Raw genomic sequence first — 132,988 nt, 5'->3', positions numbered from 1 at the left:
TTTTTATTTTAAAATAAAATTTAATTATTTTAAACAAATAAATAAATCAAATAATACTTAAACATGATAAATTTAAGGTTCATGTATAAATTTCTCATATGTTTAGAAAAGCAAAAGTCACAAAACTTATAATATACATTAGTTTTCAGTTTTCATAATAAAAGAACATAAAAAACTAGATATTATCTAATTCCTTGCCTGATTCTAATTCGATCTCCTCAATTTTTCTCGATAGCAGGTAGATAGGGGGTTTATGACAGATTATGGCTTTTCTCTCAAGAGTTGAAAGACGTTGTGTCTTCGTTTTCTCTAAATTATTTTCCTTATGTTCTTTAAAAATTTACAAATCAATTAAAATTAAAAATAAAAAATCGCGCTTAAGCGCGCTTAATCATGTTTAATTTGGTCAAACATACTTTGACCACTTTTTTCCCCGTTTTCACCTAAAACGAAGCTTTTCTTCCTCGCTTCATGCTTAAGCGCGCTTAAACGACGTTTAATGATGCTTTTTAGAACATGGATTAATAGAGATGCTCTTACAGACTACTTGCTTGGCTTAATCCTTTTGCTCTTACATACTACTTGTCTCGAAAGCAATAATTCTAATTTTGAAAATCTCACTCCAATCCCATAGAAAATCAACAAAGGGAACTCTAGGTCTCTCCCTATGATTTTTTTTTTTTCTAATCCCAAACTTGTCCGTCTCAAATTGGCAAATACAGCTTCCTCTTCATTGGAAGAAGTGGACTCCCCTATTTGGCCTTTGTCTCCTTCAAGCTCCAGATATGCGCAGATGAATCATGAATGTGGGGTGGACAATCAAGCGAGGCTGCGTGATGTGCCTCAAGGATAATTTCAATCAAAATCAGTACACACGAACTTGCTAAAGAAAGAGGACATTAGACCAACTCCAATCACAAACACCATTTTGGTGCACTTTTAACACCAATTTAGTGTCATTGGAGCACCAAAAATTTTTCCAACTCCAACCAATACACACCATTTCCTACACCAAAAGGAATATTCTTTAGAATATTCTATTTTTCCATCTTATAATTTATTATTTAACATACATATTAATTTATTAAATATTTTTATTATGATAATAATTACTATTAAAATTAAAAATTTTATTATACATTATAATTATTTTTTTATGATATTATGTTTTTAGTTATAAGAAAATTAAAATTAATATTTTATAATTTTGTTAGAAATAATTTAATAAACATACTAATATTTAATATTTAAAGATAATACACAATCACAAACAATTTAGATAATTTTTTTAAATATTTTCACAAAACAAATAACACTTCATTAATAATACATCACAATGCACATTAATTATCAGAATTACCAAATTGTTCCCACAAATGTGTGCTCAATTAATGCATTTCTAAGGGCAAAGTGAGCATTTATATTTTTGATTCCTTCGTATCTAGCAAGAAACTCTTGAAATCGGGTATTGTCATCTACTGCTGTATCAACATCTGCAGCCGACGAGACTTCACCTTGATCAACAATTGAGGCATTCATATCACGTTCATCTTCAATTATCATATTATGCATAATAATACATGAAGTCATTATATCATGTAAAATATTTTTCTGCCAAAAACGTGAAGGTCCTGTAACAATTGCAAAGCGTGATTGGAGCACTCCAAATGCTCGCTCAACATCTTTTCTACATGCCTCTTGTTTCATTGCAAACAACTTATTCTTTGTACCTTGTAGATCTTGAATTGTTTGAACAAGTGTAGACCATTTTGGGTATATACCCATCAGCTAAATAGTAACCCATGTTGTACTCTTTTCCTTGAATGACATAACGAGCAGGGGGAGCAATACCTTGAGCAAGGTTAGAAAAAAGATGAGAAGACTCCAATACATTAATGTCATTGTTAGATCCAGGTAAACCAAAATATGTATGCCATATCCAAAGATCATAATCAGCTACAACTTCTAGAATAATTGTTAGCTTCCCACTATGACCAGAATATTGCCCAGCCCATGCTGTTGGGCAATTTTTCACCTCCAATGCATGCAATCTAGACTACCCAACATACCAGGAAAACCACGTTGCTCACCAATATGAAGAAGCCTGGCAACATCATTAGCATTGGGTGATCGCAAGTACTGCCCTCCAAATACTTCAACAACAACACAACAAAATCTTTTCACACTTTCTATGGCAGTTGATTCTCCTATTTTGATGTACTCATCAGTAGCGTCTGCTGGTACACCATATGCCAATATTCGAAATGCAGTTGTCATTTTTTGTAAACCTGACAAACCAAGTTTTCCAACTCCGTCTCTTTTCTGCACAAAATAATTATCATGATTACTAACCTCGTTAAAAATACGCATAAATAAGTTTCTTCCCATTCGGAATCTTCTTCGAAACATTGCAGCATTATATGTAGGATTTTCAGCAAAGTAATAATTGAATAGATTACGATCAGCAGTTTCTCTATTACGATTGATCACTATGTGACCAGGAATAGATCCTTGATGTTTGCCTTTGTTGCTTTCTTCACTCAGATGTTTCAAAATGACCTGATTGTTTCGGTAGATCGCTTGAGTGATAAGCCTTCTGTGTGCTTCAAATATATCATCATCTTCAGAGCTTGAGGATGATAAATTTGATGTACCTTCATATCTAGCACTCATTTTTGGAGATGAAGAATGTGATTGAATTGTTTTCAGTTATGGTGTGTATTTATAATGTATACACAGCACTATTATTTTTGCAGGTGACGGGACATCACCATGCACACACATTATTATTTCTGCAAATGAAGAGACATCACAATGCACACACCATTATTATTATTTTAGGAGATGAGACATCACAATGCACACACAACATTATTATTTTTGCAGATGAAGGGACATCACAATGCACATACCATTATTATTATTTTAAGAGATGGGGCATCACAATGCACACACAACATTATTATTTTTGCAGACGATAGGACATGACAATGCATACACCATGATAACTATTTCAGGAGATGGGACACTACAATGAACACACAACACTATTATTTTCGCAGGTGATGGGACATTACAATGCACACACAACATTATTATTTTTGCAGGTGATGGGACTTGACAATGCATACACCATGATAATTATTTCAGGAGATGGGACATTACAATGAACACACAACACTTTTTTTTGCAGGTGATGGGACATCACAATGCACACACAACATTATTATTTTTTGCAGATGAAGGAACATCACAATGCACACACCATTATTATTATTTCAGGAGATGGGACATCACAATGCACATACAACATTATTATTTTTGCAGGCGACGGGACATCACAATGCACACACCATGATAATTATTTTAGGAGATGAGACATTACAATGAACACACAACACTATTATTTTTACAGGTGACGAAACATCACAATGCACACACCATGATAATTATTTCAAGAGATGGGACATTACAATGAACACACAACACTATTATTTTTGCAGGTGACGGGACATCACAATGCACACACTATTATAATTATTTCAAAAGATGGGACATCACAATGCACATACAACACTATTATTTTTGCAGGTGACGGGACATCACAATGCACACACAACACTATTATTTTACAGGTGACGGGATATCACAATGCACACACAAATCTTATACATTGCACATAATTTTTTCCTATATAATGACATACTAGACATGGCCATCACAATGCACCTTTACTCTTGAAAAAAATGAGTTCGAATTCTCGTTCATCATCCTACTCAGTTGAAGAAGATAAACATTTATGTTATGTTTATCTTCATATTTCTCAAAATCCAATCATAGGAATCAACCAAAAAAAGGATCAATTTTGGGCAAGAATTAAGATAGAGTATAATCAAGATCCAAATTTCAAAAATTTAGAGCGACCGAGAAGATCATTACAAAAAAGAATGAATACTATCATTGCTGCTGTTTCCAAATTGAAGGGTTGCATACGACAAATCGAAGAATTGAATCCAAGTGGAGCATCAGAGGAAGATATTGTAAGTTGTTTTCATTATTTCTTTTGTAGATTATCCAAGTTGTTTTCAATATCTAATTTAGTTATTAATTTTATTTCATAATTGTATTATTTTTTTTACAGATGAATCGTGCTCAAATGTTATTAGTACAAGACCCTAATTACTCAAAGGGTTTCAAATTTGGACATGTGTGGAGCATTCTTCAAGTATTGAGAAATTCAACACTGACAACGTCAAAGCTGCATCTACAAGAGTGCAACGACAAATTGCTCAAGCTGATTATTCTCCATCATATAATCTCAAGAAAGATGTTTCTTCACCTTCATCTCCACATGTCTCTTCGTTTAATCTTAACATCACTGATTCAGACAGTGGTGGTACTTCAACTAAATGACCTATTGGGGTGAAGAAAGTAAAACTGAAGAGAAAGAATAAACACCAATTCAGTAAAATGGTTTCACAGAATGACGAACTTGTTGCAGCGTTAGATCGAAGTACCAATGTTGCTATGTTCAAGGAAGTTGCTATGTTCAAGGAAGAGAATAAAATTTTATTCAAAGACCTGAATACCATTACTGATCCGATAATGCGGGAATTTATTCGCGATGAACAAGTCAGAATTATGCAAAAGAGGACTGAAAATAAAAAATCTCAATCAATTCCACATCAAGGAGAAGAATCTAGGATAAATTCGTCTCAAGAAGAAGGACAAGGATCTCAAGATCCTTTGAATGGTTCTGGTAAATTTTATGATTATTTCGGTGGTTTATTAGTGTTGGGATCTTAGATGGCTAGAGGGGGGTGAATAGCTTCTTTAAAAACTTAAGCAAAGAGTTCTACACAGACACTAGTTAGCGCAGCGGAATAAACAAACTAAAACAAAACAAAAACAAACACACAAACACTGATACACAGATTTACGAGGTTCGGGGATAACTTGCCCCTACTCCTCGGCGTGTCCGTAAGGTGGACGACTCCTTGATCTTCGGTAGATCGCACCCCGGAAGAATTCCGGCTAAAGATCCTCCTTCTAGGTGGAGTAACCTTCCCACAAAGTCTCAAGAAATATCTAATTTAAAGCACGAGACTTACAGAAACTCGGTGGCAAAGGAGAATGGAAATGCTTACAACCACGCGAAAATTAGTAGCAGAAAACAGAGATCGCAGTTCACCCGAGAGCTCAAGAACTTCGCACAACAGCACACACTTTTCTTTCAAGCTTTCTTTCGTGTTTTGTTCTTGTTCCCCTCTCGCTGTTTTTACTGCTTCTCAAAACCTGATCTCTGCTGTCACAAATCTGGTCCAGACTGCGCAAATCAGCGCTGCAAATCTGGTCCAAACTGCTCAAATCAGCGCTGCAGCCAATCCCTTTTCCTCCTTCTCTGATTCTCTGAACTCACACCAATGATATCACAGTCAACACTGGCGTCTTCTGAGCTCGAACCAATCCCCAGCAGTATCCGTTGATGCCTGAAATGCACCATGCGCCGCTGAAACCAACAGAAAGACCATTTGTCGCATTCCTCTTACGAACTTAATTTGAAATTAGGCTTGGAATGATACCTGTTAACCTGCAAACTCAAAAGCTAACAGCACAGAGGATTACATCACATAAATGAATGAGATTTATCAAAAGCAGTGAAGGAATCGTTGATACAACGAACAAATCAGAGTGTGTGGATCGGTCACCAGACCGATCACAGTGCCTTGGACCGATCAGGCAAAAGCCTGATCGGTCTGAGACCATTCTGATCGGTCGTAGTGACCGATCAGATTGAGTGTGGATCGGGCCACAGACCGATCATCTTTCTGGGTCTCGACGGGCATCCGAGACGCCTCTTCTTCCTCAGCTTTGTTCTCGATCGGTCGGTAGGACCGAATCGAATCGAATCCTCTTCACGGCTTCATCTCTTCTTTCTCTGCTTTCCACTGGTCGCAGGCCATGGAGTTTGATCGTGAGGAGGTTCATTGCTAGCTACCTGATTTTTGCAACAAATACTTATTCAGAGTGTTGAGTCAGTCATCATCCGTCGCAGTTTCATTGGATCGGTCTGCCGACCGATCCACCGATTCTTGTGTCACTGGATCGGTCTACCGACCGATCCAATGTACCATTGAAAGTCCACTTAACTCTCTCTGACTTAATCCGGAGAACGAGCTACCGGGCTTCGTCCGGTCGAGAGCGTGAAGCCCCCTCGTCCTCGTCCGGAGAACGAGCTACCGAGCCCTCTCCGGCTTTGTCCGGTCCAGAGAACGAGCCCTCTCTGACCTAGTCCGGAGAACGAGCTACCGAGCCCTCTCCGGCTTAGTCCGGAGAGCGAGCTACCGAGCCCTCTCGACCATTCCGTGCCAAGTCACCATACTTGGACTTTTCCGTGCCAAGCTCCTGCTTGGACTTTTCACCGATGTCTTGACCCATCTGGATTTCCCTTGCTTTACTCACCGGACTTTCCTCCCAACCGATCAACCTCGATCAGTAGTCATTCTTAGTTTAATCACTATCTGATACAAACTTAAATCAGTGTCAACATCAAAACAACAGCCAGGTCAGACTGTATCAACAATCTCCCCCTTTTTGTTGTTTGACAACACGATTTAAGTTTAGATCAGAATTGTTCAAATTTTCATAATTTTAGGGGAATCAAGATCCTCCCCCTAAGACGGATACAACACTATGTGAGGGTCTTCACATTTGCATTCATCTAAACTTAGTTATCTTCTCCCCCTTTGTCAAACACCGAAAAGGTGCGAATAAGGTAAGATAACTTAAAGAACTCCCCCTTAACCCTTACTGTCCGGTTCTTAAATCACTGAGAATTCTCTCTAAGTGTATTATAAGACAGTAATAAGGAAATAAAAGACAAACAAGACATGCAAGTGAACAGCATATTAATAACGGATAGAAAATGAAATATAATAAAGAGCAAGTAAATATAAAACTGAGTACCATAAATACATGAGTAGCATCAGAAGTGCAAACATCCAGGTCAGTCATAAAGACTAACAAATAACATCCAAAATACAGACAGTCAACAAACAAACTGTATCAATCAACATCCTCACACTGAGGAACATCACCATCATCGGCAGAAGGGGTGAAATCCTGAGGCGGCACGCTGGAGGAAGGATAGCCTGGGTAGGACTACGGAGGCGGGTAGCGTGCCATCCATCCGAGTAGCAACTGCTGTGTCACCACCTGATGACTGCGCATATCATCGAAGCGCTGGTCAATATGCCCGCGCAGGTCAACGTAGCGCTGGTCTATCCGAATACGCAGGCCATCCAGCTCAGCAGATATCATCTCATCGTGCCGATCAAAGCAGCTCTCCAGCTCGGCGATCTGCCAGCGCAGATCAGGATCGGCCTCACCAACAACAGGAGGAGGAGGAGCAGCAGCCTGTCGAGGAAGTGCCCGTGGTAGCTCTCCCAGAACTCGCCCATCCTTCCACCGAACCGTCCCATTCTCCCCCAAGATACCGGACTTGGAAAATGCTCGTTTCCCAAGTCTGCAGTCCTGTTTAACCATCTTCACTGTCCTACCCGTAGACACATCTATCTGAAGGGTCTCGAGCCAATCTGTAATTATATGCCCATAAGGCATATAAACAGTGGACCCGCTGGGCCGAGAATATGAGATGATCGAAGTGTAGATGCTGGACATAATGTCAAAGTCGAGACGCCGACGTAACCCATAAAGCATCAAACAATGATAGGGTCGGATCTCAGCAAGAGGTTTGGATGTGATTGGAAGAATACAGTTTGTGACTATCTTAAAAAGAATATAGTCAGGAGCAGATAGTCGTAGGGCAGCAAAGGTGGGAAAATCAACATCCAACTCATCCAGGTCATCTGGTCTAGGATGACCGAAGAAGTACTCATAGATGGACTCAGGTGAGACATCAAGTGGAGGACGTAATGATTCTGGTAAATCAAGATAAATGGAAAAAAGGTCCCCCGAACACATTCGGCAGCCTAGATACCCAAAAAAATTCTCTGATGGAGAAATCGATGGTTCTTTTAGCGACTCGGGTTATATAAACACCATCATGGTTCTGATGAAGGTTGTTATAGAACTCAGAAACTAGGTCAAGATTGATGTCCCTTTCTAAGTAGACTACCGAGTCAAGTTTAAAATAGGCTAGGGTTTCGGACACAGAAGGACAAAATTCATCCATCCACTTTCGATCCACAGATCGACATGGAAGCAGCTTGAATGTCCTCTGTTGAAATGCTTGCTCAAACTGGCGGTTTGGGAATCTACTGGAACTAGCAGGTTAGGGTCGAGAGGGTGCATGAGACTTGGATTTCTCAGGTGACTTAGATTTAGAGGTCTCTTCCCCACCCGTGGGTTTCTTTCTAACAATTAGGACAATGGGAACAAGGAGAGAGCACCGGCCATGGGCAAACCATCGAGCACAAATCACAGTGACAGTAAGAACATGATAACATGAACTGCCAAAGACAACAAATAGTAGGGGTCGAGAGATTACCTCGGTGCCATTGTGACCTTCGGCTTTTAGGAGACGATGGGTCGAGACGACGAGAGGAAGAGAGGGGCGTCGGCTAGGTTATGAGGCGATCGGCTAGGGTTTTTGAGAAGGAAGAAGATCGGGAAGAGATGAGGTCGGGAGGATTTAACGAGGGGATAGAGCACAGTGGGATCTGATCAGACGGTTGTCCGATCAGTATCGATTTTAACGCCCAAAGAGGTCTGATCGGTCCGGGGGACCGATCAGGAACCCCTCTGATCGGTCGTGGAGACCGATCAGGTAGCCTTCCTGCGAACCATAGAGAGAGCTGATCGGTCCTTGGACCGATCAGTTAGTGAACAGAGAGTTATGGATTCATTCTAGAACGGTCGACAGACCGACCCAGTATCTCCTGATCGGTCCCCGGACCGATCAGAGGTGGATGCGTGCCAGAGCCTCCTGATCGGTCGTGGAGACCGATCAGGGAACCTCCTGATCGGTCCCCGGACCGATCAGAGGTCGAACAGTAGCTAGTAACGTGCAGACCGATCGATCGAACTCTATTGATCGGTCGTAGAGACCGATCAGATATCGGCCTGATCGGTCCCTGGACCGATCAGTGTCTGATAATCCTGAAGTTCTGATTTCAGTAATTTCAGTAACTGAAATTTTTTAAGCCGTTGTCGATCGAGAATACTGAAAAGTTCAAAAACCAAGAATTCAGAACCTCCCAAATTCATAACCTAGAACCTAAGGATCAACACCCACAATTGTGTTAAAAAAAATGAACTCTTATGGTCTGAGCTTGTTTAGAGCCCAAAAGTTTCAGACTTGAAATCCAAAAACTCAGACATTTGGAATCTTAGAATTCCAATCTCAGAAACCCTTATAAAGCTATATAGTGAACCAAGGTATTCCAATCAGTTTCAAGTTTGTCAAAATATATCCAGGTTACTATTATTTCCTTTAACAACCTATCGTATTGACAATCAAAGTCATGAAATGAATCAAACAACCATATCAATCAACACATCAACCATCAACCATAATTAGATAATTTCTAGGCAAAAGTCCAACCAAGATTCCTTGGTTGGAATATATGAGTACGATCTAGGAGCCAAATACACATGAATTATGTAATGGCCTTCCCCATACTCAATTTATGTCTCTTCAACCTAATTATTCAAGGGATGCATGATACATTTTGAATAATTTGATTGATCCTAGCATCTCACCCCATTTCTAGCAAACAAAAATATTTTGTTAAACCTTATAGTTTGTGTGAGATGTTCCCAAGTTGCCCAAATTATTATCCCAATTACTCTTGTCATTTTAATAGTCCTTAATGATCATGATGAGGTCCTAAGGACCTAAGGAGCCAAACACATTCCCAACTCCCTCCTTAAATGACTAAATTCATTCTCCGGAAGGGGTTTGGTGAAAATATCAGCTATATTTGACTTTGACTCAACATATGTGAGTGCAATGTCTCCCCTAGCTACGTGATCTCTTATGAAGTGATGACGCACTTCAATGTGTTTGGTCCTCGAATGATGGACTGGATTTTTAGTTAGGTTGATCGTGCTAATGTTGTCACATAACACTTGTACACCCTTATAAGAAAGTCCATAATCCTCTAGGGTGTGTATCATCCACAACAACTGTGATACACTCTCTCCCATGGCAATATACTCGGCCTCGGTCGTGGAGAGAGCAACACAATGTTGCTTCCGACTCGACCAACTAACTAAAGATGAACCTAAAAATTGGCAGCCTCCACTTCTGATCCAATTTGCACCCAGCATAATCGGAGTCGGTATAACCTATCAAGTCAAAAGACTCAGTACGTGGGTACCAAAGACCTACTCTAATTGTGCCTTTAAGGTATCTCAGAATTCTCTTAACTGCAATTAAGTGAGATTCCTTGGCACAGACTTGATACCTAGCGCACATGCCCACAAAAAAGAGTATGGTCGACTAGCTGTGAGATATAGAAGACTACCAATCATGCTTCTATATTGCGTTAGATCAATTGGTTTTCCACTCTCATCATTGTCAAGGCGAGTGTTTGTCGCCATTGGAGTGGACACTTCCTTAGATTCACTCATATTGAATTTTCTAAGCATCTCTTGAGTGTATTTTGTCTGATGGACATAAATTCCATCTCGAGTTTGTTTGATTTCAAGTCCGAGGAAAAATGTCAACTCTCCTACTAGACTCATCTCAAACTCACTTTCCATGTGAGAAATGAATTCATTCAAATAGCCCTTGTTATTTGAGCCACAAATTATGTCATCGACATATACTTGGGCTACAAAAATATTTTCACCATCTCTTCGTAGAAATAGTGTTGGGTCTATTTGGCCTCTCACAAAACCCTTTTCTAATAGGTAAGTTGACAACCTTTCGTACCAAGCTCGTGGTGCTTGTTTAAGCCCATAAAGTGCTTTCTTGAGCTTGTATACGTGGTTTGGAGCTTCGGTACTCACAAACCCCGGTGGTTGCTCAACATAGACCTCTTCTTTAATAAAACCATTTAAGAAGGCAGATTTAACATCCATTTGATAGAGTTTGAAACCTCTATGTGCAGCAAAAGCTAGCATCAAACGAATGAACTCTAATCGTGCCACGGGAGCATAAGTCTCATCATAATCGAGACCTTCGACTTGACTATAGCCCTTGGCTACAAGTCTGGCCTCGTTTCTTACAACTTCTCCCTTTTGATTTAACTTATTTTTGAAGACCCATTTAGTTCCAATAATGGTGGTCTTTTTCGGTCTAGGAACCAAGTCCCACACTTGGCTCCTTTCAAATTGACCTAACTCATCTTGCATAGCTAAGATCCAATCAGGATCGTGCAATGCCTCATCAACTATTTTTGGTTCAATCTCTGAAATCAATGCGACTTCATTAGATTCATTTCTAAAGAATGACCTAGTCCTAACCCCTTGTTGGATGTCTCCCACAATTTGATCTTGGGGATGACTAGTGGCTAACCTAGACTGCCTTGGTGTTGGCGGTGCCTCATGAGTGGTCTCACTCGACACAGACAAGGACTCAATATCAGGCAAAGGATCAGATTGAGTTCTTTGTTGCCTTTGCTCATCAACATCAGAGTCATCTTCGACTCGTTCTTCATTTTGATCATTCAAACTTAGATTTCTAAGTTCAAATTGAATTTCTCCTATATCCTTTGGTTGATCATTTAAGTTAGGGATCTCTTCAAAAGCTACATCAGAGGACTCTTCAATCAATTTAGTCCTATTGTTGTAGACTCGATACGAGTACCCGACCAATATCCCTTGATCATCCTTGATCAGCCTTAGCCGTGAACTTCCCAAGATGATCCTTGGTGTTCAAGATAAACACCTTACAACCAAACACCCTAAGATGTTTAATTGTAAGCGGTTTCCCAAACCAAAGTTCATGGGGAGTCTTTCCTAAAAACCTATGTATTAAAATTCGATTTTGCACATAGCAAGCTGTATTCACAGCTTCAGCCCATAAGTAGCTCGGTAGTGAGTACTCATTGAGCATGCTTCGTGCAGCCTCTTGTAGTACTCGGTTCTTTCTCTCCACAACCCCATTTTGCTGTGGGGTCCTTGGAGTAGAGAACTCATGCCTATATCCCTTTTCTTGACAAAACTCTAGAAACCTATGATTTTGAAATTCCCCACCATGATCACTTCTAATGGTTTTAATTGTTGTCGATTTTTCATTTTCAGTTCTTCTACAAAAGGAAATAAAAATATCTATAGTTTGGTCCTTATGTTTCAAAAAGAAGGTCCATGTGTATCTAGTAAAATCATCAACGATTACCAAGCAATATCTACTTCCATTCAATGATATTACACTACTGCAATCAAATAGGTCCATGTGCAATAAATCTAAAGCAGTAGATGTACTTACAGTGCTTTTACCTTTATGAACACCTTTTGTTTGCTTACCCTTTTGACATGCATCACATAGTTTGGTCTTGTGGTACTTGATGCTGGGTAAGTCTCGCACTAATCCTTGGTTGGCCAACTTCCGGATGTTCTTCATGTTTACATGTGCCAACCTTCTATGCCATAGCCAAGACTCTTCTTCTTTCGACATGAAACACTTAATTAAAGCATTAGTAGCACTTTTAAACGATACTTGATAAATATTATCAACCCTTGTGCCTACTAGTACCGTGTCAAGTGTGTCAATGTGTTTAACCAAACATTGACTTGAATGAAATTCAATTGTGTAACCCGTATCACACAATTGGTGACACTTAGGAGATTAAAAGTCATCCCCTTGACTAGAAGGACATTCTTGATATGGAGACATTCGGATATATGAATGTCTCCAACTCCTACAACCTTAAGGCTACCATTGTTACCAAATGACACATTACCTCTATTTTTGTTTTGAATGGTAGAAAACAGTGATCTATCCCCGGTCATGTGCTTGGAGCATCCACTATCAACAAACCAAGTTGATAGATGCTCCCTCTCGACCAATGCCTACAAGACACGGAAGATAGAGGTTTTAGGTACCCAAATCTTGGGACCTAATGCTTCTACAACGAAAGACCTAGGAACCCATGCCTTGGTCATACCTTTCCTAGTTCCATGAGCCCTAGAAACATGTGATCTACTATGTTGAATTCTAGACATTAGAGAAATGAAACTCGACTCCTTGGGTTGATACCCTAGCCCGGCCTTGTTGTAGACTGCCCTTTGGGCATTTAGGATCATGTCTAGAGTCTTAGAGCTAGTTGAGAATTTCTCAAGCACTTTCTTGAGTTTCTCAACCTCACCCTTTAACGCCTTGTTCTCATCCTCAAGGACTTCTAGATGTAGGTCATCGACCTCATCTTCCCTAAGGGTCCTTAAGGTTTTTACTTCTTCTTTTAACAATTTATTTTCTGTTTTTGACTTTTTAAGCAATGTAGATAAATGAGTGATAGTCTTATAACACTTTTCTATATGATAAGAGGTTACCTCTTCATCATCCGACGATGATGAAGCCGCGGTTGAGGCGTCGCTCGAATCTTCCTCACTTCCGGAGTCCGAAACTTCCCTTGCCATAAGTGCTAATTGTCGTGTGCTCTTTTCCATCTTCTCTTCTTCCTCCGATGAGCTTGATGAGGACTCATCCCAAGTGGCCTTGAGAGCCTTCTTCTTCTTGGCTCTTTCCTCCTTCTTTTTGGCTCGTTCCTCCTTCTTCTTTAGTTTTGGACACTCACTTCGATAGTGTCCCTTTTTGCTGCACTCATAACACGTAACATTAGTTTTGTCAATATTTTGTTCACTAGGTTTACCTTTTCCTTTGTATCTCCTGCTCCTTCTCATGATTCTTCTTACGAAATTCGCCATCTCACTTGATGATGATCCACTTTCATCATCGGATTCTGAGGAAGAGGTGGATGAGGAAATCTCCTTTTCTTTCTTCTTTTCCTTCTTCCTTCTTCCATCCTTGCTCTTTGGTCCTGCAAACAAAGCAATACCCTTCTCTTTTTGACCTTTGTTAGCAAGCTCATGAAGTTCCATCTCACAGAAAAATTCATCTAATTTAACAATGGAAAGATCCTTGGATACCTTGTAGGCATCTACCATAGATGACCACAAGGCATTCCTAGGAAAAGCTTTTAGAGCATACCTTACGAGATCGCGATTCTCCACTCGTTCGTCCACCGAGTGTAGACCGTTGATGATCTCCTTGAATCTCCCGTGAAGCTCACTTACCGTTTCATTGTCCTTCATAGTTAGATTTTGGAGTTGATTCAAGAATAGGTCCCTCTTGGCAATCCGAGAATCTCGAGTTCCCTCTTGGAGCTCGATGAGTTTGTTCCATAGGTCTCTTGCACTCGAGAACGGACCTACCTTGACGAGTTGGTCCTTGGCGATTCCACATTGCAAGGTGACCATAGCCTTGGCATCGGCTTGTGCTTTGCGTAGTTGTTCGGTAGACCACCTAGACGAATCAAGTTCCTTACCTTCTTCATCTTTTGGTGGTGTAAAACCCTCCTTGACGGAAAACCACATGACAATGTCGGTCTTGAGGTAATACTCCATGCGGCCCTTCCAATATTGAAAATCTGCTCCTTCGAAGTAGGGTGGTCGATTTGTGCTGAAGCCTTCCTTCATAGCCATCCTTGTTTGCTCTTTTGGGTGTTAATCCGAATCAAAGAGCCCCTTGCTCTGATACCACTTGTTAGGATCTCTTCGTACGGCTAGAGAGGGGGTGTGAATAGCCGACCCCAATTGCTCGCGTTTCTTTCTACAAACTAGGGTTAGCGCAGCGGAAACTAAATGTAGAAAGAAAACAGGAGAAGAAATCAAACCTCAACGCAAGGATGTAACGAGGTTCGGAGATGAAACTCCTACTCCTCGGCGTGTCCGTAAGGTGGACGAAGCCTATCAATCCGTCGGTGGATGAGTCCCCGGAGAACCGGCTAATATCAACTCCTTGTGGGTGGAGAAACCTCGCCACAATCACTTGCAACAGCAAGCTAAGAGTACAAGAGAATAGCAAGAACAAAATACAACATGAATGTAAACACAGTAGTTTGCCTTCTCGTCGACTGGGGTCCCGGATGAAGTAGCAACTTCACGGACAGATGCAACAAGCAACTCAGCAGCAGCGTGGAATGAAGCTCACGCGAAGCTTCGACAAGGAGGAGCTCAACAAAGCTCAAGCTCAACAGCACTTCGCAACAGGAAGGAAGAAGAATAATCTCCTAGTGCGGCAGCAGCCCTCGACCCCTTTATACCTGCGAAGAAGACAGCGAAGAAACTAGCGTTGCGTCGCAGCTAGAACCGATCGGTCCGCACCGATCGGCCTAAGCGCATGAAGCTTGTTTGTCACTGATCGGTCCCCGGACCGATCAGTGAACCTCGATCCAGTGAACGCTCAGTTGTCACCGATCGGTCCCCGGACCGATCGGTGGTGGATCCTCCCGATCGGTCCACGACCGATCGAGCATGCCTGATCGGTCTTGCCGACCGATCCCGGCTTTCTTCGCGGTTGCGTTGCCTCGATCGGTCTCGGGCCGATCGATTATCGATGAGCCAGCGATCGATTACGATCGGTCACCGGGCCGATCGAGCAACGATATCGGATCGGTCACGGCCGATCGAACTTCGACCCTAGACCTAAGGCTTCCACACCAACATTCGGTCAACCTTGACTGTTGGTACATCATTCTAAGCATCCGGTCACTCCCTTGACTGTTAGCACTTCTCACTAATTGTCCGGTCAATTCTTTTGACCCACTTAGACTTCTCCACACGGATGTCCGATCACCCTTGATCCATCCGGATTTTCCCTGCCGGCTTCACTCACGGGACTTTCCACGCCTAACATCCAGTTAGGACTTTCTCCTATCTTCACTCACCAGGACTTTCCAACCGCCTAACATCCAGTTAGGACTTTCCCATTGCCTAACATCCTAGTTAGGACTTTTCCATGGCTTCACTCACGGGACTTTCCACACCGCCTAACATCCGGTTAGGACTTTCCCTGTCAAGTCTCCTGTGGACTTCTCCGTGCAAGTCTCCATACTTGGACTTTTCCAGTGCCAAGTCTCCATACTTGGACTTTTCCCGTGCCAAGTCTCCACACTTGGACTTTTCCGTTGCCAAGTCTCCATACTTGGACTCTTTCCCGAATCAGGTTAACCAGGTCAACCTTAACCTACGGTTGCACCACTAATCTCCCAAACATCTATTCTTGTCCCATATCAAGAATAGAACTTCTCTTCTCGTCAAACATCGTCAAACATAACTCGTCAAACATCAAAACACAACTCGAGTCAAGTCAACTCGAGTCTGGTCAACCAGGTCAACCTTGACCTAAGATTGCACCAACAATAAGTTCTTACTCCTTAAGACTTGAGTGATATGGGATTATCACTAAGTTGATTGCTGTGTTTAGTATTAAGGGGGAAATTAAGAGTTTCAATGAAAGGTATGGGACTTTCATTAGGAAGAAACTCTTAACCTTGATTCCCTCTTTTTGATGTGTGTCAAAAAGGGGGAGAGATGTCCCAAGGGGGAGAGTGTAGGTTTTGGAAGAATGTTCAAGGAAGAACATTGAAAAACCTAAGTTAGGTTATCGGGTTAACCTAACTTGATTTTGGATTTTGTCAAACATCAAAAAGGGGGAGATTGTTGGTGCAATCTTAGGTCAAGGTTGACCTGGTTGACCAGACTCGAGTTGACTTGACTCGAGTTGTGTTTTGATGTTTAACGAGTTATGTTTGACGATGTTTGACGAGAAGAGAAGTTCTATTCTTGATATGGGACAAGAATAGATGTTTGGGAGATTATTGGTGCAACCGTAGGTCAAGGTTGACCTGGTTGACCTGATTCGGGAAAGAGTCCAAGTATGGAGACTTGGCAACGGAAAAATCCAAGCTGAAAAGTCAAGCAGGAGCAAAAGTCCAAGTGTGGAGACTGGCACGGAAAAGTCCAAGTATGGAGACTTGGAAAAGTCCAAGTATGGAGACTTGGCGGAGAAGTCAAGCAAGGAGCTTGGCACGAGGGAAAGTCCTAACTGGGAAGTGAAAGTCCGGTGAGTGAAGCTAGGTCCTAGGATGTTAGGCAATGGGAAAGTCCTAACCGAGATGTTAGGCGGTTGGAAAGTCTGGTGAGTGAAGCCAAGGTGAGAAAGTCCTAGTGGGTGAAAGGCGATGGAAAGTCCCGTGAGTGAAGCCAGGCAGTGAGAAAGTCCTAACTGGGATGTTAGGCAGTGTGGAAAGTCCTGGTGAGTGAAGCCGGGCAAGGGAAAAATCCAGATGGATCAAGGGTGATCGGACATCTGGTGTGGAGAAGTCTAAGTAGGTCAAAAGGATTGACCGGACAATTAGCGGGAAGTGCTAGCAGGTCAAGGGAGTGATCGGATGCTAGGAATGATGTACCAACAGGTCAAGGTTGACCGAATGTTGGTGTGGAAGCCTTAGGTCTAGGGCTGAGAAGTTTGGATCGGTCTGGTGACCGATCCAGTGATACTGCGTTTGCCCTGATCGGTCTGGTGACCGATCAGAATCAGATCAGTGGCTCACTGATTGTAATCTGATCGGTCTGGAGACCGATCAGGAGGCAACGCAACCTCGCGAGAAGAAAGTCGTGGACTGCTGACCGATCCACCCATGGCCTGATCGGTCGGCAAGACCGATCAGGCATAAGCCTGATCGGTCTGTGGATCGATCAGGGCTTCGATCGCGACACCTGATCGGTCTGGGGACCGATCAGGTGACAAACAGAAGCTTCATGCGCCGAGGCTGATCAGGGTTCTAGCCGTTGCGACGCAACGGCTAGTTTCTTCGCTGTCTTCTTCGCAGGTATAAAGGGGTCGAGGGCTGCTGCTGCACGATTACTTCTTCTTCCTTCCTGTTGCGAAGTGCTGTTGAGCTTGAGCTTTGTTGAGTTCCTCCTTGTCGAAGCTTCGCGTGAGCTTCATTCCACGACTGGATCAGCTGCTGCTGAGTTGCTTGTTGCATCTGTCCGTGAAGTTGCTACTTCATCCGGGACCCCAGTCGACGAGAAGGCAAACTACTGTGTTTACATTCCTGTTGTATTTTGTTCTTGCTATTCTCTTGTACTCTTAGCTTGCTGTTGCAAGTGATTGTGGCGAGGTTTCTCCACCCACAAGGAGTTGATATTAGCCGGTTCTCCGGGGACTCATCCACCGACGGATTGATAGGCTTCGTCCACCTTACGGACACGCCGAGGAGTAGGAGTTTCATCTCCGAACCTCATTACATCCTTGCGTTGAGGTTTGATTTCTTCTCCTGTTTTCTTTCTACATTTAGTTTCCGCTGCGCTAACCCTAGTTTGTAGAAAGAAACGCGAGCAATTGGGGTCGGCTATTCACACCCCCTCTCTAGCCGTACGAAGAGATCCTAACAATTAGGAGGTGATTTTTCAGAATATTAAACATTGATTTGTTTAGTATTGGAATGTTATTGTGGTTATTTAAATGTATGTTTACTTTAGTGTTTGTGGTATCTTTAAATTGTATGATGTACTATATGTTATGTATTTTGAAATTTTAAATGTTTAATTGTGTGTTTGTTATGAAATTACTAATATTATAAATTTTAATATATTTATAATCTTAGTAATATAACAAATATTTTAAATATTAATTATTTAAGTTAATAACTAATATACATTTATAATATATAAAATTTACCTAATAAATTTAATTAAATTAACTAATATTAATTTATAATATTTAAAAATATTTTAAATATAATTTTAATAATATAATATATTATATTTAAAAAAAATCTGCACTTACACCAAAATGGTGCAAGATTTGGAGTCTCCATTGGAATAAGCTTGGTGTCCCTTTTACACCATTTTAGTGTAAAAGGGTATCGGTTAGAGTTGATCTTAGCCCCTCAGTCATGGAGATCAGAAAACAGTCATTTATAGAAAAGATATTAACAAGCAGATCATCGGAAGCTTGCAGCACACTCACATGGAACAAAGGGTTGTTCTAGTTCCTTGTCTGATTTATGTCACTGTGATCATGATGAATGAACTGCGGCTTATTAATATTATGTCATCTCACTCGTAACGGGTGAGACATGGCGTTCTGCTGATGCAGACTTCTAGGTAGGTAGTGATTTCAACGTCAACAACTCCAATGAGCTTCGAGGTAGGTTTCTCTTTCTCTTCTCCTCCCACTGGCTACAGTCTGCATCAGTCTGCATTCTCCAGTTTCCTCCCCCTCTCTCTCTCTCTCTTCCATGTTTTTTTCCTCTTCTTCTCAACCAATTGAGTCCTCACGGACTGATCAGCTGATTAGATGCCTACAACTTATTATTGAAATTGTGGGGTCGAAGGTCGCAAGTTACATTCGGGGATAAAATTCTGGTCTGCTGCGCTAAAAATTTCTTCGACCCCCAGTCACCTATCCTGCCCAGCATTAACCAAATTCTTTCGACCCCCAGTCACCTATCTTGCACAACATTAACCATGATTTACTCCCTCTGAAATCTTATGAGGCCGGGCCAAGAAACCGCTAGGATAATGGTTTCATCTTTTTTGCCACTCTTCTTCTCAACCAATTGACCAATACCAACTCAATAAGCTGAGCATAACAACTGGCACATCTCATTTGACTAGAGACTGACTGAAACCTCACCACAGGATGAGACCTCGAACCTTGGAATGAATTACCATTTTGGAGAATTGTAAATATACTTCATTTTTTATTGCTAGGAACAAAGGTGGATTAAAATCCAATCAAACTAATCATACCTCAAAATATTCAACAACAACCAACTAACCATGGCGAAGAGGAAGCCGAACCAAACTAGAGCTAATTGATACAGTCTACCTTCTTAAAGACGAGAATATAAGATAAAAACGTTTTTATTTTTTACTAAATCCAATCAACATCTATGATCCTGTCCGAATTATGAGTTGATGGAAACTGAGGACGTGACGCTCTCTGCTAACTTCACATTTACGCAGGGATGACATGGACCTCCGATGAACCTGCAACGAAGCCGGGCCGCGAAGAAGTTCCCGACGATGACCCTTCGACGCTCAAGTCAGGTGAGAAGAAAGATGAGGCGAAATAAGGAGAACTGTAGCTACAGTATATATGATTGCATACCTCCATCGAAGTCTGGAGGCCCTTATATAGGCTCCCGGGAAGACGCGTGCACGCTCCACGACGTGTGAACGCTTCCCCAAACATACCTTAAAATAGATGTGTCAGAAAAGCACGTCTGACATCATACCGCAACTGTCCGAGCATATCTTTGACACGACAGTATAAACTTCCACCGTATGATCTTCTGTCTGATTCAGTAGCCGACCATGCTGTCTATCGGCAGCACATATCTCGAAAAGGATATCTCTGACCGTCCCCTTTGTACTCTTCTACACCTTCTGTCTTTTATCGGGCCGAGCGGGAGAGACGCTCGGTCATACTGATCGGGCCGAGCGAGTGGGCCACTCGGTCATATGCTCGGCTGAGTAGCGCCTATGTTAGTCTACGACCCAACTGAGTGGCCGCTCAGCCCAGTCAACTGTCGTATGTGAATCCCTGAGCGTCGGAAACTCGAACCTTAGCTTTAGCCGAGTTATCTCCTTGCCGACCTGACCTTCTACCGCAGCCGCTCAGAAAGGTGGCCTCTCGCTTCGCAGGCCTTCTACCACGGTCGTCCGGAAAGGTGACCTCCCGCTCGGCTCACCTTTTATGTCGATCGTCTCGATATTGACCTTCACAAGTCCTTAACCTCTGTCCATATAAAATCACTCCTTTATTACCGGATCAATCTCCATGAATCACAAAGGAGGACCCTTTTTCGACTTCCCTCGATCTTTTAATGAGCAAAAAGTAGCGTTGGGATTGTAGACAGAAAGGTGAGACAGAGAAATTACCGCTTTGCTGCTGCAGGCGTTAGAAGATGGAGATCTTATCTTTATCTTTAAATTTTTTTTTTTTTGTCCTCGTATCTTATCCGTCACTCCAATTTATCTCCGGCGACCTTTAGTCATCGGCTCCAATCAAAACTATATAATGGAGGGAAGATAAATTTAGAGGAATTGCCATCAGCACAATCGGTGTCATAATTCGACTGGATCTGAATAGACTTTATTATTCTATCAACCTGAATTCCGGTCGAATTTTGACGCTGACCATGCCGATAAATATTTTGCTGAGTTCAGCTTTCCTCATAGTACAGTTTTTATTGATCCGATGGCCGAAGGCTGCCAGCTATAGATTGAAGACGATAAGTGAAATAAGTGAGATACGGAGACAGGGAAAAAACATGAGTTAAGGATCTGATTTCTAGAAGATGCCGGTTTGACGGCGATGGCGTGAATGAATTGGGATTCATTTTACATGGATCCTATCCAACGCTTGCTACAAGCTACATTTAAAATGTAATGTTTCGGAATGAGAAAATCTCACTGTCACAACAGATGATTCATTCGTCCCTAATATCTTCGTCAATCCATCTTTATGTCAATACGGATGAGATAAATTATGAAGACTACTAGCTCAAATAATAACTAATGTATAAGGGAGGACAGGAATCAATGTCGGATAAAGACATAGGCCTTAAGGCCTATGCCTAGGGCCCCAATAAAATTGGGACCCATTAGTATTAAAATTTTTTAAAATATACTTAATAATTAAAATTTAATTATGTCAAATGATAAAACTTTTCAAATATAACCCTTCGATTTCCACACGTCAAAATCAGTTATCAATTCTAATGGAATTATTTATCAATTCCAATAAAACTTTAATTAATGATATCTTAATTATAATTATTATATTCATATACAATTCTATTAAAGCTATCAGCATTCCACATCCGAATTTCATTTTCTTTTCTTCACATTCTTCTCATATTCTCACTTATTACTGATTCTCTCAAATTTCATTCTTTGAATTTTTCTTCCTCGTCATCTCATCAGTGATTCTCTCGACTCTCAATCTCAGAAGATGTCCTTCGTGGCTTCGTCTTTCTCGATCATCCAATAATACTTTTTCTGATCTTTTCTTTTTTATTGAAATATTCTTTATTATTTTGTATAAATAATAAATTATAGATAGAATGAATCTAAATATTATTAGAAAAATAGATCATTAGTAATTAACCAATTGTATGAAATTTTTTTCTCCATATTTTATTTTTCGATGCATCAAATTACTAGCATTATTATTTACTAATCTGATTTATGTAATTAAAAAATCATAAAATATATTTTATAGATTTTTAATACTTTTTAACTGCAATAATATGATTTATTATATACTTGTTAGTTGTTGTTAAGTACAGTTTATTATATACTATTTAAATTGATTAATGCAAATTAAATTTAATATCTTTTTATTTTTTTATTATATTTGTGAAGTTTGAAATATCATTAAATTAAAACTACACTGCATAAATCAAGTTTTATTGTTAATTTAATTCTATATAATTTTATTTTGATAAAATAGTATAGACTTATATTTTCTTTGTTATTATTATTTTAATATAAATATGTCTGTAAAAAAATATGATTCTGGATATATGAAATGTATGAAAAAAAAATAGAAGAATTTATCCAATCTCAAAAAGATGCACTTGATAGATTTATTATTAATAATCAAAATCAAAACTCGGAAAATAATACAATTGAAAATTTAAATGAAAAAATAATTGAATTTTCACCGAAGGATAATACTTTAGGACAAACAGAAATCTATCAAGAACTTTCTAATGATCATAAATCGAATTCATCAAATATTAATATTAACGAAGAAAATCATTGTAATTCAGGAGAAGAAAAAGATGACTTAATAGACCATGAAGATAATTTTTTAAATAATATCGATAAAACTATTATTCAAAATATATATCATTCAGCACAATGGAAAAATATAAATACTAATTTAATAGATTTATTAGTTGAAAAAGGTCCAATTAGAAAAATCAGTATTTCTTTTCCAAATGATGGAAATTCTAGACATTTTTCTATAATTCATTACATTGCCAAATGGAGAAAAACATAATAGAAAATGATTAATATATTCAAAAGAATTAGATAAAATATTTTATTTTTGTTGTAAATTATTTAGTCAAAAATTAATTACAAGTCAATTAACAAATGAAGAGTGTCAAGATTGGAAAAATCTTAGTGTCAAACTTAAAAGTCACGAAAGTGAACATATTATAAATATGAATATTTGGTTTGATATTGAAATGAGATTGGTTAAAAATAAAACAATTGATCAAAATTTACAAGAAAAATAAATAAGGAAAAAGAACATTGGAATAATGTATTAATAAGAATTATTGCTATAGTTAAAAATCTCGCAAAAAATAATTTGGCATTCCGTGGTACTAATGAGAAAATTTATCAAGATAACAATGGAAATTTTTTAGGTTTAATTGAAATGATTGCAGAATTTGATCCTATAATGCAAGAACACCTTAAATGTATTCAAAATGATAAAATTCATAATCATTATATGGGGCATAATATACAAAATGAGTTAATAAATATATTAGGAAAAGAAGTAAATAATATTATAATTAAAAAAATAAAAGAAGCAAAATATTTTTCATTGATTGTACTCCTGATTAAGTCATCAAGAACAAATGTCTCTTATATTAAGATATGTAGATATTTCAATAAGTTCAATCAAAATAGAAGAATATTTTATAGAATTTTTAAAAGTAGATGATACATAAAAAGTCTTTTTGATACGCTTATTAATATAATAAAGAAAATTGAACTAGATGTAAATGACATAAGAGAACAAGGATATGATAATGGGCCTAATATGAAAGGTAAACAACAAGGCGTACAAAAAGAGATTGTTAGATATAAATTCTAGAGCTTTTTATACACCATGTGGTTGTCATAGTCTTAATTTAGTACTATGTGATATGGCTAATTCTTATTCTAGTGCTATAACATTTTTCAGTATGATACAACGTATTTACTCATTATTTTCTTCTTCTACAAAAAGATAGAAAAATTTACAAGATCATGTTTCTAATTTAACTCTTAAACCATTATCACAAACACATTGGGAAAGTCATCTTGAAAGTGTTAAAGTAATAAAATACCAAGCTCCACAGATAAAAGAAGCTTTATATAAACTTGCAGAAACTAGTGATGATCCTAAAACAAAAAGTGAAGCAAATTCTTTAGCAAGATATGAGTTTGAAAATTTTGAATTTTTATTAGGTATGGTTATTTGGTATGATATATTATTTGCAGTTAATACTATCAGTACATTTTTATAGTATAAAGATATGAATATTGTTATTGCATTAGATCAGTTAAAAGCAGAGACGGATTTATGTACGAGCTGTACTGGGCTGTAGCCCAGCCCTATTTGAGAACCGTCTCTACTTCCAAGCCACCTCTTCTGAGCTTCTGCTTCCTCTGACTTCGCACCGCTTCCTTCGTCTTCAAGGTGACAGCAACTTCTGTTTCTTCACCCTTCGCCATTGTTTCAAATACGTCATCCGTAACTATTTTCCTCGATCTTCTAGTGAGACACGACACCGAGCAAGTTAGAGGGTGCTCCGGCAGTGGAAGACTTATCGACCTTGTTAGCAATGCTGCCGAAGGCGAACTTGGTCGCGTCCTCCGCCACTTTGGTGCAGGAGAAAAGCTCAGTTCAGTCCATCTGCTGGTCCCTGTGGCCCGTGGGAGTCGTCAGATCCTGGCTTGTCGGAGCTGCCGGAAGGTAAGGGTGGAAGCTTGCGAAGGCCTTTTTCATAGAATATAATTAATTAAGACAACCAGATATGGAGACACTACTTTTTTAAGTGGCATCGCTTCATACGCACTGCAACATTATAACTTTAATGTCTACAGAGAAGACATCTTTCTAAAGTATTTTATTTATTTATTTATTTTTCTCCAATTCCTTGTGTCAACGACCTAGGTATGGTATTTAAAATTTTAAATATGTTTAATAATTAAATAAGATCTTGAAAATTCAAGAAGTCTAAAATTAATTTAATATGAATGGCAATACTTTTTTATTATTTATTATAATTTATTATATTTTTACTAATAAATTATTACATATTAATTTTTTATAATTTTTTTTATTTATCCCAACCCTTATATATATATAGCCCAGTCCATCTGCTTTTTCTGGATCCGTCCCTAGTTAAAAGATCTTGTTTATTTTTTGTAATGATTATAGAGAATATAGATTCATATCTACTGTGATTTCCGTTAAAGAAATTGCAAATGAAATGAATATATAACTAAAAATTTATGAAAAATGTGTAATTAAAAGAAATAAACGATTTAATGAGAATAAAATTAATGAGGTGAAGCTTTCACCTGAAGAATATTTTAAAACTAATTATTTTAATTATATTACTGATCATGTTATTTCTTCACTTCAAAGTAGATTTGAACAATTTAAAATATATGAAAATAATTTTAATTTTTTATACGACGTAGAAAATTTAAAATTGCTTGATGATAATTTTTTAAAAATAAAATGTTTAAATCTTGAATTTTTTTTAACACATGATATGTTATCTGATATTGATGGTTTAGATTTATTCTTAGAATTAAAAATTTTAAAAGAAATAATAAATCCAGAATTAAAAACCGCATTTGAGTATTGAACCTTATAAATAAATTAAATTCTTTTCCTAATGCATGGATAGCTTATAAAATATTATTAACTATAACGGTTAGCGTAACATCGGTAGAAAAAAGTTTTTTAAAATTAAAATTAATAAAATCTTATTACGTTCAACAATGTCTCAAGAAAAATTAAATAATTTAACACTTTTATCAATTGAAAAAAATTATTATCAAAACTTGAATATAAAAATTTAATTAATAATTTTGCATCTCAAAAAGCTAGAAAACTAAATTTTATATAAAAATTTACTTTTAAATTAATATTTATTTTTTTTTAAAAAAAAATTTAAACCCGTCATTGTCAGTCCCAAGTCTGAATGAAAAAGGGTAAGGGGAAATTTTTTTTTTTTAAAATTATTAAAGACCTTTTTTTTTTTTTTGGCCCAGGACCTCATGGAACCTTGAGACGACCCTGGTAAGAACCTGACTACTAGTCAGGATTTAACCCCCAGACGTCATTATGATAACATCCTATGTACTAGTCATTAGTCCATCCCGAAGGGATGGAATGAGAAAATCTCACGTCCCTATTTGGAGAGGATCCGATAACATTACTTTGTTTTTTTTTTAATGTTTTGGCAAATTGGCAAAATAATTTCCTTTAAATGCCAAAAATTGTTAGCATTTGGGTCGATTTAAAAAAAAAAAATTAAAAGGATACTAATTAAAATGGTATTACAGTAATTTTGATCAAGTATCAATATAATGATAAATTTAATTAAGTTAGAGAAATTTTAATCTAAATTGTAATACTACAATAGCATTGAAATAAAAATAGTCCGAAGAAATTGATGCTGACGATTAAAAAAGTCTTGGTCATCCTGATGGGCCGTGGATCTGACCCGGACCGGGATTGGCAACTCGAGTAGTATTATCGACACTGCTCTTCTATCTAGCAACGATTCAATCTCATGTCCATGGCGTTTGCCTTCTTCCCCTTGAACCCTCCCTATCTCCTCTCTCCCCCTCCCCTTCTCTTCCCCTCTTCCTCCTCCTCCTCCTCCTCCTCCTCGTTCGCGGCCATTTATGTAACCCAAAGATCGATTCTTCTCCGCTCCGATCTCTGTTGTTCGGTAGCTCGTCTCTCGGCTGAGCGTATCCGATTCTCCCATGAGGAATCCCCGGAGGAGGAAGACCCACTCGAAGTCGAAAAAGCGGGGAAAGATGTGAAAAACACGAGAAAGGAGAGGAAGAAAAGAAATCTGAGGCCAAGTTTCAACGCCCAGACTCTTGAGCGATGGTCCGTGAAGGTTTCCTCCTCGCGGTCCACTTTCCCCTGGCAGGATCAAAAGATCGAGAGTTCTCTGAACTTGGTTTCTTCGGGAACTCCCTTTGATCAGTCTCTGGATGACATTGGGGCTCCCATGATGGAATTTGGAGTTCCAGATGAGAACTTTGATGAGGATGAGAAGTGTTCAGATTCTTACCTATCAGATGACTCTTTTGAGAACTCTGTTGACGCAATTCCTCCAATGGCGAATCATATCATGGGAATTCCTTTGGGCATGCAGTCGAAGTTGGCTCCTTGGGCACACGGAGGTAAGCATGGTGAAGATGGTACGCGTTCTCGTTATAAAAGTGAAGCTTTAGTAAATAATTTTGAGTTTGGCGAAGACAAGGTGAAGCCTAAAGAAACGAATTTTGTGGATGATAAGGGTGTAAGATCCAACTATGGCGATCCTATAATTGCCTCTCTCAAGGAAGAATGCCCTATCCTTTCTTCTGACATGAAAGCTCGAAGCTGCCCAACAGTCACTGTTTCATTTGGAGAAGAGAGATTCAGTTCTCAGCAGGCTGATTTAGACTCCAAAGTTGCTGGCAAGTCCTCAGTGAAAGATGACGCGTTGAGTGGAGGAAGAGATAATTGTGTTGAGAGGTACAAAGACCCTAAGGCTTCAAGTTCCTCCAATGTTGGTATTGGTTTTTGTGTCTCTTCTGAAAACTCTGACTTGAAACTGGTGCCTAATTCTAGGAATAATGACCTTAGCTTAGCCAGTTCAGTGCCTTTCCCATGGGAAAGAGAAATTGATTCCATGGAGGGTGAGCAGTTGCAAAGGAGCAACACTGAACTAGCAGAGAGAACTATACCAGAGCCGGAACTGCAGAGACTGAGAAATGTTGCTTTAAGAATGAAAGAGAGGATGACTGTTGGACCAGCAGGTGTGACTGAGGCTGTTGTGAAACACATCCATGATAAATGGAAGGAGGTAGAAGTCACTAAGTTAAGGTTCGAAGGCCCAGCCTGTCTGAACATGAAGAGGACACATGAAATTTTAGAGGTTAGTTTTTCCTTTCTAAACCAACTATTCCATAGTGTGAGATAATTATAATTGTTTCTTGGGTGCAGTTCCATTGAAGAAATATCTTCTTAGCCATGAAAATATGTGTTTTGATACCTAAGATCTATGCTTTATTATGAAAGTGTTAGTTGATTGCAGCTAAAGGAATTATTGTGATAGGAAACAAAAAATGAATCAGAACATGCTTAGGGGATCACCATTTCACACTAACATAATATTTTCATGCAAGTATCAGAAATTTCTCCATGGATGTCATAATTACAAAGAAGAGATATGTAGCATTTGAAGCAACAAGAATTAATTAAATTATCTTCTTGGTGCTTTAGTCGTGGCTTTTAAGAATGACAGACGTCAAGTAGATATCAACCTCTCTCTCTCTCTCATATTTGCATGTGTGTGCTCTTGTATCTGTATGTGTTCATCTTTGCCTGTGAATGATGGGCCATCTCAACTTTTTGAGCGGCGTGAACCATATTATCCTATCCTTGCTGGCAATTATTTTTAAAAAACAAACTAGTCACCTTAAGCATTAGCATCATAAAAAATTATTTGTTAAATGCTTCCTCAGTTAGCATATATGTCAAGTACCACCGTACAGAATTATTGAAGCTGTTTTGTTTTTATTAATTTCCTGTTGTCTATCTTATAGTTCTATTTTTCAAATGAGTCGGTAATATTCTAGGAAGGGACTATCTTACTAGGGCTCAGCTACGAATATACAACACATGTGAATCTAAGTGTGACAACTATTTCTAAACAATTTTAGATATAATTGATAGGAGTGTCTGGTGACACAGGTATAAAGGGAGTAGATGAAGAGTCAAGTGCCAGAGTGAAGGAATATTTGAGTAGTTCAAATTTCAGATTGCAAATTTTATCAATTCTGCAGCTAGTTCATCTACAAAACTACTTTCCGCCTTCATTTGCTGTTGGAATTTTGCATTTGATTAAAGTTCAATTCATCATGGTGAAAGTTGAAATGCCAATCTGCTATTATTTGGTTTGTTTATTTGCTGAAACTTTAGGACTTTAAAAGTCTTGCTTATAGGGATTACATTGAGGTTTTATAGGTGTTAGTAGGGATCCGAAAAGTTGGTTTTTAAGATATATTTTATTTTCCAGTCACAGGGTTTTCAATTGGATTTCTTGATCTTCCATAGTCAGTCTTCTCTATATCCACTCTTTATGTTAGATGATGTTGGTCATGTTTTCTTGAAGATATCAGGCTATATGCACTTCTCTCATTTGACAGATCAGTTTCTGTGCTGTACTTTTCCATTTAAATGAAATCAGCAGTTTAAATTTTTTAAAATGTTTTTTTTTTTTTGCTTATCCAACTTGATAGAATGCCTGATACCTAGTCAAAAGCCTATACAGACAAGTAAATGTTCAGTATATTTCTAGTAATTGACCTGACATCTTGCACTCTTTTACATTATCCTTCCTGCTTATCTTAGGAGTTAGGATCTTGATGTCATCCATGATATTCTTCCAGCTCATTGTTCCTCTTATTAGTAGTCTGAAGAAAATGAATAAGATCTTGAAATTGTCGAAAAAAATCTTTATTTGAGTAATATTCCTTTTTGTTGTAAATGTCATGGATCTAGTCTTCATTGGTCAAAGAATCTTTTTATTAACACACAATTTCGTAACCTTTTAGTTCTTAAGCCCTTTTATTTGACATCTAAAAATGACATTTTTATGTACTTCAATATACTTGCAGAGGAAAACTGGAGGTGTGGTCATTTGGAGATCTGGAAGGTCAGTTGTGCTATATAGGGGAATGACTTATCAACTTCCTTGCATCCAGACCTACTTGCAGCTTTCTGATGCCAATTCTTTCCATAATCCTTCAATGGGAAACTGTTCCAATCTTATTGCTGGCAATCAAGCAGAATCTTGTGAAACTGATTCTGCCACGAATCAAAACCTGTCTAAAGGATTTTCATCAACAGCTTATATTGACAGATTATTGGATCAGTTGGGGCCACGTTTCAAAGATTGGTCAGGTCGTAATCCAATTCCAGTTGATGCTGACTTGCTGCCTGGTCTAGTTCCCGGTTACAAACCACCTTTTAGACTTCTTCCTTATAAGACCAGAACATCTCTAAGAGATGGAGAAATGACGGTTTTGAGAAGGCTCGCTAGAACAATGCCCCCTCACTTTGCTCTAGGTATGATATGATCATAAATTCTTGCAAATAAATTATATTCTTTTATAATCTCTACTGAAATATCAATATTTGTGCATTGGTGTAGGAAGAAACAGGCAACACCAAGGCTTGGCTACTGCTATTGTGAAGTTATGGGATAAAAGTTCCATTGCAAAGATAGCCATCAAACGTGGCATACCAAATACGTCTAATGAGATAATAGCTGAAGAAATTAAGGTGGAGAGTGAGTATGATATGATTTATATTGGTAGGGGTTAAAAAATTCTTTTTTTTTTACTCTCCCTTATGATTATTGATCGATTAATTTGCCAAGTCAATCTGCTATTCCTTCAAGACCTTGTGATCAATATTTTTCCTTTCACTGGTTCTTTATCAAATGCTGTTGAAGAGTTTACCTTTCTCTTTTCCTCTGTTGGTGCAGTTTACAGGCTTGATAATTATTAACTATAGTGATATTAAGGTGAAGCTTGATTGCTTTTAAAACTTAAACAATTTTGTTCAACAACATTTGCAACAATAGTATCTGCAAACTATTCTAGGAAGATCAAACTATTCAAAAATCAGTCATGTATCTTACAGAGTAATTAACTCCTGGCTCATTACTACATGCCCTGATAATATTCTGTTTTTCTCCTATTTTGTGTAAATAATCAACTTCTGTTTATCTTTGCATTATTTGTACCCACTGTAGTGCTGCTCAAAACAAATTGTTAAACAAAAACAACAAGTGAGATCTGAAAGAAGATTCAGAAATGATTCTCTTCCAAAGTGATCTATCTTTCACCTGCATTTATAATTATAGCGAAATGAATTGAATCAATTAGCGTAGAAGATGATGTGAGGCATAGAGGGAGATTAGAGGAAACTCAAGTTGCTATAATAAAAAAATTGATTTATTGGATTTGAAGATTGCTAGTGATATAGATTTACATAGAGGTCAATAGAGGGATTAGATCCATGCAATCAACCCCAAATAGTCAGGACGAACTTGGCTTGATAATGATGATGATTAATAATTCTAGTCAATTCTGTCATGCCAATAGAGCATTTTTGAAAACAGGGCACTTTCAGTGTGTAATGCTTACAAGTTGTGTTTGGATTTAACACTAGCACAAAATGCCTGAATAATTATTGTACTCATTATCTGTATGGTTGTTCTATTGTAGCAAAAGGTGATTACGTCCACCCCAGTCCATGGTTGTTCTAGCACTATGTTTGTGTTGCTTGTCAGATTATTTAATATACATAAATTAGTAGTTACTTATAATTGTGTGCATTTCATTTTTAAATATGATGAAATATATATCTATCTTTCTTCTTGATGACAAGAAATAGCAAAATAATTCTTAATTCCCAGCTTTATCTACAGAAATTGACAGGGGGAGTACTCCTTTCTAGGAACAAAGAGTATATTGTGTTCTATAGGGGTAATGATTTCGTGACACCTTCAATTAGAGAAGTTCTAGTAGAAAAAGAAAAGCTGGCAACCATTAAACAGGACGATGAAGAAGTAGCTCGGCTGAGAGCGTCAGCATCAGTAGCTGATGCCAAAAGTGATAAGGGTTCATTAGTTGCAGGTACACTTGCAGAAACTGTGGAAGCCAAACACCGATGGGGAAAACCATTAAACCCTGAGGAAAGAGAAATGGCGAAGAAGAATATTGTTTTATCTAAACATGTATCTCTAGTTCGATATCTTCAGAGAAAGCTAGTATTCGTAAGTTATTCTGGAATGCAAAAACATCCTCTTGTTTCCTTATTTTGAAGTTATATTCTCGTCATGAGAATTGAATTTAATCACTGCCAGATGTCACATTCTTTTCTGATATCAGGTCAAATTAAAGGTCAGGAAGGCAGAGAAAGCTTTGTCTAAGGTGCAGGAGTTCCTAGAGCCGGCAGATCTTCCAACTGATATAGAGACTCTTACTGATGAAGAGCGGGCTTTGTTCCGTACAACTGGTCTTAAAATGAAGGGTGCTCTACTTCTCGGTAATCAGTGCTTTCCTTATTTTATTTGAGATAATGTTTCTATTACTGATAACAACATAATCTTATGTTTAATGCTAAATATTTAGGGAGAAGGGGGATTTTTGGTGGCACTGTTGAAAACATGCACTTGAATTGGAAAAATAACCAACTTGTCAAGATTCTAGTGAAGGGAAAAAGCTTTCAACAAGTAAAGCACATTGCGATTTCTCTTGAGGCTGAGAGTGGTGGGGTGCTGATTTCACTTGATAACACTACCAAGGGCTATGCAATTGTCTTCTTTCGCGGCAAGAATTATCAGCGACCTCGAATTATAAGGCCCAAGCATCTCTTAACAAGGAGACAGGCATTAACACACTCCATAGAGCTGCAGCGGCGTGAGGTAATACCATTGCATTTATGCACTGCTCTTTCTTGAGAGAAAAATGCACTTATTAAGCCTTCTTTAACGCAATATTTGCTAACTTTCAGGCCCTGCTTCATCATATTTCCAATCTGCAGGATCAAATTTGGATGTTAAAATCTCAATTAGTATGCTATTTCGCTTATCTGGTTCCAATTTTATTTCAAAGTTTTTATCGATTCATGTTTCTGTCAGATTGTTGAGAACACATCGGCTCTTATTATGTTTTTAGGATCAAATGAAAGGCGAGGACAATGCAAATCAAGATTTGAATCTGCAAGATGATGAGGATGAGGTGAAGGTGAGTTTGCAGATCCTTGTCTTATGCCCTGAAATTTGAATTTGTGGACTCGCTAATAAGTAACTTAGGTAGTGAAATTTCTCCAAAGCAAGTGTTTATTAGCATGCTTAATTACAAGCCCATAACCTCAACTTTGCTACTGATTTATCTAAAGCTAGTGGGAAATAAAAAGTATGCAATAGATCAGTAAAAAATGGATCATGCGTTCTAATGACTAGTTTTTTAACATGGATTTTTGATGGTAATGTTTTGCTCATATCAGGATGAAGGGGAATAAAGAAACCTATCTAGAAACATACAAAAGCGAAGGCGAGGATGATGATGTTTCCCACTGACATTACGGATTGCCAGAATACTTGTCGAGCAATTAAAGGTATCATTCATCATTTGTCTCTTCCTTGGAGCAGCGATTGATCAACAACATCGTCTGCGTTCTTGTTTTCCTCCATCTTTAAATTTTCGTGGGGCACCGGTCATTCCAAGAATAATCAACGAGGTTAATTGAGATTATATTTTTTTTTATTTCCTCCATCTTCTATCGTGTTCCATTAAAAGTTATTGCTTGTGCGAAAGTAACTTGAGAAATGCTCGAGTCGACAAGGGTATAAAAGTATCTCTCGAGCACAGGTTTAGGTTCAGCCTCAATGGGAAAATGGAGCACCTAACAACGCATCTTCACAGACCAAGAACTACGAGATCGCCCCTTTCATTTTGGGGTGACGGAGGGATTGTACCATTCGAGTCTTTTTTCATGCTTTTCCCGGAGGTCTGGAGACAACAACAATCAATAGGATTTCCCTAATCCTCCCTTCCCGAAAGGAAAAAGAAGAAAATAAGTCAGTTTACTGAAGCAATTTGTGATTTCCCTCCTCCAAATATCTCCCCTATAACACGGAACAGCTTATTCTATAGTATCGGATCGATCATTCTAAAATTAATCAATAAGATTAACTAATTTATCATATAATCCTGGCATGAATCAAATGGAATCGATCACACCCTATCCGTAGGGTCAATAAAATAAATCTGATAAAGAAGGCATATCAACTTCTCTGTCAATTTCAGAACGGCTTTTCCCTTGATTTTCTTTTTATTAATGCGACAAGATATCTCACGTAATTAATTCGGGGAAACATATTTTCATTTCATTTCATTTTCGTTTGACACGCTGATTTATCAACCTAGGCATTCTCCGTGTAACACCGCCGCTGAGGCGGCCCCGCCCTCTCGCTTGCGCCGCCGCATCTCCATCACCGCCTTGCCCATCGCGGCGTCGGCGCCCTCTCCCTCCGCGTCGCACCTCATGAACACCTCCGCGACATCGGCAGGCGTCATCTCCACCTCTCTCAGCAGCTCCTCCGCCTCCGCCATCCGCGGGTGCTCCTGCCCCACCTCCAGGTAGTTCCTCGCCAGCACACGGAATGCCGCCGGTCCGCAGTAGGAGAGGTGGATCTTCCGGTCCATCCGCCCCGGCCGGAGCATCGCAGGGTCCAGCCGCTCCGGGTTGTTCGTGGTGAGGATCATCAGCCGCTCCCCCACGCTCGACGACCAGAGCCCGTCCACGAAGTTAAGCAAGCCAGAGAGGCTGATTGTCGACAACCCCAAACCGTCGCTCGCCGGCGTCGGTTCCTGCTCCGCCTCTCCTGCTTTGGCATATTTTTCGTCCTGTTGGTTCTTCTTCTTCTTTCGATCGGTCAAATCGAGCGAGCAGTCGGCGTCCTCGATCACGACGACCGACTTGGGGGTGGTGGAGGCGAGGAGGCGACGGAGGGCGGTGTTGGAATGCACGGCCGTTAGCTCGAGGTCGTACACGTCGAACTCGAGCAGGTTGGCGATGGCGGCGATGAGGCTGGTCTTCCCCGTTCCCGGCGGGCCGTGGAGCAGGTAGCCACGCTTCCAGGGGCGGCCGACGCGGGCGTAGTAGTCGCGGCGGTCTACGAAGCGGAGGAGGTCTCCCCTGATGTTGTCGCGGAGGGCGGGGTCGATGGCGAGCGTGTCGAAGGTGGAGGGGTGGGAAAAGGGGACCGGAGACCAGAGATTGCGGTGGTCGTCGCCATAAATAATGTTAGCCCGGTTGGTGAAGAGGCGGCGTTGGCGGGAGGCGATCGCAATGCGCTTCCCCTCCTTGAGGACGTGGGGGATGTAGAGTGAGCGGACGGTGTGGCGGTGGCGTTGGTGGAAAGTGAGCTCGAGCGAGTGGTTGTCGACATGACGGGAGCTCCGGCCTGAGGGGCCGGAGCCATCGGCTTGTGCGAAGACGACGGAGTTCCAATGGAGGGGGATGCCCTGGAAAGAGTCGTAGGTGGTGTGATAGTCGGGGAGGGTGGCGGCGGGGAGGGGCGAATCGCAGCGCTTGTTGAGGCGCACGACGGAGGCATCGTCGAGGCAGCGGTCGCCGAGGTAGGTCTGGGCGGCCCCGTAGAGCTCGTTGGTGGTGCAGGTGTTGTCATCGTACTCCTCGATGACGATCCTGTCGTCGTTGTCGAAGCGGGCCATGATGCCGCGCAAGAGGAAACTGACGAAGCGGTGGAACTCCGGCGGTAGGAATTCGCGGTAGGCCGTCCTGAGGAAGAGGAGGGTGGCGAAAACAGAGGCTATGGAACTCCAATCCCAATCCATGCTCTCCTAATTAAATGAACTCCGCCAACCTCTGAGATCCCGATGTATGTGAGGAAGAAGAAACGTAGGATATCTCTAAATATATAAAGAATTCGTTACCGTGTCTTTTTGTTAATTGTAAATTAAGAAGAAATTGGTAGTAAACTACGTCATATAACGTCAGTCCTGGTGACCTGTCGATTCACAAGTTCAACTGAACAAATATCAATAATAATTTTAAATCGGAGTTTAAAAATTATGACCTGTGATTTACTGACGCCTATGTAAAAGTCATTAATATAGTGAATTTATATTTTTTTTTAAAATCGGAGCTCAAAAATCACATGCATGGATGGAAATCATTAGTTGAATCAAATAATACATTAGTAATTATGAGTCTTTTTCAGCTTTAGTTGTTGGAAGGAGTTCAAAATGGATTTGCTTTCTGAGGCTGAGTCATCTTACCGCATCTTTTTTACTGCTCTTGATATGGCTCTCTTTCAAAATCACTCCGATACGCCTGGATCTTTCTGCGTCGGCATGTTATCCGACCTGATATTTGTTGCTCGCTGTCTGATGTATAAGTTTTGACTAATAAGTTTTTATTTCGACATGCTGGTCAGTTTGGTCCTCTTAATCGTGACTTCAACTTTATTTGACATTGACCTCTACTGATCATGGAACAACTAGAGGAGAATCTAATTCTAATTTTGAGAATCTCACCCCAATCCCAGTAGAAAATCAACAAAGATGACTCTAGATCTCTCCCTATGATTTTTTTACCCAACACGTGTCCTTCTCAAATTTGCAAGCACAGCTAGCTACCTCTCTACATTCGAAGATTGGGAATCCCCTATTTGCCCTTTGTCCCCTTCAAGCTGAGGTGGAGGATCATATGAGGCAGCATGAAGAATCTGGTGTCAGCGAGCATGAGACCACGGAGGTCTTCAATAGTAGGAGACACGCTCGCTGAATAAGCCATTCTCCCATCTCTACACAAATAAACTCGGACACCTTAATGACGATTCAATAAATTATCAGCCACTGTCTTAGTAAAGAAACCAGAATAAAGAAAGCAGCGAATACTTCACCACATGTCGTTGACGCCACTATTGCTAATAATAGAATGGGTCAGGCATGGGTTTTTCCAAACACAACAAACTATGGTGAGCAAGGGTCAGCACAAACTGGAACTAACACAACTTTCCATCAGAAATGAAAAGCTATGCAGCATCGGTAACCTCTTCAACTCCTTTTACAACTGTTGCAAGCCAGTTAGAAGCAGATGCTTGGATCTCAGGCTCCATTTGCAATTCGAAAGTTATGGGAGTTACTGCTATCTGAAGCATGTAGGAAAGGAAAGGGAAATGTTAGATACTAGAAGCATGAAAAATATGGTGTGATGTTGAAGCTGCCGACACTCACATATCCATTATCCAAGGCTCTAAAATCTAAATCTTCATCCTTGACTTCTTGCTCCTTATCCAGAAACTGCAAGCATAAGCAAATTGACTTCATTACGAATGATATTTGTACACCAGTAAAAAAATAGGTGTATGACAAGAAATATCAGGCAATGTCAAGCAAAATACTTTATGCACTATATAAACAAAATGAGTCGCATCTCTTGGACTCCAGAAAGTAAAAAGCTTCCGCAGAGCCTCTTTCTGAAGGTTTACTATAAGAAATAAATTTAGCACAAATTTTTTAAGATTAACTATTACATTATACTCGTTCATGACCTTATAACACATGACTACCTCTAGTCGAAAATACTTCTTCACAACTTCTTTCTGCACAGGTTTTCCAGTGTCTGCAACTGATTCTATTTCCAGAAGTTTCCTTTGAGAACCAATGCGTCGTGCTGCTCCCTGGCAAGCACAAATTCATCGTACATAGAGAAACCCATTTAAGAGTGGAAACTGCTAGAGATATACTTACAGCGGCAGATGCATCACGGCCAAGCTGTGCAAGCTGGATACCTAGGCTTTGTTGCATAGACATGAACTGCCCAGGATGCCTATTTGCTGAGACACCTTGCCAGTTTGCAGTGTATCTCCAGAGGCTCAACCTGGTTAGTTTAAAGCCCTGCCAAACATTGAAAATAGAATCTGGAGGAAATAGAATAAAACTATAAACTATAAAGAACAAGCAAAATGTGTAAACAATGAAAAGCATACAGGTACGGCTATTGGATGGTGCACTTTCAATTTGCCTTTTTTTTTTGGTCTTCTGCTGTTTCAACCAAAATCAGTACACACCAACTAGCTAAAGAAAGAGCACATAAATGAAAAGCTTTTAGCCCCTCAGTCATGGAGATCCATAGGGTGAAGCACTAGGCAGAAAACAATCATTTACGAAAAGATATTAACAAGCAGATCATCGGAAGCTTGCAGCACACTTGGAAGAAAGGGGAGTTCTAGTTCCTTGTCTGGTTTATGTCAATGTGATCATGATGAATGAACTGCGGCTTAAAAATATCATGTCATCTCACTTGTAACGGGTGAGACATCGTGTCTCCGTCAGCCTGCATTCTCCAGTTTCCTCCTCTCTATTTATTCCCCGTTTCTTTTATTCTTCTTCCTGACCAATTGACCAGCACCACCTCAATATGCTGAGCAGAACCACAGGCACATCTCATTTTGACTAGAGACTGAAACCCCACCACAGAATGAGACCTCAAACCTTGGAATGAATTACCATTTTGGAGAACTGTAAATGTTCTTCATTTTTTCTTGATAGGACAAAGGTGAGCTATGGTTCCTTGTTTGATTTGCTCCAATTGTGACTATGATGAATCATGTTCCGCCTTTTGTCACCAAAACTATACTCCATTCAAACGTGTGTAATGCATATGCTAGCACGCAAGGAAAGGCCACTTAGGATGGTCAAACCAAATTAAAGGGTATCAATAGTTAACAAATCTTAGAAGGTCCAATGGTTTTTTGAAATCTTAGCAAATCCCATTTTCATCCTATCAGTCCTACTCAAATACATGTAAAGCATAAACAATCATTTGAACATTCATTCAGATAACCGCTCCTTTAGGCATCATTCTACCTCTCAATTATCCTCCAACAAAACTAAAAGTTCCTTATAAAAATAGGAGGTTGTTGATTAAAGGGTCCTTCATTCAGATAAGTGCAGACTGTGACAAGATAACCAATCTTCTCGACAAATTGTATTTAGCTAAAAATAAATTTTGCCAGTCAATAGAACACCCAAATCAATATTTAAAAAATGTATACGTTGATTATAATGAGGCTCTACAATGAATTTTAGGATCGATATAAATTCAATGAAAAGTTCCAGCATTTTGCCAACAACTTAATCCTTGTAAAATTTAAAGATCGGCACAAATCTAATGGGATATGCACACCCATGTGAGTGTGTTTGACTGTGAGAGATTCATGTTACTCTATAATATTAAAGACTGAATCAATAGCTTGGACATTTAATTTATTTTACTGTCAAAGACAATTTTTGAAGCCACTTCTCTTTCAGAAGATGTCCAGCAAAAATTTTGAAATGTACACAGAGTAAAATGTACACAGAGTATTGGCCAACTAAAAAAACATTTGGAGTAAGTGCGCTTAACTACAATGGCAACTGTAAGGTAGATGTATGCCAAGACTACTAATGCAAGCTAAAATCAATTAACTGTATAGAAAAAAGGGATATAGCACCAAGGCGTACTGCATGCAAGTGTTTTCTTCATTCATTTAATTTTCACCTTTTCTTCAAAAAGGGGCATACTTAAACACATGATGCCCAAATATACTAATAAAGAAGATATGCCTACATGCATTTAGCATCAAGTTTGAAGTACGTACCTAAAAACCAAGACAGAACAAAACAGTAGCACTGAGAAACTTAATTTATCTATAAGAAACCTTGTTGGCAGATGGAGTGGTGGGTATTTCTATGTTAAGCAGACAATTGTTTGGAAAAGTGCCTTTATTAATGTCCCTGAGTGCTGCATTTATCAGTGGCAAACAAACATCAGCAGCATCCTTGAAATCATTTTCTTTGCTTTCATCCTTTTTCCTAATCATAATAAAAAAAAAAACTCCCACAGGTGTTTTTAAGGATTACATCAAAGAAAGGTCATTTAAAGAGAGGATTTTTTTACCAATTTAAAGAAAGTACAAGAGAAGGCACTCCACTCAACAAAGCCTCTCTAGCACCAGCAACAGCACCCGAGTAAAAGCTGTGAGAAATCTATAAGGTCATCTATAAGGTCAACAATAACTTGCAAGAAACTAAAAATATGAAATACAAGTAAATCCCAAACGATATATGCTAGAAACTAGAGAGAATAAAGAATTTATGCTTGAAACATATGAAACATCTGCAAATACTAATGAATTACTCACCAATGGTGACCACAGTTTGTTCCCTTGTTAATTCCGCTAATAACCTAATAAATGAACTATACAGTCATACAAATTCAAAAATAAAAATAAAAATAAAAGGACCTCGCCTGCACAAAGCTTGAGCCTCAAGTTTACCAGAGCAGGCTTCGACCACGAGTATAGTGCACCAGATAAAGCTAAAGAGACACAATCAGCAGGAGAACCTGGCCATGTAAGTTAACTTCTTTTACAATTGTTCAATAAATAATTTCTTGCTTGTTATCGTGAAGGTCAAATTTTGACATTGGAAAGATGCCAATAAACGATATTTTTTTCAATTACTTAACTAACGGGAAAAAAAATATAGTCTAATGAAACTAAATCATGCTTTGTAGCAATACTAAGTTAGGTACAGAGAATTAATTGAAGAAGTTTTGTTGCGCTAATAATTGAAGATACCTGTGATCTCAAAGGCTGTGGCACCGTTAATCTCAGCAGATGTTGCTGCAACTGTTTGATAAAGGGTAATTGAATGACCGGATAAAGACTTTTCCCTTCAATACAAATACAATTATTAAAATGCGAACGAGTATTGCAGCTATTACATCGTGGGCAACTTAATAGTATCGTTTTGGTTAAGCATCAAAATAAGGAACACTCGAACGTACAAATTTTCCCAACAAAAGCCAGTGCAAGTTACAACCATGAAATTTATAAGGTAAGAAATTTATATATTTTTCTGAAATGAACGGGTAGTTGAATAAACCACACTCAAAAAAACGAACAAGACAATTCAGAAAAAGAAATCTTGCTACCCAAACGGGAAAGTACTTCCTGTACAACCGAAAAGAGAAAACAAACAAAGTGTAAGAACCAAATCAATCACGAATAAATAATCTTTATGAAGGGACACAGAAAAGATTGCCCATAAAATATAAACTTTCCCATGAGACTATTCAAAATAACTGGTAATCAGGAATAGAACCAACAAGACAAAGCGAAAGTCGGAAATCGCATAGCTGAGTCACAAAAGAAACGGGCATGTCATCATAGATAAATCCCAAGACAAACTCCACGAAAAATCAAAAAGTTTGACAACAAAATCAACAACAAAGCTGCATATCGCGGATTGCCAACCCAACAATTTCGCAAGAAAGGCGACACCTACGAATCGGGAGCACAGACGTGGACATCGCATTGCCCCTCGCGCACTAGGGCTTCCACGAGAAACGTGATGCCAGGGGAACCGATCCCGTCGGCATTGGTCACAAGAACGATGGGCTTATTCAATCCATCGACAACGGCCTCCTCAGCTTGCGGCGCGTGGGCAGAGATGACAACCTGGAAATCCTCCCCAGCCGCAGGCTTGGAATCAGCATCGCCTCCTCCCGCGGCTCTTCTTCCGACCAGGACGCTCTGGAGGTTCGCGACGAGGTTACGGGGCAAATGGTTGCTCCTTGTGGAATCCCGATCAGTCATTGGAGCTCCCCCAAAGCGATCAAGCGAGCGACAACAAGGACGAAGACGACAGAGGAGTCGTGCGTGCGTCGAGGGAGAGGAGAGCGCGGATAGGGATTTATTTGGGCCGCAGAACCGAGTCAACTGGAGTTGCGAAGAAGAAACAGAGGCAAAAGAATTTATAAAAGAAAGATTAATTAGTAGGAAAACGCATCTATTGATTACGGTAATTATTATACTGATTATAATAATTAGTGTAATACTTTTATTTCGTGAGGGCTATTTTTAACACTCTAGTTATACTTAAATAACTGAACCGATATATATGATTTATAATATATCACTGATTTAAGTGTCTTACGCAGTAGATTATCCATATGAAAAAGATATAGTTAATTAAAAGCCTAGAATATTCCTTCGGCTACCAGTCGGCCGACTTCGAGACAGGATCTCTTGGACCACAAAAAGTAGTATAGGGTATGTGCCACTTATATTTACGGTCGGATCGTGATCCGATCGTAAATGATTATGATCCCTTTCTGAGTTCATCGTCCTCACCATGTTATAGTTTTTATTCAGAGCGGACGGCCGGAGGTCGTCTGAAGGACACCCTCATTCGATGGCCAACAACCTGACCACTTATCCACCATTGGAGGCTTCCGGGCAGCCTCCGGGTGGCGTCTGGCCGCCCGCTCCGAACAAAATCTATAACCTGGTGGGGACGATGAACCCAAGAAGGGATCGTAATAATTTATGGTCGGATCGCGACCACGATCCAGGCGTAAATACGAGTGACACATCCCCTGGATCACAAAAAAGTGATCTAGGAGATCTGGGTGGCCTCTGGCCCGACTTCCTAAGCAACATCGGGTAACCCTGGCAGGAGCGTTACAAACGAGGACATATCCTCTAGACCGCTTTCTGCGATCCAGGGAATGATCTCTAAACATATATTGGTGAAATACATGGTCCCCATTTATAAAATAGATGAAAATCATTCATCCCCACCAATACATATTTAAGGACAATCCATGATCCAACCTTTGCATTGAGTGGTGCAGGGGGCAATGACCCCCCACCTGTTAACAAGTGAGGGTCATTACCTCCCACCAATCCTTTTGTCCCGATAAAAAAATGGACCAATATAAAACAGATGGAGGGTCATTACCTTCCATCAATCCCTTTGTCTCGATCCAAAAACGGACCAATATAAGAAGACCAGATGATCCGGTCCCAGTTGGCGAACGCTGAAGTCGGCCATTGATGATGAATAATTAATTATTTTTTAAACTGAAAAATTTGCATTTAAACGTAATTTTAAGTCAACTATAAAAGTACAAAATGAATGCTTCAACTTCTACTGTGTCTGTGAGACCAATTCAAGTTTAAGATCTTCTAATTGTACGTCTTAATTGTTACAACTAGTAGAGGTTCGAAATAAATGATTCTTTATTTGAGTATTTATGGCAGAAAGAAATATCCTGTCAAAAAGTTGTCGAGTTTCTTCGAGATACATCAGGGCTTTGTTTTGGCTGGAGATGTTATCAGATGATGAAGAGTTGATGTATGGATAATTGCGCTCGGGCTAGTAGGATCTTTAATCCGGACTGAACCAAACCGTCTCAGACTGTGATTCCTCTCCAGGTTACTTTTGAGATGGTGCTGCCAACGCCGAGGTAGAAGCGAGATCAATCGAGACGAACTCACAAGCAGTATTACTCCGAGAATGATGAAGAACCTGCAAGAAGTGAATAAGAAAATCTCACTCACAGACCAAATTAAATAGTCCTATTCAATTTGATTTTATTCTCATGACAAATTCTAATCACTGCTGTACTAGCATGCTGCAGGAATTATTCTGTTGCCGAAGAAGAAATTGAAAATGAAAAATCGGATTCAAGGATAAACTATAGAACAACGGCGGCGGTGGTATGCGATGCAAAGAAAACTGGTATACATAGCTGCATCTAACTAAAAGCATTACCATCCTAGCAAGAGAGACATCCGAGCGACTGGAGAAGAAGGCATATGTTCGCCCAGAGCAATCATACCAGACAGAACGCCAGTAACAATCGCTGCTACAGCTGCACATGTGGATACCACGATAGCTCTTCCATGCTTTAGACCTCGGGTCTGTCAGAATTCATCGATATTAGACTGACCGGTTAAATAAAGAAATTTTAAATTAGCATCAAGCTTGTTCAATTTCAATGTGCCAGTCAGAATATATGGAACCAAACACATTGTCATTGACTACTTTAAGAAGTGTGTAAAATGAACCATCACAAGTGGGAAAAAAGAAAGCATATTATTGCATGAGATATCAGCTTCACCACTTTGAAATTACTGGACCTGAGATGAGGTAAGGGGATGCTCAACAAATGACTACTCAAGCAAGATCATTATAGCAAGGGATATCATCACATAGAAAAGGATAATAGGGTTTGGAAATTGAACCAATTGATAAATCTGAAAGCATTTTAAGTCAAATGATAATATAATAAGAAAATAACACATAATTGCAACTACCTGGTAAACAAAACCAGTGGCACTGAAGCAGAAACTAATGGAAATGCACATAGGCACCATCAACTTTGAGAAGCCCTGCTCCGTAAGTACAAAGCCCATTTTTGATATGACAGATGCCATTCTGCAAGAATATAATCAATCGTTAGCATTTGCTGATTGCTAGCTCAAAGCCAAATTCAAGAATCAGTCAGTTTACTCTCACTTAATCCTGCAAATATTACATATACAGACAAGAATGTTAAATCCAGTGGATATACTGCAGTATCACTCTCAGCTGGATAATGTCAACAAACAGCAATTGTCTTAAAGGGTCTTAAGAAAAAAAAAAAGTAATCAACTTGTACAAGAGAATAAAAGGAAAAAGGAGCATTACCCAAATAGAATGCCCGACTCCAAACCAAATATAATTTCTTCAATTACTTCAGAATGCATCTGAGTTTATAATAATGACATCAGACACATCAAGCAATATGGAAATCAACAGGAAAAGAAAAGACAGAGAAAGACAAAGACAGAGAGAGTGTTTCTTTTTTGGTAAAACTTTACCAGCTCCTGCTCTTGCCTTTGACTCTTGTAGATGCGAAGCAATGCATTCAAAAGTGCCTGGATTTCCATATAAACCAGTCAAATATATTTCTAACTATGGGTTTGATGATAAGATGTAATCGTGCAAACAAAATCACTATCTAGATTCTTCTTTGTGGCAAGATTGAGTCCCAATACCCAGTTAAAATGTTGCTTTTTAATATTTTTGTGATATGTAATTTGCTTCTAACTCACAACTCACTAGGGTCTTAAATTGTTCAAGTGTATAGTTGACAAGTAAATCCAATAGGCTGGACATCTGGTCAACCACTAGGCTCAGCAAAGTCAATGTTAGATTCAACATGTGGTCTCATCAATTGACCCACCAGTCCAACTACTGAAAAGAAACACAAAGCTTGATTGATTCAATCTTCAATTCAGACCTCATAACTTCCTTTTTAAGCTTTGAATATCAGAAAATACAATATTATTAAAATATTAAAAGTGCTAATCCAAAAACTTTCAGAAGAGAATTGAGGGAAAGAATTCCACAAGACCACCATCATAATTTAGAATACTAACCAAATCAATTTGTATAATTTTGAAAGAAAAAATGGTAGTTTTAATCATATGAAGAGAATTTAGAAACACAAACAGTTTAAATCATTATTGTTGGATTCTGTCCTACTGAACAAAATAAAAAGTTGGTAATGTACAGAGCATGATACCTACAAACAACAAAGCAACTGAGAAACCAAGCAGAGGTAAGCGGTAAAGAGAGACTGCAGCAATACTTTGCTCCTGTCCTCCAAAGCCAACTCCTGTAATAATACAAGGTAAAACCTCTACTAATACAAAAATCTTTTGCTAAACAAGTAAACAGTATAGACAGTATGTATATACTGGAAGATTCTGCAGATATAAAAATAGTACACACACACACACTAACAAAAGCTAAATGTCATCCTTAACATGTTTGTAAATACTTGAATAATAATTATCAACATATTTGGATAATCCTTATTAACATGTCAAAAATGCAATGACTTGTATTATGTATGAGATATGCATCAAAATTTTGTATCAAGATTGGGATAACCAAAGGAATGAGATGCAACTGTTCAAACTTAGGCGACTTAGGTATAGTGGTGAATCTACTGCAAAAGTAACAAGAAACAGACAATATTTGACGAGTTAGATGGTTTTTTATTCAACCGATTTTCTCTAACTCCTGACTCAATTCAACTTTTGGTCTCATAACTCAGCAGGCCCACATGACAGTACGTTATCAGCAACAAGAAGGATAACTAATTTGTAATTTGCAACAATTTTCATTGAAACAAACCAGTAGGAGGATTCATGTTGCCTGAGCATTACCTATCGTGCCAGCACCAGCTAGCGTAATTGCTACCCAATCAAGAACATTCATAACTTCCTTGAGATAAAAATGAGAGAAGACACACAGTATAGCAAGCCCACAACCAGATACAGGTTGTATTACAGAGACCTATAAAATAATAAATCAAAATTAGTGTCTGCAAAAAAAAAAATATCACATGACAATCTAATGCCTCAAAATTTAAAAATCTGATATTATAATGTTAATGAGGATTGCGTCAGCATGAAAATCTCATGACCAAAAATCAGTAGTGAATTTAATATGACATACCAACATATAGTCGAGAAGAGAAATAATTAGTAGGAGCAGTGATTAGGAAAGAAAAACTAAACTAAAAAGAGTTATTATAGTGTTATTTAATTTTCAAATGATCCAAGTTCTGATAATATGTGCACCATTATAAATTGTCTAACAAATTATAGAATAAATAAAGCCACAAACAACATAGATATTTCCATCTTTCCATTGACAAAATGAGTACTTCATCCATTTTTGAATGAACAGACCCTGTACAAGTAATTTTTAAAATTAAAAAAGTAAAAACTACCTCATGAAAAAAGACACAAAGGCTGACATCAGGAAAGATGATGGTGTTGAAGGAACATTAATTAAATACAAGAACTAACTCACCGGAGCTTGAGACAAAGCTCTCAACATCAAGATGGCCCCAAATATATCCATGAGAAATCCTATTACCCACAGTTTATTCAAAATGTATGCTCTGATCACCTAAAAATGAGGTGGAAAACATTAAGATCACATTTGGTTAAAGACTACATTTCACTCAAAAACTAATGAAGTGTCAACATTTAATGAACAATGCAGCTGAAACTTGAAATTCACATAGTAAGAAGTAGAACAGAAGAATAGTTTGACCCCTATCTTACAAAAGGAAAACAAGATGTTTACACATTGATGCTAGAAATTTTACCACAACAGAACCAATCAAAACAAGATATAACACTATTTCACAACTAATAATTGGCATCTGAAACCTAGATTAAAAAAAAATCACTAGCTCACTATTTCACATTGAACTGGCGGGCAATTTTCATGCCATAATGGCCTTTTCTTAAGCTTTATAAAACCTACTCCCTGTCTTTACAAAATTTGGAATATAGTCCATCAGAACATCCCATGGTATCAAGGAAATGAATATTACAGCATACAATTCCTCAAAATAATCAATGTACGGGTAAACCAAACGCACAGCAAGAAGACAATTTAACAATTAGATAGGATTTCAGTAATTATCTTACAGTTAAATAATAAATAATTATTGAGAATGTGCAATGTGTTATCAAGAAACAAAGCAAGCCACAGTCGAAATTCACAGCTTCATTTGCCCGTGCAGAAGACCAAGAGAGGTTGAATTGAACGGCTAAAAAAAGTACAGAGAACCAAAAAAGGACACTTAACGGTCTTCTTCAAGAATCTGTAAGACTGTCTAAACTACCATCGGAAATAACTGGTAACTATTAACTAAGACAGGCCATTTGAAACAGATGTATTGTAATTCTGGTCAATGATACTTTTCATAGGAAAACAAATGTCAAACCAAACTCCAATGGAATCATTAAACAGGGATATGTATCATAACAAAGTTTTATGTATGATCTGATGACAGTGATGAATTATTATTAGCATGGAGAAGAGTTCATACGCACAGCTCAACAATCTCGCAGCATGATCGGACATAACAACAGTCATTTCTGGCAAAGCGATCGCACCACAGAAATCGACGCTCCGAAAATGACCCATATCCACATCTCCCACAACCAAGGCATTCAGGAACAAAAAAGAAAAAATAAAATAAAACAAGCATTTTTAATGACTATTTCAAAGATCTGACGATGCATGTTTTGCGACAAGATAATATCAAACCAAACAGCAGTCAGGTCAATGTTTTCATGATTGAACTATGCAATCGCAATCAAGCCGCTGAGGTCAACGAGGAAAAAAAAAAGAAAAAAAAAAAAGCTCAATAAGGTTCGGCGAACAGTGTTGGAAGACAGAGGAGAATCCGAACCTTGAGCTTGAAGGAGAGTGGAGGGAGGATGACAGTGCCCTTCTTTTGGAGAACCTTGCCGATGTTGTTTCCCGCCGCCGCCATGAGCGTCAAGCATATGGATTCCCACATCGTCCCTCTCTCGAGCTTTCCCCTTTCTCCTCGGCAATCATCCGCTAGTAGTTCCGATTCGTCTCCCATAAAGGTAGGTGCATATGTACATTTCCAGAAGTTTAGGGGCGTTTCGAAAAAAGTGCAAGCCTCGGTACTTAATGTCAACTCCAGTGGACGATTGATTAAAGATAGTTAATTTGGGTTATAAATTGGGCCCTCAAGCCCAGTGGACGCTGGCTCGCGGGCCCTACGAACTCAGAGTCCATTAACGATGATAAGGAATCAAGCTACGAAGACAGACTGACAGATTGCTTCACCGCCGATGGAGGTGTCCGCGGTGTGCCTCTCCGCCACCACCTCCGCCTCCGCTTCTGTCTCTCCATTTCTCTCCTTCTTCGGAGCAAGAAAGATCCGGGAACGTGGCCGTACCTTGACTTCTTTATCGGTTGCCGTACAGGAAACACAAGCCCCAACTACTGATTCTGCCGCCACTACCTCCTCAACTTCGAATTCCCGGGGTTCTCTCTCTGTTAGAACCCGTTTCAACTCTCCCGTAAGACGATCATCAATTGACGAGGTTAAAGCTTGTTCCGACCCGGTTTCTGCCCTCTCCAGGTGTTTTTTCTTCCATTTTTTCACTTGTGTTTCCGTCAGAATTGTGTTTTTATATTGGTCTGCATGAAGAATTTTGAATTCTAGAGTTAGATTTAGCGTCAAAAGATACGCGTAGTGAATTTATTGAAACTAGAGCTACGAAGCGTCTAGTGAATTTTCGGGGTCGTATTTAATTATCATGTCAATCATTAACTTTGGCCTTCATTTATTTTTGTTTATTCACATCCATAATAAATGAACTCAGTAGTCATCTTCATGATAAATCTTCATGGTGTATCTTCTTTGCAATTGATATTTTGTTAATTATTGGTTGAAAGGTGTTAATTAGAACAATTTCTTAATCTGAATTGTGAAGAAAATTTTTATAAACAAATTATTAAGTAGAATTACACTAAAAATAAGTTGTATTGGTAGAAAATCTTATTTTTAATTATTTTATTCCTATTGGTTGTATTGGCTTGATATGCTTTACATTTTTGATCGGTGTTTTGGGCTTTCTTTGAGTTGTGCTAGTTCCTGGAACATATGTATTGGTGGTCATCATTTACAAAGGAAAACAACTTTCCACTTCCATGAACAACAACCAAGTTTTATCCCGCTATGCTTTACATTTTTGATCTGGTGTTTTGGTCTTTCTTTGAGTTGTGCTAGTTCCTGGAACATATGTATTGGTGGTCATCATTTACAAAGGAAAACAACTTTCCACTTCCGTGAACCACAACTAAGTTTTATCTCACTAGATGGGGTCGGCTATATGAATCCTTTTACGTCATTAGGCTCTATCTCCTACTATATCATCATTTATACTTAAATATATTTTATTTTATTTTATTGTTGCTAACCAATTTTTTTTGTCTTCCTCTTCCTTGTTTGATGTGTGTGTTTGTCATAGTTTCACATCACCTAACTAGAGCATTTATTGGTCGTCTAAATACATGTTCGTACCATCTTAAACGCGTCTCTCAGAGTTTTCCATGCAACTCCGACTTTCTCTCTAATGCTCTCATTTATTATTTTATTCATCCTCATATGTCCACACATCTACCTTAACATCCACATCTCTGCAACTTTCATCTTCTGCTTATGTACTCGAGTCATAGCCCAACATTCAGCTCTATATAGCATAGCACGTCTAACTACGGTTTTGCAGAACTTTCTTTTAAGTTTTAGAGGTACTTTACGATCGTATAAACCACCTAACGCTCTTCTCCACTTCAATCATCCCACTTGTATTCTCTCTCTCAATCCCTTCATTGTTTTGCAACAATGATCTTAAATATTTAAAGCTCTCAGTTTCAGGCAACTCGTCATTTCCTATCTTAATAATTGTCTCATTACGTATAATATTGATATACTTAAATTACATATATCCTGTCTTTATTATACTAAGCTTAAAACTCTTCCCTTCTAGTGTTTCTCACTAAGATTCTAGTTTAGCATTTACTCCTTCACATGTTTTATCTACCAAAACAAGATCATCTGCAAATAATATGCACCAGTACTTTGTCTTGAATGTGTGTTGTAAGTTCGTCCATAATTAGTATAAAAAGATAGGGATTTAGAACTGATTCTTGATGTAACTTTATCTTTATTGGAAATGCTTCGGTTACTCCACATGAAGTCTTCACTCTTGTCGTTACATCTTCATACATATCCTTAAGTAGTTCAATATTTGTTATGTTAACACGTCTTTTTTCTGGAATTCTCTATGTAATTTCTCTTAACACTATCATAAGTTTTTTCTAATGAATACTATTGTATAGATTTTATTTTTGCTCGCGATATTTTTTAATTAGTTGTCTAAGAAGATGTAGAGTGTGATCTCTTTCGTTAATCTTTTTTCTATTACTCTTTCCTTAAGTTTCATGGTATGACTCATTAGTTTAATACCTCTATAATTTGCACAATTTGTACGTTTCCTTTCTTCTTATATAATGGAACTAGAGTACTTACTTTCCATTGATCAAACATTTTTTCCGCTTTCAATGTCATGTTAAATAATTTTATAAGTAATTCAATACCTTGTTTCCCTAGGCACTTTCATACCTCTATCAGAATATCATATGGTCCAACAACTTTTTCATGTGCATCCCATTTAAAGCTTGTTCTACTTCTGAAATTTGAATTCTACGATAAAAATTTAAATTTCTATACTTATTTGACCTACTTAAATTACCTAAGTTAAGTTGGTCACCTAAACATTCATTAAAAAGTTGATGAAAATACCTCTTCCACTACTCTTGTATTTCTCCATCGTTTACTAGCTAATATATTTTATTTAGATAAAATATCTTATATTCCTTTTTTTCGCTTTAGCTATTCTATAAATGTCTCTTTCCCCCTATTTTTATATAATTATTTAAAAGTTTCATTCTTTACTTCATTTACTACCTTCTTAGCCTTTTTCTTGGCTATTTTATATGCTTTTAAGTTTTTCTCATTTTTACAAATATATAATTCCTTATAAGTTGTTCGTTTTTCCTTTACTTTTTCTTGTACTGTCTCATTCCACCACCAAGATTTCTTACTTGGTGGTGCATATCCATGTGACTCACCAAGTATACTCTTAGCTACTATTTTTAATTTTGATATCATCTTATCCCATGTCGTATTAGAGTCACCATATATTTCACCTAATGCTTATACTCCTACCTCCTCCTTAAACATGTTTTGCTTCCCATCCATTAACTTCCACCATTTAATTCTAGAAGTCATATATTTTTTTTTTCTATTGATACTATACTTGAGGTGTATAACTAACACTGCTAACCTATGTTGGGTAGTTAAGCTTTGGATGACCTTGCAATATTTACAAAACTTTCTATCCCTCTCCCTAATCATAAAAAAACAATTAATGATTTATTATTCTCCATTTTGAATATGACCAAGTGTTCTTCTCTTTTCTTAAAAAACATATTAGCTAATATAAGGTCATATGCTATTGTAAGATCCAATATAGTTTTCCCTTTTTCATTTTTCGTTCTAAACTCATTGCCCTCATGTACCCGCTCATTTTTCTCATTTTTCACTCCGACATGCCTATTCAGATCATCTTCTATTAAAATCATTTCATTTGACAGAATGTTTTATAAGACTTCATCTAGGTTGTCCCAAAACATTGATTTTGTTGCTTCATCTAAGCCTACTTGCGGTGCATTTAAACTAATTATGTTCATAGTTTTTTTCATCACTATTATCTTAAGGGATATAATTCTATCTCCTTTTCTAACTACTCATGTAACTTCATCCTTTAACGAACTATTTACAACAATACTCACTATATTTCTTGATTGACTCTTTCCTATGTACCATAACTTAAAACCTGAGTTCTCTATCATCTTTGTCTTCTCGTCTACTCATTTTGTCTCTTGTACACACAAAAATACTAATTCTTCTCTTAATCATCGTATCTGCTACCTCCATTTTACATGAGGGTTCCTATGTTCCATGTTCCAAATCTTAGACTATTAGTTTTTCTATCAGATTTGTTCTTATCCAATTTATGATGTGAGAACTCTTGCTTATTTAACACTACATCCAAGTTCTCATGGAGATGTAGCGGTCCTTGCCGATACATTACCGTCGAACCTTGCAACGCAAACTCTTGCATATTTAGTACTACACGAGATGTAGCGGTTTTTGCCTAGACGTTACAATTGGACCTTGCAACAAACATTACCACAATAATTTAATGGATCTATTCATTGAACATTTGGCACACATAACGCAATCCTCCTCCTTTATCCAGGCTTGGGACCGACCATGACTGGTTTGTCATGGGTGGAGTTTACCACTTCCATGAATTTAAAAAAAAAAAGGATTAAATATATGAAATGTAAGTTCCTTGTTGCTAAAACACTCTTAAGATATTGTTAAATGGAGGGATTTTAGGTAATTATTCAACACTAAGAAAGAGTAAAGAGATTGCATACAAAGTAAATCTGGAATTTAAATTGAGTTCTTAAAAGAGGGGTTTCTTTTTGTGCTATGTGTTCCTTTTACCTAAAAGGGTAATTTTATTAGTGATTGATTATGTTTTATGGTCTGGAGTGTTGGCAGTTAAGAAATAATCCATTAGCAACCATGAAAATATATTATGATTTAGAGTGGGCAACAATGAAAAGCGGTATTTTCATTTTTCCTAGTTATACGTTGCATAAATGAGAATGCTTTATGATGTTTTTGTTAACTACTTAATAATATTTAGTATTTGTTCTGAGGTAATCCTTACTATTTCAAATCAAAAAAGGAGTTTATGAGTCTGTTGTCTTAAAGTAGGAATTCTTCTGTACTTTCTCAAACTAATTCACTTCACTCTTTTTCTGTTTCAATTTCTAATTCTTATTCTCATTGTCAAGTTCATAAGATAATTAAGTTTTCCATATAGAAGAATACTTTTTAGAATGTTTAAACTGATATGTGTATTTGAATCTCTAATTTTTGTCAATAATGATTTCTGATTGTTGTAGACCTTATGCCATATTCATTCTATGCAGGGTTGAGGGGGTATTGCAAGTTCAAGACTTCAATATCATATTACGCCATTTTGGAGAGTCAAGAAGATGGAGTGAAATTTCTCAGGTGAGCTAAAAATATTGAAGCAGTTGTCAAATTCTGTTTGTTATGGCATGTAATTAGTCATTGCCATGCATGTACCTTTACATATTTTTTAGCATTGCCATGGGAAGAACTTATGCCTATATATATATATATATGCTGGGGATATGGTAGCTTATGAGTTCACATTCAACAACCGTACAATTTTTTTGTTCCAGTAGCCCAAGGAATAGTTATATCTTCTGTCATGTTCAAGGAGCATAGAACTTCGGAGATACACTTCATTTTGGTCCAGTCAAAATAGAGCTTGGCAATTGTCCCACTGGAAAAAAGGGCTCAAGAAGCAAATATGACAATAAACTATTTTTTTTTCAAGTGTAATAAGTCATCATTTAACTCCAATGTTATGGCTTATTTCTAGCTTTGAGGGTAGCTTGGTTATTCTATGGATTATTTTTTTCTTGTTGGTTACTATGAAGGTTTTGTTGTTTATGGTTCACGCTGTCTAGTCTTTATTTGCTAAACAGTGCATTGGATTGACTAATGCTATTCCTTTACAAACTGTTGAAATTCATGTATTTCATTTGGTGAAAAAGCTCTTGGACAATCTTTTACTCATCAATGTTCAGCTGAAATGGGGTCACTTACATACAAATTTTGCAGATTTTCGACTGGATGCAGAACTGTGGGAAGATTAACTTTGCTTCATATAGCAGCTTTTTCAAATATATGGGTTTAAGTCGTAATCCTAACAAAGCACTAGAGATATATTATGGTATCCCAGATAAATCATTGAAAGTTAATGTCTCTGTTTGTAACTCCATTCTTGGTTGTATGATGGCTAATGGAAGATTTGATAGCAGTCTGAAATTATTTGAGCTAATGAAAGATGATGGTCTATCACCAGATTTGGTTACTTATAGTACGGTACAGTTTAGCAAAATTCAATTGTTTATCTCTGCTGGAACTTGTTTAGTGCTTTATTATTGTTTATGCCTGTGAATTGATGGGTTATGGCAATATTCTTTTTAAGTGTTTTTGTCCGTTCCTTTAGCTTTTATCAGGTTGCATTAAAGCAAAGCATGGTTACTCAAAGGCAACACAATTGGTCAAGGAGCTTCAGAATAAAGGTTTAAGCATGGATAGTGTCACTTATGGCACTCTTCTAGCTATTTGTGCTTCAAACAATTTATGCAATGAAGCCGAGATGTATTTTACTCAGATGAAAAATGAAGGTCATTCTCCTAATGTCTTCCACTATAGCTCTTTGCTAAATGCATACTCAGGGGAAGGGAAATATTTGAAGGCTGAGAAGCTAGTGAATGAAATGAAAGCTTCCGGATTAGCTCCTAATAAGGTTCATTTCAATTATTTTCTATATGTTTCATGATCTTCTGTCTTGTGTTTATGATCAGTTTTCCACGTTGCTCTCATGAAATTTTGATCTCCTCATTCATCATTTGAAGTTATGTTCAATGATCGCTGATAAAAAATGATGCTTTCACAGTTTTCTTATGCTTCCTTTATCTGAATCTCAGTTATAGTTGATTATAACTTTCCAGGCTAAAGATGAATTGAGGTTGGTTCAGCTAATCCTCTTTCTGAAGTTAAAAGCTGAGAAGATTAAGGAGTTATATTTGAACATATTTGCGACTTTCTTGATTCTCATATTCTTCTTCCAAATCATGTGATATCCCGTCAAAAGCTCAATCTTGGATATCTAGTACCAAAAGAATACCTCCATTATAAAGCTATATAAAGTTTGCTTCTTTTGTTTAGACGGTCCCAACAGCCTTTTTCTTAGGCCATCTTGTGTGTTTGTGTGCATATATTGTACATATGCATTCTATCTATTTTATTTAAATGTGCTTCATTTGTTTAGACTGTCCCAAAAAGCTCTTTCTTTGACCATTTGTATGTTTATGTGCATATATTATTATAGATATTCATTCCATCTGTTTCCAATACTTTTGACACTATCGATCCTTACCGGTTCTTGTTATTTCTTATGAGCATCATATTTATGAACTTTGATATCGTAGTCTGACCATAATTCAGATTGTCTTTTATATTATAGTTATGCATGGATGCCTCTTCCTGTTGTACAAACTTGAGTAATAGTTAGTATTGTTAATTCATTAATGTTCCTTGCTAACACATGAGATTTGTCCCTATTATTGTGTCTTATGTGATCTATGATTATCTAACTAAAGTTTTGAAAGTTGTTTAGGTTTTTGTTGATTGTTGGAATTTTAATTGGACTTGCTCGGAAGAATTAACAGTCAACCATAAAAAACTCCCTTTAGCAATTTCTTTAAGCTAGACCTGATTCTTTATCTGAATTTGTGATGCTAACTTGAACTTAATTAATGCCATCCAAATTTCATGAACTATCAATTTTCTCCTAAGTTTGACCAAGGTAATTTTGCAGGTCACCTTGACTACTTTACTAAAAGTATATGCTAGGGGTCATCTTTTTGAGAAATCTCAGGAACTCTTGTCGGAGCTAGAGACTCTGGGATATGCTGCGGATGAGGTAATTATTAGTGCAGTGGTTTCCAGTATCACAGATTATCTGGAAATTTTTTATTTATTTCTCTCTCTATATTTTTTCTGCTTACCATAAGACAAATGAATCAATTAGAGTTATAGTTACTGTAAAAGGAAACAAAAGACAACTCTATTCAATGTAAATACAAGTGATATAGCTTTATTTTTAGTACTACACCTGGACTATATCCATGTAGTTCATGTAGTGAACCGCAAATAGTTTGGCTTGTTGTTATATGTTGTATTACTTTACGAATGCCAAAGTTATCCTGTTATCTATTAGGTGCATTTATCATAGTAAGTCTACGAAACTACAACAACATTTAAGTCGACTACTTACAAGTTACATGGACTGATGCAAGCAGAGATGATTTAATATCAGCAAAACCACTAAAAGTTGCCTTTTCATATGCTTAATAAGTTGCTGTCTGTATTGTTTTTAATCTATTTAATTACTTATATTTGACCTAATTGGAATGCAATTATACTTGTAGATGCCATATTGCATAATCATGGATCATCTTGCAAAGGCAGGACATCTACTGGAGGCAAAGAAAATATTTGCCCAGATGAAGGAAAAAGATGTAAAATCTGGTAAGCTAACTTGATTAGAAGAACATATTTGAAAGGGATTATTAGCTGCTAGTCATGTGGTGCATGTTTTCTTGTAAACTCACCTGTTATTTGTGGCAGTGGCACATTACTACATCTTTGAGTCAAAGTTAAAACTAATAATATGTAGCTTTACGGAATGAAGTATGAACTTGTTCAAAGATGACTAATATATTTTATAGGTAGATGAGGTGAATTGATTTGCATGGAAGGAGGTAGAGGAAGATCAAAGCAAAGTTCAGTTAATTTAATAAAAAATAATTAAATTGATTTGAATATTACTAGTGATTTAGCCTGCTATGGAGTTCAATGGCATGATAAAATCCATGATGACGATGATGTTAACGATGATTATGCATTCTTCGAAACTTTTTAAATGCCCGCAATGTTTATACTTTAATTAACTGGAGCCTTTATGTTGTTGACAAAAGCTTAAATAGCTCTCTAAGCCAATCCTTTAAAGGTTCATGGCCACTATATGCAGGTACAATTCCCTCTAAGATCAATTAGAGCTCTTAAGTCTGTGTTTTACTGCTAGTTGATGGAGTATCCTCAGTTACTTCTCTATGCTCTAAATCCTATCCAAGTTAACAACCATGCTGCTTTATGACTGCTAGAATTGTTTTAGGACACTATAATTTGTATTGCCAAGTTAGCAATCCATTTTAGGACAGTTCGATGCTCACTTCTCAGGTAATGTTTGTGCAGTATATATCCAAGTAAGCTAAGAGCTTAAAGGGTCATGCACATCAGTAAGCTAAGAGCTTAAGTCAACCGTAAAGAAGCTCTCTGCTTGAATTTCTGACTAATTTCTGTACTTTGTAATATTCCAGTGCCTCTTTTTTTTTTGTTGGTCCTGACCATGAGGTGTGTATTCCCTGTTTGGGGGTGTAGAGATAAGGTTAAACCTCTCCAGCAGTATCATTATAAGAATTCAGACCCTGACATTTGACTGAAAGTCATTTGCTTATTGCTGGACCATGCCAACCGTTGGTATATTTTAGTGCCTCTTTTTCAGAGCTCTGCTGTATGTAGAGTTTCCTGGAAGACAAAAATCTCTGGATAAAGAGACGTCCTTTATACATTCTAGGATTCTTTGTAGTTACTAATTGGTGCTAGATCTTCAATCTACTTGTCCAATCTCTGATTCGAAGTAGCAAGAGACAACTTCCAAACAGCCCATCTTTACTTTTACAATGAATCTGATGTTTGTAATGTAGCAATGCAACACTACTCTATATTAGATTCCCTAATCAAACATCCACTTTCTTTCAGAATTCTGAATTCTGTGCAATTAGCTCTTATATAAATGTTCTTATCAGCCACTATGACTTGTTGCAGTAACATCATTCTTTTGTAGCAATTGAATTTACCTGCTTTGCGCTTCCACAACAAAAACCAATCATCCATGACATTACAAATTCAGTTAATTATTTTTTGCAGACGGGTATTCATACAGCATTATGATTTCAGCATTATGTCGTGATGGCTCATTGAATGAGGCAAAAGAACTTGCTAAGGATTTTGAAAAAAAGTTTGATAAATACGACCTGGTTATTGTTAATAACCTGTTAAGAGCTTACTGCAATGCTGGTGATTTGGAAAGTGTAATGCATATGCTAAAAAAGATGGATGGGTTGTCAATAAACCCAGATTGGAATACCTTTCATATCCTGATCAAGTATTTTTGTAGAGAGAAGTTGTATCACCTTGCATTCAAAACTATTGAGGACATGAATGGCAAAGGCCATCAACTGAACGAGGTGAGTTATGGAAGGCTTGCCTTTTTCTGGTGACATTTTTTTTCATGGTCTCTTTTCTATCTTCTATTACTTGTTGAACTAACATATCATATCAGTTTACTTCAAAGATAATGAAGCTTATATGGATATGAATGTTTTGGTCATGTAAAAAGAATTAAGCGGTAATAGATATAGTAGATCACTTAGCTGTGTTTGCTGCAAAATTGTGGCATTCAAGTGGACTTGGAATTGAGATTGATAGAAAATAATGGCTTTTGAAGACATTGTTTTCTCAACTTCTATCTGGTGGAGGTTTTAGGAGGTAATAACATTCACAAGATACTAATTTTATGATGCCATCTACTAATTTTCATTGGTAATAACAAACATTGAGGCCTTTCTATTTATATGGTATTCTAGCAATTGCAATAAAAGTGAAGTTCTCAGCTGTTCACCTTTGGTAATGGGTATGTCCACATGATTTTACTTGAGCTATTCTGTGTTTGTACAAAGAGTACGATGACTATTGATACATTAGTGGCTTAACGAAGTCACAGACTTGGAGTTCCAGTATTTATTTAAATTGCTTGAACATTTTTTCCAATAATTTGGTAAGTTTTGCATAAAGAGGCAATGCAATCCCAAGTTCGTTGACTAGGGAAATACTTAATGTTGCTTTTTGACTGCATTAATATTCCCTCTTGAACGAATCTTCAAAGACAACTTTTTATATACTATATAAGAAAAAAACTTGGTTTTAATTTAGTAGAATGGACATGTAATTGTTGAGAATGTAATGTTAAGACTTCACATTGACTATGGATAAAGAACTAATATGTCTTATAATGTTACTTTATCTAAAAGCTTTCTCCCTTCACACTCAAAAGCTCTCTCAAAAGCTTCTTAAATGTGTTGTAATATTCAAACTTATCCATATCCTTATAATAGGAAGTGTGATAACTGGGACTCTGGGAGTAAAGTCCATATTTCTATTTTTACTATTTCAAGTACTAGACCCAATGCTTGAGGATTACCTTTTTAAAAATTCAAGGAACGTCTTATTAATAATCCACTCTGCAATGAAACCTGATGTTAAAATGATTGATTTTACCATTAGCATGTATAATTTATCCTGTGTGCAATGTACAACTTGATAGAAATCTGTCATCCTGCTTTTCAAAATTCATCCTATCTATGTTTTTCCATGGAAAAGGGTCTAGTATATTTTCTCTAACTACTTTTTGTAGGAACTATGTTCTTCTGTAATTTTACAACTTGGACAATCAGGCTTTCCTTCGGAGGCGTTTTCTATTTATAATATGTTGAGGTACAGCAAGAGAACATTATGCAAGTCACTGCATCAGAGGATGTTCAGCATCTTGGTAAGAGCAGGTCTCCTGAAAGATGCTTATGTAGTAATGAAGGTACGGGTGATTTTGCTCACTGGAAGCCATACTTTGGTTGATCTCATCTTAAATAAGTTCTTGTTTCTGATTGGATAGGATAATAGTCAATCTTTATCTGCAAAATCCTTGGAGAAGTTTGCTATGTCATTCATGAAATCAGGTAATATAAATTTGATAAACGATGTTCTAAAGGCACTTCATCGATCAGGCTTCCAAATTGGCTCGGTATGTTTCTTCATTAAAGTTGCATTTTTTCGCTTTCATATTTGCTCTTAGTGTTCTTTGACTTTCATCTGTTCTGATCTTAGATCCTTTTGTCAGAATATTTCGGATTGATTATTTGTATTTCTAAATTGTTTGTGCTTCTTTTTCCAAGTGATAAGGTAGGGAATTTTATATTAATAGCATAAAATAATTACAGAGTAGACTACAATGTAGTGATGTATCAAGGGTAACACACAGATAGGTGATCTGGTGCTTTCTTGTTTCCATAACCAACTTGCAAGTTTGATTCTTCGTATAACCAGATGGGTTATCACATAGCATGTCACATTGCATTTTTTCTAAATCAAGAATACTGAGTTTGCATGTTCTAATCTTTAATTGTTGGCTTTTCTTATACTACTAATGCAATAAACCTGCTTGCATCAGTCATCTCCTGGCACATGAGAAGAGGAGGGAAAGCAGAAAGTGAGGAAATTTAGTCGATAACAAGAAATAAACCAAGTCTAACTATGCCAACATAACCAGTTCCAATTCGGAAAAGTAAAATGAAATATAATAATTTCATAAATTTGAACATGGTCCAAAGATCCAGAAATGGCATGAACCTTTGATCTGATTTATTTACTTCACATCAGTCATTTGTGTATTTCCAAACAGTTTCAAACTACTGCTTGAGTTACTGGAATTGCTGATGTTGATTCTCCTTTTTGATACCAGACTGATAATATACTTTTTGATTAACTTATTAGAAAATATAGCAAACCTTTAACCTCTAGTAAAATTAATTACTCTTATTCTTTGTTCAGGATGTATTCAGCACGACAGTTTCACGTTATATAGCAACACCTGCAAAGAAGGATCTGCTTTTGCATTTGCTAAAATGGATGTCAGTCCTTGGCTACTGTGTAGACTCTTCATCAAGAAATCTACTTCTCAAAAATGCTCATCTGTTTGGTAATAAGCAGATCATAGCAGAAATTTTATCCAAGCAACACGGGATGTCCAGAAAGAACAAGACAAACAAAACATGAATGAGTGATCTGGAGGTAATATAGATTTATTGATGGTATTTTGTGTCCTATTCATCTTTCATATGAATAATTTTCAAGGGATTTATTGCTATTGGTCTTTCAAATACCCAAACTGGGTATCGCACTACACGTGTCCTATGACAGTGTAGGCTGTTGATTAAATATGTAATTTCTTTTTATCTTTTTTGTCATGCAAACTGTTCCAGGAGGATGACAAACAGCTCAGATGTGTCTCAATGACACGCACGCCGTGTGTATTTCTTTACACTGGATTTTGATCACTTGGGTTGGTTCAGTTTCGGCAGATTTTGTATCCTAGATGGTCCGCCCAATACATGGCAGTGAAGCACACTGAGACAAGAATTGTAGATTGATTCCTTTCACCAGCGTTTCCACTATCTACCGGATGCAAGCAGCTAAATATTGGATTGTTATTTGTTCTTTGCTAAATATTGGATTGTTATATGCCCCAAGAACATTACAAGGCGCATATCAAGAGGGTGCGGTGGGCATGCCTTTGGACACGGTTGATTGCTAATTTTAGCAAATTATTGTGCTGGTTGGCCAATGTGCATTGGAATAATAATTCTTCTTCTTTCAACTTTTGTAAACACACCAAACGTGATCCGCTAGCATTACCATCTGCTATACTAATATATTAGAGTCAGCTTTTGGACATTCTTAAACAGGTGCTTTTAAGAAAAGCAAACCATTTGCTAGCCTATGGTGTCGAATGTATAATCTAAATTTCTATGATTCTTATTTTGTAGAATTAAGGAATTTATTGTATGAGTTTTTGACGAACTAAAAGCAAAAGCAAATACTGTACTCGCTTCCATACTGCAAAAGATAATGAGGGACTCCACGATAAATTTTGCACATACATGTTTGGCATTTAGGAGCTCCCCAGAAAGTCAAATGAACATAAAAGTTTAGTTTGATCTTACAACGTCCAGCCGGATACAACCAGAAAGAGATGCCCTCAAAGGGGGAAAACACAAGCAACATCCTTCCGCACCCATTATGCCTTGACAAAAGATTACGTAGGAACTGCAGTGCATAAACCCGTCAGAGAAGTGTCTGCGATTATTTTTCCTCTATTTACATTGTGAGCAAAATTAAAGCCTCTGCCTAAACCATGTTGCTGCAATAAAATCTATTGAAAAGGCAATCTAACCAAAGAAGGCGATGTGGAAAAACATAACTAGTTGGAATTGGCAGAAAGATGCAACCAACAACTGTTAGAAAAAAATAAAAGTTAACCAAGCATCTTCCAACGTTGAAGAGATACTTTACCTATTAGATTTCACTCCACGTGTGATAGAGAACCTGTACTAGCTCCCGTCCTGCAAACCAAACAGGTAATTTACCGAAGATCAAACTGACTGCAGCAACATGTTAAACTGTGTTTGATACTAGCTTCCACTTTGATTTTCCAAGCAAGTTATATTTCAACTAGAATCCAATTACAATATTCAGCAACGATTCATACATATAGTGATTCTTGAAAGTGCTCAAGTGTCTATACAAAAAGAAAGGCTTCCAAGAGTAACAAATAGCTAATTTTTCTACGAGTGTGTGTAAATGCATGTCTATATATATGTGTCTATGTATGTGTGTCTATTCATGGACTATAGGGCATTTTGAAAAATAAGATAAATTTCAAGAGGAAAATTGAATTTTTCCTTATGTTTTTTTTGAAGGATGTATTTGACATGAGCTGGAGCACTAAGCAGCTCGTATGCAAGGGATTAAAAACAAAAAATAACACAATAGGGATACAAGAAAGCTTAACGGACAAAATTGTGATAGGCTTACTTATGGTCAGATGGATTGGGCATTACTTCATAGACGATTGTTGCTACAACATCTCTTTTCAGCTGGGAAAAAATGATCCAACATGAGAGGTAAGAAATTAGCTTAATTTGCATTAAAGAACTCTTAGTAACTTAATACCTGGGTAGCTTCGCCTTTAAGTCCAATGTAATATATTTGTGTAGTTTCTCCACCGAAATTATCAGGAAAATGTAGAGTCAGATTTCCAACACCCTGAAACCTTGAGTATCTGAACAATTCATTGACACCATATTTAACCAGAGAAGTCTCAATTATCATATTCTCTAAGATCTTTTTTAGTCCAATATTATTTAGGATCACATAGTCACATATACCATGAACCTCGAGAAGATGAAAAAGATCATTACCTTGTTTGATACTCCAAAATCCCTTGTAGATTCTCTGTTAGGTCCCATTCCTTGAACAGAATAAACGTGTAATGATCTTAATGGAGAAATAAATTAACTAAAGCTACCAATCTACTTACCTGAATAGGCTGCATATTTTGAGCATCAGAGAAGTCAATGCCCTCACGATTAATGAATCTGTTAGAAGATTGAGAATTTCAGCAAGGTTATGTATAGTCCTCGTCAGAGATGTGAAAGAGTATGAATATCTCACATTATTATCCATAGGTGAATAGTAGCAGAAATTTAAATGAAAACAAAGATAAACAAACATCAGGATGCTGGCCGAGAGACAGAATCTCATTGATAAAATTGAATCCTCGATTGTGTTCCACATGTGATATTGTTGTCCATCTGGGGGGAAAAATACTGCTAGACTAGTGCAGACAGAAAAATCATTTGAACGACAAAACAAGTTAATCTAAAGATCAATTTTTATCAAACTAATAGTAGGAACATGTACCTTGTTGCTTTCAAGAAAAAAAAAATCTAAGAATTTACCACCAACACAGATGCCATTGTTACTCAAATTATCTACATTTTTTAAGCAAAGTTTTCCACATGGATGGGTGTTTATTGATAATTACCTTAAGTAATTTTTTGAGGGGAAAAAACAATCATGCTGATGCTACTAAAGTGATATTCTTCTAACAGTTATTAGCAACTATTATATTTAGTGAAATCCAGCAGGCGCAGTAGAAGTTAGAACCATAACCTACTTCTGTACAAGAGAAGGCCAACTTGACAAGTATGCCTGCTGTAGCATCTTTTTGTTTTGTTATGTCTTGTTAATTTCTCAACTGCTGTAACACTTAGCTGGGCCAGCAAACATTAACTCTGAACCTAAAGTATGCTTTCTTTAATTTCTTTTTGCAGAATTTGAATATTATGATCGTTGTTTGTCATCAATGAAATGATCTTCAATTTCACTTGTGTGTAACGTGTGAAAAATTATATTTTATGGATGTGATTGGATATCATGTTATGATCATGTTTCTGATCACGTTCTGATACTGTGATGATTGTTAGATTTATATGATAGTCATTTGCCATTTTTATCGTTACGTAAAAGGAGGAGATAGATAGGGTTTATGTTATGATACTCTTTCATTTCAATATGTCGTATGATATCACGACACATGTTTGTACCATGTTTATGTTTGATGTGTCGTATCACATTCATGTTTAAGTTGAAATTTGGTTGGTTTTTTGTTCAAAAAGGTAGAAAGTTAAACCTAGTAGATATCTCAATTCAAGCAACTCGAGGATGTAGTTTATTTGAGAGATGCCCACAAGGAGCAGGAGGATATCTAGTTGAAGGGAAGCTCTAGCCTTTTCCATCAAAAATAGGAAGAGTAGATCTCATGTGTTTGTTACATGTTTAAATAATTTTTTTTTTAACTGTAACTTGAACTAGTTATCAAACGTCAAAAAGGGGTATTAGAGAATCTTGGTTTGTCCATAGTGATTAAATTGATCATGATGTTTTGACAATAGGTTGAAAAGAAAACAAGACAAAAGTTCCATTTAGCAATATACATACGCTCTCATCTTCGAAGGACTTTTCCCTCCAGAACCACCAACAATAGAGATACTCTTGATCTTCACGTCTGAGGTAAACCTGCACGACCAGCAGTCATAAGGATGGAACAAGATTTTATTTACAAATCCATTTCCTAAACTTTTGCATAGAGAAGAGACAATTCAACAAGATTCTAGTATTGTGTAAATTGCCTGTGTCTGCATAGTAAATCGATGGAATGGGAAATTTCACAACCAAGGGCTAGCTACTAAATATGACAATTGAGGCTACTATATGAAGTGGTTCATGAAGTTTGGAAAATATAGCATATTCTCTGCGTTTAACTTATCATGATAGCATGTAAATAAATCTCAAACATTGTTGATAAAAAAAATGGTATCATTTTAAGAAATGATATTCTAATTTTACCGTGGGCAGGAAGATCAAATCCAACAAGAGATTGGCATACAGCAAACTAAAAACTACATGCAATAATATATCAAGTTCCAAGAGACAGATGTCAAGAGTAGTATGGTTACTTACGGTATGAAAACAAGCAATTCAGGATCGCCATCAATGCTTTCAAGAAGGCCCTGTTGGATGCATAAATCAAAACAAGAAAAGTGTGGCTCATTATCATTAGAAATGGCAAATACCCATGTACATTCTCTTAATGAAATAATTAGCAAACATGTGATTTCCACAGCTCTGCAATTTTGATATCTTCGAGTTACATTTCATAATTTCATAATCCAGAACTCTCAACATTATTCCATTTGCCTTTTGGTCATATTTTTCTTTGATGTGATTCGTGATCCCATTTTAAACCATTCATTCCATTCAGCGGAGTGAATAATTTGTTGAGTGGTTGGACCGCCACACTGAGAAGACTCAAAATGTCCAAGAAACTAATCAAGTTAAACTCCCAAAAGGCTTTCAATTTTTTCCTTCGTGCGAAGCGATGTGGCGAGGACAAAAGAACTTTAGCAAAAGACCAATCTACTATTCGCATCAGCAGATTTAAAAAATAGGCCTAACCTCGGAAGTATCTAATCGACGATCCCAGGATTTGAAAACCGATTTGACGCTTCCAATCACCGCTTCGTTCAACGCTGACACCTGAGCAATTGTGAAAGCAATAACAAACAAAGCGTTATCAAAAGAATAGCAAACTGGAAACCAAACCAGGCGATGAGGGAGACAAGAAAACCCTAGCATGAGAAAGCGAAAAAAGATAGAAAGGAAGGTCCGGCGTACCCTGGACAGGTCGATGTGCTCGTGCAGAGACCAATGGGCGGCGCAGCTATGATCCGCACAGTCGTGGTCGTGCAAGCAAGACATCGTAGACTTGATCCCTTTCCTCTTTCTCCCGCTGTCCCCTCCGGTTCTTTCTCGAGTTCTCGAGATTACTTTGATCGCGATCCCGAAAGATAAAGACGAGAGTGAAGGCCGTACAAGAATGGAGAGAGAGATGCGTGCTGTTGTCCTGTTGCACACGTGTCAAGCAGTGACTTTTCTTGACTCGGTTGATGATCCAGAAGTAATTTTTTATTATATATAATAATAATAATAATAACTTTCTCTTATCTTCTCACCTTACTTTCCCTAGATATTTTAATTTTAATTTTAAATAACTTTAAATAGATATCTTAGTCTTTTTCATGTTTTTTTACATTTTTTATTATATTAACCTTTTGTGCGTCTTATTTCATAAAATTTCAACAATTCGAACTATGACGTTCAAACAATATCCTAAAAAAAAAAATCCATTTTAATTACGTACTGTTTGATTATCTTCATGAATGAATATTCAAGTTATCTAAAAAAATTATTCACGCACATTCCATGCCCTAAAAACCACTCACATGAAAAGTTGTCAGATGGATCAATTCATGGTAGGACGGATCAATCTGTGATGGATTAATCATTTAACGAGGTGGAGCAGATTGACCCATCAACTTAGTGGATTGGAAAATTTCTAACTCAACTCAATTCAAGACGAATTGTGGATTTAGTGAACCAATCCATGAACCCATCAAATTTTTTTTAAAAATTAAAAAACTATTTTATATTTTCAACATTTTACTTTAGAAAATTTTCATCAATCAAATATATCGATAAACTATTTTAAATATAAATAAACATAAACGAGTACTCACGTGAGATGAAAAATATTATTTTTATTTCAAAATTATAAAAAAATAAGAAATTGACATAAAACTGAACCTATATATGTTTTTCAACCCACGGATCAACCCAAATTCATCGCGGGCCGATCCACGCAAGTCATAGGACGCCTAGGCCCACGACAGGCTTAGATTGATAAAATTTCAACTCAACCCACTAAATTATTTAACAAGATAAATCAATCCGACGAACCCAACCCAAATTGATGACTCTACTCACCTGCAAAGAACCTAATACCTATGTGAGATAATCTCCACGAACTTCAAATTGAAAAAAAAAAATGGAAGGACTTTATTTGCTCAAACTTAACCAGAAACTGAACAGCAAGTGAGATGAGAAGACAGCAGAAGGCACTTCAAAATCAGCTAAAAACGAAACAAAAATGTTAACGCCAGCAAAACGAAATGTAAATGAATGATGCGTTTTATTTGTTAGCAAGCCAATTGGTAATCAGGTTTACAGTTTGCTCCCCAGACGACTATGGCTCTCATGAATCTCTTTCAGAAATTCTCAAGAATTGCCTATTTTACAAAAACTAGCTAAGTCACTACAAGAATGAATATTTTACACAGATTAGTCAGCCTCACATGTTCTTGGGGCATAGATGACGCTACTGCATCTTCGCGCACCCAGTCAGCTGATGTTTTGTGGAAAAAAATTGCTGGACTTTCGACTCAGACACATCCTTGATCAATCATCGCATGAGCAATGTCGAGAAATGCACATATGTTTCCGCCATGAACTAATGCTCTGAAAAGAGAAGAGATCATCATATTAAGAGTGGGACCAAACTTTGAACTGATACCAAGAAATCCCCAGTAAAAGAATTCCACAAATAGTCAAATATTCTTGTGATCCGTCTATCATTGCCTGATCTGTGCCAATGTGACTAGGCCATACAGTGAAGATTATCTAAGTGGAGTGTCACACAAGGAACTGAAAGGTCCAATTCCTTTCGGTGACCTATTGAATAAGGATATGTTTATATAGGAAAGAAAAAGTAGTATTTCACCAAAAATTCAAGATTCATAGGTAGGAGAAATCTGAAGTATTTGTTTCTGGAAGGTGCATCAGACATTGAACTTTTAGTAGGCTTCCCTTTATAAAGAGAACAAAGTCCAAATTGGCACGCAATTAAAGGGTTCTTCAGAAAAATGAAAAAGCACTGCAATTAAAAAAAACACCATTTAAACAAGTGATTCAAACTAGGTAGCTGTGCATGCATTGCATTTGCAGGAACCGCAAGATACACTATTCCAATTTCCTATTCACTCAATTTCAAGAAGAATTCTAACATAAATGAATTTGAACAAATACTGCATTCAAGAAAGTGGACTAGCTTATGTGTATGACCACAAATACAAGGGCTAATATCTTTACTTCCGTTACTTTTAGGTCAGGTTCAGGTGTCATTAATCTAAAAACAGATTTGATTTTAAAAGGAAACAGGCAACACCCTTTATGCACTTCTCAATGAGCACACAAATTTCCATGGGATGCAGGCATTGTATAATTGCAGTTTGTGAAAATTGCCACCGACATGGCAAAAATTAAGTCTAATATGTAGATACTTACTCTGGATTATCTTTCAGGTAGTTGTATTCACCTGCAGCTTTCACCGACCTCTCGTACATATATTTCATTGTCTCCTGTATTAACAATTAAAAAGAGAAGAAATATATTGGGCATGTAATAGATAGATGAGTGGCAATAAGTTTTATTATTTATGAAGGTGATCATACAAAAGCTTGATTGACAAAAATTAGGACTGCAAACTATGTATATGTTAGAAAAATTAAAATATCATTAATAAACCAGTTATTTGACTGCAACTTAAACAAGGACGAGTAATTTGCATCTTGGGAAGAATAATGAACTGTCATGTGAACATTTGGTAACGATCATTGAAATCACCCATCTATGACGAACATAAACCTAAAATACAGGCATCCAACTATAATTAGAACTGGCTGCTATCATAGGAACTGCCTATTTGTTCATCGTCGTCATCAAGCCAAGTTCGTGCTAACTATTTTGGATAATCTGCATGAATGATATCCCTCTATACAATGCACAACTGTATACAAATTGCCTATCTGATAAACATAATTCTAAAAAAAAAATCAATCAGTTTAACAGAATTGTATTCAATGTCATAAAATAAACTAACACTGAAATACTTAACTATTTATCATAAATGCATGGCAAATTAACTCTGCAGAAAGGTAGTTCCAATAGAACCAATTTCCATTGCATGCAAGTCTAGTCAATTGTTTTTTAGAAACCCCAAACATGATTATTAAAGGGGGAAAACTTTCATAACCATGAGCAAATGTACAGGTAAGTACCTGTAACTTAGCCTCGAATACCTGTAACTTAGCCTCAAAGCCCTCAGATGACCCCTGCATCAAGTTGCACTCATGGCTAAGTTCAAGCTCCCCAACTGCTACCTGCTACCAACATAAACGTGAGCAAGCCATAAGCTGCACTTAACAGGTATGCCAACGTACATTCATCATTTATACAGGTAAATAATTGTAAATTAGTAATATATGAGTAAGCATCCATAGTGGCATGTTTATGCAGTTGGATAAGTAAACAAGAGATTACAGAAGACAAGGAACAAACAGAATCATGATTGAAGCTTTCCATTCCATACAATTTTCAATAATCTATGTTTAATAAGAGGAGAAAAAGGTAAAAAGAAAGGAAGAGTGCTGGGAAGGAAAAAGGGGGAAGGGATAGAAGGGTGGAAGGGAACAAGAGGTTGCTTTTGTTTTATCTATTTGAAAGGAGAGGAAAGAAGGGAAAATGAGAGAAAGTCACAAACCCAGACCTTTGATTTTGTCATAAGAAATGTTTCATTAAGTGTAATAGTACTTTGTAGGTTTTAGTGAATAGGCCCACAATTGTAGATGGTGTACAATTTTGGCATTAAGTCATGAGAAGATATGAATGCTACGGTCATTACATGTGGTGGCCATGCCAGCCACAGATGTCACAGCATTTTTTGTTACATCTTACAGGCAATGAGCACAGAAGATGGATCACCAAAAGCATATCACTGGTATTGTTACATCTCATAATCACATAGTTTAATGTTAATCCACATCTCAGAACACTGACAGCACGGATAATTTGGCTATTGACAAAGAAACCCAAGTCAAACACATAAATGATTACCTTAAACACACCAATTAAAGTCATTTTTCAAAAACTAAGTCATTTAAAATCATCAAAAAAAACATCATTCTTTCTCTTTCCTAGACTCAACCAACAATTGTTTCAATGGTGTAATTGTAAAAAAAATGTGCTTTAGGAAAAATGAAGGAAATAACCTCTGTAACTGCATGAACATAGTAACTTCGACAAAAAAGGTGACACTATCAACATCTAAGATGTATATATTTAATAAACACCAATGATGCCTGTATGTCTATGTTCTACATAAGCAACAAAACTGGATAAATCAGCAGAAATCAAAAGATGTGAATGAAAGAATACAATACCCCTCCAGCACTAGCAGCCTTTGCTGGAGCAACAAGTACTTTAGCTTTTCTTAGAATATCAATTGCTTGAGGGGTGCAGGGCATATTTGAACCTGCTTTTTAAAATGGAGAATGTATTAATGATGGCAGAGAACAAATGGGTTACGCTATAGTTCCACAAGTTGCACACCTTCTACAAGTACACGACATCCAGAATTTACCAAGGCAATGGCATCAGGTTGATCTATTTCGTTTTGAGAGGCACAAGGGAAGGCAATATCACAGCATTCACTCCAAGGTTTTGCATCTTCAAAGTATTTTGCCCTTGGATTTGATTTCAAATACTCTCTGTTAACAACAATAAATCAACATACTTATGGGAGAATGACATGAAATTATTAATAATTGAGTGTTGGATTCAAAAGCAGGACCTCAGACTTTTTTGTTGAAGCTTAATGTCTCGAATGAGCGATATTTTCATATAATCAAATCCATCTTCATCCAGTAAATAGCCCTTGGAATCTGCTATTTAATAAAATTGCTAAAAAAACTAAAACAAGGTATAAAGTTCCAAACAAGCTGCTAAATCTCTCATGGGAATATATGAATAAATAAGCTGATGTCAACATATACATCATAAAATTTGGTAAATTATCAAGCGTCACAAAAATAACCTGTAACATTGAAGACAATCAATTTATAACGGACAAAATGAACACAAACTTCACAACTAATGCAACAGTTGCCCAAGTTATCAATGACTCCAGCCACTTTATAAGCTTTTGAATCCTACTATAGTGAAAATTGAACATCAAAATTTGAGGCTTTCAGCATCTGTTTGTTTAACTTTATAAACTATGTAAGCAACTGTTTATTTAAAAATATGAAAAAAATATAAAATTTGTGGTAAATTAAACTGATGGCTTCGTTGCCTACATAGAAACTAAGATAAATCATTTTCTAAAACCAATAATGTGAGTGGGTAAAATCTGTTAAGTCAAAGCAAACAATATAGTCCAAGCTCAAGAGCTACATCTTCTTTAAGATTCAAACAAAATTTAAAGGATACCTGAAACAGTAATTGGGATAGCGCCACAACTATCAAGCTTCTCGAGAACATGCATTGCTATCTTCCCAGAACCACTAACTGCACATCTGATGACGAAACTCAGATATTTACTAAAAGTTCAGAATATAGAATTACAAAAATGCTATTTGGCTACTCAAAAGATGATATCTTCACAGAAAGAGTATCAGAGTATACATATTGTTTTAACTTGAAATGAAGAGCACTCAAAGAATAAACGATTCCTTTTTCATCAACTATAAATCTAGTACAGACCTCAGGCACAAAGTTGTATCACAGATAGGATTCTATAACCTATATACTGTTAACCCCTTTTCATTCTCTCAACCAGACCTACAAGCTACACCATGTAGCTTGTCCAATTGTCTGCAAAACCGCAACCTGATTAGTGTGGTTATAGGAGTTACATCCTTGGTCTCTATCAATAATGTTTCACGTAGACAGCACTACGCAGAAAGTTCAAGGTGAAGTAGCACAAAGTTTAAGAAAATATAAAAAAATGGTGTTAATCTATAGTGTCAGTGCAGTAGATGGAACTGAACCCATTATTCACTATTGAATACCACTGTTACCAAAGTTTGTTTCTCTTAATTCTCTATGAAGTTTGAAAATTTTGCAACCTTAGTCCTTTGAGTTCCTTGTTCATCTCAGCAAGAATAAGGCGTGCAAAGAAAACCTGCATATGCAAGGTACAATGAGTTTAAAATAACACAAATTATTTCAAGACAGAGTCGCATAGCAAAGATTTGGCACTTTTCAGAATAGTACCAGCCCATAACCAGTAGCTTCAGTACGGAGACTTGATCCAGACCAGAATATTTTAGGTCCTGTAAAACTTCCCTGCACATGGACTAAATCAAATCCAGAGAGAAAAATATGACTACCAGTGCTGTTATAGAGCATAGAAATGTACATGAGATTACTTGAACTCTGATATAAGCTCCCATGGTGACTAAAAAGAAGGTAAGTGATCGTGCAAGGAAAAGAAAATGCCACAATGGACAGAATACATTGTGAATACAGGATGAGCTGAGCAGGTTAAACATGATGACAAGTCGAGCAGATGGAATGTGTTAGGCAGATAGAACAAGCAAACCGGGCAAGCAAGTCAATCATGCCAATCAAGCCAAGCAAATTGGACATGCTAGGTCGACTGAGCACACCGAGCAAGCTGAGCTTCTTGGTCGGTGCACTTGAGCTGGTCTGGTGGGGCGGACTAGTACAGCTGAGTAGATCAATCTAACCCAGCAGACTGATTGGGTCAATTGGATTTGTCGGGCAGGACAGATCAAGTGGGATGAAAAAACTAGTCAAGTCGGATGATTAGGTACTTTTCAGGTTGAATAGACCATGCAAATTGATCGTGCGAGGCAGATTGAGCGAACCAAGACGCAGACTAAGCATATTAAGCTGACATAGCAGGTCAAGTGGATGTGTGGATATGTCAGGGCAGATCGGGTAGGTTGAGCCAAACCAGAGCGAATGGACTTGTAGAGGTAATTGGGCAAATGGAAGACATGCCAAGTCGAGCTAATTGTGCAAATTGAACAGTCGAACAAGACAAGTCATGCAGGTTAACCATTCTAGTGGAATCAAGCACACCAGACAAGCTAGTAGGGGTACAGACTGAGCACAATGGTTGAGCTAGGAAGATTGTGCAAGTCGAATGGGCCAAACAGCAAACCAAGCTAATTGAGCAGGCTACGCGGGCTGGGTGGTCCCTGCAAACTAGACACATTAGATGTGCTAGGCTAGGTGTGCAGGGGAATCGGTTAGGCACCATAGATCAATGGAGCTAGTTGAGCCACGTGGGTTGAACAGGCAACACAGACCTGTCAGGTCAAGAAAATCAATCAGTTGGGAGGATCAACCTAATAAATGGAACTCGGCAGGTCTGGCAAGACATGTAGACTGGCTAAGCTGATCAATTAGTCAGATAGATTGAGCCAATCAAGTCAATTAGACAGGGTGAATAGAATGGGTTAAACGTGCTGACTAGACTAACCAAGTTGGGCATATTGTGTTGATCAACCAAACTAACTGTCAAACAAATGAAGTTGAAAAAATTTACATGAATAAAGGGAATTTAAGGAAAATATAAATACAAACTAACTTGACAGAGGAAGCATTATGCAAAGTTGTGCAAGTAATTCAAACATAACTATAGGAGGCTAAGCATTTTGAAATTCCATTATAGAAATAAAAAGTTTATCCCTGCAAATTCACTAAGGAAGATAGGGAGGAGAACTCATACCTGAAAATGACCACTAAGACGCCTATACTGACCAAAGAGGTAACCCATTTCCCTTGGACCAACACCCATGTCCTCTGCAGGAAGATCCTATAGATCAGAAAAATACATGAATTTCCTTATAGGATTATTCAGCTGAGCACTGGAATTATTTGTCCTACCTGGTCAGGACCCAGATATTTATATAGCTCGTCCATAAAGCTTTGACAGAATCGCATGATCTGCTATGGTTTGTACATGTTAATAATACTATAAACTAGATACAGTAATATCGTTACATAATAGGCACAAAAAAAGAGTTACCTCTGACTCACTCTTTCCCTTTGGATCAAAATCACTCCCACCCCCAGCTCCTCCAAGTTTATACGGAGACAAAGCATTTTTTAATGTCTGCAAAAAGAAAAAATATTAAAATTTGACAACCTCTTCTAGTAAATAGCAAGCTATTGACCAAGATTGGCAAGTGCAAACATAATCTCAGGCTACTATAATGATTCAACACCTAATGAGATTTCTAATTTAACAGAAACTCAATATGACTAAGAGAATAAGGGCATATGGCAACATCTGGTAAGGAAAAAGAAGAGCATCTAAAATTGAATTACCTGATCAAAACCTAGAAATTTTGTGATACTCAAGTTCATTGATGGATGAAAGCGAAGGCCGCCCCTACATGGACCTAGGACCTGGCTAAACTGCACTCGAAAGCCTCGGTTAACATGAACCTCTCCCCTATCATCAACCCATGGCACTCGAAAAATTAGCACTCGGTCTGGTTCCAACAGACGTTCCAGGATATGGACATACCTGTCGAAGGAATGTAGTGTTTTGAATGACTTCATCAAGAATAACATTTAACTAAGGTTATATCACTTCCTGGAACAAAGTAGTAGTTATAGGTACTTACTGAGAGTTTTTCAGCAATACAGGCTCTAAAGAATGAACCACCTCTTGAACAGATTGTATAAACTCAACTTCATGAGGGTCCCTTCTCAAAACTGACTCAAGAATTGAACTGGCAGACTTTGACATTAATGCTAGGTTTCCAAGTAGAAGTTGCAAGCAGAATATTTAGCATAACAGAATATTTATTATGGCAGAGGCTAAAGAAACAGCGTAGTTATAATCAAAGAAAAAATATCTACATCATAGATGAAATAATCAGTTCATGGACCAAATCTTAAGAAAGTTATAGTGGCTTTTGAGTAATATAATTGCAAATCTAATCTTCGATAATCACAAAATAGAACCATCAAAATGTCCTGGGTCATACATCTTTGTCTCCAAATTTAGTAGAGTGCATGCAAGAAATTAGACCATCAAAATTCATTAGTATCTATCATCAATTATGAAACTAAAGGATCAACCACAAAAATTCAGGTATAAAAATCTATAGCATTTCCTTTCAAAAGCATCCATCGGTTGTGAAATATAAGGGGTATCTATCAACAATAACAAAACAAAATGATCAACCACAAAGATTCAGACAAATCTATAACATTTCCTTTCAAAAGCATCCATCAGTTGTGACATCTAAGTGCTTTAAGGAGCGCAAAGACAAACAACTTATGGTGGTGGTTTTCTCTATCAAGAAGCGATTGGTAGAAGATACAATGAAACTAATGGTCATGGAACATGGAACATATCCTCATAATTTAGAAATTTTAGGTATGCATATGGGAAAAGTTTAAGCTTCTCAAGAATCACAATTGCAGCACTTCCCATTAAAATTACCAACTGTAGATAGCTAGGTGCACTAATAAACTAATAGCAATAATAAAAAAGGTAACTGCACAAGAGACATACAAACCTTTGACATAAACAGGTTTATCAACATGAAGAACCTTGTCCTTAGATGCCATCTGTAGGCGAAGAGCTTCCTTATGCAGCAAGCTGTTGTTATGTTCTTCCAGTGCACTCATTTGCATATTCCTACTCCCTTCATTTCCATATGGATTCCTCCGATGTTTCCTTCCATATTCTCTACAAACAGAACAGAATATCCTAGCTGTACCCTCATGCATATCTACATAGGCCCACTTGTAGGTATCAGCCCATTCCTCCCTCCACTTTTTCACTACCTTCTTTTTTCTTTTTCCCTGAGGTGCCTTCACTAACTGAGACTGATCATCGGTGGGAACTTGAGATGCCAAAAGTATTTGTTTGTGGTCATCTTGATCTTCAGGAGCGACAGATTCATGCGTAGGTACGCCTACAAGGGTAGTGCTGGAGAATGTTGGGTCATCATCTCCAGGCCCAATCTCCAAGTCGATTTCTTCTCCAATCCCTCTCACAACCATATGATGATGGGCTGTGACCCTGGCCTGTGCTTGGTGGAGGAGGGTAATCTCATCTATACTAGAATTCATGACTCCCCCAGTGCCTTTCTTATTCTGAATTCATTCCCATGACAAGGCATCCGATCCACTAAAAAAGACACTTTTTCCCTACTACTCGCTATGTTCTGGTACACTGCATACTACATCAGAATAAATAGCCTTAGACATGAAAAGTGAGAATACTGTCTTAACGTTCCAGGCTGCTAGAACAACTCCGATACAATTGGGTATTCTTAACAAGAATTTCATCAAAAAGATGAAAAGCAGCAAAGAAGTAGCACAGGCATCAAGTCTCTAAACAGAAATTCAGATAGAACGACCGGAAAAGAACCTATCTGAAAGCTCATTCAGCGAACTAGAACCGGCTAAAAAAGAAGAGCATAGAGACAATCTTCACACTCCCAGCGCTGTAGAATGGAGAAACCCTAGAAAGCAGCGAAGAAGACGATCGAAGAGGCAACCAGTATAGCATTCAGCACGATGAGCACCTCCACCGATAGCCGGAAAGTCAAGTCGGAGGAAGCGAGCTGCCCAACAATCGACTTCTCTCTCTCACTGCCCTTTTTCCTTGTAGTATCTCTCGCACCTATTTTGGCGTCCTCGCCAACTCGCTTCAGGAACCGTCGAACAAATCGAGTACGGCGCACGGATATTACGGTGCTGGTGTCAGGATCCTCGTATTTCCTACCGTTCGATCTCGTCAGTTGTCAAAGTCTATAAACTAACGGTCAGATGTTAAACTTGCGTGCACGGGAAACGCAAGGATTCTAAAATGGCCGCTTTGCCAACTATTCGAATTTAAATTTGTTTTTATTATAAAATAATTAAATTTTCAAAAAAAAAAAGGAAAATTTCAATAATAAATCTAAATTATAAGGATTTATAAAATGATAATTTAAATTTTTAAAAAAAAATTGAAAAAGACAGAAGGCATGTAGCCCTATTAATGCACCATCGAAGTAGCTTGTTGTAGCATAGAGGCGAAGGCAAGTCGAGAACTCCGAAGCAATGGAGGAGGAGGAGCTGAATCGGAAGATCGAGGCGGCGGTGGTCGAGATCCTGCGCGAATCCGACATGTCCTCTACGTCCGAATCCATGGTCCGCTCCATGGCCAGCAAGCGGCTCGGCCTCGATCTCTCCGGCGGCGTCCGCAAGCTCTTCGTCCGCGGCATCGTCGAGTCCTTCCTCGAGTCGCAGCAGTCTGAGGATGAAGAGGCTGTGGAAGATTTTCCCGCAATCGGTTTAAAGGGAGAAGAAGAATCTGCGGAGCAACCGGCAGCTGGTCGAGAGGAAGAAGCGGAGGGTGGGTGTTCCACGACGAGGAGTCGCAGACCAAAAGAGTACGACGATCAGGGTGTTCTCATCCTTTGCCGCGTGAGTGTACTGCATCTATTGATGGTTCGGACGGGAGCGGGGGTAGCCAAATCCTAGGGTTTTTTTTTTTTCTGCTGATCCTTGTTTATTTTGTTCCATGGCAGTTGTCAAATAAGCGAAGGGTGACACTTCAGGATTTCAAAGGAAAGACGCTGGTGTCTATTCGAGAGTACTATCTGAAAGACGGCAAAGAACTGCCTTCCTCCAAAGGTATTCTTGGTCTTTTCTTCTGAGTCATATTCTTTCCTGATTGAGCACCCGGTTGCTGTGGTCTTTCCATCCCGGGAAAAAAAACTCCTAGTTTTTTGCTATCGGGTCCTTGTTTTTCGAAAGTCCCAAAGAGGGTTTCTCTCAACAATTTTTCCCAACAGTATTCCCACTAAATCGTCTACTGCGTCGGTCCAAACATTATGTTGGCTGGATGCTGTGCTAAGCCGTCTTTGGCGCGCCGGGATGAAAGCTTGACCGGTGGGTCATCGTCCCCATTACGAGTCCATTTCAACTGGAGGCTTCTACGTCCTGAAAACATCTTTGGGTATAAAACCTCAAGATTTTCCCCTTCGTTGTATAGCTTTCCCAATGCTGGCTGCCACTGTGTTCTTTGACTAGTTGTAGAGGATTGTTCGATCATCATAGATCCCGTAGGGTTAAAACATTGTTCTCTGCAACATAGTTTAGTGCCAAAATGATATTTTTGCAAAACCGTGTTCTTTGTCCTTCAATTGATTCAACCGTCTAGTCAACTAGCTAGATTCAAGCCCTCCAATCTTGCACCATATTATGTTTTACCTCGCATTCACCTCATTACAGGCCTCTTAGCCATTGAACTAGTAGCCGTTAAACACTTTGTCAATTACATCAAAACAATCCGGCTGAACTCGACTACATGGAAGCTTCGAAGATGCTACATTGACATTTTAAGGATTCTCACTCTATTTGGCAACACACTCTTCATAATGAATTTTTATGTTTTGTATTATAATATTTTTTTCATAGAGTCTTCATGAAATAGTCATAAGCATACTGGTGTTTTTTAAAAAAAAAAAAACTTTGAATAGTAAGAGTATTTGTTAAGCCTTTGTGAAACAGTCATGTTCAACTTAGTGTTGTAGCTTTTTAATGCAAAATTTTTTTAGGAGAGTTCATAACCATGGAGAATGTAGAAGAAGAGAGTTCATATGTGAATTTTAGCTCCGCATCTAACTTTCGGAAAGAGAGAAAGGCATATAAATAAACAAACATGCATAGAAGAGCTGGTAGTAGAACCACACAATGATACCATGTTGGATTTTTGGCTCTTCGGCAGTACAAGTCACAGAAATGCATTGATCTCATCATATCTTAGAATGCATTTGTTGGGTTCTAGTTGCACATAATTAGCGAGAGCGATTTGAGTCTTCTGAAAATCTATGTGCATTGAGATCCGCAATTGTTACATTGTGATGAGACATTTCCAAACCTTCATGGTTCCACTTTTGAAAAACTTGATGACCAATTTCTTTGCCATGGTAATAATACAATTTTCTTACTCAAGGATAAGATTGCATATGTTACTAAAGTGGCCGTAACTTTGTCTCCATTACTATCCTGTTTTCTTTGAAGATAATATATAGTGGAATCCATCAAGCCCACTCTTTTTTTTTTTTTTGAAAGGAAAGTGCTATTCTTATTCCAATTTCTTGTGAATATGAATCGTGTATTTTATGAAGCAATATCTCTAACTGGTGCTTCATTGATCATAGACTAATAATGCCCTCTTGCATTGTAGTTGAACAGTAGTCTTAGATTTTAAAAATGATTTTTAGTACTGTGAATATAGGAGTCGGATGACTTTAAAGGGATAACTTGGCCATTGTTGTTCTTGATTGGTTAAAATTCTTGGTCGGAATGCGCTTACTAGACTATTAAAAATTTTAGTGTCCTTTAAAGAAATTTCAGTATGACCCTGAGCGATTGGGAAAGTATCTGATTTTAGACTCACTTCTTCTTAGTACGACATTTCGGTCAGCCTTACACTACAGTGACTTAGCTCTTTCCTCAGCTACATAAATCAATTTTCATCCACAATTGCTGCAAGAATTATTTTTTCTCATGCTGATCTGTTTCATGATGTATCCTCAGGCATAAGTCTGACGGTTGAACAGTGGCAAGTTTTTCGGAATGCCGTTCCCAATATCACTGCTGCGATCAAGAAACTCAAAGGTTTTGACTAAAGGTGCTTAGATCGCAAGTTTTTGATTGCCTGAGGAGTATCAGGGGTTTTGTGTTGCCTCATGTCATTAAAGTAGGCTCTCTTTAGTTTCGTCTACTACTTGTAGGCCTAAATCTTATATATATGATGACTTCCTTTTGCGGGGATTTACACCACTTATCCTCTTTGTGAAAAGCTTCTCATGGAGATTTTGGATTATGGTATGTGAACAAAGATATATGGGAAACTTAATTTGACTCATTTGACAAACGAATGAGTCATTTCTTCGCGTTTTATTGCAGTTGTAGCCAAATTGTAAGCGGCAGTTGTATTGTTAGTGCATCCTATTTCATAGATAACTGAGAGTGGCTGGATAAATAAGTGAAAGAATATCATTTAATTCGTCCTTAGTTGGATAAGTGAGCATGGAATGGTGATTCATTTCATGTCCATTCACATGAATGAACTTGATTAGGCCTATCCTCTTGCTTAGTTGTATCTTGTTCATTTCTAACTAACATTTTTTAAAAAATAATAATGTGTAAAAATTAGTTAAATTGTTAGCTGGACTCGGAATATTATTATTATTTTTAAAAAAAATGTTAGCTAGATATGAACCAGATACGACTAAGCGAGAGGATTATTATCAAATCTAACTAAATTGAACTGTATCTGGTACATTTAATCCATATGATAAATTGATCCTTTTAAACGAAATGAATATTATATTCACCATTCCTATATTTAATTTGCAAAAATTATACAGATTAAAATAATATTCAAATACATTTTTTCCTAAATGCAAGAATGATTATTCTCCCGAATCGAATACAAATTAGCATCATTGGAGAAAAAAAGAATATAGTATTCATTCTAAAAGTGAAAAATAGAACATAGCCGGTTTATTTTATCTCTTACATTCAAATTCGTTGGACTTTTTTGATGAATAATCTGCTAATAAATGATGAATTACAAAGAGAAGAATAAAAAAGTGTAATAATCTATATTTCCTTTAAACAGTAGTATAAATGATTTTAAAATAAATATTATCAACACAATATATCGAAGTGGAAGTACTCATGTGTTGATATCAGTTTGTCTATAATGGTTGGGCGTGATTGAGTAGTGACAGTGTCATAGAAAAGGAGTAGGATGAAGTCGGAGTAGCCAGATGGTCACGGATTAACATAGTGAAGTAATGTTTCAATCTCTGCTCGAAACCTCCTTTTAAACAACGTTGGAAGCGCCTCCGACAACACTTATTTGATCCGCAGTTCTTGGTTTCTATTCACGTGAGGATGCCTCCAATGGCTCCAAGGCGCTAGCCTCCAATACGTTATGAAGCGCCTCCAATGTGCTCCAAGATGCTTTCGCTCAGCAAACTTCTATCCCTGAAGTTTATTCGCACGAGGGCACCTTCGTCATGTCCAGGGCACCTCCACTAAGCTCCGAGGTGCCTCCCCGCAGCTCTAAAGCGCCTCGAGCACTATTCATCTGAGGCTTAGTTATGCATTTTAACTTTTGCAAAACCCGTTAGTCCAAATAATAAATGTACCCTGAAAAATAGAATTAACATAATAGAAATAAGACAACATTATTAATTAGATTGTGTCTTACTAAAATCGGGATCTAATTATGGTCTCAGTTTAGGCTTCCAAAATAAATCTAAACTGGACCAGCGTCTACAGTTCCACTAGGAATTGTCCTCATTGAATCACTCTCCTCCCGTGCTTACCTTACTACCATTGCATACTTACTTGACACTCGACCCACCAGGACTTCATACAGATGTCTCATCTGAATTTTAGCCAGTTGTTAGGTCTCGAGGACCCAATTGGACTTCCTGTCAAATATCAACCTATATGATCTTCCTGTGCCAATTATCAAGTCCTCTAGACTTAACTAGACTTCATCCTAGTGGCAAGTCCCATCAAGTTTTTCAGTGTTACATACTTGATAAACAGGTTATAAAATATAATATCTAACTTTAATCCATATGTAATTTATCAAAACCTATGTTTAATCATTGGTGCTAACTATATCAGTAATTTTTCCCTTTTTGATACAATGACAACCTGAGTTAAAGTTAGAAAAATAACATAATACTTAAAAGAAAAAAATAAAATAGCATTTTGTTCATTCTTTTAATTGGGTTATGATTTTAAGATGTTTCACATTTTTCTTATTTAAACTCTTATCTTCCTCATTTGGTATTCAAATAAGTATGTATAGTGCAAATAAATAACATACACAGTCATCAGTTAATCTGTACTATAAGTAGTAAATACAAGTTTAATTTTGAGATCTATTTTAGGAAGAGTTTAAAAATAAAAAGTATTAAGTGGAATTAAAAGAATTTCTAAAGCAATCTTCTTCAAAGTGTTTGAAAAAATATTCCAAGATTTTTTAATTAAGTTTAATTAATTTATTCAAATAACATTGCTTAAATAAACCATTAATTAATTATGAATTAATTAAATATTCCTGAATTTTGATTTTAATTGATTAATTGGAATTTAATAATTCATATTTAATTAAATTAATTTTAAGAATTTTTATTTTAAGTTAGATTTAATTAATGTTCAAATATAAGTGTATGTTAAGACTAATTAAGTTTTTAAATTTTAACTATGTTTTTAAGTCTTAATTTTAAGATAATGTTTAAAAGACTTTTCAAAGTTATTTTCAAACAATTTTAAATTTTTTTAAAACAATTTTTAATAGCATTTTTTAAATTTTTATAAAATAATTTTTAAAAGATTTTTTTTAAGTTTTTAAAATGATTTTTAAAATTTTTTAAAACAATTTTTAAAAGTATTTTGAAAAGGTTTTAAAATAATTTTTAAATTATTTTTAAAAGTATTTTAAAAAAATTAAAATAATTTTTAAAAGTTTTTAAAATGTTTTTTTAATAAAAGTTTTTAAAACTTTTTAAAAGGATTTTTAAATGGTTTTAAAGTAATTTTTAAAATGATTTTTAAAAGTTGTTAAAAGAATTTGTAAAAGAATTCTTAAAAGTTTTAAACAATCTTTAAAATGATTTTTAAAATTTTTTAAAATAATTTTAAAATTATTTTTAAACGGTTTTAAAACAATCTTTAAAAGAATTTTTTTTAAATTTTAAAACAATTTTTAAAAGTTTTTATAAAAATTTTAAAAACAAATTTAAAAGGTTTTAAAACAATTTTTAAAAGGGGTTTTAAAAGTTTTTAAAATGTTTTTTAAAAGAATTTCTAAAATAAATTTTAAAATAGTATAAAAGTAATTTTAAAAGATTTTTAAAGTGGTTTTTAAAAGAATTTTAAAAATTGTTTTTAAAAAAGTTTTTAAAATAATTTTTAAAGTTTTTAAAAATATTTTTAAAATAATTTTTAACAGATTTTTAAAATGATTTTGTAAATAATTTTTAAAGGTTTTTAAAATAATTTTAAAAATAGTTTTTAAAAGATTTTCAAAATTATTTTAAAAAGAGCTTTTTTAAACCAAATTCATCTTTAAATTAAGTTTTTGAATCTTAATGTTTCTAATTTAAGCTAATTTAAAGTTAAGTTTAAATTTAAATTTACATTTTAAATTTAATTAAATTAAGTTTAATTTTATTTTTTTTATTTTGAATATAGTTTGACGTTGTATTAGATTCAAGTTTAACCGTCAATTAGTTAAATATATATGTACAATTTAAAAATTGGCTTCTAGACTGTGGCGAGCGATAGAGACCTTTTTGGGTTTCAGACTAATAACCACTTCAAGACAAAGTCTTTTTGAGAAATTGTACATTTAACCATTCTATTGAAAACCTTGGTCTAACTAATTTAGGATGTGGCAAGGTAGCTTCGGTTAATTCCACTTAGCTAAGTAGATCAAGTAGGATGCGTCTTACCCTTCTTGACTTCCTAGACCAAATTTCTCTAACGTATTATCATCTCACCCTACCATGATAATATGTTGGATAAAAATCATATTATCTTTTTCCTATCTAGTCCTAATTATCCAAGTAGATAATTTATGTTTTTGAAGTGTCAACTAATTTGAAGACTCCAAATCATATATTTATGTTTTGAGTTTATATAGTGAATTTCATTTTTTAGGATATAAAATTGATTTTGTCCTACTTGCTTTGTTAAATAAACTTTCAGAACCTATGTTTTATTTGTTTCTTGTGTTAGTTAACCAGAGAAATAAAAGTTTTATTTATTGAGCTGGACTTATATCCGAGTCTGGACTTGTTATATACAGTTCTTTGGGATCCAAATATTAAATCTAAATTTTTTTATCTTAGGTGAAGCTTTCTAGCAGTCTTTTAAACTTCTCAACTTTACATTTCAAAATGAAATTCTCCTTTTCAAGTTTTGTAATTTGATTTGGGTTTTCATCTTTAATTTGTTTAGTTGAGGAGTTTAAGTTAAATTGTTCTTAAGGTCGATTTTCCTTAAGGAGAAAGTTAACATGTGTTTCAGATTTATTTAATTTTTTTATTTAAACAAACAATAATTTTTTAAAAAAATTGTGGTTAAATTAGATTCTACCTCATTGAAACCTTCAAAAATAGATACGGATCTATGACTTGACTCATACTCAAACTCACTTTCTCAATCTAAGTCACTTTCTGTCTCGATTCTAGTTGCCATTAGTACAAGGTAGTTTACCTGCTTCGATATTTCAGCATCTGATTCTTATGAAGAAGATTCGCCAATGGTGGCTTGGAGCGCCTTCTTCCTTTTTGTCTTTTTAAACTTGTCTTCTTTCAGTTTTGGATACTCGTGCTTTAAGTGACCCTTCTTGTTGCATCCAAAGCAAGTGATAGTCGTCTTTGGATTGTTGAATGTTGACTTGATCATTTTCTGTAGATCATCTTTGGCAAAGTTCTTCCTTCTTCTAGTGAGTATTTTTCTTATCAAATTCACTAGTCGCTCCTCTTCATCTAATTATGAGTTAGATTCATCTTCCGACTTGGGCTTAACTCAGGTTCTTGTTTTCATCTCCTTTGGCGAACCTGTAAGAAAAGTCACAAGTTAGTCTGTTCATGAAGTTCTAAAACACAAAAAAGTTTATCTAATTTTAATTTAGATAAATTCCTTGAAACTTTATAAACATCTACTATAAATGTCCACAGTGCATTTCGAGGAAAAGAATTACGTGCATACCTGATTACGTCTCTATTTTCCAATTGGTGGCCAATTAGATGCAAACCGTTAAGGATGTAGTTGACTCATCATTTCTCCGTCTTACATTTTTATATTAAATAAACTATTTAACAATGAGTCACATTTTGTTACCTTAGCATCGTTTGTGTCTTTGTGCAACTTGATCAACTTGTCCAAGAGTTCCTTTTTGTTCTCAAAAGGTCTGATCTAGTTGAGTTCTTCCTTCATCAGTCCACATTGAAGAGTGTTTAGTGCTTTGGAGTCTATTTGAGCCTTTTTCTTCTCTTCTTGGTTCCATTTTTCTAGGTCAATGAGTGCACCCAACACATTATCCATCGGGGTCGTATATCTTAATCGAGTGCTCAGCCATTGTTCAATATTCATCTTCAAGTATACCTCTATTCTTTTCTTCCAATAAGGGAAGTCGTCTCCGCTGAAGAATGGAGGGCGAGTAGTGTTGTAACTTTCATTTTTAGCCATTTAGTTCTAAAAATAATCAAGAAGGTTTCTAAGACTATGTCTTGGGGTAAGTAGTGTGGGAGAAAATAATACCATATTCAAAAAATATCTGAGTGGTGTTACACCAACTCAAAGAAAATTTGAAAAGATAATGAGAAATTTATCAGAAGAGGTGATTTTACCAATTCTAACTCAAGGAAAAATATTAAAAATATAAAAATTGAAAAAAAAAAATTGAAAAATAAATGAAATGTTCTAATGGTGATTTTACCAATTTAGAGTTACCCTGCTCTGATACCACTTGTAAGATCGTGTTAGTGTAGATTGTACTAATAATCAAGTTTTGATGTATGACAAATATGTTAAAGTTAGATGTGTTGTTTGTCTAACCTTTTTCTTTCTCGCTTGTTTCTCCTTAGTTTTATATCCACTTGTATTCTTGATTTTTGAAAAAGTGAAGAACATTATTCCCCCCCCCCCCCCCCCCCCCCCCCTCCTCCTCTAGCGTCTTATCGATCCAACAAATCATAGGCGTGTGAGAGAGGGTGAATCACATGTATTTTAAAACTGTTTCTTTATTGAACTTTTTAAAAACAAAGTGCACGGTGGAATAAAACTAAGTATAAAAATGAAAAATATAACACAGTTGGTTTACTTGGTTTGGAGTCTTTGATGACTTCTACTCCAAGACTCAGGTCCGTTGGACCTTTCTGATGGGTAATCTATTAATAAATGATTGATTACAAAGAGATGAATAAGAAAGTGTAACAACTTACACTTCCTTTAAGTAGTAATATAAATGACTTTAAAATAAATGTTATCAACACAATATATCAAAGTGGAAGCACACATGTGTTGGTGTCGGTCTGCCGGCAACAGTTGGGCATAGTTGAGTAGTAGAAGAGTCGCAACACAGTAATAACATGATGTCAGAGCGTCCGGATGGTCACGAGTTAGCATAGTGAAGTGATGTTTCAGTCTCTGTTCGAAGTCTCCTTTTAAATAGCGTTGGAGGCACATCCAATAGCCCAAGGCGCCTCCGACAGTGCTTATCCGATCTGTAGTCCTCGATTTCTATCCACGCGAGGGCGCCTCTAATGCGCTCTGAGGCACCTCCAATGCGCTCATGGGTGCCTTCATTCAGTGAATTTCTATCCCTGAAGTTTATCCTCGCGAGAACGCCTCTGTCATGTCCAAGGCACCTCCACTGAGCTCCGAGGCATCTCCCCGCAGCTCCGAGACTCCTCGAGCACTGTTCATCCGAGGCTTAGTTATGCATTTTAGCTCTTGCAAAACTCGTCAGTGTAAATAACAAATATACCCTGTAAGATAGAGTTAGCATAATAGAAATAAGACAATGTTATTAATTAGATCCTGTCTTATTAAGATCATGATCTAGTCATGGTCTCAACTTAGACTTCCAAAATGGATCTAAACTGACCAGCGCCTACAGTCCCATTGAGACTTGTCCTCACTGGATCACTCTCGCCCAGTGCTTACCTTACTTACCATTGTAAACTTGACCCTCGACCCATTAGGACTTATTGTTAGATGTCCCGTTTGGACTTCAACCAGTTGTTAGGTCCCACAGACCTAATTAGACTTTCTGTCAAACATCAACCTATATGGTCTTTCCATGCTAGTTATCAGGTCCTCCAAACTTAACTGGACTTCAACTTGGTGTTAGGTCCTATCAAGTCTTTCAATCCTGCACATTTGGTAAACTAGTTAGAAAACACAACATCTAACTTTAATACATTTGTCATTCATCAAAACATGAGTTTAACTATTAATGTTAACTGCACCAACAACTATCACGTCACACGTCCTTCCTCTTATTGGCGATCACTACCATAGCCGCGCGCATGACTAGATAATCACTTAAGGTGCAACTGCCTTAGACATGCGAGAGACCGACTGCCTCCTTTGGCCACTGCCAGGGTCATCTCAATCATTTTAGAGGGCATAGGCCGAAAAAATATTTAGGGTTATAATATACATTATTTTAAAAAATTAAATACTAATTTTAAAAGATAAATACATTTTTCTATAAAAAAAATTAATTTTCTATGATGTAAAATATTAATTAATTTTTTATATTTTTAATTAATAAATTAATTAAATTATTTTTTGGTGTAGATAAGATTTTATTATTTTATTTCAATTTGATTATCCGTTAAAATTTGGCATTATCTATAAATATAATAAAATAACAAATAAATATTAACTTTTATTTAAACTAATTGAAATAAGGATAAACATCTAAAAAATATATCCCTCCTAAATGATTTTCGTAACCATTTATGTCCCTGTCGTTAACTTGACCGTGAATATGAGATAGAATCGGCATGTGATTTGCACATGCTTGTAAAAATCCCCTAAAAATCCTGATTCCTCAAATCCTAAGGCTCCTCTCCAAATCTATTCTTCCCCTTCGTTAAACCCTAGCTCTCCTATCACACTATATTCTGGCCCCATAACTTAATCGAGCCGATGACTATAAGACAGATTTACAACATGCAACTTATAAATTATCATGGATGTTAAAATTAGGAGGATCTAGAGGAGCATGAGAACGGATTTAACTTTGATTTTTATCTTCGTCAAATTGCTAAGGTTATTTCTTACTAGAAAGAAGAGGACTGACTGATATTTGCGTTGAATGGGTAGGGACCATTGCTTCCTAGTGCTATCGAGGATGAAGATTGTTGTTTTGTGTCAAATAGACTAGGAGCTCCTACTTTCTGTTCTATAAAGGAAGAGGACAAAGAGTGAGGAAGGAATACCACTAATAGAGAAGAAACACGTCCTTTGAGAGATTGAATCACGGGTGAGAGATGCGAAGGGAGTGGGAGAAAGAGCCTAGGGTCTATAAAAGAGGGAAAAGATGTGGGGATATTGATGTGCATAAATTATATATGTTTTATGTATTGTTTGATATATATTCATTTGTATTTTTTTATTATGATTTATCGTTGTCGCATCTTATTTTATTGTTTTATCAACATGATTATTCGTTTTGTTTGGAGATTTATTTTTGGCTTGTTTTAAATCAACAAAATATGATCGTGTCTCTTGGCATGAATGTGTTTCACAGTGACATGGTCATAACTCATAAAGCACGATCGTGTCTCTCATGAGTTCCCAGACATTGGAAATTTATGTAAACTCTCCAGTATGATCTTCACAAGGTCATACCAGTCTTTGCTTAGAATGCATACAAGAGTGTAAACGTGAAGGTAAAGTGATGAATAATTTATTGAGACATTAACTTGCATCATAATGAAATCGAAATCTTAATCATCTAAAATTCCAACTTCTCTCTTCACTTGTGCTCAATTTCTCTCTGTCTCTCTCAACTCCTTCTCAACTCTTTATCTCTAATTCTTTTGCGTTTGTGAAATCAACTTTTAATCGTGTAGATAACTTGCTTTGCAAAATTTACTAGTGTTTAATTAATAATTCTATGAAATCAATATTTTATTACTTGACGATATTCCGTGCATCTGTAGATTGATAATAATTACCACGAGGGAGAGGAAGAGTATGAACTAGTAACTGTAAAAGAGGAGAAAAGCATAATTTTTTTTGAGAGATTGATATAAGCAAGAGTCGGTTGGATTTTTAAAAAATAAAATATCAGTAAAAAGGAAGAAGTGTTTACCGATTTATATATATATATATATAATAAAATTAATTAAGAAAAAATTAATATAAATAATATTAAAAAAATTAGAACATTTGGAGGTCCAAATAAAATAGAAGCCCTGAGCATAGACCTTGTTGGCTTATACCTTTAACTGGCTGTGGCCGCTGCTATTCTTCTTTGGTCGTGGCTGTCAGCAGCAACCTTGTTTTGGCCATTGCTTCCCTTTCTTGGTCGTGACTACTGGCATCAGTCTTGTCTTGGCCGCTGCTGCCTGCCTTGGTGAGGCTAGATCCTCTAGTCCAAAATTTTCTGGATCAGAAGAGACCCTATTCATTCATTAGTTGGGTGGACTGGACCCCACCTGTTAAACAGATGAGGTCTAGTCCATCCAACAAATAAATGAACAGGGAACCAAAATTGGTCTAGGGATCTTGGACCAGAGGATCCTTGCCCTACCTTGGCATCTCCATCTGCGCAGTAGGGATCCTCTGGTCCGTAAATTATGGACCAAGGGATGGTCCATTACATGTGAACCATTTATTTAGATAGACTCCGTAAATTATAGACTCCGTCCCCTCGAATGGTCTAGTGTCTAGCGCATGAGGTGTTGCCACAATGAGATATGAGATTCGGATCTCGGCAAAGCCAAGGTAAATACCTCCCCTATCTGCTAGTCACTATTTCAAAGCTTAGTAGCCGCCCGTGATTTACCTCCTTCATATTGGCATTGGGACGGGTTAGCGGGGGCGCTAGGGGAGCGTATTCATCTTTTTCCCATAATTGATTTAGATAGACTCCACCTTTAAATAGGTAGGGTCCATCCAAATCAACGGTTTAAAAAATGAGATCATCCTTTGATCCGTAATTTATGGACCAGATGATCCGTCCTCCCATCTGCCTACATGGATTTATGTTAATTTTATATTTTTTAATATTTATTATTTTATTAATAAAAATATTGTTATCATTATGAATATTATTCTAGCAATGTATATTATTTTTGGTTAGCAATTTTTTCAGTTTTATTGGGTTGATTTTGATATTCGTCTGGAGCAAAGTGTAATAAGGTGACTTGATTCGTAGTGCACTGCTGTCTTTGACAATTTTCCGCAGAGAATTAAAAGTGATTTTATTTTTGATCTTAGTTAATTTTGATGCTGTTTTTGGCCTCATACTTTTTACTGTTGTCGACTGCGGTTAGTAGTGAATTTAGATTTTTTTTTTTTTTGAAAAAGGAAGGGGCGCATGCAGCCCTATTAATGCACCGTCGAAATAGTTTGTTGTAGCATAGAGGCGAAGGCAGGTCGAGAACTCCGAAGCGATGGAGGAGGAGGAACTGAATCGGAAGATCGAGGCGGCCGTGGTCGAGATCCTGCGCGAATCCGACATGTCCTCTACCTCCGAATCCATGGTCCGCTCGACGGCCAGCAAGCGCCTCGGCCTCGATCTCTCCAGCGGCGTCCGCAAGCTCTTCGTCCGCGGCATCGTCGAGTCCTTCCTCGAATCGCAGCAGACTGAGGATGAAGAGGCCGTGGGAGACTTCCCCGCAATCAGTTTAAAGGGAGAAGAAGAAGAATCTGCGGAGCAACCGGCAGCTGATCGAGAGGAGGAAGCAGAGGGTGGGTGTTCCACTACGAGAAGTCGTCGCAGACCCAACGAGTGCGATGATGAGGGCGATCTCAGCCTTTGCCGCGTGAGTGTACTGCATCTACTGATGGTTCGGAGCGAAATCCTAGGGTTTTCTGCTGATCCTTATTTATTTTGTTCCATGGCAGTTGCCAAATAAGCGAAGGGTGGCACTTCAGGATTTCAAAGGAAAGACGCTGGTGTATATTCGAGAGTACTATCTGAAAGACGGCGAAGAACTGCCTTCCTCCAAAGGTATTCTTGGTCTTTTCTTCTGAGTCATATTATTTCCTGCTTGAGCACCCGGTTGCTGTGGTCTTTCCAAGCCGGGATAAAAAAACTCCTAGTTTTTTGCTATCGGGTCCTTGTTTTTCAAAAGTCCCAAAGAGGGTTTCTCTCAACAATTTTTCCCAACAGTATTCCCACTAAATCGTCTACTCCGTCGGTCCAAACATTATGTTGGCTGGATGCTGTGCTAAGCCGTCTTTGGCTCGCGGGGATGAAAGCTTGACCGGTGGGTCATCGCCCCCATTACGAGTCCATTTCGACTGGAGGCTTCTACGTCCTGAAAACATCTTTGGGTATAAAACCTCAAGATTTCCCCCTTGGTTGTGTGGCTTTCCCAATGCTGGCTGCCACTGCGTTGTTTAACTAGTTGTAGAGGATTGTTCGATCATCATATATCCCGTAGGGTTAAACCATTGCTCTCTGCAACATAGTTTTGTGCCAAAATAATATTTTTGCAAAACCTTGTTCTTTGTCCTTCGGTCGATTCAACCGTCTAGTCAGCTAGCTAGATTCAAGCCCTCCAATCTTGCACCAAAATAATATTTTCTTTGAAGATAAATATAGTGGAAACCTTCAAGCCCACTTTTTTTCCCTTTTTTTTTTTGAGGAAAGTGCTATTCTTATTTCAATTTCTTGTGAATACGAATAGTGTATTTTATTTGGCAATATCTCTAACTGGTGCTTCATTGATCAAAGACTAATAATATCCTCTTGCCTTGTAGTTGAACAGTTGGCTTAGATTTTAAAATGATTTTTTAGTACTGTTAATATGTGAGTCGGATGACTTTAAAGGGATGACTTGGCATACTAGTCATAAGCATTGTAGTTGAACAGTTGGCTTAGATTTCATGGTGTCTTCATGAAAATACTAGTGTGTTTTTTTTAAAAAAAAACTTTGAAGAGTTAGAGTACTTGTTAAGCCTTTGTGAAACAGTCATGTTCAACTTAGTGTTGTAGCTTTTCAAAGCAAAATTTTTTTAGGAGAGTTCATAATCATGGAGAATGAAGAAGAAGAGAGTTCATGTGTATTTTAGCTCCACATCTAGCTTTCGGAAAAAGAGAGGCATATAAATAAACAAATATGCATAGAGTAGTGTCTTGCATAGACACTACAAGAAAACTCTTAAATAGCGATGGATTTTTTTTTCCATCACTATTATTTCGGTTGCTAATTTAGTAATGGAAAAAAAATTCGTCGCTATTTGAGTATATTTGCCTAAATTTGTATTTTCTTTTATTTAATTAGTGACGGAAATAACATCTGTTACTAATATATCGACGGAAAAAATAAACCGTCCTTAAAATAGCGACTGAAGTTTATTTCCGTTGCTAACTAGCGACAAAAATTAACTTCCATCGCTATATAGGGACAAAAAAAATCCGTCGCTAAATTAGTTTAATCACAGTTTTTTAAAGTTTTTCTTTGCACACGCTCGAATTCCATCTCTCCTGCCAATCTTGATCCTCTCCAACACGATCTCGATCCTCTTCGGCACGCACTCTCGTCATTACTTAATCTCTTCCCTCTCATCTCCTTTTTAACCCCGTCAGTAGGGTTGTCACTTCAGACACATTTTCTACCCTAGCGGCAAGGCCACGACCTCTGGGCAGGCCACGAGACCTCGGTCGGCCCCTCTGCCCTTGTCGCGAGGCCTTGAATAGCTGCGGCTAGATCTATGCGGCCTCAAGCCTGGCCATGTGGCCTCTGCCCTAGACGCAAGGCGTCGACCGGTCGTACCCTCAGCCATAGCAGCGAGGCCTCCGCCAATCGCTAATTGTAGGGTTTAGGAAAAAATCCTAAATATCATAAGAGAGCTTCTAACTTAGATTTCGGTTGCTAATTCAGCAATGGAACAAAAATCCATTGCTATTTGAGTATATTCGCCTGAATTTGTATTTTCTTTTATTTAATTAGTGAATCGACGGAAAAAATAAACCGTCCTTAAAATAGCAAAGGAAGTTTATTTTTGTTTCTAACTAGCTACAAAAATTAACTCCCGTCACTATTTAGTTACAGGAAAAAAAAACCCGTTGCTAAATTAGTTAAATTACTGTCTTCTAAAGTTTTTCTTCACACACGCTCGAATTCCATCTCTCCGGCCAATCTCGATCCTCTCCAACAAGATCTCGATCCTCTTTTGCATGCACTCTCCTCATCATGTAAGCTCTTCCCTCTCGTCTCCTTTTTAACCCCGTCAGTAGGGCCATCACTTCGGACACAGTTTCTACCCTAGCAGCAGGGTCACAGCCTCTGCGCAAGCCGCGAGACCTCGGTCGGCAGTGGCCTCTGCTCTTGCCGCGAGGCCTTGGGCGGCCACGGCTAGATCTGTGCGGCCTCAGGGCCTAACCATGTGGCCTCCACCCTAGCCACAAGGCCTCGACCGACCGTAGCCTCACCCTTAGCAGCGAGGCCTCTGCCGGCTGTGAGTTGTAGGGTTTAGGAAAAAATCCTAAATACCATAAGTTAACTTCTAACTTAGATTTTGGCGAGTTGCAGGGTTTAGAGTCAAAATTTTAACTTGACGGAGGCCCTTTAGAAATTTTAATTCCTTTGATTGAGCAACTTATTGTATACTTATTCTTTGTGTGTTCACGACATGCTTAGTTAATATATGGATTCATGTTTGTAGTACCTCTCTTGTATTGATGGATGCATGCGTTAGAATATGCTTATATTGGTCATTTAACTTTTGAGATTATTCTTATTATTTGTTTGACATGTTGATATGATATTTTTGCCCTTAACTTACCGAAATTATTGCATAATTGTTATAGATGATCCATTAGATAAGTTAGGTCATGATTAGATGGTTTAATGATAGTATTAGGTTTTAATGGTTTAATGATCAGTTTGTTCAAATTGTAATGATGATTAAATTTTAGGTATGGCTTTGTTTTTTTAATGTAAATCTCACTAGTTATATCCTATAAGATATTATTGTTAGTTATATCCTATAAGATATTATTGTTTTGATTTAATTATTATTTGGATTGTGTATGTGTTATAATGTTATTTTGTGGATATAATCATGTCAAATATTGCAGTAGTACATAGTGCCCAGATTATTCTGAGGATTGTGGGGGATTGGTCAGTATTTATGTTATTAGTAATTCAAATGCATCTAATTTTTTATTTATTATTTTGATAAATGAAAGCTTTTTCATACAGTTTTACTCCAGATGGTCATAGTGTAGCTGCTTATATAAGCAAAAAATTTAGAGAGCGTCAATGTGCTTCTGGTACTACATGGAGACATGTAAACCAAGATTTGAAAGACTTTTATTATCAGGAATTTTTGGTAAGTAATTTGAATATTATTGATACAATATAATATAATATCATTTTATATTATTTTTTTCGATATTGTTGCAGAAACAATATACTTGGGAGCCAGGCCACGAGTCACAATTTAAAAAAATATGGAATAATTATTGTGCAAAATTATATAAGGACTTGTTATTCAAGTGGAGAAGGAAGGGAACAAAACCATCCCATGTACCAAATGAGATTTGGGATGCATGGAAGAACACTTGGGCTACTGAAAAATGGCAACAATATTCATCGACTGCTCGAAATAATAGAAATACAGAGGTCGCTGGCCCAAGCACAGGATCCACAAAGCATACGGCTGGGTCACGATCTATTGTAGAGCATGCAATAGACTTGGTAAACTTACTATAAAGTTATATTAGAATTTTTTTTATTATTAGTGAACTTATTTTATTTTATAAAAAAATTTGTGTATGCAGACTGATATTTTAGAGAGACGTCCTACTTGTTGGGAGGTATTTCGCAATACACACAAAAAGAAGGATGGCACCTTTGTCGATGCTCGATCAAAAGCCATAGACGTAATTTTATTACCGCTCACATTTAACAATTATTAGTTTTATTAATTTTATATTAGATATTGATAATATGTTTTTTACATAGGATGAAATCACTTATCGAGTTACTCAGGCATCTCAGCCTGTTATAGAGGGAGAGGAGTTACAAACTCCATCAGACGATGTATTAGATGATATATATTATGACGTTGTTGGTGGAACGAAAAAAAACTCCATCTACGGCCTTGGCTCCCAAGCAAAAGTTGCATATGAACGTGTGATGGCTCCTAAGCTCAAGGGTCGTCCTACTTCTTCATCTACTCGAGTGAAAACGTTAGAACAAGAAAATAAAGAATTAAGGGATCGGATCACAGCAATAGAGCAGTCGATGGAAGATCGAGTCAAGACGTTAATACAACAGCAAATGCAAGAATTTATTGATAGAATGAGTCCAAATTTTCAAACATCGCATCGTTTTGACTCGCAGGAAGTTCAAGACCCAAACACTCCTGAAAAGTAGCTTCCGAGGTGTGTTGACTTTCAACTTAATTTTTTTGTTTATTATTCATAAAATATGAAAAATAGTTCTGTTAATATATATATATAGCTCTAATTGTATTATATTTTTCCAAAAACAAAGTAGATAAAAGGTCAACACTTAAAGAACTGGATTTGATATTATATTATATCATTAAGGTATGTATTCTTTTAAAATATGTTAAACTTGTGTTGATCATTTTTTGCATTTTCCTATAAGTAGTTTAACTTTAGAATCATATATAGTATTGATGTATAGTGTTAAATAAGATGAAATCTCTCAAATAAGGGAGTTTTTGTGAAAATTTTATTGAAAATTAGCAACGGAATTTATTTCCATCATTAAATTATCGTAAATTAGCGACGGAAAATTTAAATCCATCGCTAATATTAGCAATGGAGATTAAATTCCGTCGATAAATTTAGCGATGGAACTTTAATTCCGTCGCTAAATGACGTCGGCGACCGAAATTATTGCAACTAAAAATTTCGGTCGCTAATCATTGGTCCCCTTGTAGTGAGACGAGCTAGTAGCAGGACCACTCAACGGTACCAAGTTGGATTTTTGGCTCTTCAGCAGTGCAAGTCACAGAAATGCATTGATCTCATCATATCTTAGCATACTTTTATTGGTTCTAGTTGCACATAATTAGGGAGAGTGATTTGAGTCTTCTGAAAAGTCTATGCGCATTGAGATCTACAATTGCTACATTGTGACGAGACATATTTCCAACCCTTCATGGTTCCACTTTTGAAAAACTTGATGACCAATTTCTATGCCATAAGATATGTTACTAAAGTGGCTGTAACTTTGTGTCCATTACTATCCTGCTTTCTTTGAAGATAATATATAGTGGAAACCTTCAAGCCCACATGTTTTTTTTAAGGAAATGCTATTCTTATTCCAATTTCTTGTGAATATGAATCGTGTATTTTATTAGGCAATATCTCTAACTGGTGCTTCATTGATCATAGACTAATAATGCCCTCTTGCATTGTAGTTGAACAGTTGGCTTACATTTTAAAAATGATTTTTAGTAGTGTTAATATAGGAGTATCCTTACACTAAATGGATCACGACATTTCGGTCAGCCTTGCACTACATTGAATTACCTTTCTTCAGCGTTTCTTTCTATTCTTTTACTTTTTCATCTACATAAATCAATTTTCATCCACAATTGCTGCAAGAATTATTTTTTTTCTCATGCTGATCCATTTCATGCTGTATCCTCAGGCATAAGTCTGACAATTGAACAGTGGCAAGCTTTTCGGAAAGCCGTTCCCAATATCACCGCTGCGATAAAGAAGCTCGGAAGGTTCCGACTAAAGGTGCTTGGATCGCAAGTTTTTGATTGCCTGAGAAGTATCAGGGGTTTTGTTTTGCCTCATGTCATTAAAGTAGGCTCTCTTTAGTTTTGTCTACTACTTGTTAGGCCTAAATCTTATATATATGGTGACTTCCTTTTGCGGGGATTTACACTACTTATCCTCTTTGTGAAAAGCTTCTCATGGAGATTTTGGATGATGGTATGTGAACAAAGATATATGGGAAACTTCATTTGACTCATTTGACAAACGAATGAGTCATTTCTTTATTGCAGTTGCAGCCAGATTGTAAGCGTCATTTTAACTGTTAGTGCATCCTATTTCATAGATAACTGAGAATGATGGGTGGATAAAGAAGTGAAAGAATATCATTTAATCGACTTTTGATTAAAAGGTGGATAAATAAGTGAAAGAATATCATTTAATCGATTTTTGATTAAAATGGAGCGGTACGTTTTTTTATTTGTCTAAAAGAACATCTTAATTTTAAAATTATCAAAAAATATAAAAAATAGTGTTATTTTTTTCTATTCTTTCTGCTAATCTCTTATATCCCCTTTATTTTTTTTCAATGCATCTCCTTTTTCTAGAATTCAAAAGGGTTTGATATATTTTCACATCAAGTTCACCGTTGGATTTGATATGATCTCCTATCAAGTCCACGGTAGATCTGATATTTTTTCATATCAAGTCTATTCTGGGTCTGATATGGTCCAATGTGTCAATATCATGTTCACATCTAATATTTTTTCATATCATGCATGTTGGCATAATATAAAAAATATCAAGTCCATATTGAGTCTAATATTGTCCAATATCAGGTCTAGCGTAGGCCTAATATTTTTCCATATAAGGTACATGTATTAAAAAATAATATGGAATTTAGGAGGTTGGTGGAAGGGATAGGAAGGGAATAATATTTTTTTTTAATGTACTTTTGATAATTTTAAAATTAGGATATATATATATATATATATATATATATATATATATTTGTTAAATATGGAAACGTGATTACTTATTTTGATAAACAAACTGCCATTTAATTCATCCTAATATAATTTTTGGTTGGATAAGTGAGCATGGAAAGTTGATTCATTTCTTGTCCATTCACATGGATGAACTTGATAAGGCCTATCTTGTTTTGTATCTAATCCTCTTGATTAGTCGTATCTTGTTCATTTCTAACTTAACATTTTTAATAATAATAATAATTCAACTAAATTTTACTCGAGTGAATGCTGCCTTTGATCTAATTACAAAATCTAACTGAATTGGAACCGGATCTGGCTGTCCATATGATAATTTGATCCTTTCAAACAAAATGAACATTATATTCACCATTCCTATATTTAATTTGCAAAAATTATACAGATGAAAAAAAAAAAAATCAGAAGATCAAAAATATTCAAATACATTTTTAACTAAATGCGAGAATGGATATTCTGCGGAAACGAATGGAATACAAATTCCTGCAAGTTAAACGTGCTACAATGGTATATAAAACTAGTATCATTGATTAATGGCATAATGTAGGGTCAGAAAATTTCAAAGTATCTAAGGTCATAACGCTATTAACGTGTCATGCGTTAATAGCAATATAATATTATATTTTTTCAATCTGTAGATATTTAACATGTTTAATTTGTTGAACGCGTTAAATATTACATTGTATCTATAATATATCCATGTAAATATTAACACTGGAATATTAACAACATTACAGATGACCTGAAGTAGATAGAGAGGACCCCATAAGAGGATAAAACTAGTACAAAGGGTTAATTCGATCCTGCCCTTGGTACACAGGTAGGATTTGAGTACCGTAATTGTTTTTGTTTGATGATTTTTTTATTAAGCTTCTAACTGTGCTAATAAGATTTAAAAAATAATAATCTCAAATCGAAAAATTTTTAGATAAACACGGAGTGTTTAGAATTGAGTGACCGTATCTCCAAATTATATATATATATATATATATATATATATATATATATATATATATACAAACTAATAAGATTTTATCTTTTTTAATATTTAATATTATAATTAAAAGTAAATTTTATTGAAATAAAAAAATCATCAAAACAAATTTGTTTTTTTTTTTTTATAAAAATCACGCACAGTACTCTTACGGCCTTGCACTTAGGATAGAATCGAATTAACCCGTATATAGTCTTCAGATCAGAATTCAGAATAGGTCTAAATATAATTAATTTTGATGAGGTATCATATTTTTATTTTAATAAGAATCAAAAGGATGTCTTTGATTTAAAGATAATTAATTTTGATCATTAATCATCTTTTTAGCAAAAAATTTAAAGGATGTCTTTTTTATTATTATTATATTATTATTATGATAAAAGATATATTTTATAAAAATAGTAGCTCACCTGAAGATCTTTATGCCTCTCGGGTTAATTTTTTTATGTGAAAAGTAATAAAATTCTCATCCAAAATCAGTATTTACCCGCTCATATTATACTATTTTATCCCTTTTTTTTTTTTCTTTCCTTGAATTTCAATTCTCTTTAAAAAGGTGCTTGGTATATATTTGATAATGAGAATGATAATAAATTTTGATTAAAAGGTTAAATGACAATGAAAATGATTACTAGATTGATGATGCTTGGTATACACTGTTGACTGAGATACCGCGTTCAATCCCTTTTATCAAGTACTGAGGCTCCCAAAAAATTTCTTCGGAGGTTTCTGGGGTATGGAGCCGCGAAGCGGTGGGCCCAGTCACGTTAAAAGGTTTACCCTACCTTAGTTTGAACTTCAAATCTCAGCAAAGTCAAGGTAAATACCTCCCTTATGTCCTAGTCACTATTCCAAAGGCTAGTAGCTCCCGTGATTTACTTCCTCCGTGTTGGTCCTGGGACGGGTTGGCAGGGGCACTGGGGGCGAGCGTATTCGCCTTTTGCCACCATGGAATGGATATTATTCCTATTAATGTTGCTTGGTTTGGCTTAAATTATGAAATGAGAATCGATCAAAATTCTCATTTTATCCTTATAAGTAAAATACAAAAATAATCATCCAAAGTCATGGATTGAACAATTTTATTTAAAAAAACGTAATATGATGACAACAACTCTGTCAATAGTCTTGTATAATTAAAACATTTATCACAATATTAACAACCCTGCCATTTTTTTTTTTTTTTTTTTTTGTGAATTCTTTACTTCACATAAAGTAAAGTATACAATCATTTCAAAAAAATATTTATAAAGTAAATGAACATCATAGGAAATAAGAGATGTTATGACGAAGTGATCGAACGAAAATGATAAAACTACATCCATTAAAAAGAGATATTTCAAAAATGACAATCGAGTTTTATAGTCCTAGTAAAAGGACCATTATTGTCTCCAATAGAAAATAAAGAGATAATATAAAATAAAAAATATTAATTTTGATTGACAAAAATTAGATAAAAAAAATATTGAAATATGAAAATCAAAAAAAAAGAAAGATGAGTTGAGATAACTCACCTTCGACAAACCATCCTTCTAGAAACCTTAGGGCGTGCCTCCAAGGTTGTTCGGGGCACACCGGCACACATCAAAGGGATAAAGTTAAGGATAAGACTCGTTGTCTAAAATATGTATCTATTATTTTATTTTTATTTTTTTTGCAAATATTAAAATTTCTAGTTTTGGTATAAATTTGAAATGGCATAAAGGCCTTTTATGGGTTAAGCGAATGATTTATTTATTGAGCCAATGGTTAAGCTTCCAATGGGTATCACAGCATGGAGTTGGGCATTATTTTGATAATATTTGAAAGAAAGAAAGAAAACTTTTTGGTGATGAAGATAATAAGGATTCCCTTTAATTTTTTTGAATTTATTGTATTTTTCCATGGTCAACAATTTGGTGATCATAAGTTTATAGCACATGAAAAATATGGGCTGCCACTGGATTGACAACAATAATGAGGCACCGATATTTAAGAAGAAAACGACTGCAGCTGAATTCTTGTCTCCCTCGTGCCTCAGGAATCAATCGACATTAAGAAAGAGAGAGCATTCAATGGGGATGAGTACTATTATTATTGTAGGGTGTAAAGTCGCATAAAATACTGTCAGCAAGAAACAATGCCATATTTCAAGTGCATCCTTATCTAGCCACGAAAGTAAGCTAAGCAAGGAAAATTTCCAATAAAACCAGAGTAAACATGCAGGCTCTTTCTAAATAATCTATAGTTTAGACTTTAGTAGCAGAAGTTAACATCATGTAGAACAGATTGCACGGAGAGCTTACTTTCCCACGCTGCCTTCTTTCTTCTTTTCTTTTTCCCCGGTTTTCCCTTTTTGCTTTGTTTCCTTTAGTATTTGAATCAAATTTAAGATGAGCACGTTTTGCATGAGATGACTACTGTTGCACGAGAAGACTTCACTGATTGGGAAAGGTGGGCAAATGCCTATTTGCCGTTGAAATGGGTAGCTCCGAGCCAAGGGACGCGTTTCCCTCATGGTACTGATTCTTTGTTTCTTGGCTGACAACAGCTGACAACAGGATACAAATTTGAATATATCAGAATACTAGAGTAGACATCATTGTAGTAAAACTGGAAATTGGTTAAACAGCCACTCACAGATTTGAAGAAAAGCACTCCGAGCCATTTGACAAATCAGCTATCCCCTCTGGTCTCCACCAGCTTCGGATATTGGCATTTAGATATTCATATTGTTCACGTTTAAAAGATTTTAGAGTAGCTGTTTCTTTCATACATCAGTGCAGAATTGATGTTGGAACTATCAAGAGTAATGGTACATGGAAGAGAAAGTTGTTTTTGATTTCTACAGCAGCCAAACCTTGGAGAAAAAAAATATATCTAGAATGAGAAATATAAGTAAAATATCTAGAGCACTGCCATGCCGTCTTTTGGAACTCTAGGAAAATTGCCAGTGGCGTCACAATCAAGTCGTGAATTATGCATAGTTAAATGATGGTATTAGCTATATTGACATCGATTGATTCATGCGCCACAAACTAGTAAACTACGTCTTCGCTATGCAATGTATTGACCCCAGAGAGAGTTTGAATGTCAGGTGGCACTCGACTCATGAGCTAGAGCAGCCATTAACTTCTCCTTGGTAAGTTGCTCGGTTCCGGTTCCAGGTGACTTCACCACGAAAGTGTGGAGGACATTGTCACTGGAAGCAGAAACCGTGGAGTCCACCACGTTGATCTGTGAATCTTTGAAAGCTTGAATGACCTTGGAAACAGGGTGCCTCTCCAGAGGACAACTAACTTGGACGATTACCTCATCCTGAGCCGATTGGATATCGACCTCGGGCCAATGAGCCTCTTGTTTGTCGTGGGCGAATGATGGATCACCCCACACCTCCCTCTCTGCCTCCATCTCCTTCAGTTTCCTCTGGAGCTCAGTGATGTAAGATATGGCATCCCCGAGCAAGGAGGCCTTGTCCATCTTCGAGATGTTGGGCACCACGGCTCTCAGGGCGTAAAACTTCTGGTTAAGTTTCTCCCTTCTCTGGCGTTCAGCTTCCACATGGTTCAGCGGCTCTTCCCTGCCGTTTGCCGGTTTGCGACCCCTCTTTCTTGGTCTGCGCTCGTCCATTGCGCCTGCCTTGTCTTCTTTAGCCGGAAGCTCGACGTCCGAGAGCTCGGAGTCAGCTGCCCGAGCGCGGTCGGTCAATAGGCTAGTAAAAGGAGCATTTGCCAACGCCTCCGTGCCTAAATCAATTTGGCTAGACTGTGGAGGCGGGCGTGAATGCAATTGCTGGTGCTGCTTTTGCAGTGGCGGTTGCTGCTGCTGCTTCTGTTGGAGTTGCTTGAATCGCTGGTCATCACCGGTGACTCCGTCAATTTGTCGAACAGATGGTGATCCATTGCAGAATTTCTGCTGAAGAGAGTTCATGGAGTCGATTTGATTCCATTGAAACACAGTAGCACCGTCGTCGAAAGGGTGGCTCTTTGGATGGCGATCGCCGTGCTCTGTTGTTATACCAATTGGAACCAGATCCCTCTTCGGGATCGGGCTCCTTTCGTTGACGTAGGACCGGCTAATGTTCAAATCCTTCCCAAAGATCTTCGGGAACTCGGCGACCTGGTTGCCTGTACCAGCGCGCGAGGCAAAAGCTGGATCAACGTTTTCGTCTGTCTTCTCCCCGACCATCGTAGTCGCCTTCACGTAGCCCTGACCGAAGATGGATCTGATCATCCGCAGCGCCTCGTAACTCTCTGACAACGCATTCACCGATCCCAATTCGAGAACGCCCGCATCACACGGCACGAAGACGATGGTGCGGAACCCCGCCGACCACGCGAGATACGCTCGCACGCAGTAATTGGAGCATCCGGGAGACCTCAATTCTGCCTCAGATATCCATATGTGCTTCTCCGAAGCAAGCGCCCTTCCTGGAGCATCCTTCCCTATGGGGAACGAGAAGTACATGGACGCAAGGAAGTAAATCTCCGCACCCGTGATACGGTTAAGCCGGAGCGCGTAGTTCTCATCGTCCGACCCCCCGGATAGCGCGTGGAGCCGCTCCAGCACTCGCTTCCGCATCTTCTGGTGCGCTCCATCGAAGGGGCGTCTCCGGAGGCCGTCGCTCTCCTCCTCAGAATCCCCAACCTCACGGCAGTGGCCGTCGCCCCAGCCCAGGACGATTTCCCCGGTCCCCGACCGCGAGATCTGCCAAAAGATGGCGTAAGCCCAAGCGGAGTCGGGGTCCTCCACGACGTCCTGGAGCTTGTTCTGGAGGTCGTCATCGCCGCCGCCGATAGCAGTGAGATGGCCGTCGGGGGAGTCGGCGTGCTGGGCGTTGAGGTAGTCGAAAGCCTGAGGGCCGAGCACCGCCACCGCCGTTTGCCGGTCGTCTTCAGTCCAAAACGCGGCCATCGCCTCCCGGATCCCGATGCAAGTCCAACGTCGACGGATTCACAGATCCCGATGCTTCATCTCCGCCATTTGCTTCAGCGATCGCGAGTTTAGATCAAATCGGAGGCGAAGAGGAGTTACCGAACGGATAAACCAGGATTCGGAGGAAGAGGAAGGGAAGGAATGGGGAGGAGAGGAAACCCTATCGTCTCGTGAAGGGAAGAAGGAAGGCAGAGGGAGACGGCGGAGGCAAGTCCCAGTGGCGGAGTTGTTAATGTTGCAAAGGCGGGTCCCGCCGCCCAGCGGCCCCCTCACCCCTGCCCCACGAGTATGAGAGGGAGTAAATCACGGTGAATACGGGCCCGGCGATGACATGGCGGTCGAAGGTGTTTAGCACGGACAGATATTGATGTTATCGCAATTGCTGCCGCAGACCTTCGACCTCCCGACCCATGTTGCAAGAATACCATGTCATAACCGGTTGATCCCGCCCGTGGGGGCGGAGTTGTTAATGTATCGATGGCGAAACGTGCGCGAGATGGAAAGGATCCTCACCCTTAAATCGAAACGTGAGGCAAGCAGAAGCGGCTCGAGCCGAGCTGAGCCGGATAACACAGCGCCAATTAGCGGGACGAAGGCGGATCATTGGAGGAGGTTGAAAGTGGCCGCATAGAATGGCACATGGCATGGGTGATGGGTCCGTGCAAGGTGAGAGTACATAGACTGGCACATGTCGGTTTTTTTTTTCTAATTCAAACATAAGCCAACCCATGAAAAACGCGACACCGCCGTGTTAACGGCCTCTCGTGACGGTCTCACCTGGTGAAGATAGAGAGAGTTCAGTAAAAATTCAAATTGATAAGTATATCTCCTATCAAATTTTGACCCAATCATTTTAATTACTATCTCTATTGACAATTGAAAGAATTAGTAAATCAATTCTACTCGAAGATAATTATATTTATTTTAAATATTCCTTATAATTTATCTTAAAATTATATGAAATGAGATAAATTATAAACTCAGTTTAAAATTAACTTACAAATTATTAGAGGCGGAAGGAATTTTTTCTCTGAAGACATATGTTAGTTAGAGATAGATCCCTATCTCATTTAACAATTCTACTACCCACTAACCAATTGAACATCAGGTGAGAATAAGATTTTGCCGATGAAGGTTGCTCAATTATTGACTTAAGATGATAAATCAATTTTAAAGTTGGCCGAATTTGATTGTCTAATGAACTAATCCATTAAAAGTTAAATTCAATTTATTGATGATTAAATCGATTAGCTAATTAATAATATCTATATTTATAGTTTAATTAAGAAAAGATCAATAGTCAAATTTACAAAAAGAGAATTATCGATCTAACACAATCAAATTTTGTTCGTCAACTGAATCAAAAGCTATAGTAAAAGTTAGGCAATTGTTTGATCAGCCTATTAATTATTTAAGAGCTAACAATCAACTAAATATAGGTGTAGGTTTGTTAAGTGTAGTAAGTTGATATTTGTCCGATTGGATGAGAAATAATAAACAATTATTAAAAAGACAAATAAAAGGTAAACAATAGAATATTTACGAAATAGTCTCACGCAATCATGTACGACTAAAAGTAAATAACAATAAATTTTAAAAATATCTTATAATTGTTTATTTGCATTATAAACTCTTGTTACATATTTTCTAAATATAAATTATTAATCATTTGTTTATAGTCTCACGCAATCATGTACGGCGGTGGCGCTAGGGATTTGAATCTCGACATAGAGTTTTATATGCTTGCAGCGACGTATTGGGGTGAGACAGAGCGCGTCGTGGTTGAAGTTGCAAAAGGCAATGGTGAGGAAGTCAATGTCGCAAGGATGCGAAGGAATGTTTTTTCGACCTCTCTCTTGAATACATAACTTTGGCGTACAAGCCCGAAGTCAACGCACCAAGAAAAGTAGGCCTCGTCGTCGTCATCAACGGCCGGCGGACAGTGGCGCGTGAGGCGAGGAAACCCGAACCCTACTTGATAGAACGGCGCTATCTTCGATAACGTCGTCGGGGCATCATGTAGCACGGATTCAAATTCGAGGTAAAAAACAAGACCCGACGGCGAGACCCGAATTCTGTGCTTCATCTCAAAAAGCAGACAATTAGCAATATCACACGTACGGGATTATATTAGCCTTGTAAATCAAAAGTGTTGTCTAAATATATAATACTAGAGAATTTGATAGCGTATAGCTTAATATGTAAATAAATAAATACAAGAAGTGAAGTTATATAACATATATAAATTCATAGATTCTTTATATTTATATATATATAGCTTAATATGGATAGAGATATAGATATAGATATGTACAATTAGTTATATAATATATATAAACCATATGAAATTTGATTATATTGGATATAGCTTAATATGGATATAGATATAGATATGTAAAATTAGTTATATAATATATATAAATCATATGAAATTTGATTGGATATAGCTTAATATGGATATAAATCCTATGAAATTTGATTGGAAATAGCTTGATATATATATATATATAGTTCTGAGGTGGAGTATAAAAGTGCATATTGAATATAAAATTATAGATGCATATTATTTTAATAATCTCTTTTTTTAAAGATACTATATGAATAAATAAGAATACTGGTTTGCCGCGATTCTCTGTCAATATAATTAATATTAACGAAAGAAAGTTACTTATTTTAATTAAAAATAAAATAATAAAAATAATTTATTTTAGTATTTCATATCAGTTATTTATAGTATATAATTTTAATTTAAATCAAATTTATTTATATAAATGGTTAAGATAATATATAAAAAATATAATGATAAATACGTTAATATATCATAATAAATATAGAAATAATGATAAATATAGTTATAATTATTTAAAAATAGTAGATAATCCGTAAATTTCTTAATTTTTTTATTAATATCCGTAATTGTTATTTTGTATAAAACTGACCATCAGTAGTAGTCGTATTTCCCTCCCTTCGCACTTCCTTCCACAGATCGTTTTAGCGCTTCTTCCTTCTCTCTGCCTAGTCCCAAACCGAAGATCCGATTCTTCACAACGGTTGATTTGAGTTAGTTTTATGGGGTTTTGTTTTTCTTTCTATTTTACACGTGCAATTTCATTGAGAATTTTGTTGTTACTTGTTGTCTTTTTTTCAAATCTTCCACGGTTTTTTTTCTCGTCAACTTTTATATAATTATATATATATAGTATGAAATTTGATTGGATATACTTAATATGGATATATATATATATATATATATATATATATATATATATATATATATATATATATATATATATATATAATTAGTTATACAAAATATATAAATCCTCTAAAAATTTTGAAATATTTTTATATTATTCAGCTCCATAGTGCACCCCGAGTTCCAACGCACGTATGTATCTATGGCTTTCGTAATTAGCTTTTTTGCCACCACAAGCAAACAGTTGTTCTAGCAATAGAATTAACTAACATGAAAAAAGTTTCAATTTTCTCAACCAAAAGGAAATCTATACCAACGACCAAAAAAAGGTAAATGTCTAACGATGACCCATTGGGAACCAGTTAAACCATGTCCATAATGTAGGGATTGGACCATTTACATCGAGCAACGGAATGTACCAAAATGTTAGCCCAAGTGCTGGAGCAAAACAATTTCAAGTGACTATCCAACAACTCTACTATCAAGTATTTACTCAGTTAATTTCAAGCGACCATCTATCCAATGAAGGATCACAAACTTCAAAAGTGACAACCTAATAAATCAAGGAAAAGTGGCTACATATATAATTGTGGATCTGCGTAAAGTATTTACGCAGATCCGTAAAATATTTACGTAACATTGGAGTATGCAGAGGGCTAGAATATTGTAAGCCTCAACTAGTAGCTTAGCGATTATTGAGTTGCAATGGTTTCAAACAAAGTCCCACATCTTTTGGTCCTAACAGCGATGACATGATTTATCCTAAAAGAGCAACGTAATAAAAGAACAACGTATATAGTAAAAGTAGTTGATATGGGGAAGGAGGTTGGAATTTATTGACGATACAAAATAGACTAAAAAACTTTGTCGCAGGTAGGAATCATGACATTTGATAGAAGAAGAAGAAAAATGTTTCGTTGTGAATGAGACTTCAGTCCCACATTAGAAGTTTTAAGATAATTTTATTGATTTATATTGATTCACATACATTGAGATTGTGAATCATTTCCCAAGGATCAATTTTATATTTGCCTTTGTCGTCATTTTTGTTGGATTCTAACTATTTCCTCTGGAGTCGAGCGCTATATGGTCGACACCCATGGGAGCGGGAATGTTGCCTTGTATCTCGTGCCACCTCCAATTATGCTCTTTCATTTTGCATACGAGGATAAGATTTTACAAATGTTCTAATCGACTAAGCACGACTAGATTTCCTTTGGTCAGGCACCAGTTGTAGTTTTCGAGCATACTGTTGGCATTCTATGGTGGAATGAGTGTTTGACAGGTGAAAATCGTAATAAGACTTTCCTATGAATTTCCGACTAGGCCCTCTAGTCGGGTTACTTTCTATTGTTTGCACAGTCTTTTCTTTTATGTACTCGTAGTTTCGCAAAGGTGGAGGAGGTGCCCATCGGTCCACTTATACGAGGCCGGACTTGGCACCTCTTTTATCTTGGCAAGTTGGATTTCTTCCATTTGAACATATTTGATAGCCCCTGCTCCTTGCAACCCATCAAAGTAGACTGGAGGTTTTTTCACCAGGGATCTAAAGAAATCCTCATCGATCAACCCCTGTGAGAAGGCGCTAACTTGAACCTATGGAGTAACTAAATGTGCATTGATGACTAACCAATTGAATCTTTGTAAATAATATTTTACGGATTCTTTAGGTTTTTGTTAAAGGGCAAATAGGTCATGAGGAGTCTTCTGATATATTCGGCTTGTAGCAAAGCGCCTCAAGAACACTGCTTTGAACTCCTTGAAGGTTCGTATAGAGGATGCGAGAAGACGATTGGACCATCTTTGTGTCGAGGCCAATAGAGTTGTCAAGAAAATTTGATATTTGACTCCATCCGTATACTGCTTCAATAAGGCTTCATTCTCGAATTTACATAAGTGGTCTTCAGGATCTGTACCTCATTATACTCCCCAATCTATAAGGCCGGGAAATGTCTTGGTAGTTCAATTTTGAGGACTTCTGGGGAAAAGGTACCCATGGAATCTAGGACTTTACTCAATAAGTGTATTTTTTTTTTCTCTTAGGGAGATGATCAAGAAGGTTCCCGGCGTTATTACTCCAATGCCCAAGTCAGTTTTTGAAATGAAAAGGAAGAAGTATTCTTAAATTAATGCTTTTTTAAGATGTATGTGCGTACCTTTTCCTTGTAGTACCTCCTTCGAATAGGAATATATCCTTTTATCACATCTCCATATTTTCCTCGGGCGTTACCACATTCCTCATAATAAAGGGTCATTCCTAACCATTACCTCTAAAATAACTCGCCACGTTCTCCCGTCGCCCTGACAATAATGCGAGTGAGGTCAACGATTCTCATTCTCATTCTCCTTCCATAACAACTCAACCAAGTAGTCCATGGGGTCGGGAGACATGCGATAGTTGGGAGTCGTAGACATGAGTCAAAATTTTTCCTCGTTGCCTATATATATATATATATATATATATATATATATATATATATAGAATTGATATGCTGCGCGCCTGCACAGTGCGCAATTGTGCGCGCGCAGCATATCAATTAGCGTTTTTTTTAATTTTTTTATTAATTTTTAAATTAAAAAATAATTAAAAAACTTCTTTATGATTTTATTTCTAGGGTTCAGGCTTTGGTTGTAGTATTAAAGTTATTTTTTTTTTTTTTAGATTTTACCTATAGGATTTAGGCTTTCCGATTAGGTTATAGTGTTTGGTTTAAAATAAAATTAATTTAAGTATTTATTGAGTATTGTAATATGTTAAGGGATTATATTAATGTATTAGAAATTTATATAAGGAAATGTTAAATTTTTTATTATTTTTTTAAATTTAAAATATCAAAAAAAATTAAAAAACGTTGATTGATATGCTGCGCGCGCACAGTCGCGCACTGTGTAGGCGCGCAGCATATCAATGCTCTATATATATATATATTAGCAAGTATCATTGTGTAAGATAAAGTGTTCTCAGGGATATGGTGTCGCGATAAGACATCTAGCCTGTTATCCAGGCACCTGCGGTTTGATCCTAGGCATATTTATAGAAATTTTTTATCTAAATGAGGGGAGGGGGGAACCAAAAGATGCTGCGTTTCTGGGCTAACCGCTATGTGCGCTTCGCGATTTATACTGGTAGTCGATGGAAAACTTCTGTGGGACTAAACCAACCACCATAGGGATAGTCAATGAGGCTAACTAAGATTATTATTATTTTTTATTGTGTAAGATAAAGTATGTCTCAAGGGCTATGATGTAATGATAAGAGTGTTCAATTGTTATATAAGAAAATTTAATTTGTCATAATTATTTTATTTTATCATGCATGGAAAATCAGAAGGAATGTTTATGGAGGATTAAATCTAGATCTCTTGGTCCCTTTTTTAATCAGGGGATATACCACTCATAATTATGGTCGGATCGTAATCATGATATATAGTAGATTAAATTTCACCAGATTTATGCATGTTATATAATTATTTGTATATATTTATATCGATATTAATTTAAATCTGAATAAAGTTCAATTCAATAATTCTTAATTAATAAATAATTTTATAATCCAATAAAAAACTCTAATGGCTTAAATAATCATATTGTATGGTTTCGTCCGAAATCAACTTCACTTTTTTTTTTTAAAAAAAAAAAGCCAAATGATATAAGAAAAATTAGTTTGTCATAATTATTTTATTTTATCATACATGCAAAATCAGAAAAGGAATGTTTATGGATGATTAAATCTCAAAAAATAAGTATATATATATATATATATATATATATATATTACTATTTTATTAAAAATCTCTTCTCTTTATTAATTAATTTTGGTGAATTCTAAAATGAATTTACGTTAATATCTTTTTTTCTATTCATATTAAAAATAATTCCAAGGTTTATTAGTAATTTCATAAGCGAAACAATCAGTGATCTAGAGTTCCAGACTCAACTGCAATATATTATTATGAATCTTTCTTATCATTAATTTTCTCTGATTATTTTATATAAAAAAATATAAATCTCTTTAGTTCCACATCTTAAAATTGACATCAAAGAAATTCCTATAAATATTTTAGATTGATAATGTTAAAAAATATATATTTTTTAATTTTTTTTACTAAGATAAGTATAATATTAAATTAAATTAATTTTTTTCATATGAAAGTCGTAAGAGTGATACCAAAAAATTTAAATAATTCGAATTTTTAAAGACCCAAATAATTTAAATTTTCAAAAGTCAAATACTTTACCCTAATGATTCTATTTTAGTATTTTAATATTAAAATAATTTAATTAATATAATTTTATTATAAAAGATAAATATGATTTCAACATATTATATTGCACACGCGACGCATATATATATAGTTTGGATACTGTGCGTGACGCGCACAGTGCGCGACTGTGCGCGTCGCGCACAGTATCAACTTTTTTTTTTGTTTTTTTAATTTTTTTTAATTTTTAAATTAAAAAATAATTAAATTTTTTTTTTATATTTTATTTATAGGGTTTAGGCTTTGGGTATAGTATTAAAGTTATTTTTTTTTTTAGATTTTACCTATAGGGTTTAGGCTTTCTAATTAGATTATAGTGTTTGGTTTAAAAAAATAATTAAAATAAAATTAATTTAAATATTTATTGAATATTGTAATGTGTTTAGGGGATATATCTATATATTAAATTTTAAATAAGGAAATGTTGAATTTTTAAAATTCAAAAAATAAAAAAAATAAAAAATATTGTGTGCGACGCGTAAAGTCGCGCACTGTGCGACGCGACTGTACGCGATATATATGTTTTTGTTTTAAAAAAAAAACATAAATAGCAAATGGTCAGTTAAGATGTTTTCTACTAAAAATAAATTTTTTTTTATCAAATTTATTATAAATAAAATATTTTTATATTAAAATAATTTTTTATTAATTTAGCCAAATTTATTTTAATTTCATTAAAATAATTTTAAATTGCCCGAAATAATTTTAAAACAATAACATTAATCAAAATAAAATATATGATGGAATTAAATAATTTTTATAAAATGAAACCTATTTAATATTTTATTAAATGTAGGATGACTTTCAACAATCGAGTTTTATTTTTTTAACAGTTTAAATATTTAATTTAATCAATATTATTTAAGATATTATTAATACAATAATTAATGTTCTCTTCCGTTGTTTCTTTCGGCGCCGTGGGCTCCTCCAGCGCTGATCGCTGCGGCTCGCCGCCACCTGCTTTCTCGGTACGCGAGCAGATCCACCGGCTTCCCTATCTTCATTGTTGCGCTCATCCTGTTTAGATGCGATTCTCTGTTCCAAAAATGATGTGTCCTGTGTCTCCTCACCAATTAGACGAGCTAAATCACATTTCCAAACTGTAGTGTACATCATGAGAATGTTATAATCATCCGATGAGGAGACACGAGGACACGTTAATTTTCAGGACAGAGGCAATTTAATATGAGGACTGTCAGGTCTGTGTAGACCTTGTGTTGGGCTTCCAACTGGCCTTCTTCATATGAAATTGATTCTGTAGCTAATCTAATTGCCTCCAAATCCTTTTTCTGATTATTTAACTCATTTTTCACAGCAGCGGCTTCACCACGTTATGCCAATGGCTGACCCCTCTTTTCTTTTAGTTCATCTTCAGAATGGAAAATTTTAGTCTTCAATTGTTTCAATTCTGATTCAACATCACCAACAGCAGTTTTGACATCCCTTTGTTGATCTTCAAGACACTTCTCATCATCTCTACTGCTCTTGCCAGCATGAACACCCAGAAGATAACTACATCGTTTAGGTCGGAAAACATCCATGTTGGACAATCCTTTTACGGATTCAAAATTCAATAAAATAAAATTAACTGAAAAGGGCACCTGATATTCTCTCTCTGACTCTTCCAATTCTTTATCAAGCTTTTTCAATTTCTTTTTTAAATCAGCTGCATCATCCTTAGATTTTGTCACAACAGAATTCTTCTCAGCTATTGCTCTTTTTATTTCTTGAATGGTTGAACTGATCTGTCAATGGAAACCACAGCAGGAGATTAAATGATGCATCAGCAAACACTAGAATATTCGGAAATTATTAAAAGCACAATAACCGCAAGAGAAGTATTTATTATTTATCATGATTTAACAGATAACTGCTAACTCCTGATTACAAAATAACAAAAAGAATATATTATATTTGATCATTAATCATGAGTTGGAACAGTGAATAAAGCCAATGCCTTTTCTGCACCCATCTTCTCAGTTCTCAAAGATTCTTCTGGATTAGTCATTGCCGAAGTTTCTTTCACAAAGTCTCAAGATAGAGTATCCACATTCTTAGATAAATCTTTCATTTCACCACCTAACTTTGCTTCTTTATCAGCAGTCAAGGAGGATATCGTGTTCTCAATTTCCTGAATCTCGTGTTTTACCATTTGATATAAAATTTCTGTAGAATCACTAGATATGATTTATTGAAGGAACAATAATACAACTTTATAAAAGAAAATAAAGTAATGGACAATGGAAAGTAAAACTCGATGTTTCAAATATTAGCCAATAACAACTAAAGCACATGCAGACTAGCACAAATGAATAGACCAATTACGGTAATATCTTCTTATTTATAGGTAAGTCATGCACAGCCTTCCTGCAATATAAAGTTTCGAGAAGGTGAAAATATGGTGAGCATATATTTAAGTTTACTTTTCCTTATGAGAAATGCAGAGTTGATAGAGAAATATTTCGCTTGGCTGAAATTAGACTCATTATCATTGCCAACAGGAACCAATAACAGAAAACGTATTAGTTCTTAAGCATTGTCGCACAAAGTAAGCCTCCAAAGAAGAAAATGAATATATATGACAAAAAAACATTGTCGCACTTAATGTGATAAGCAGAAATTGGCTGGCCAACCACGACTGGATCCAATTTCAATTGATTTAATTAAAAAAATATTGTTTTCATCATATAGATAATTAATACTATTTCAAATTTTATATTAGAATATAATGATACATCTCGAAAAGAAACAGGGCTAATTAATAACACATGGTGCTGTAAAAGAATAACTTATTTAATTTTATCAAGAATAACTCACTTAGATTTGTATGACATCGTTCTCATGTTGTCCGATCATATTGTCTTAAGCTTTTTAATTCTACATCATTTAGCTAGACTAATTGGCTAATGAATATAAGTTGGAATAGGAATGTTTGAACCAATTAGTTCCCTAAAGTCTAGCCTCCCAATGAAAATTTGATTTAAAATTTACAAATAATGAAATAAGCATATGCTATAATATTAAGTCAAAAGCACAAGGAGACAAACGTTTTAGAGTCTTTTAATATTAAAGAATTTATTATGCCATGTGAAAAAAGTTAACTTGTTGCTTCACAACTAAAATTATATGCGTAAGATAGAGAGTAGGAACGAGGGTTCCAAACCATGTTATGTTGTCGTGTTCGCATTGTGGTATGTCTTGACTTGCTTATGTTTTATTCCCAATGATAATTTTGTTTGTGTAACTTTTACATGTTTTAGCAAGAGCATAACATTTATATTTGTAGATTAATCACTATTCACCACCCTTTAATCATTTCGACAGTGCCCTAGCATACACAATTCTTATATTCTGATATATCACTGCTTTTTTTTTACTCACTTTAACTAAATTAAAATATACCTTTGTTTCCCTTAAACTTCTCAACCATTCAACTCTTATTTGATTTATTTTATCTACCTTTAGAGTTTAATTACAATCATTAAACATGCATATACTAAATATACTTTTCATCATATATCAATTAAAGCTTATTAATAACTAGACATATTTGTTACACTAACCCTCTTTTGTGGTCCCACATATTCATCTCATATATTCTCATCATGTAACTTTCCTTCCAAATCTATACTACACTAACCCCTTTTGTAGGAGTTTGTTTTCTGTCTAACAATCTGATCCATGAATTATGACTAGCATACCAAAGTTTTATTCAATTTTCCCTTTAACCGTAAAGGCACATGATGAAAACTATATGCAATGAACTAATGCTCTTGCATCCGTGTGAACATTTTGACAATCAATCAAACTTAAAATCGTAAAAGCATATTCTCAATTATAAAAAAGCTTTTTGCAAAATCATGGACCTCATGGAGGCATCATCTATACATTAATCAAAATTCATTCTCACAAATGCTTTATAAGAAGCCCTTCTATGCAATGAAATATATTTGATATGATTATAGTGTTGTTTATAGCCCACTTATTCACATTCCAAGCTTCTCTCCGTGTATCATAAGTAACTAATTTGATCACAACCAGAAACCAAGAACATACACAAAAATTTTCTGAAAAGATAAGCAATAGTGTAAATTATATTCCAACAGCACAAGTTTTTTCTAACAAAATTTAGCTCAAAGTATCAAAGAAACATAAATAACCAAAATAAACCATGACCTTTTCAATATCTTATAAGACATACTTTGTCAATGCTATAATGGATGGGCATTGCCTTCTTGATACACTTGCATTCACATTGACGATTTGAGTTGCAAAATAATAAATGCAACAAGTGAACTTACTATAAGTATAGCCTATAACAATCTCACAAGTCCTAACCAATAAAATCACATGCTTTCTCATAAGAAATTCTCAGATAACTTAGGAGATACCAACACTATTTTAGTTGCCTCAACTATTAGTGCCACAAAATCACACATTCAAAGTGTGCAGTTTCATAAAATCTTAGTTTTATATCAATGATGTTAATCAAAATACTAAACTAATAAGATGTTGCATGTAGCACCGTGAAAAGAGGAAAAAAACAGCTCATTGGAAAAAGCTATCGACTATCTTTCTGCATCAAAAGTATTCAAGATCACATTTACATCATAATCTTTAATGTTCAGACTATAGTTATGCAGTTACCTATAGAATTAAAAGTACATTTGGATCACTTAATTACCTGATTATGAGCATGAATAATATCAACCTCTTAAAACTCTGTAAGACAACTTGCATTCAATTCCTGCCGGATTGATTTCACAGAATAACAAACATTTTTCTCATTTTATTACCAGCCAATTAGAAAAAGACACAGCAGATAGGATTCATGCTCCATTATCTTGATGCAATCTAGCTAAATATTTCAGATCTCCTAACACAACTTAGTAGATTTTGCAAAATGAGAAGAATTTGAAAGAAAATGTGGAAGAATTTAAGCTAGACAAGTTTGCACAAGAAATTTAATCAGCATGTGATGCATGCTTCAAAATAGTTCCATGTAGTTGCATCCTATGCACACAAAATCTATTATGTCAAAATGAGTTGTCATACCAAAAAGCATCATCTTAACAAGGTAAATAATTCCCTTATGATCTAGACTAAATCTGGTGTGCATTGCATACATGATAGCATTTCAATGAGTCAACCTAAAGATAAAAAAGAATAGAAAATTTACTTGGCTATGGGATACATCATGTGCTATTCCTACCATCAATACAGAGCAATTCTGAAATGCTATGAGGTCGAATCTTCTGTTGTTCCTCAATAGCTGAGTGGTAGAGCAGTTGGCTATTGAGGAACAACAGATTCGATGGAGCAGGTGCTGGCGCTGATGGAGCGGAAGATGCGGGATGGAGTGTCTCATCAGGCGCCAGGTCAATCATCACCTCAGGAACTCTGAGAAACGCGTCCTAGCCCTGAAGAAGCTCGAGTTAATGAACTCGGCCGCAAGCTCCGCACTATCCTCATTAAAAAGATTAATTAGGTATGCTCCTTTACCCTCTTCATTTGCTCGCATTTGTCCCCGTCCCGTCCATTTCTTATAGTTGAAAAATGAATTCAATCGGTGTGATGTGCAGTTTATTGTTTCTGGGTGGTGCGGAAGGGTAGAAATATTTTGGGAAAGAGATTTTCTTATTGAAAAAGGAGTTATCTTTTACAATTTATCTCTTACTCATTCTTGCTTGTCATGTTCGAATTTATAATGCAGAATAGAACATGATACATTAACATTAAATCTAGTCAACCATATTAACTCTTGGCAAGTTACCAAAGAGATCTTCTTTTCCCATAGTTTGACCATGCAATTGTAGATCTTCTTTTCCCATAGCTTGACCATGCTATTCCAGAATTCCAAAGATTACGAATTAATACTATTCAATAGTTTCTTAGGAACATATGTTATATGTTAATAATTTAACTGCATTATCGATTTTATTTACGAAGGAATATTTTAAATATATACTACATAAATACCTTTTCATTACATCTTGACATACATTTGAATACTGTAGTTTGAGTTCTAGATAATTCTTTTTTCCCACTATAAATATATGGAAGATGCCTTGTGCTCTCCATCCGTTTCTCCTTCCTTACCCTTCTGCTCCTGCTTCGTGTTCATGGCGATGGCTACAGGTGCATCTTTTAATTTTTTTATCTTTTTTTTTTATCTTAAACTTTATGTTTTATAGTTTCAAGGCTCTCTTGTTTTTATTAGTTTTTTTTGCAGATCGGATTTCGATTTGTTTTTTTCTCCTGGTCTTTTGCTCCTCTTTCTCCTGATCCCTTTCTCATGATGTCATTGAAGTAGTTGATCCCAGCTACATTCAACTGCTGGAAGCTTATGCTAATTGCATGGATGAGTTACAAAAACTTAGAATTATGTAAGTTGAGGTCGACATTGACAACTCAAGACTAATCACGCGCCTTGAGTTTCTGAAGATGATGGATCACGGAAGTCAAACTTCGTTATCTTCCGATCTGGATCTGGACGCCTATGCAGCAGCATCACAACAACTCCTAAACCATTAGAATATGTTTACGTCATCCACCATTCCGCCTCGCTCTCCTCTACCGCTTCTGTTTCCTCCGGGCCAGTGCTGTTGTGTCTAATTTCTGTGATCCATCAGTCCGTGTGCTCTCCTCTACCGTCTCTGCCACGATTTAGGGGTTGTTGTGATGCTCAGTGCTCTCCTCTACCACCTCCACCATGGTTTAGGGGCTGCTATGATGCTGCTGCATAGGCGTCCAGATCCAGATCGGAAGATAACGAAGTTTGACTTCCGTGATCCATCATCTTCAGAAACTCAAGGCGCGTGATTAGTCTTGAGTTGTCAATGTCGACCTCAACTTACATAATTCTAAGTTTTTGTAACTCATCCATGCAATTAGCATAAGCTTCCAGCAGTTGAATGTAGCTGGGATCAACTACTTCAATGACATCATGAGAAAGGGATCAGGAGAAAGAGGAGCAAAAGACCAGGAGAAAAAAACAAATCGAAATCCGATCTGCAAAAACTAATAAAAACAAGAGAGCCTTGAAACTATAAAACATAAAGTTTAAGATAAAAAAAAAAATTAAAAGATGCACCTGTAGCCATCGCCATGAACACGAAGCAGGAGCAGAAGGGTAAGGAAGGAGAAACGGATGGAGAGCACAAGGCATCTTCCATATATTTATAGTGGGAAAAAAGAATTATCTAGAACTCAAACTACAGTATTCAAATGTATGTCAAGATGTAATGAAAAGGTATTTATGTAGTATATATTTAAAATATTCCTTCGTAAATAAAATCGATAATGCAGTTAAATTATTAACATATAACATATGTTCCTAAGAAACTATTGAATAGTATTAATTCGTAATCTTTGGAATTCTGGAATAGCATGGTCAAGCTATGGGAAAAGAAGATCTACAATTGCATGGTCAAACTATGGGAAAAGAAGATCTCTTTGGTAACTTGCCAAGAGTTAATATGGTTGACTAGATTTAATGTTAATGTATCATGTTCTATTCTGCATTATAAATTCGAACATGACAAGCAAGAATGAGTAAGAGATAAATTGTAAAAGATAACTCCTATTTCAATAAGAAAATCTCTTTCCCAAAATATTTCTACCCTTCCGCACCACCCAGAAACAATAAACTGCACATCACACCGATTGAATTCATTTTTCAACTATAAGAAATGGGCGGGACAAATGCGAGCAAATGAAGAGGGTAAAGGAGCATACTTAATTAATCTTTTTAATGAGGATAGTGCGGAGCTTGCGGCCGAGTTCATTAACTCGAGCTTCTTCAGGGCTAGGACGCGTTTCTCAGAGTTCCTGAGGTGATGACTGACCTGGCGCCTGATGAGACGCTCCATCCCGCATCTTCCGCTCCATCAGCGCCAGCACCTGCTCCGGGTTTCCGATGGCTCCTCAAAGGCGGCGCCGTGAGTGCGATAGACCCTAGCCCATGCCTTCTTAATCTAAAGTGAAATTAAAATTAATTAAAATCAGTTAAATTAATTAAATCAGTTAAATTTTACCATTAAAAACGAAATAAATACAAAAAAGTGAAATTATTATTTTTTTAAATAAAAACTTAATCAATTTAATAGATAATTAAAAAATAATTATTTTGTATTATTTAATAAAATATTTAAATCAATATAACTAATTTTTAAAATATAAATATCTAAAGAGAACTAATTCAACAGAAATCATTAATATTTTAAAAAATAAAATTTTAAATAAACAAAACTTCTTTTTCTAATTAATTGAATTTCATCCATTATTTTGATTAAATAAAATTTTTGTTCATCCAAGTGCATTGGGACATCAATTAAATTATACAGACAAATAAACTTCAATCCAATAATATAGATAAACTTCAATCCAATAATTCTTAATTAATATGATTTTATGCGTTAAACAATAAAAAAAAACTATAAGAGCTTAAATAATCAAATTATATGGGTGCAAATACATTTCATCGAAATCACTTCACTTTTAAAAAAAATAAAATGATATAAGAAAATTAGTTTATCATAATTATTTTATTTTTTCAGAAGGAATGTTTATAGATGATTAAATCTCAATATATATATATATATATATATATATATATATATATATATATATATATATATATACACACACACACACAATCCGTGCAACCAGAACAAAAACACAAAGATAACAACTGAAATCCATAAAAACAGAACACTCTGCTGCCGGATTATAAGGAAAAAGAAAGGTTATAAAAATGCACATTCCCCCAATTATAAGTTGCTAAAAATCTCAATTGAATCCTTAACCAAAAACAGTTGTTACCCAAAATGCACATTTCCCATTTGTTGCTGCCGGATTGCCCAAACTCATTCTTAATCCTACTATTAATTATCTGCCATGATGATTAGCTGTCAAGTTGCTAAACATAGTTCCTAATGTTAAGCTTTGTAAGATTTATAGCCAATGGGTAAGCAGAAGGGTATTTTTAGTTAAGCTTTGTAATATTAAGCTTTGTAAGAAGGGTATTTTTAGTTAAGGGGAAAATCATGAAAAGGAATAGGTACTCGAAGAAAAAACAGAGATGAACACATCAAGCATTCGAGATAACAGAGATGAACAGGGTTGCCATTTAGCCTTACCGAGAGGGGTTGGTGGTCGCGCGAGGCGGTGAGGGGCACGAGATGCAATTTTGTGGTCGAGCGAGGATGTGAGGCGCAGGATCTGGACAAGCTGCGTGTCCTAGCTTCGCGTCGGAGGTTTTCCGAGAGAGAACGCCCTAGCTTCGTGCCCTAGCTCCAAGGAAGAGGCGCGGCGAGGACGGCGTGCCCTAGCTTCGTCCCTTTGGCTTGCAGAACTTGTCGCGGCGAGGACGGCGTCAGGGCGACGAGTTCAGCTCTGCCCTAGTCTTTCTTGGACGATTCGCGGCCGAGGGGAGGCGAGGGGCGCGAGGAGGAAGGAAGCCAACGAAAACAGGAGGAGGACGGCGCGGCGTGCCCTAGCTTCGAACCTTTGCCCTGTGCGAAGAGATATTCACGTGGATTTCATTTGTTAAAAAGCAAAAGTCATATAACAGATACAAGTGATTTTCCACGTCTGCAGCGCCAGCTCAAGGAGTCGCGCACAGGCGCGTATTTGATGTCCCGCAGGTAACAGGATAATATATATAATCTGGATAATTAATATTCTATTTTATTACGGGGTATTGTATTCATGATATTCTATTTATTATGAATGACTACTATTTTCTATAAAAATATTTTGTTAATTAGCATTTAGAAACGATGACGCCATATTATTGACAACTATTCCAAAGATACTTTATAAATTGTGATGTATCTACAAACTGTTAAAACAAATAGCTCCGATCATAAATCAACTTCCATGAGCTTTCCGTCGGCCATCGATGAATGACATTGGCAAAGTCCAGCCGCCAACTAAAACCATAAAAAAAGGAAATAGTTATTTATAAATGAACATAAAGATTATTGAAATCTAAGAAGTTATTGCTGCAGCGATCGTGCATCTTTCAAGTATGGCATATACGGCGGATCACCCTATTTTTCTAAAAAAATTAATAATAATAATATTTTTTAGCTCCATCACAAATTCGTTACTCATTCCAATTAGCCCCTCTCCTGTTAATATATTTTGTTTATGTTCTCTTACCATTTATGTTATGTCATTTTCCTTGAGATTTCCTATAGTTTAGGTCATGCTTTGTGTGTGCATTTGAATCCTAGGAAGATTTCCAATAAAATCCGATCTTAACCGTGGCCTAATTTCAAGTCTTCGACAACAATTTATGCATAATTACGATGTGGCCACCTTACTCCAATCCAAATTTGATTTGTTTCATTTTTTTAATGAGTTTTCAACTAGATTTCAAATCCTTAGTTTGAGTTTTTCAGACCACCGATTGTTAGAAATTTTGTCCGTTCAATTTATTTATGATTTTGAAAGTTTTGAAAATTTATTACAACTTATATTGCTCAATTTTTGGTTCGATTTTTGACTCATATATGCTAACACTATTTATTTATTGGTTCATTATAGTAGGTTTTTAAATTGTGAGATTTTGAGGTAGAATTTGACAATTTTAAAATTAATTATGTCTAATATTTATAATGTTTTTAAAATTTAAAATTTAAAATTTAGATTTTAATATAAAAATATTAAGTATATGATTTTATATAATAAATGAATTTGAACATTTGATCTAAATCTATTGGATAGATATGGAGATGAGGAATTTACTAGTTATTGATTTAGAATTGACATGCTATGGCAAAACTAAATTTAATAATAATTAAATCAGTTCGATCATTTAAAATTAATATTTAATATTAAGTGTGTTTTTAAAAATTTAATATTTACATTTTTCTTAATTGATGGCCTCAATCGCTATCTAACTAGTTTTGAATCTTGATTATGCTCTTAACTGTCAGCGCAAATCGAAATGATGATCTTTAAAATTAATCAATTAGAAAAAAAAATTTTCAATTTTATGTGGCAAAAAACAAGGTCATTCGTTTGCCCTAACGTCCTCGTCAATCTATCTGTAAGTCAACATGGAGAAGATAAATTACGGGTGACTATTAGTCATTAGTGTAAGTGGCAAAACATAATCGAATGCGTAAAAAAAAAAATTATGGGGCAAAAGATGAAATTGCAAACCATCAGATATGCAGTCGTCGGATCTAGCACCCGGATGGGAGGATGGAGAAAGCCAACTACCTACTCTCCGCCACCACGTCATGGCCACGAACCTTGGCCACTATATATGTTGCCATCATCGTCACTGTTGTCTCATAGCGTTGCTCCTCTTCCATTGCCTCCACAGCCGCTGGTGGCCGTCGGGAGAAGGTGGTATGGTACCATAAGCTGCTCAGCTCGAACGAGCCCCTTCAGCTCAGCCATTTCTACCGCCTTGTCAGCTTCAAAGGTACACTCGTTGCCCGAGCTAGGTCTATACTTAAAAAAATGTTGAATATCTATATCAACGGCCCTCCTACAACGATCGCACATCATATGGAGGGAGATTCGACAGGAGCACATGCTTACCAGATGTGTCAAGCTCTAAGGACACATCATGTCTAGGGGTATTCATCATTCGGGTCAATCTATTAACCCACTCGATCCAAATAACATTCGGGTTATTTGGTTTGATTAAATGAAATTCGGGTCGATTGAATGAACTGACATAAAATGTTAATTGGGTTAATGGTTTGGTTTTAGATTTAATTCCCCATCCGAATAAATCGCCCGAAACCCGAATAAGAAATTAATATATATATATTTTATTTTTTTTTAGTATAATCTTTGGAATCTTTGGAATGTGTAACTTTTTTGGAATGTGTAACTTTTTTTTTTAATATTGAATGAAACTATTTTATCAAATTTGTAGCTTATTTATTTATAAATGTAAATTATTAAGAGTTTATTTATTTGAAGAAGATTGAAAATTTGAAATGAAAAGAAAATTAGATTAATTGGTACCCGAACCGAATATTCCGAATTAGTTTCGGGTAATTCAGTTTGATTTATAGCAAATTCGGTTTAATTCTTGGTTGGATTTAAAAAATTATAAAATCTGAATAATCCGAATCGAATAATCCAAATAATCCGAACCAAATCAAATGAACACCCCTAATCATGTCAATACTAAAAAAAGCTATATTCGCTACCTTAAAAATCCCCTAGTACCACCTCCATGAATTTGAAAGGAAGTAAATACAAATATATAGGTGTTAAGAGCATGATGATAAGATAAATTTTAAGTCGTCAATTCTTAAAAATTAACCTTGGTTATTCATTGAATGACGCATCATGCCTATACTAAGACTATATTGCTCGGGAGCGAGACTTGCCTTAGAGGCGCAAAGCAAGGTCAATGAGGCCAACCTTGCAAACCATTTCTGAGACAGGCAAAACTTCAACTAATCTAGTAGTCGATTCCATATATAAGTAGATGTGATGTCTTCAGTTTCTGGTTCAAAATCTCATTAATGCTTCGCTTAATTCGCTGTGGTAATTGCAATAATTTGGGTCCAGGTGTACCATGTATGAACATATACACGAATGTGCACAATTTATATAAGGTGCCCAGTTTTTTATTTCGTGATTTAATTTTTTTATTTAATCATGCATGAAATAACCTTTCATCGCCATCTGTAGGCTGTAGCCTGGTGCCTTGGTCTTCTAATGTAGTTGGATGTACTTCGGAAGCTTTAGTTTTTTTTTTGTTTTTTTAAATTTTATTTTATTATTATGTATTAGCAAGCTACCGTCATGTTATAACATGTAGCAATTACAACCATAACTATATAATATATTGAAATAAATTTAATTATTTTTTAAAAAAATTAAATTAATAAAAATGATTAAATATAGAATATTATTATCTCAAAAACATCCTTGCTAATTTGTTTAAAATTATTCAAAACACAACTACTGTATAATTGTACGTTAATTATAAATAACTTGAACGGTTATAAGTTAAGAATATTAAATTAAAAAAATAAATTAGTTGATTAAAATATTATAATGTAATTGATCCGGTGGTAAGGACGGGGGACCCTCGTTGGCTGGAGGTCAACGACACGTGGAGGTCAATGGTCAAGAGGGTCAACCCCAGGGTCATATCATGCCGAGCGGACTAGCGAGCCAACCAAGCATCTGGCTGACCGGACATCCGGGAAGGGTCTCCCGGATCGGACGAAAGATAGCCCGACCAGGGGTTGGGTTTCCGATGCTCAAGGTAAAAGAGTCTGTGGCTGGGCGGACAGGCCGCTCGGCCGAGCCGCAGAACAATAAGGCGCAATTCCATTCGAGCACACGAGCAGGGCTTCCCCGCCCGGGCTGAGGTATGTGCATTCCCGGAGGCCGTGAGCGCCGAGCGGCTGGACCGCTCGGTCCGGGAGCAGACAAGAGCACTAAGAGACAAAAGGGAAAACTGGTAACTTCATCCTCGAGACACCTGCCGCCGACAAACAGCACGGTCGGCGGCCGAAGAGGACAAAATATCGTACGGTGGAAGTTTACACTATCGATCACATCCGGGATATGCTCGGACGATTGCGGAATGACGTCAGACATGCTTTTCTGACACAACCCTACTGAGGTATGTTTGGGGAAGCATGCACGCATCGAGAAGCGTGCACGCATCGAGAAGCGTGCCCACGCCTCCCCGGAGTCCTATATAAGGACCCCCAGACTTCGACGAAGGTATGCAATCTTGATCACTATAGCCACAGTAACGTTATTCTGCTTCTTCGTTGCCTGACTTGAGCGTCAGAGGGTCGTCGCCAGGAAACCCCTCCCGGCTCGGCTTCTTTACAGGCTCGCCGGAGGTCCATCTCGACACCAAAAGATAGCGGAGAGCATCACGTCCCCACCGTCCGTCGATATATATATATATATATATATATATATATATATATATATATATATATATATATATATATATATATCGGCCCTTTTAATTCAATCACGTGTACTTCATGTGAATTTGTAGAAAAGAGTCATTCCTATTTATCACCAAATCACTTGTTGAAAAGGCAAGTGCTACAGAATTATTGACGGATGACTTATATCTTAATGAAGATCAATGCGAAGAACGTTATAAAATAAAATTTTATTAAGATATTTTCTAGCAGAATTTTATTACAATTTTTCATAACAGAATTCTATTACGATTTTACCTTGTATGAGATTTAGGTACTATTTATAGGGATTATTATAATTTTTTTGTATAATGAGAATCATTGAATGTGATTCTCTTATATAAAGAAAATTTGAATAAGCATCGACCGTTTTTATGGAATAGGCAGGCCGCCGAATCATGTTAACTCTTCTTCTTCTTCTTCCTCATATTTGCTCTTTCTCGTGTTTCTCTGTCTCATTGCTCCATAAAATCTCTTTCTCTCTTCCTTTTCTTTCGTGTTAGAGGTTGAGAGGTGTTGCCCTCCTCTTTGCGCAACAATTGGTATAAGAGCGAGGTGTTGGAGGATTTCTTCAATATGTTGGGAATGTCTTCTATGAAGTTTGATATGGTGAAATTTGACAGAACCGAAAACTTCATATTACAGCAGAGAAGAGTCAAGAGCTTGTTGGTGCAACAAAGCATGGTGAAGACGCTAGGAGAAAGTAAATCGGAAAGCATAGAGAGATCGAATTGGGAAGAACTTCAGGCGAAGGCAGTGACAACAATCAGATTTTATCTTACGGATGATGCGATATACCATGTTATGGATAAGGAGTCACCGGTGGCAGTTTGGCAAAGGCTGGAAAGTCAGTACATGCCAAAGTCATTGACAAACAAACTTTATATTAAATAGAAATTATTTGGGCTAAAAATGATAGAGGGAACCGATCTAAGCTAGCATATCAACGTATTCAACCAAATTATTGTTGGTGCAACATCTCTCAGGTCAAGGTTGACCTGGTTGACCAAGCCTGAGTCTTGGTTTGGGTTTCGATGTTTGACAATACAAGGTTGATTGAAGAACAGTCAAGTAGGTCAAGGATTGACCGGATACTTGACTGGGAAGTCCTAACTGGGATGTTAGGCGAAATGAAAGTCCTGGTGAGTAAAGCCAGGCAGCAGAGAAATCCTAGTGAGTGAAGCTAGGTGAAAGTTCTGGTGAGTGAAGCCAGGCAGAAGAGAAGTCCTAGTGAGTGAAGCCAGACAGAAGAGAAGTCCTGGTGAGTGAAGCCAGGCAAAAGAAAAGTCCTAGTGAGTGAAGCTAGGCAGATTGGAAGTCCTGGTGAGTGAAGTCAGGCATGATGAAGAAAAGTCCAAGTAGGTCAAATACTTGGCACAAAGAAATGTCCAAGTGAGTCAAAGGGCATGACCGGACACTTGGTGAGGGAGTCCTAGCAGGTCAAGGAAGTGACTAGATGCTAGGCATGACGTACCAACAGGTTAAGGTTGACCGAATGTTGGTTTGGGAGGCTTGGGACTTGGTTTTGGGTAAAAACCAAGAGCTGGATCAATCAGTGGATCGATCAGTGGATCGATCCAGGCAGTTTCCCAGCACACAGAAAGCCTCTGGATCGATCCAGGCTTTTTCCCAGAGCACAGAGGCGCTCTGGATCGATCCGTGGATCGATCCAAAGCCTCCCCGATCGATTGGGAGTATTCCAATCGATCGGGATTCGACCGTTAGCGTCGATTTAAGCCGCAGGTGTTTATTTCCTTCGGTATCGCTTCCACGACAGATCTCAGATCTTCACCAGCGACTCCACAGAGCTCTCCACGCCAATTCTTGAAGTTCTTGGAGGTTCTTCCAAGTCAAGAGGTAGATCTATTGCAAGAGGAAGAAAGCTAGGGTTAGGGTTTTCTTGTACTCATTGTAAACTTTGTGCTTGTATTTTGTATCCTTTCCTTTTCTTCTTGTAGTGTTAACTTGTAGGGCTTCTCCGCCTTCGGTAGTTACCAAAAAGGAGGGTTTTATTAGTGGAGGGTGCGTGAGTAGGTGTGGATCCTTGGACTAGTCACCTCTTGTGAGGTGGATACCAAGTAAACCAACCTTGTTAGCATTGTGTGGTTTGTTTCTTGTATTTCCGCTTCGCATCTTTGAAGAAACAAGCAACGACGAGCACCTAGCACGCGACGAGCTATTCACCCCCCCCCCCTCTAGCTACTTTTCGGTCCCAACAAGTGGTATCAGAGCGAGACCGCTCTTCACCGGAATCATCGCCGGAAGGGGCAAACAAAACAAGCAAAGCTAGAGGGTGAAGAAGTTGGAGCAAATTCATCAAAGTCAAAGAATTCAAGAAGCTCAACTTCAAGATGCAATTCCAAGATGGACTTAGATTTGACACAAGGGTGGCTCCACCGTACACATCTACTAGCTTCGATCTTTGGAGATCAAGGATCGAGAATTTCTTGATGGTGGAGATAGAGCAATGGTTTGCTCTCATGGAAGGTTTTGAGGCTCCAACAAATTCCAAGGGAAAAATTCTCAAGAAAAGCAAATGGAGCCAAGAACAAGTCCAAAGATGTGAGGCTAATGACAAAGTGACCAAGCTTTTGGTCAATCTATTGCCAAGCAACATCTTGGAACAAGTTGGAGAATTCAAGGATGCCAAGGAGCTTTGGAGCAAATTGGAAACAATTCATGAGATCCCCTCCACTGTATAAATCCAAGAAAAATCCAAAGAGGGCGACTCATTGAAGCAAGACCAAGAGGAGGAGGACTCCGAAGTTGAGAGATGCTTAACTTACAAAGAAGAAATCCAAGAAGCTTCATTTTCATAGGAATGCAATGAAAAGGGCAAGGAGGGAGTATACTCTTTGTTCCATATACAAGATAAAGATGAAGAAGCCTCTACCTCTAGGATTGAGGGGGAGCAACTTTTGGTGTCACCGGATCAAGAAGAAGGAGAAGCCTCCACGTCCAGGTCAAAAGAAGAAGAGGATGAAGAAGCTTCCACCTCCACAAGTAAAAGAAAACCAAATGGAGGAGTATCATCTTCGGATCAAGAAGAAGCATCTACTTCCAAGTCAAATGAAGGAGCAAGTGTCACCCCTACACAAGAAGGTATAAATAGTTCATTTAAAAATAAAAATCATATTATATGTTTTGAGTGTAGGGAACACGGGCACTACAAGAGCAAGTGCCCTAAATTGACCAAGAAGAAGGGCCAAGTGGCACAAAAGGGCAAGGAGAAGCCCAAGGAGACCGTTCCTGGAACAAAGAAGAGCAAGGAGCACATTGTGTGCTTCTCTTGCAATCAAAAGGGACATTATCGGAGTCAATGTCCGACGGGGAAGAAAGCGGTCAAGGCTCAAGGAGGAAGTTCAACTCAAGGGGGAGCCTCCAAGGTAAAAAGGAAGGTAACATTTATTGAGCCTACTCCTTTAGGTAATAGCAAAAAGCATGATAGTTCTAATTTATATCATTTCAATGCTATTTACCATGAAAATATGAGGCATGATAAGGTTAAGGAAAATCATGTAGCTTATCATGCTAAAACCTCTCAACCTAGGCCTAGAAAGGTGGATAGGAATGTAGGCAAGAACCCTAAGAATTCTAGGTATTTGCCTAAGAAGAAGAAAAATCAAGGTTTTAGTGAAAAACCTAAGGTTGAAGAATTATGGAAGGAAAATCAAGTCTTGAGATCAAGACTTGACAAATTAGAGAGGACTCTTAGAAAAATCACAAATATGACGCAAGGGTCCAAGAGTCAAAACCTAGGTCTAGAAATATCAAAGTCATCCAATGGTCACAGGGGTTTGGGATACAAACCTAAAACCAAGAAGGATGTAATTTCTTACCATAGGGTTCCATATAGCTATGGAACCAACCTTAGGCCTAGTGGGCAAGCCAAAAATACTAGGGAGGTCATCCCTAAGAGTATTTTTGCAACAAATATGACTAAGACTTCTAAGAAGTCCAAAAAAGTCACAAAGAAGGTCACAAGGGAAGCAATCCCTAGGGTTGACCTAGAAAAAGTGACCAAGGCTTCTAAGAAGCCAAACAAGGTCATTAGGAAGGTATCTAGGGAAGTTATCCCTAGTGAATACCTAGAGCATCCAAGGAGCACCGATAGGTTTTGGGTTCCTAGGAGCATTTTCTCTACCCCCTAGATGGGTTAGAGAGTGTCAACTCTAAGTTGAAAGGTAGTTAACCCAATCATGATGAGTTTGACACTCAAGGAGTATTTTCAAGGTTATTATTAACCTTTGGAAATGAAATGGATTTATGATTTACTCTTTGAAAGAGTAAAATGTGCCAAAATTTGAGAAGTATTGATTTTATTTTAAAAATGACACATATTGGGAAAACATAAGGAAATACCAAGTTGGGATTTTGGTATTTTCTTAATGCTACTCTTATGGAAAAATGAAATATGCCAACACTTGAGGAATATGCTTAGTTTCAATCGGCATAAATTTTGTCAAGAGAATTAAAAATGTCAATTTAGATTTTGGTATTTTCTTGGAGCGTTTAGAGGGCAATCTAGGTTAGATTTTAAGTTAGCTAAGCTTTAAGGACACTTAGATAGGTAGTCTAGGTATTTTATCTATGCTAAACCTTGCCATGATTGTTTTCTCACTATATGCCATGACATCATGATTATTTTTACATTCGTACCTTATGATGAAAAACACAAAAATACCATGTCATGACATACATACATCATGTAGTTATAGAAAATTTTCCTTTGAAAATTATCCATTTTGATGTATGCCATAACATCATCATGCATTATGTTTATTTCCTTAAAATTAAGGACAAAAGGCATTTATAAACAAGTGAAATCAACAAGTAACATCCTTGGTGGATGTTTACTACTCAAAATGCCTAGATAGATATGCATGATCCCTAGATTAGGGCAAAACCAAACTTTACATCTCACAAAGACACATAAAATGACTTGTATGTGTTTTAGTGCACATTAGATACAAGTGAGATGTTAGGATGATGAACAAAAACTCACGATATTGATTTAGTGCATTCTTTTGAGTTTTAAATTCATCAAAACACATAGTTATGTGTTTTCCCATCATTGGGAAAGCTAATGTACAAGTCATGTACATTAAGCCCAAGGAACATGATGGGATATTGGTTTTGAAAATGGTTTTAAAATGATTTTGGAAAACCTTGGTGAAAGCTATCTTTTGATAGTTATCACCATTGAATAGTTAGACACAAACTTGAAGAAAACACTAAAATTTTTGCAAGTTTTCAAGTTTGTATCAATCTTTGAAAACATGAAGTATTTTCATAGAAAACTATTTTTCCATAATAATATATGCCCTAAACAATCTCTACACAAATTTTCACGATTTTTGGAATTTTGTAGAATTTTCTAGGGGTTTATGAAGTTGACTGAAATTGAATTTCAGCAACTTTCAGACCTCAATTGATCACCCGATCGATTGAAGGGTCTCAATCGATCGGGCGATCGATTGAGAGCAGGCTTTCTGCGAACAGAAGCCGTTTGGATCGATCCACCGATCGATCCAGCCCTCCTGAATCGATCAGTGGATCGATTCAGCAAGGTTAAATCGATTGGAACCCAACTCCAATCGATCCAAGTTGCTGATTTTGGCTAGGGAGACCTGATTTCAGCATTTTAAACCTATGTTAGTCTATGTAACCATTCCAAACCCCTCAAAATACATTTGTATACATAAAAAGGGAGTTTTCATGTTGAAAACAAGGATGGATTGGTTAAGGAAGACTATATTGAAGTTTAGGTTGAGGCTTGTTTCAAATTTTGAATATTTGAACCTCACAACTTCAAAATTTGGGTTTCCTAAAGGTTTAGGGATTCCAAGTCATTGTTGGTGCAATGACAGAAGTTATCACCATGTCTTTAGGAGGAGGGACTCTTTAAAGACATGAAAATTATTTTTCATGAACCTTGGAAGGTGGTTAACCTTCTGTGTGAGAAAATGTTCAAGGTTGAGCATTTGAACTTTACTGGGGAATGGATATCCTCATTGTTCAACTGGTTTTCAAGTGGATAATGATCAAGGATGGGCATTTGCCTACATTGAGGAAAAATGTAGGGTTAAGGATAAATGAAGGGTATGTGATCTTCATTTGGGTCATTGGACTTTGTTATTGCTCCAGGGCGAGCATTGTTGATAATGAAGGGAATGAGACCTTCATTATCGTGTTGATCACAACGAGTGAAGTTGTGAACCATGATGAGCAACTCTTCAGGGGGAGAGTTTTCAATAAGTGGATGGGTTGATGTGTGCCAATAGGGGGAGAATGAAAGGACTTGTGAATGGGAGTAAGTTAGGCTTTCATTACCTAGAGGGAGTCTGCCCTCTTAGGGGGAGAATGGAGAGCTTAATTTATGTGTTCATTACCTAGTGGCATGAAGAAGAATGAAGCTATGAGATTAGCCTAACTTATATGTGGTATTGTAAGTGTTATTGTGGTATTGTCAAACATCAAAAAGGGGGAGACTGTTGGTGCAACATCTCTCAGGTCAAGGTTGACCTGGTTGACCAAGGCTGAGTCTTGGTTTGAGTTTCGATGTTTGACAATACAAGGTTGATTGAAGAACAGTCAAGTAGGTCAAGGATTGACCGGATACTTGACTGGGAAGTCCTAACTGGGATGTTAGGCGAAATGAAAGTCCTGGTGAGTGAAGTCAGGCAGCAGAGAAATCCTAGCGAGTGAAGCTAGGTGAAAGTCCTGGTGAGTGAAGCCAAGCAGAAGAGAAGTCCTAGTGAGTGAAGCCAGGCAGAAGAGAAGTCCTGGTGAGTGAAGCCAGGCAGAAGAGAAGTCCTGGTGAGTGAAGTCAGGCAGAAGAAAAGTCCTAGTGAGTGAAGCTAGGCAGATTGGAAGTCCTGGTGAGTGAAGCCAGACATGATGAAGAAAAGTCCAAGTAGGTCAAAGGGATTGATCGGATACTTGGCACAAAGAAAAGTCCAAGTACGTCAAAGGGATTGACCGGATACTTGGCACAAAGAAAAGTCCAAGTACGTCAAAGGGATTGACCGGATACTTGGCACAAAGAAAAAGTCCAAGTGAGTCAAAGGGAATGACCGGACACTTGGTGAGGGAGTCCTAGCAGGTCAAGGAAGTGACTAGATGCTAGGCATGATGTACCAACAGGTTAAGGTTGACCGAATGTTGGTTTGGGAGGCTTGGGACTTGGTTTTGGGTAAAAACCAAGAGCTGGATCAATCAGTGGATCGATTAGTGGATTGATCAGTGGATCGATCCAGGCAATTTTCCAGCGCACAGAAAGCCTCTGGATCGATCAGTGGATCGATCCAGAGGTCCCAATCGATCAGTGGATCGATTGGGATGCTGCTGCTTCGCGCGATAAGCGCTGGATCGATCCGTGGATCGATCCAGGCTTTTTCCCAGAGCACAGAGGCGCTCTGGATCGATCCGTGGATCTATCCAAAGCCTCCCCGATCGATTGGGAGCATTCCAATCGATCGAGATTCGACCGTTAGTGTCGATTTAAGCCGCAGGTGTTCATTTCCTTCGGTATCGCTTCCACGACAGATCTCAGATCTTCACCAGCGACTCCACAGAGCTCTCCACGCCAGTTCTTGAAGTTCTTGGAGGTTCTTCCAAGTCAAGAGGCGGATCTATTGCAAGAGGAAGAAAGCTATGGTTAGGGTTTTCTTGTACTCATTGTAAGCTTTGTGCTTGTATTTTATATCCTTTCCATTTCTTCTTGTAGTGTGAACTTGTAGGGCTTCTCCGCCTTCGGTAGTTACCAAAAAGGAGGGTTTTATTAGTGGAGGGTGCGTGAGTAGGTGTGGATCCTTGGACTAGTCACCTCTTGTGAGGTGGATACCAAGTAAACCAACCTTGTTAGCGTTGTGTGGTTTGTTTCTTATATTTCCGCTGCGCATCTTTGAAGAAACAAGCAACGACGAGCACCTAGCACGCGACGAGCTATTCACCCCCCCCTTCTAGCTACTTTTCGGTCCCAACAATTATGAGTAATCTGAAGCAGGTTGATATGAAGATCGAAGACGAAGATAAGATGCTGATATTGCTAAATTTTCTACCTTCATCTCCTACATACAGGAATTTGATTAGCACTTTAATGTGGGATAGAGAAACTCTTAAATTGGAGAAGATCACAGGTACGTTGCTAGATTTTCATCAAAGGAAGAAAACAAGCGATAAAAATTTTCAGAGAGGACTTGTGGTGAATAGTAATCAAGAGGGTTGTAGGAGCAAAACTCGGTTTGGATCGAGCAACAATGCAAGACTTGTTCTAAGTCAAGAAGGAAGAAGATGATCACTTGCTACAAGTGTGAAGGTAAAGGTCATATGAAGAGAGAGTGTCCATAGATAAATAAACATGTTATAGAGAATAAAGTTAGTTCGATAAAATCTACAAACATAGTTGAAGAAGAAAATTTAGAGAGCGATGATGAAAATATACTATCAGTTATTTCGAGTTCGAAGCAGTTGACGGATGCATGGATTGTAGACTCCGCGCATTAATATCGCATGATTCTAAACAAAAAGTGGTTTGACACCTATAGGACAGTAGATTCTAGTTCAGTGTTGATGGGAAACGATGCATCTTACATAATCATCGATATAGGGAATATCAGAATTAAAATGTTAAACATGTGATCA

At 36.8% G+C, this 132,988-nt stretch overlaps 10 protein-coding genes, 1 long non-coding RNA gene and 1 pseudogene across 20 annotated transcripts; 4 read left to right on the top strand and 8 right to left on the bottom strand.

Moving 5' to 3' along the window:
* Window positions 1–1,356: 1,356 nt before the first annotated feature.
* Window positions 1,357–2,673, bottom strand: LOC121992601 (annotated as a pseudogene).
* A 23,836-nt stretch (window positions 2,674–26,509) lies between these two features.
* On the top strand, window positions 26,510–34,103 carry LOC122045493 (CRM-domain containing factor CFM3A, chloroplastic/mitochondrial-like). Of its 4 annotated transcripts, none has more exons than XR_006129999.1 (10): window positions 26,510–27,896; window positions 29,641–30,091; window positions 30,177–30,307; window positions 31,461–31,808; window positions 31,924–32,080; window positions 32,167–32,459; window positions 32,549–32,608; window positions 32,713–32,781; window positions 33,044–33,154; window positions 33,967–34,103. XR_006129999.1 is itself a non-coding variant. In XM_042605744.1 (10 exons), exons 1-10 carry the CDS (start codon window positions 26,529–26,531, stop codon window positions 33,056–33,058), a joined length of 2,796 nt encoding a protein of 931 aa, XP_042461678.1. In that variant the 5' UTR covers window positions 26,510–26,528; the 3' UTR covers window positions 33,059–33,312. The 4 variants fall into 4 exon arrangements, 3 of the variants coding, with proteins under 3 accessions (XP_042461678.1, XP_042461667.1, XP_042461685.1); XM_042605744.1 differs by lacking the exon at window positions 33,967–34,103 and having other exon boundaries at window positions 26,510–27,493; window positions 27,590–27,896; window positions 33,044–33,312; XM_042605751.1 differs by lacking the exon at window positions 33,967–34,103 and having other exon boundaries at window positions 27,021–27,156; window positions 27,273–27,896; window positions 33,044–33,312.
* LOC122045513 (AAA-ATPase At3g50940-like) lies at window positions 33,851–35,621 on the bottom strand. The gene has a single exon (XM_042605762.1). The coding sequence runs from the start codon at window positions 35,398–35,400 to the stop codon at window positions 33,958–33,960; it is 1,443 nt and encodes a 480-aa protein (XP_042461696.1). The 5' UTR covers window positions 35,401–35,621; the 3' UTR covers window positions 33,851–33,957.
* Window positions 35,622–36,394: 773 nt separating this feature from the next.
* LOC122045483 (5'-nucleotidase SurE-like) lies at window positions 36,395–41,359 on the bottom strand. Its single transcript, XM_042605721.1, has 10 exons — window positions 40,903–41,359; window positions 40,194–40,288; window positions 39,891–39,958; window positions 39,756–39,799; window positions 39,512–39,589; window positions 39,273–39,426; window positions 37,321–37,467; window positions 37,140–37,250; window positions 36,805–36,870; window positions 36,395–36,719 (listed from the first exon to the last, which is right to left on the bottom strand). The coding sequence occupies exons 1-10, from the start codon at window positions 41,211–41,213 to the stop codon at window positions 36,603–36,605; spliced, it is 1,191 nt and encodes a 396-aa protein (XP_042461655.1). The 5' UTR covers window positions 41,214–41,359; the 3' UTR covers window positions 36,395–36,602.
* A 1,093-nt stretch (window positions 41,360–42,452) lies between these two features.
* LOC122045462 (probable magnesium transporter NIPA9) lies at window positions 42,453–47,891 on the bottom strand. Its single transcript, XM_042605693.1, has 9 exons — window positions 47,675–47,891; window positions 46,276–46,374; window positions 45,624–45,753; window positions 44,979–45,067; window positions 44,268–44,324; window positions 44,095–44,153; window positions 43,722–43,842; window positions 43,177–43,325; window positions 42,453–42,930 (listed from the first exon to the last, which is right to left on the bottom strand). The coding sequence occupies exons 1-9, from the start codon at window positions 47,852–47,854 to the stop codon at window positions 42,708–42,710; spliced, it is 1,107 nt and encodes a 368-aa protein (XP_042461627.1). The 5' UTR covers window positions 47,855–47,891; the 3' UTR covers window positions 42,453–42,707.
* Window positions 47,892–48,055: 164 nt separating this feature from the next.
* LOC122045444 (pentatricopeptide repeat-containing protein At1g10910, chloroplastic) lies at window positions 48,056–61,261 on the top strand. 2 transcript variants are annotated; one of them, XM_042605674.1, is made up of 11 exons: window positions 48,056–48,382; window positions 52,879–52,963; window positions 53,603–53,866; window positions 53,994–54,296; window positions 55,371–55,475; window positions 55,984–56,083; window positions 57,545–57,864; window positions 59,091–59,267; window positions 59,346–59,474; window positions 60,281–60,520; window positions 60,712–61,261. In XM_042605674.1, the coding sequence occupies exons 1-10, from the start codon at window positions 48,090–48,092 to the stop codon at window positions 60,503–60,505; spliced, it is 2,001 nt and encodes a 666-aa protein (XP_042461608.1). In that variant the 5' UTR covers window positions 48,056–48,089; the 3' UTR covers window positions 60,506–60,520; window positions 60,712–61,261. The 2 variants fall into 2 exon arrangements, with proteins under 2 accessions (XP_042461608.1, XP_042461615.1); XM_042605681.1 differs by lacking the exon at window positions 53,603–53,866 and having other exon boundaries at window positions 48,057–48,382.
* A 114-nt stretch (window positions 61,262–61,375) lies between these two features.
* LOC122045468 (PITH domain-containing protein 1) lies at window positions 61,376–65,708 on the bottom strand. Of its 2 annotated transcripts, none has more exons than XM_042605710.1 (10): window positions 65,528–65,708; window positions 65,309–65,389; window positions 64,814–64,863; window positions 64,292–64,369; window positions 62,829–62,886; window positions 62,710–62,759; window positions 62,462–62,570; window positions 62,324–62,385; window positions 61,802–61,851; window positions 61,376–61,585 (listed from the first exon to the last, which is right to left on the bottom strand). In XM_042605710.1, exons 1-9 carry the CDS (start codon window positions 65,609–65,611, stop codon window positions 61,812–61,814), a joined length of 612 nt encoding a protein of 203 aa, XP_042461644.1. In that variant the 5' UTR covers window positions 65,612–65,708; the 3' UTR covers window positions 61,376–61,585; window positions 61,802–61,811. The 2 variants fall into 2 exon arrangements, with proteins under 2 accessions (XP_042461644.1, XP_042461636.1); XM_042605702.1 differs by having other exon boundaries at window positions 61,376–61,555.
* A 1,156-nt stretch (window positions 65,709–66,864) lies between these two features.
* On the bottom strand, window positions 66,865–76,245 carry LOC122045422 (NADP-specific glutamate dehydrogenase-like). 3 transcript variants are annotated; one of them, XM_042605648.1, is made up of 15 exons: window positions 75,094–76,245; window positions 74,191–74,320; window positions 73,889–74,090; window positions 73,587–73,673; window positions 73,445–73,507; window positions 73,287–73,373; window positions 71,801–71,872; window positions 71,653–71,708; window positions 71,015–71,100; window positions 70,377–70,467; window positions 70,136–70,293; window positions 69,967–70,058; window positions 68,806–68,907; window positions 68,033–68,106; window positions 66,865–67,207 (listed from the first exon to the last, which is right to left on the bottom strand). In XM_042605648.1, exons 1-15 carry the CDS (start codon window positions 75,650–75,652, stop codon window positions 67,132–67,134), a joined length of 1,935 nt encoding a protein of 644 aa, XP_042461582.1. In that variant the 5' UTR covers window positions 75,653–76,245; the 3' UTR covers window positions 66,865–67,131. The 3 variants fall into 3 exon arrangements, with proteins under 3 accessions (XP_042461582.1, XP_042461589.1, XP_042461597.1); XM_042605655.1 differs by having other exon boundaries at window positions 68,827–68,907; window positions 73,445–73,504; XM_042605663.1 differs by having other exon boundaries at window positions 73,445–73,504; window positions 75,094–75,678.
* Window positions 76,246–76,573: 328 nt separating this feature from the next.
* On the top strand, window positions 76,574–79,546 carry LOC122045414 (RNA polymerase II transcriptional coactivator KELP-like). Its single transcript, XM_042605637.1, has 3 exons — window positions 76,574–76,996; window positions 77,101–77,206; window positions 79,118–79,546. The coding sequence occupies exons 1-3, from the start codon at window positions 76,631–76,633 to the stop codon at window positions 79,207–79,209; spliced, it is 564 nt and encodes a 187-aa protein (XP_042461571.1). The 5' UTR covers window positions 76,574–76,630; the 3' UTR covers window positions 79,210–79,546.
* Window positions 79,547–89,702: 10,156 nt separating this feature from the next.
* On the top strand, window positions 89,703–96,313 carry LOC122045397 (RNA polymerase II transcriptional coactivator KELP-like). 3 transcript variants are annotated; one of them, XM_042605618.1, is made up of 8 exons: window positions 89,703–90,132; window positions 90,215–90,320; window positions 93,402–93,441; window positions 93,523–93,652; window positions 93,727–94,020; window positions 94,104–94,205; window positions 94,288–94,709; window positions 95,953–96,313. In XM_042605618.1, exons 1-7 carry the CDS (start codon window positions 89,761–89,763, stop codon window positions 94,699–94,701), a joined length of 1,458 nt encoding a protein of 485 aa, XP_042461552.1. In that variant the 5' UTR covers window positions 89,703–89,760; the 3' UTR covers window positions 94,702–94,709; window positions 95,953–96,313. The 3 variants fall into 3 exon arrangements, with proteins under 3 accessions (XP_042461552.1, XP_042461543.1, XP_042461561.1); XM_042605609.1 differs by having other exon boundaries at window positions 93,399–93,441; window positions 95,953–96,018; XM_042605627.1 differs by lacking the exons at window positions 93,402–93,441; window positions 93,523–93,652; window positions 93,727–94,020; window positions 94,104–94,205; window positions 94,288–94,709.
* Window positions 96,314–100,783: 4,470 nt separating this feature from the next.
* Window positions 100,784–103,177, bottom strand: LOC122045388 (transcription factor MTB1-like). Its single transcript, XM_042605597.1, has one exon. It carries the CDS (start codon window positions 102,918–102,920, stop codon window positions 101,100–101,102), a length of 1,821 nt encoding a protein of 606 aa, XP_042461531.1. The 5' UTR covers window positions 102,921–103,177; the 3' UTR covers window positions 100,784–101,099.
* Window positions 103,178–111,215: 8,038 nt separating this feature from the next.
* Window positions 111,216–119,950, bottom strand: LOC122045381. Its single transcript, XR_006129977.1, has 3 exons — window positions 119,540–119,950; window positions 112,001–112,144; window positions 111,216–111,911 (listed from the first exon to the last, which is right to left on the bottom strand). It is a non-coding gene; the product is annotated as an uncharacterized LOC122045381 (long non-coding RNA).
* Between the last annotated feature and the right edge of the window lie 13,038 nt (window positions 119,951–132,988).

The sequence above is a fragment of the Zingiber officinale genome, chromosome 1B, assembly GCF_018446385.1.
Source record: "Zingiber officinale cultivar Zhangliang chromosome 1B, Zo_v1.1, whole genome shotgun sequence".
Lineage (NCBI taxonomy): Eukaryota > Viridiplantae > Streptophyta > Magnoliopsida > Zingiberales > Zingiberaceae > Zingiber > Zingiber officinale.
Note: the sequence above shows the minus strand (reverse complement) of the source record. Positions and strands in the feature narration are given on the sequence as shown.

What these genes read in the sequence shown, in the direction of transcription:
- LOC122045397 (XM_042605609.1), top strand. Translation starts at nt 89,761, where the DNA reads ATGGAGGAGGAGGAACTGAATCGGAAGATCGAGGCGGCCGTGGTCGAG. An exon ending in AGAACTGCCTTCCTCCAAAG is followed by an intron (nt 90,321 to 93,398) that starts GTATTCTTGGTC and finishes CAAATATTGCAG; the next exon opens with TAGTACATAGTGCCCAGATT. An exon ending in CTCGATCAAAAGCCATAGAC is followed by an intron (nt 94,206 to 94,287) that starts GTAATTTTATTA and finishes TTTTTTACATAG; the next exon opens with GATGAAATCACTTATCGAGT.
- LOC122045422 (XM_042605648.1), bottom strand. Translation starts at nt 75,652, where the DNA reads ATGAATTCTAGTATAGATGAGATTACCCTCCTCCACCAAGCACAGGCC. An exon ending in AATTTCTAGGTTTTGATCAG is followed by an intron (nt 73,674 to 73,888) that starts GTAATTCAATTT and finishes TTCTTTTTGCAG; the next exon opens with ACATTAAAAAATGCTTTGTC. An exon ending in AGGCTGCTAGTGCTGGAGGG is followed by an intron (nt 68,908 to 69,966) that starts GTATTGTATTCT and finishes TGTTGGTAGCAG; the next exon opens with GTAGCAGTTGGGGAGCTTGA.
- LOC122045462 (XM_042605693.1), bottom strand. Translation starts at nt 47,854, where the DNA reads ATGGGAGACGAATCGGAACTACTAGCGGATGATTGCCGAGGAGAAAGG. An exon ending in AGCTGGTGCTGGCACGATAG is followed by an intron (nt 45,068 to 45,623) that starts GTAATGCTCAGG and finishes GTATTATTACAG; the next exon opens with GAGTTGGCTTTGGAGGACAG. An exon ending in CCACTGGTTTTGTTTACCAG is followed by an intron (nt 43,326 to 43,721) that starts GTAGTTGCAATT and finishes GAATTCTGACAG; the next exon opens with ACCCGAGGTCTAAAGCATGG.
- LOC122045414 (XM_042605637.1), top strand. Translation starts at nt 76,631, where the DNA reads ATGGAGGAGGAGGAGCTGAATCGGAAGATCGAGGCGGCGGTGGTCGAG. An exon ending in GTGTTCTCATCCTTTGCCGC is followed by an intron (nt 76,997 to 77,100) that starts GTGAGTGTACTG and finishes GTTCCATGGCAG; the next exon opens with TTGTCAAATAAGCGAAGGGT. An exon ending in AGAACTGCCTTCCTCCAAAG is followed by an intron (nt 77,207 to 79,117) that starts GTATTCTTGGTC and finishes ATGTATCCTCAG; the next exon opens with GCATAAGTCTGACGGTTGAA.
- LOC122045483 (XM_042605721.1), bottom strand. Translation starts at nt 41,213, where the DNA reads ATGACTGATCGGGATTCCACAAGGAGCAACCATTTGCCCCGTAACCTC. An exon ending in GCCGTGATGCATCTGCCGCT is followed by an intron (nt 37,251 to 37,320) that starts GTAAGTATATCT and finishes TGTGCTTGCCAG; the next exon opens with GGAGCAGCACGACGCATTGG. An exon ending in AGAAGTATTTTCGACTAGAG is followed by an intron (nt 36,871 to 37,139) that starts GTAGTCATGTGT and finishes TTATGCTTGCAG; the next exon opens with TTTCTGGATAAGGAGCAAGA.
- LOC122045493 (XM_042605733.1), top strand. Translation starts at nt 26,529, where the DNA reads ATGTCCATGGCGTTTGCCTTCTTCCCCTTGAACCCTCCCTATCTCCTC. An exon ending in GCCCCCTCACTTTGCTCTAG is followed by an intron (nt 30,092 to 30,176) that starts GTATGATATGAT and finishes GCATTGGTGTAG; the next exon opens with GAAGAAACAGGCAACACCAA. An exon ending in TAGAGCTGCAGCGGCGTGAG is followed by an intron (nt 32,460 to 32,548) that starts GTAATACCATTG and finishes GCTAACTTTCAG; the next exon opens with GCCCTGCTTCATCATATTTC.
- LOC122045388 (XM_042605597.1), bottom strand. Translation starts at nt 102,920, where the DNA reads ATGGCCGCGTTTTGGACTGAAGACGACCGGCAAACGGCGGTGGCGGTG.
- LOC122045513 (XM_042605762.1), bottom strand. Translation starts at nt 35,400, where the DNA reads ATGGATTGGGATTGGAGTTCCATAGCCTCTGTTTTCGCCACCCTCCTC.
- LOC122045468 (XM_042605710.1), bottom strand. Translation starts at nt 65,611, where the DNA reads ATGTCTTGCTTGCACGACCACGACTGTGCGGATCATAGCTGCGCCGCC. An exon ending in GAATTGCTTGTTTTCATACC is followed by an intron (nt 64,370 to 64,813) that starts GTAAGTAACCAT and finishes CTGGTCGTGCAG; the next exon opens with GTTTACCTCAGACGTGAAGA. An exon ending in ATTTTGGAGTATCAAACAAG is followed by an intron (nt 62,571 to 62,709) that starts GTAATGATCTTT and finishes TGAATTGTTCAG; the next exon opens with ATACTCAAGGTTTCAGGGTG.
- LOC122045444 (XM_042605674.1), top strand. Translation starts at nt 48,090, where the DNA reads ATGGAGGTGTCCGCGGTGTGCCTCTCCGCCACCACCTCCGCCTCCGCT. An exon ending in CCGGATTAGCTCCTAATAAG is followed by an intron (nt 54,297 to 55,370) that starts GTTCATTTCAAT and finishes GTAATTTTGCAG; the next exon opens with GTCACCTTGACTACTTTACT. An exon ending in TGGGATATGCTGCGGATGAG is followed by an intron (nt 55,476 to 55,983) that starts GTAATTATTAGT and finishes TTATACTTGTAG; the next exon opens with ATGCCATATTGCATAATCAT.